Source organism: Gasterosteus aculeatus, chromosome 6 (genome assembly GCF_964276395.1).
Source record: "Gasterosteus aculeatus chromosome 6, fGasAcu3.hap1.1, whole genome shotgun sequence".
In the NCBI taxonomy this organism is placed as follows: Eukaryota; Metazoa; Chordata; class Actinopteri; order Perciformes; family Gasterosteidae; genus Gasterosteus; species Gasterosteus aculeatus.
In genome coordinates this window covers 11,900,026-12,018,741 of record NC_135693.1, presented here as the reverse complement: position 1 = coordinate 12,018,741, position 118,716 = coordinate 11,900,026, and the positions used below count along the sequence as shown (strand labels likewise).

General features: G+C 43.9%; 8 protein-coding genes across 28 annotated transcripts; 3 read left to right on the top strand and 5 right to left on the bottom strand.

Annotated features, from left to right (window-relative positions):
• Window positions 1-4,443: 4,443 nt before the first annotated feature.
• ccar1 (cell division cycle and apoptosis regulator 1) lies at window positions 4,444-18,531 on the bottom strand. 3 transcript variants are annotated; one of them, XR_013467912.1, is made up of 26 exons: window positions 18,456-18,531; window positions 17,183-17,344; window positions 16,813-16,988; window positions 16,515-16,697; window positions 16,024-16,056; window positions 15,450-15,646; window positions 15,187-15,313; window positions 14,600-14,713; window positions 13,751-13,943; window positions 13,458-13,602; window positions 13,198-13,353; window positions 12,520-12,745; window positions 12,313-12,426; window positions 11,898-12,064; window positions 10,856-11,066; window positions 9,626-9,709; window positions 9,263-9,451; window positions 8,874-9,065; window positions 8,535-8,756; window positions 8,316-8,445; window positions 7,980-8,068; window positions 7,391-7,603; window positions 7,159-7,279; window positions 6,857-7,039; window positions 6,290-6,495; window positions 4,444-5,469 (listed from the first exon to the last, which is right to left on the bottom strand). XR_013467912.1 is itself a non-coding variant. In XM_040179154.2 (26 exons), the coding sequence occupies exons 2-26, from the start codon at window positions 17,292-17,294 to the stop codon at window positions 5,389-5,391; spliced, it is 3,816 nt and encodes a 1,271-aa protein (XP_040035088.2). In that variant the 5' UTR covers window positions 17,295-17,344; window positions 18,456-18,531; the 3' UTR covers window positions 4,444-5,388. The 3 variants fall into 3 exon arrangements, 2 of the variants coding, with proteins under 2 accessions (XP_040035088.2, XP_040035089.2); XM_040179154.2 differs by having other exon boundaries at window positions 7,391-7,555; XM_040179155.2 differs by having other exon boundaries at window positions 7,391-7,531.
• Window positions 18,532-18,804: 273 nt separating this feature from the next.
• Window positions 18,805-22,703, bottom strand: LOC120820920 (NFU1 iron-sulfur cluster scaffold homolog, mitochondrial). The gene is made up of 8 exons (XM_040179182.2): window positions 22,457-22,703; window positions 21,891-21,988; window positions 21,611-21,746; window positions 20,911-20,977; window positions 20,697-20,808; window positions 20,550-20,613; window positions 19,647-19,821; window positions 18,805-19,390 (listed from the first exon to the last, which is right to left on the bottom strand). Exons 1-8 carry the CDS (start codon window positions 22,567-22,569, stop codon window positions 19,322-19,324), a joined length of 834 nt encoding a protein of 277 aa, XP_040035116.2. The 5' UTR covers window positions 22,570-22,703; the 3' UTR covers window positions 18,805-19,321.
• Window positions 22,704-23,275: 572 nt separating this feature from the next.
• On the top strand, window positions 23,276-27,199 carry LOC120820921 (transmembrane protein 150A). The gene is made up of 8 exons (XM_040179183.2): window positions 23,276-23,432; window positions 23,543-23,609; window positions 24,717-24,764; window positions 24,846-24,908; window positions 25,012-25,079; window positions 25,158-25,288; window positions 25,742-25,919; window positions 26,513-27,199. Exons 2-8 carry the CDS (start codon window positions 23,545-23,547, stop codon window positions 26,704-26,706), a joined length of 747 nt encoding a protein of 248 aa, XP_040035117.1. The 5' UTR covers window positions 23,276-23,432; window positions 23,543-23,544; the 3' UTR covers window positions 26,707-27,199.
• A 367-nt stretch (window positions 27,200-27,566) lies between these two features.
• eif4e1c (eukaryotic translation initiation factor 4E family member 1c) lies at window positions 27,567-33,520 on the bottom strand. Its single transcript, XM_040179184.2, has 7 exons — window positions 33,398-33,520; window positions 32,251-32,339; window positions 29,740-29,835; window positions 29,318-29,381; window positions 29,076-29,189; window positions 28,830-28,969; window positions 27,567-28,716 (listed from the first exon to the last, which is right to left on the bottom strand). Exons 1-7 carry the CDS (start codon window positions 33,413-33,415, stop codon window positions 28,602-28,604), a joined length of 636 nt encoding a protein of 211 aa, XP_040035118.1. The 5' UTR covers window positions 33,416-33,520; the 3' UTR covers window positions 27,567-28,601.
• A 535-nt stretch (window positions 33,521-34,055) lies between these two features.
• tet1 (tet methylcytosine dioxygenase 1) lies at window positions 34,056-56,870 on the bottom strand. 2 transcript variants are annotated; one of them, XM_040179152.2, is made up of 12 exons: window positions 56,374-56,870; window positions 53,476-55,759; window positions 40,456-42,655; window positions 39,894-39,984; window positions 39,308-39,401; window positions 38,807-39,015; window positions 38,563-38,713; window positions 38,287-38,376; window positions 38,005-38,142; window positions 37,750-37,926; window positions 37,493-37,637; window positions 34,056-37,373 (listed from the first exon to the last, which is right to left on the bottom strand). In XM_040179152.2, exons 2-12 carry the CDS (start codon window positions 55,600-55,602, stop codon window positions 36,325-36,327), a joined length of 6,471 nt encoding a protein of 2,156 aa, XP_040035086.2. In that variant the 5' UTR covers window positions 55,603-55,759; window positions 56,374-56,870; the 3' UTR covers window positions 34,056-36,324. The 2 variants fall into 2 exon arrangements, with proteins under 2 accessions (XP_040035086.2, XP_077960543.1); XM_078104417.1 differs by lacking the exons at window positions 53,476-55,759; window positions 56,374-56,870 and adding an exon at window positions 46,135-46,532.
• Window positions 56,871-57,801: 931 nt separating this feature from the next.
• On the top strand, window positions 57,802-63,262 carry slc25a16 (solute carrier family 25 member 16). Its single transcript, XM_040179172.2, has 9 exons — window positions 57,802-58,382; window positions 58,802-58,894; window positions 58,989-59,122; window positions 59,297-59,360; window positions 59,783-59,904; window positions 60,052-60,118; window positions 60,248-60,410; window positions 60,524-60,592; window positions 60,839-63,262. The coding sequence occupies exons 1-9, from the start codon at window positions 58,286-58,288 to the stop codon at window positions 60,993-60,995; spliced, it is 966 nt and encodes a 321-aa protein (XP_040035106.1). The 5' UTR covers window positions 57,802-58,285; the 3' UTR covers window positions 60,996-63,262.
• On the top strand, window positions 63,203-68,876 carry alox5a (arachidonate 5-lipoxygenase a). 2 transcript variants are annotated; one of them, XM_040179160.2, is made up of 14 exons: window positions 63,203-64,121; window positions 64,952-65,150; window positions 65,271-65,352; window positions 65,439-65,561; window positions 66,148-66,254; window positions 66,363-66,535; window positions 66,630-66,776; window positions 66,867-67,070; window positions 67,148-67,234; window positions 67,327-67,505; window positions 67,626-67,747; window positions 67,984-68,084; window positions 68,250-68,420; window positions 68,573-68,876. In XM_040179160.2, the coding sequence occupies exons 1-14, from the start codon at window positions 63,972-63,974 to the stop codon at window positions 68,750-68,752; spliced, it is 2,025 nt and encodes a 674-aa protein (XP_040035094.2). In that variant the 5' UTR covers window positions 63,203-63,971; the 3' UTR covers window positions 68,753-68,876. The 2 variants fall into 2 exon arrangements, with proteins under 2 accessions (XP_040035094.2, XP_040035095.2); XM_040179161.2 differs by lacking the exon at window positions 65,439-65,561 and having other exon boundaries at window positions 63,710-64,121.
• A 160-nt stretch (window positions 68,877-69,036) lies between these two features.
• On the bottom strand, window positions 69,037-116,354 carry marchf8 (membrane-associated ring finger (C3HC4) 8). 17 transcript variants are annotated; one of them, XM_078104422.1, is made up of 9 exons: window positions 116,196-116,304; window positions 104,228-104,424; window positions 84,543-84,593; window positions 80,193-80,272; window positions 78,985-79,938; window positions 75,056-75,236; window positions 74,287-74,422; window positions 73,244-73,258; window positions 71,104-72,431 (listed from the first exon to the last, which is right to left on the bottom strand). In XM_078104422.1, the coding sequence occupies exons 2-9, from the start codon at window positions 104,321-104,323 to the stop codon at window positions 72,127-72,129; spliced, it is 1,818 nt and encodes a 605-aa protein (XP_077960548.1). In that variant the 5' UTR covers window positions 104,324-104,424; window positions 116,196-116,304; the 3' UTR covers window positions 71,104-72,126. The 17 variants fall into 17 exon arrangements, with proteins under 17 accessions (XP_040035111.1, XP_077960556.1, XP_077960548.1 ...); XM_040179180.2 differs by having other exon boundaries at window positions 116,080-116,292; XM_078104421.1 differs by having other exon boundaries at window positions 116,049-116,257.
• Between the last annotated feature and the right edge of the window lie 2,362 nt (window positions 116,355-118,716).

Below are 118,716 nucleotides of genomic sequence, written 5' to 3'. Positions count from 1 at the left end.
TGAAACAATTGTTAGTTATTTAGTTTAGTTAAATGGCAGTCGTGAAACAATTACAATTCATGAGGCTTTGAGCTAAGAAGAGCAGAGTGAGAGACGATGTTTATATGCCGATTTAGCCGGTCTAATATTTCAGCATGCTGGTACGTGTCTTCTTGGCATTCTCTTACAATTTTATAATATTTTATAAACAAAACAAATGATTAGATACCTTGTGGGGGGGGGCGGTGGATTTCTCGGGCGCTCTTTTTCTCGAGGTCAAAGGGTTCTTTCAATCTTGTCACATTGCAGTATTGAAATTAAAGACAAATCCATAGTTAATGTTTTAACAATGGATAACTTTGCCACTGTGACTGATATGAGGAATACCAGTATGAGATATTTGGCTTTTCCCTGAAATAAATTTCCTGTTTGTACTTTATACGACAGTAAGAATTATTTATGCGCATCAGTTTCATTTAGATCTTTTCTCTAAAAGCACCTTAAACGAGGCGCCATCAGCTGATTGGCAGACTTGATCAACATCAAGGCTTATTCGGTCTGTGATGTGTCACCTGTCACCAAATTAACATGCAGGCCCGCCGCTGCTGCTAAATTAAACCAGGATCTAAATGACCAGAGCTTTGAACTGAAGAAGCAGAGCCTGAACGCCTCGGCGGTAATGTGACATCAAAGACGTGTGGAGAATATGAGCTTAAAAAAAAAAAGACCCTCTATTATTGAATCATGGAGGATACGGGCTCTTATTATCACACAGGGAAATACAAACATACAGGACTCAAATCTGAGCGAAAAGGAGATTGAGTAGACTTTTTTATTTTGCTGCCAATAATCCGCTCATAATGATGACACAAAGTAACTCATGTTGTCACAAGGTCATTTAACACCAATATAAGACGAATAAATACAAACCAAGCATTGATTCAGGTTTTTTTTTACACAGTTACTGATACTTAAATCGTTTTTGGTGCTTGGACTGCTGACCACGCACACCTGCAGCCTCTGCACCAACCAGTAGTTATCCCACCAGCTGGCCTGACCAATCATACACCCACCTACACGCACGCAGACACACACACGTTCCAAGGTCCATGTGTGCATGCACTGGGCCAAAGCCAGCTTTACAAATTTTACAATGGAAATGTTTTTTTTTACATGTAGCAAGCTGGCACTGGAAATATTGGGTTCCCACTGTATGATTATCTTATTTAGTGACATACTTTCCTTCAGGGCAGCATGCAACAGCAATTAGGGATGATCTGCCTTTCCCCCCCAAAGTGTAGATACTAAGCCCGGATGAATGCGGCGCTTTGTGTCACTATTGTGAAGCGGTGGAATCTGAAACTTGCTTCCAATCGATGTGAAGCGGTGTAAAGTTGCGTTTAAGGGCCTCCTGGTTTCGCAGCCATGTAAGCGGGCGATTGTTCATGCCTACACTTTACCCGAGGAGGAGAGCGTGTTGGACTGTGGATGTTCTGCCGGGGCTCCGCGCCGCACAGAGCCGAGGTGTTCCCCCTCTGCCGCCCGGCAGACGCCCCAGAGACACGCTGTCAAAAACAACCGCCGAGGCTTCTCACACTGAAACCCAGTATTCCCGGGGAAAGGCCTTCGAGGGGGATCGTTTCCTCCACGACTACGACCGAGGAAATCGAGTTCCTGCAGCTCCAGCTGAACAGGTCCCCCCCTCCCCCCTCTCTCTCTCTGTCTCTCTCTCTGTCCTGCCGGGGAGACAAGCAAGCGCTCAATAGAGCCTCTCATGTATCAGTTGACTAAAATATCAAACAGCGAGTAAGAGGGTGGTTGACTTGTTTGTTTGACTTTTGTGGTCAGAAAGATTGCTGGAAAAACTCTGAGGGGGGAGCCGTCTCGTTCGCTATCGGAAGGACTTCTCTCTTAACGCAGCTCATCACTGAGGAAGTTCAACTCTATGCTGCACAACGCAGCCCGATGATGAAAAGAGCAAAGAATAACTCCTGCACAGCTCCTGAGGTGAAAGAAAGTTCAGCAAAGTCTGTGCCGCTGCGAACATAAAAGGCACAGTGGGGGGCGCGTTGGGTTAGATTCTGGGGTTAAAAGTAGCCTTTTGGGCACAAAAACACTAACATACACATTGTTCCGTTTGGGCTGAGATCTGCATGAGCGACTCATTGTGTCGCCGTCCCAGGCGCGATTGTGCAGGAACAATGCAGAGAGCAAACAAACCCGGAGTCCCGGCGGGCTGTGGAAAGCGGGCCCTCTGGGGCCCTCTGGGGCCCTCTGGGCTGCGAGAGGCAGAGGGAGCGGCTTTTGTCACGGCGACGACTCAGAACTTTTGACATGCTCATAGCATGCAGGCCGTAGACGGAGGGATTTGCAGACGTGCTGATGAGGTTGTGATGGGAATCTAGACAAAATTGCGAGTCTACGCAGAAGTGACGATTGGTTAAAATAGTGGCTCTCAAACTGTACGGGGGTGCTGTTAAAGAGGTTTTATGAGTATAAAATCATCCATATCTTCAGGGTTTCATTTTTTGATTATCTTATTATCTTATTAGGTTGATTACAGCCATAATAAACTATTCTCTACCAAATATATGTTATTTCTTGCACAGACAGAACTTTATTTGTATTTTTCTAACAAGATAGTTGTACATTTAATTTGTTTTTGTCTGATGGAGCATCTGGTTTACTTCAAAGTGATTGCATTTTTTCTTTATTCCATTATTTGAAATGGAGGAGTCACAAAATGTTATTTTAACAGAAAAGAAAAAAATCGACATACAAATATATTGGGGCGGGTGGGTCGTGACAGAAAAAGGTTTTAGAAGCTCTGGGTCAAACCAACAATGGGACCAGTGTAACATCATACTACATACATGCTCCATGACCGCGCCCAGCGACTTCACGTAGCGATTTACATGAAGGGCGAGGAAGGGCTGTGTGCAGAAAACGGCAGCGTGATCACTGACCAAAACAAACTGCCTTGTTACAAACCCCGTTTGCTCACACTGCTGGAAACTGCGAGCTGGCCGTGAAACGGCCTGATTGTCAGCAGACCGGCCTGTGAGTGCTGCGGCTCTTTGATACCAGGAGCGGTGGGTTGAAGAAGGGGGGGCCGGCCGAGGGCCACAAAAGCCTTCTGTTTCAGCCTGGGAGTGGGGTTACCTGCTCCGCTCTCTGCTGTGGGGTCTGATTTCACACATATCATGTGCATGCATACGCATGCAGGTCCAAGAGCAAAAATGACTCTCAAACACGCACAAACACACACAGCTGGTCCAGGAGTTTGAGGCGTGAAGAGCGTGCATGTGGTTCGTTGGGGGACAAATGAGGTTTGTTTGTCAAGTATTCAGAGCACAACGACGGGACAAAAGCAGCCACATAACCTAAGTCCTGGCTGACAGATACTCATTGTCCTGCGTAGGAAATGACATCGACAAGCTGCCGGGAGATGTTTTCCTGCTAAGTAGGGGTTTTTTTTCTCATTTGTTTATGTGAACTGGGTCTCGTTCTTGGTGGGAAACAGATTGAGCAGCCGGTGTCACAGCTGCAGCACGTCCCCGAGAATGAGGAGTGAAGTTGAAGGGAAAGGGCTGTGAATGTGAAGATCATTATATAAATTGTATGCGCAGTGAGGTGAATCAGATCTTCATCTGCCCTGCAGATTGGACGTGTTGACCATGTTTTTAGAAATCTATGGAAGACAGAGAAAGTATTCAATGAGCAATCGTTAGTAACAGCACGCAGAAGGAAAGTGTGCTCGTGGTTTAGGGAGTGGGAGAGTAAACAAACGGTACATCGACAGGAGGTTAAATGTCCAGTGGCTAGAAGACATCAGACATCTGAGGGAACAAAAGGTTCAAAGATAAATGATCTACAAGAGGCTGAGAAAAAGGTGCCTCCCTGTTCCTCCAAACTCCACAACAATGTTCATCGTTAATAATCTGGGGCCAAACTGTCAGGAGCACTACCTTTCTCTAAGCACAGGGAAACAGTTTCTGATGAATGTCGTGAAGTAATAAACTACCACCCAGGACAGATCACCATTAAGTTCTAATAGGAAGTACAACACAGTAAATACTCAAATAAATGCAGTAAAGCGTAGCAACAGTAATTCAACACTGTCAAATAACTAAATCACAATATAAATGTAGGACGACAATACTAAATAACCACGTTTAGCCTAGAACATTTCATCAACGTCCATGTTGGTTAGTTCTTAATTGTTAGCGGTGTTCTTGAGGTATGAACCACGCGTCCTCATGGCCGCTAAAGGGCAGTAACGAGAGGTCACATATGTTTAGCGGCATATCTTGGGACGCCAATTACTCCAATATCCAATCATTTAAATATTCTTATCTTTCATTTGGGTGTTTGTTTTTCCTCGTTATTACAATTAAAATTCTATCCCAGCAGGAAAAGCCCAGGAGTAAATCACAGTACACAACAAATGGGAAAGACGCACTGTAGTGTTAAAATGGACCACTTTACTCTTGCACAACACATCCAGCACGTATTTAATATCAAAAATAAAATTGCCTTCTTTGGAGCACATTTTGTCACAATTGTGCTGCTTTTCCAGAGAAACCCAAAACCAACGTACACAAGTTCGGAGATGAATTTCAAATTGTTCAGAAGATTTGTTCAGCAGAACACGCGTTGAGTTAATGTTTTGGTTTGTATGTAGTTTCCTCTTCCTGACGAGACGGATGCTCGTCACAGTAAAACACGAAACAGTGCAGCAGTCGGTGGATTAAGTCAAGAGTTGCTGACAGAAAAAGGTCCAAGAGAAGCAGGAACCGTGCATAGCCATATGTGAAGAAAACAAAAAACAGTTACACAGCCAAACCGAAGAACTACAAAATTAATGTTTATTGAACACAGTTGTAGATTCACAGCAGGTTTGGGGCGATTTTTTCAAAAAAATCATGTCATAACCCCAAGAAACCGCTTTCTATCCTAAATTAGTGCATTTTAAATATACATTTTTTAATGAATTATCTTGAACATAAATAGCGTCATTATTGCTCATTAGAAAAACCAACATATTCGCAAAGTACAACTCTCACAAACTGGCATTGTAATCTACAACAAAGCATTTTATTGACTAATAGAGCTAAAGCGATGGCAAAACGAAAGGTTAGCAACTTAATTTACTATAATCCAAAAATCAGCTTTTCAGAGCTTTGCCGCATTTCAAATTATTCTAGGTAAGAGGTAACGTCTTGATAACAAATCTATTGCACAAAGAAACCGGGTTCCAATTAACACTTTTCATCAAACAAGTCATACATGTACGTGGGAGACATTAAGTCCAAATAAAACACGGCCAAAGAAGGCTTGTTTAGTGAATATTTACAATTTGTAAGCTTTTCGCTTATTACAACTTTATGTATTTCAAATGTCCCTCATTCATTCATTGGCTCCGTTTGTCTGAGGCGTCTGAATGTGGTCGCCAGTGACTTCATCCCCAGGCTCCTCTACTTCCCCATCCTGAGAGAGACGGAACAAAACAAAACGGTGAATACATCTCCTTTCCCACCCGTACTCCTTCACGTTAGTCCGGTTTAGTTTTGTCTCTCACTTTTATATAAAAACTCACATCCCTTTCAACACGGCACCAGTCTGAATTGAAAGATTGCAGCAGCACAAGGTGAAGTATGCAGATTCCAAATGTCTCGTAACCCCTAAGACGGGTTGGACAGTGACGTCTATAATGTGAATCGCTGATATTAAATGTGCATCGGCTGAATTCTGTCACGATCCCGCTAATCTCTCTTCCTTAAGAGTTCTGGAGTTCCATATAACAGGACAAAAATAGAATATCTTGTAACACTTGCATTTAACTGGCAATACTTGAACACAATTAGGTAGAACTTCTGCTTTCTGCTTATTTTACTCTTCTAATTTTATTTACCTTTATCAGAAGATTTAGAATATGACAGAAATCCTTTGCATTGTGTACGTAACGGTCATGTTTGTGCTGGTTTAAAACAAATCTCTTGAAACCCGTTTAGTTTAAGCTCCCCGTGTGGAAAGATGTTTGCAGCAGTCAGAAGCCACAAACTCAACTGCTTGCTGAAGAATTGTGAGTCAGAGCCCTCTGCTGAACTTGCGATGCCACTACAGCAGTTCAAAAACTACTCTTCCTTTTATAGCTACCAGCTGCTTTCGCTCTAGACCATAAATATCACAGAACCACACAGCTCCATCTGCAAAGGTGAGTTCACACTAAGTCAACAGTATGTTGGAATAATACAATTCTATCACACTACAGTTAAGGTTCTTTCTATCTTTTCTGTTAATGTTGCACCTTCTTCATCACTGCCAGCAGCTCCTTGACGCTGGAGGTCAAGGAGCTGGACGTCTTGCTGATCTGCTCGAGGTAGATGTTCTTCTGCGCGTCAGTGGCCTTGAGAGTCTGCTCCGTGTGGCTCAGGGTGCTTTTCACCTCCTCCAGCTCCTTGGACAAGGCTTTGTTAGTTTCCTCCACCTGAGCTTTAATCTTTGAATCTTCATCTGGTCACAACACAAGAGTCAGATGGAAGATTAGAAAGAAGATTAAGCACAGTGGTCATCAACCAGCCAAAGTACTTAAATTAAATAGCACTTGAGAAACAATGGTTTGCAAGTCATTTCCTGCTTTGGCGATAGTTTCTACTTTGTACCTGGCAGTTGTTAATAATGTGCTAGTCCACATTTCAGAAAATCCCAGAAATTAGAATACTGAACGAAGTGAAACTGGGCGTCTTTGTAGCAGAACTCAAATTGAGCCAGAGCATTGTCCAGAGGGACTTCTGACACAGAGTGTAGCCTGCGTCTCAATGTGAAATACATTTCCAAATATAGCATACACGGTATAAAACAATTCAAATCATACCCATTTTGGCATCCTGCACCATGAGCTTCTGTTCTATTTCCTCTCTTGCTTTCTCACTCTTCTCCAGTTTCTGCATCATGCTGCCAATGTCAACCATGGCTCCGTTATACACGATCAGATTTCCGGACTCACTGGCCTCTGACTGCGCACAAGCTTTAGAAGCGGGAAGTAGTCCTCGGTTACCTGATGGAGAAAATCATTTCATGAGAAGGAAAACTCCCCATAGCAGCGCTTATCTATATAGCAGCTTGACAAACTATGACAAAAATGTTGCATCATTGAAACGCAATAGGAACACTTACCTATGAGGTTTTCAATATAAGCTTCATTGAAGAAAGGAATAGGCTCATCTTTCCCCCTGTCAGTCAGTTTACGGTAGTAACAGGACTCTCTGACCACCGGCTTGTTCAACAGCTTCTTTATCTGCAGACATATGCGACGGGCAGTGAGTGACTAAGACCAGAGACAGAGTAGCCTCAATGCGCGGATCCAGAAACCAACTGTAACAAAGATTAGGTCTGCGTATGTGATCACCTGAGCGCGAGAAAGGTGCAGTCCCAGAGTGTACAAGATCTCCTCCAGGTCTCTCTCCAGCAAATAGCCACAGTGGCTTTGGTCAAAGTAGACAAAGGCCATCAGCAGCTCCCGGTTGTGTGTGACCATCTGCTTCTTCTCCTGGTGTGACAACGACAGACTCGTCTATAGCGTACGACAGGATTATGGTAAATCAGTCCCTTCGTAATAAGCCTGAATAAAAAAATGTATGTTGATGATTATCGGTAAACCCTTAAGCAGAACTGAGAATGTTGAAAGATGAATGCAATCAGTTACTTAAACCGGCATTCTGCCGCCTGGTGGCCAGGAGGGAGAATGCCGGTTTAACAAACTCAAACAATTGGCTTTACATCGTAACACGAGGTTGCTGCCTGCCACAGAGTTGTTGTCAAACCCTCTTCATTGTAAGCAGATCCAAGAACTGTGTGTTGACGGACAATAAAAGTGCACAGAAAGTACTACAATCACAGCTACACCGTTACTATTGACTACTACAGACATCTTCACATCGGTCAGTCATTCGTCAAATATAAATAATACATTCTATCACAATACAACATTGACCAACCTTGTCTTTAGAGGACCTCTCTTTGGACGACTTGCGGTCGTCCTTACGGTCTTTCCTGTCCCTGTCATTGGAGTCGTCATCATTATTGTCTGTGGAATATGGAAATAGATAGTTGGAAAGTGGCTCAACGAGGTGGAACAAGTGACATCCATCTTGTAATTTATTATTAATAAGTGTGGCAGTAAATATATTAAAAAAGAGACAACATTGTATTATTCCACTAAAGGCCTCAGAACTTTTGGAAGTGTTATCCATCACAGCTTCAGCGTGGTGCATGGTTTGTCATCATGGGCCAAATTACATTGAAGAGTTGGGTTTAAAGAAAAAGTGCAGTACCATCATCATCGTCATCCTCTGCCTCTTCAGCCTCCATGGGGTCATATTCCTCAGCATTGGCCGTGCTGCAATCATCTTCATTCTCCTCTTCATCTTTAGACGACTCCTTTTTCACCGACTTCTCATCGCACTGAAAGCACAATTCATACAAATGATGTAAATGTAAATGTCTGTAAAACAGATTGAGAAGCAGGTTTGAGAGGCTTGAAAAAGGCTTGCCTTCTTCTTTTCGTCCTCATCTTCTTTAATCTTCTTTACTACTGGACCCTCCGTCTCATCTTCTTTTTCCTTTTTTATTTCACGCTTCTCCATCTCCTTTTTGACTTTCTTCTCCTTTTCCTTCTTGTCATCTTTGTTTGGAAAAGCAGCCAGGACTTTATATATGCGGTAGCCAAAATCTCTCTGCAGCATCTCGTTAAACAGCTCGGCGAATAAGGAAACCTGGACAGAAAAAGAGGGCAGTTCACAGTCAACCTCAATAGAGTCACTTAACATTCAATTGTTTTTCATACACGCTTATGTCTAACACAGTATTGAAACTGTGACCGTGACGCTCACCTCAAAGGAGTGCTCCTTGTTGTCCTCCAGTCTGTAGTCCAACAGCACACTCAGGGACATTACACTGCAGTCAAACTTGCCGTTCTTGGCGGCCCAGTTTGGGTGCACGATGATGGTGGGCTCATCAGGGAGAATGTAGCGTCTCTCTCTCCGCTGGCGCTCAAGCTCCTCCTGCTTTTTCTTCTCCTCCTCCTAACAGAGAAGAATAATTCAGTTAGAAGAGCAATTGCAACTGGTTGAATATCAGCCTTTTTATATTCTTTAACACTGAAAAGACTGAAGAAAAAATGACCAAATGAACTGCACAGCAGTTTTTAACATATGGACACGTCCATGTTCCTGGTCCCATAATAACAAAGACATAACGTATGTAATGAACTTCTCTGTACCTCTCGGTCTTCTTCAGTGCGAGATGGCTGCTCCTCCTCAGCAACCTTTATCTCGGGTTTCTCCGGCTCCTTAGACTCCTCCACCTGCTCCTCCACCTTCAGCTGCTTGGTAAGACGGGCAATCAGCTGCGACTTTAACCCCTTGGAACTTAGAGAGCGACAATCGAGCTCTTTGCGCAGGTCATTAACCTACATGGGGAGAAATCAAGGACAAGGGATACGTTCTAAAGTGGTAATCCTTATATTTCTCGATGCACAATATATACAAATTATCATGGTATAGTCTGAAGAAGTTCTAATAAGCTCATTCCATGTCTGTTTTCATAGGTCTATCTGTGCTGAGGCTTTGTCCTTGAATCTTACCTTCATTGACTTGGGGTCAAGTTTAGCCCAGTGGGTGGGAATACTAACGTCCTTTGATTCATCGTCGTCCTTCTCCTCCTCCTCCTTGACGGGAAATCATTAAGATAGAGACAGGCAGAGACAGAAAGAGGGAGGCGGGACAGCAAACAGTCAGTACACAGTTCGTGGCCGGAGTGAGCTTTTAAGTTGATCCGTGCAAGAATCGAGGTAATCTGTCTCTCATTGTCTCGGCCTAGTGAGCTCTCGACTGTGTTTAAGTCCAATGCTACTGAAGCGTACACAGGGAAGCTCTCTAGCTCTTATAAAAACCAACAGAAATGCCCACCAGCAGCCAATCAATCAATCTGTGGAACACAAAAAAAAGGTAAAAAATCAATGAGAGGCGTGTCGGTACATCAGGGTGAACTGAAGCTGGTCTCCAAACGGAGTGAGGATAGGGAGGCCCTATCATGGTCTATGACTGGGGTACTGGTCATTTATGAGTTTTATACACCTACGTCAGAGAGGAGCCATGTGTCCAACCCACTGCCCTGGAAAACCAAAGTCTACATATAGTCCAAATGAGAAGGTAAAACCCAAGCAGACAGAACAGCACTTTAGGGAGGTTCTTTTTTGGAAATCAGACAATATTGATGTAGAAAATCGTATGCAAATACACATCTCTACAAAACACACGGCATGTACACACAACTGACTCCACAGATTCCAGCATAAAGAAATATTTTAGATCCCAGTGGCACAAAATCACAACCAGGTCAAATTTAAGCAAAAAGATTGTTGTTAAACAAATTTTGCAAGCACCCACATACAAAACAGGTTAAGCAAGTAATGTTTTAAATAATGCACAACAAAATACGAGGATTAGCCCGAAGGATTGGCACCCAATTATGGGACGTTTGAGAAGCTGGAAGCTGTTTTATCAGTTGTGATCAGGGCCTACACAACACAACCTAGTCTCACTGCTTCCACTGTATGTGTCTGCTGGATGTGAGGGAAGGTGGATGTGCTGATGGAGGAATTGTAGGCAGAGGAGAAGGGACATGGTGGAGGAGTAAACAGAAGACGCCTAGGTGGGGTTTGGTGGAACAATAATCTGCTTGTGTGTGTGTCTGCGTGCATGGTGCGGTGTGCATTGTGTCTGATGTGTGTCTGGGGTTTGTTTTGTTTTGTAATTCCTGTGCCTTCCTGTGAGAAGCGGAAATGAGAAGAGAGGGATTAGCGGTTCAGTGCCTGTTCTCCATCCGCCTCCTTTCGCTCGGCCGACAGCTTCTCGGCCAGCTGCTCCCGAAGACGCCGTGACAGCACCTCCCACTCTGAGCGGGTGGGAAGACAATGCCAAACATCCGGAAGAAACAAAACCACTGTCTCCACATGAGCAGGGACTGTCCGCCCCTTGTGTGTCTCCTCCGGCCGATGATAGCGAATCTCTGCAAAACGATACCTGTCGCAAAGGAAGAAGGTGCATTGGAAAGAAACACTTTGGTCAGGGCACAGTATAAAAGGCACGCCTTGCTAAGGCGAGCCTTCTACAGCTACCCCCTCCCATCAGCTCACTGAATGATAGCACAGATCATTGCATTGAGCCTTTTCCCACACAACACCATACAGACAACTGGACCCAGTCTGCAGCTCTCCAACTGTTGTCACAGGTTACGGCAGCCAGTTTGAGAAAGTCAACGGACATTCACACGAAATAGATCACATCCCCAAATTCACCCCCATTATAACTTCAGCCAATTATGGATGAGTGTTCTGCATTTAACCTCGGATACACTTAACGCACTAAATTAGTGTTGTGCAGAGAGACAGAATCAACAGGACAGTGACAGCCAGTTAAATATGTAAGATATTTAACAGGAAGAATAAATAAATGAGAATTAAAAAAAAAACAAAAAAAACGTAATGGTAGTGTCTCCTGGTCCAGGTTGCCGTTTTCAGCCACAGTCCATGCGTAAGGTTTTTCATCAAAATGAAATAAGCATATAATGTTTATATTTAAAATTATGACAGAAGGTGAGAGCCAAGACGACAACACACAAAAAGAACACTGCACGGGACAATAAATAATGTTAAATAAAAAAGGCAGTAAATTAATAATACATTAATCATTAAGGAAACACAAAAGCACTGCATCATCACGTGTCCAGGACGACAATTTGTATAGAAGTAGTGAAGTTGGCAGCATATTACAGTAATTCAATTTGAGATTTTAGTACCAGGTATAACACAATTAATAGTAAAACCAAGTATCAGTTAGAATAACAGCTCTTACCACTGAGTGCACAGACTAAGATCTATGCCTGTGAGTGCCTTGCAACAGCGTATAGCTGTCTTTATAAGGACCGAGGGATCTTTCTCTGGGTCAGCTCCATCCAGAGAGGGAGACCAGTGACCACCAATGGCCATAGCCTCATCTTTACCTCTCATGCCCACCAAAAACTAAAAGGAGAAAGACAGACGGGTACAGAGTACTCAGCCACAGAGTAGAATAGGTTAGATGTAAATTGGGAATGGCAGAATTGATGGAACACCCAAATGTCAGCAGCATGTCCAATTAATTGTACGCCTGAGGATCCACGGCCAACAGACCAAAACAACACGCATAGGAGTAAACTTCAAGCAGGACGCTTCCGCACAATATTGTCTGCGCATGTGCAAGGCAGAAGCCTGGAGAACGTGTGGCGTACCTTGATGAGTCTTGCAGGATGCTGGAAGGAGTCTTTGACTTCCTGGGAGTCCTCTGCCAGAGCACAGGACTTGTGATAGAGCTCCTCTATACTCGGGTTAGCCAGAAGCATCACCTGCATTTTAAATAGAGACCACAGTACAGTTATTAATCCTGGCCACAAACATACACTGGTGTGATGAATTTATTTATTCATTAGCAGGCGTACCTTAGCACTGTAGGTGTGGTTGGCATCAGGAGGGTCCAGCACCGCCGTATTCTTGACTAGAGGATCTACCTCTTTGTGTAAAATGTGGAAGTTGCAGGCGTTGTTGAGCCCAAAAGGTCTTGTGAGAGGAAAGGCATCCACCCAGGTGAAGACGGCATTGAAGAAGTCGCTGGGAATGTAGAGGCTCTGGTAGCGCCTTCTCAGCTCCATCATGTCACAGTTGGAGCTGCAGAGCCCGCAGAGAACAGTTAAGATAGTTACCCAAAAACTAGGACACACGCTTGACTGCCAGGGGATTGGGATAATTTAATTTACACTTGGGGGTATTTGGTAGTAAGAGTACTTGGTAAGTATGTTTTGCAGCAGCTTACCAGTAGCAGTTACATAACACGCCTGAGAGTGGTTTTGAGTCACTAGTTTGCCTGCAATTTAGTTTTTCACAGAGGATGATGGGGGTATAAAGGAATGCATAAAGATTCCCAATATTGGAGCACATTGAATGATGCTTAAGTGAATCTGGCTTCTTGTGAACACCCAACTGGTGCCATTCTGGACTGGAAAAGGTTGACTACCACGAGACTATCACACCACTGACACGTTGACATACAGCCAAATGACACTTATGTAACCCATTTCAGAAAAACAGACAGCGTGACGCACTGTAAAGCTTATGCTCACCCATCTAAGCTGAATTTGGAAAACTGGACGGTGTAGCGAGGTACCACCCTGCGAGGCCGGCGAGGTGAGCGGTCCCGCCTGGGAGAGCGTTCTCTGGAGCGTTTGCGTGTAGGCGAGCGTTCTCTTGACCGCCTGCGCTCACGATCTCTGTCTCGACTAAAGAATTGAAGAGTACAAGACGCCAAGATGAATAACTTGTGCTGAAGGTAACGTTTAGACAAACATCGGAGTATCTGAAGTGATATCTATCAGATTCTCACCTGCGTTCCTCTTTTGTCCTGAGGATGAGCTCGGGGCCTCGGTCATTTCGACTGGGGAAACGAGGCGGAGGCTCAATACGCCGTACAGGCTGCGGCTGTGGCATGAGCCTCACAGGGGGTTGAAGCAGACCCCCTTGAAACACATCTAAAAAACAGGGAAATGATTCCTGTTTAATCACTTACCATACATAAGATAGCTTTCTTCAGATGGACCAAAATAACTCCAAAGATACTAGCGACAATTTGTATTTGTACAAAATTAGATTAGTACTCTCTCAAAACGAGTATTTCACCTTTGGGCAGAGGCTGTGGTAGCAGAGGCTGAGGAGGGTTCTGGAGGAGAGGGGCCAGAGAGACAGCAGACAGCTGGGCCTGCAGGAGGGACGGAGGGGGAGCCTGGGTTGGAACACTGAATGTGGTTGGGGGAGGAAGCGACTGCATCATGGAAGGTGCTGCCTTCATCATGTTAGGAGGTGGAGGGTGGCTCTAGGAAAAGGAGAGTTAAGCGCAAGATCAAAAGAATTTCAGTTAGAATGTCAGTGACTGAGTAACAAGAAAGAAGATGTACTACACAATATGTTCACTGGCTGCATGAAAGAAAAAAGGAAATTGTGGGTTGATATAAGTAAGGTACAGATTTAATTGGTACCGGTTTCAGGGGTACTTCAAACATTTATCCAAGGATCACTTTACAGTATAAACAGTAATATAATCCAACACAACCTCTTAATTTATACTTTTCTGACATCCACATTGTCCCCTGTAGAGAGATTAGCTGATTTAAATGTGAGAGTACCTCTGGAACTAAAGTAACAGTTCAAGGGACATAATTTTGTTTTCAAAAGATAATGTTCATATGATCTGGGTAAAAAGGTTGTAGTGTACTGCACAATGAAGCAGTAGTATCAAAGCAGTGTCTCTGTAAGGTGAATTCATGTTCGTGTAATTCTATTTGGCAATGAGGGCAAAGTAAAAGAAGAAGCAAAAACTGCAGTTGAGAATAGATACAACTGTGGTCATATTTTAACATGAATAGGTTAAGCAAGTGTCAGGAAACAAAAAAAGACCCAAAAAAAGTTAAAGAAAGAAACTGAGCAGGGAGAAGGGCCAAAAAAGGGTGGGATTCTGAGGTAGGGGGTTACATTTAGTCTGTTGTCCAAAGCGGAGTGCATGTCAGAGTACCGCAGCTGCATCCCTTGCTCACTGTAAAGGCTGCCAAGCTGTGGAGAAGCTTGAGGTAAAGGCTGCTGCTGATGCTAGGAGGGAATGAGAACACAACAGTCAATTAAAGACGCCGAGGCATGGATATCAAACCTGAGAAAAATATACATTAGGATTCTCATAATGAATGACTAAGCCAGATGCATTGTCTGGGATTTAACGTGAACCTGTGGATCTCACCTTTGGATATCATTTAAACATACATTTGTAATTTTCACTATTTCGCTTCTGTCACTAAAAGGAACAGCAACAGTTTCAGAAAGTCAGAAAAATATTTATCAGGACTCATTTTACAATTTTGGAAAAACTGTACCCTTAAACTGTATTAAAAAAGTAACTGTGAATACAGTTATCAAACAAAGTTTGTCTTTTGATTGTGTTTATACTAATAACAGCATTCCAATTGGGAATGTATGTTCAAGCAATAAATCCCCAGTTTGTGTAAATGTACCAAACCACGTTGTCTGCTCCTTGCTGAGGAACAGTACAACCTCTGAGTTGTTCTTACCGACTGGTTTGCTAGCTGAGGTAAGGTCTGGATGCGCTGGGCGTTCCACTTGAAGGGCATGTTGGGGTTGTACACAGCTTCCACTAGGACCCTGTCACCCACCTGAGGAGTTTTGCCCTTTACAGCACTGAATAGATGCCCCCCACCCCAAAAAAACATGCATTGTAAGCTTTATGTATACAAAAGGAGACAGGCATTTCACATTGCATTCCACCAACATATGTATATGCACAGGCAAAATGGTTTGAAAGGCACTATTTTACCTAAGCTGAAAGAAGACATCTTCATCTACAAAGCCAAATGTGTCATGTAACTTGTTGACGACACCAGTGAAGACTCGCTGCTTCTGTGGCTGCGTCTGCTGTTGATGACTTGAACGTGGTGTTGGGTAGGAAACAGTAATCTGCGCTGTCTGCTGGGGGTTGGACAAACTTAGGCTGGTGGGCAGGGCGACGGGGGGCTGAGGAAAAAGAAGACAGGATAAATATATTTTAAAAATGCTACTTTGATGGCATGTGAATCAACAAGTACGAGGACCACTTAAAAGAGTATTTTAATAGCATGTAAAAACTTGACTTTCTCTAATAATACATACAAAACAGCATGATAGCCCATATCAATCAAAAAGAAAAAAATGGTTTGATCTAGTTTGCTGTGGAAATGTTTAGAATGCTAAAGATGTAAACAGATTGTAAACTAATTCAGACATGCATGTCTGAGCTTTTGTTTTTTTAAATTCTTCTACACCTTCCTTATTGCACAAGGTATAATGGGATGGACTCCATTCCCATGATATGCATGTATGAAAGGATATACATATGTGTTGATGCACATTACCTGAGAAAGCAGCGCCTGTTGAGGCTGGGGAAGCTGTAAAGAAAGAATGAACAGAATATAGACATTAGAGTTCTGTACAGCTCATGGTTGTATGTCTAATAGGGAATTCTGTCAGTGGACCAAAAAGAAGGACAAACAAACAAAAACACAGGAAAAAGATGAGATTCCAGGAGTCCATCTACATCCTATTCAAAGGAGTAGTAAAGGGGATTTTACCCACAGATCACATTGTAGTGTTAATTAAAGTATTGTTTTATGACATTGAAATTACCAGTGCGTGGGATTTAGTAGCAATGGTGAGGTTTCAAATTGCAACCACATGAATACCTCATCCCCCATACCTCAATTTTCAACTATGGCGGCCTTAGAACTAAAATTACCACGTCATGTATGTCATCTAGTCAAAACTCACCAAAATCTTTTACATTGCGAGTATGAGCAGAGGACCATCAAAATTAAATATGAGATGAAACAAAAGCAGCCTGTTTCACCTGATGTGGTACATTGTACAGTTGCTGCGGAGGGGGTTGCTGCTGCTGCTGTTGTTGTTGTTGCTGCTGCTGCTGCTGGTGCTGCTGTTGTTGTTGTTGTTGCTGCTGCTGCTGTTGCTGGTGCTGCTGCTGTTGTTGATGTTGTTGTTGCTGATACTGCTGGAGCGCTGTATTGAGCTGAGACTATATATGATACATATAACATAGTAGAGTTAATAGTTAATTAACGCTATACATGTGACAGCGGCAAGAAGGATTGATTGCTTAGTGTGCTTCGGTCTTCATAGCTGTGACCGACCTGCTGTAGTGCTGCTGCGGCAGCTGCTGCAGCCTGCTGCTGCAAGGCGGCATTTTGCTGAGACAGCTGATAGTTTGCAGCAGATTGGTTGCTGAGAGAGGCGGCAGCCAAGGCCGACTGTTGAGAATAGACAGACGGGGATGCTCCAAGTAGTGATGGCTGCTGCACACCAAGAGCTGCAAATAGGTAAAATAAGGCCTGCCATTTAGAGAGGTGTTGACACCCAAATGAATGGGTAATGTTGGTGTAGAAAGGGACGGGGCAGGCGATATGACAACAAAAATAAAGACTGTAAATAAAAAGGCATACGTCATTTTCTGTGTAACCAGGAGGGAGGGAATAAGACTGGCCCCTGGTTTGCTACACTCACAATGCAGGTTATTGAGGTCAAGGGTCGGTACGGAGTGGCCTTGCTGGGACACCGAAGTGGCAGCAAATTGAGTCGCCCACGGCGGGTTCTTCTGTCCCCCAAATTGGGCCATGACTCACTGGCGTAAAAGGCAGTCTCTTTACACCAGGCCAATGCTTGTCACTAGATTGAAGACCAAAGAAAAGTGGAATATTAGTATGAAGAAATTTTGATAAGACAAATAGTGAAACACATTTGTCCAGTTGTCTTTAACTAACTTAAACTGGATCCCCACAACGCAGTGCAAGACAAAAAGTATATTAATCCCAATAAATTGGATTAAGATAACGTGTCAATCTTTACTTTGTAATGTGGCAACTTTACACAAGGAGACGTGTGCGTAAGCGGTACATGAATCCAGCCAGTCCTCAACGAGGACTTTAAGTTAACGTTACGTTCCATTTAGCATCATGTGTTGATGAGAAGAATTGGACAAAGACATAACACGTTGCATTAAATATGAAAGAAACGGCTATTTTGTGGTTTGCATCGAGTGGACGAGCCAAAACCCCGAACGATAGTCTCTACAATTGTTTAACAACATGTTAACGCCAGCAGCCTGAAATGAGCAATTAAAGGGGGCGATGTGGTGTCAAGTTGGTTTAGTTAGCTAGTAACGTTTCTTAGTCATTTACGTGATTTGAATACGTTACGCTATCAAAACATGCTCACGTTAACCTTGGTTTCAGCATTGCTCCGCAGATTAGTAACTGCTTACACAGCAACCTCACTAGGCTCAACCGCAGTTAGGCTAACGTTAGCCACAAACTGACAGTGGGCTAGCACATGCAGCTAACAAGTTAACGTCTAATGTCCATCTACCCATCTATTGCCGTTACTGTTGTGGTACACGGACTAGCGTTAACTAAACACATGTATTTCATTCAAGGTAGTGCATTTACTATGGCTTGTTCAACACTGGTATATTTAAACACAGCACAGCTACTATAAGAAAGATATAACGCGAGTAGCTATAGATAGCTAACGCTAGCTAGCTAACGCTTAGCATTCGGACGTTGTTAGCTTTGTTGCAAGATTAGCCTCGTGCTGGATTTGTTTTCGAAAACGAGGCCCGAATTAACGTTCGTTGTCCGTCAGTAGCTGGTAAATAGCCAGTGTTTAAACAATACAAATGCAACTCATCTCTTGAACACTGTTAACAATTGCACTTGAAATACTCACAACAAACAACGTAAAGGGTTTTATTAAAATATTGTCAACAGATTTGGCTTACCGTTGTCCTGCACCGGCTAACGTAGACATGAACTGCGCATGCGCGGATGGACAAACGGCTGCCCTCGGCATTTCAGACTTACTGAATAAGGTTGTGGTTCATTTGTATTATCGATTAAGTTGTTGTTGTCCCTAGGTGGGCATGCTTCTCTCAACTAACTATATTTTGTTCCTGTAACATTATTTTATTTTTTCTATGCCCACGTGCGATATGTCAGGAGTCAACTGGAGGAACAATAACCAATTCTGATGAAAAAAGACATATCAAATAATGGCTTTCATACTGTGAACTTTGCTTGAAACTAACACAGTACATTAAAGAATGGAGGACAAAGCACACATCACACAGGTTTTGTCAGCAGTTAGACAGCAATTACCCATTAGAGGAATAATTAAAGCCCAATTACATTTTATTCAATTTCTAGATGACGCATTAACAAGCAAAATGGTTCCTTTATGTTTTGTCAGTAAGTAAAATGGCATCAACGGGACAACCTCATTAAACCTTCATTCTGCATGGCCATAACCAATGTCAAATTGTTTACAATATTTCCATCTTAAGAAAATATTTTTTCAAAGTATACATATTTATAGGAATAAATACTTCACAACATTCATAGTCACCATCACAAAACATTTTGACTTGTTAGAAGAATGACTGTATATACTTTGATCATAGGTATGTAACTCCATTTCTTAATGACAGTAGCATTTAGTACACATTACAGCGTGAACTCTTTACAGTATATAATATGCACACAAAATAGCACATCTCTATTTATCCTCTCTTACGATTGTACAATAGTAATTGGTGAAAATTATTGGCTGTGTTTTTACACAGAGGAATATAAAGTTATGTCTTTTTATTTATTTTTGTAATTTCCGTTCCAGCTCTGAGAAAACCGTTGCATTGACTTCATCCACTTCATCTTCCACCTGGGCAAAATAAACATTGATCAACAGTTTGATCAAAACTTGTAAAACTTGTGCAAATGCAAGTCATTTAACATCTACTGCATTGCTCAGTTGTTAATTAGAATGGGATCACATCATAATTTCCTGCATATGACAATTTAAATATTGATGCAGAAACGTCTTAAAACCACGCTGTCATGAAAACAATTTCAAATCTCGGTTTCAAAATAAAAGCTCTGCACAAATCTCTGCTTATCTACAAAAACTGGTTAGTCACCTGTTCCACGTTGCTCACTTCTGGCACATAAAACTGCAACATGTTCTGAATGCCGTTCTTCAGGGTAACTGTAGAACTGGGACACCCTGTGCAAGAACCAACCAGCTTCAGCTTGACTGTGCCTCCTTCAAACCCCTTATAGATGACATCCCCTCCATCCTCCTGCACTGTAGGTCTTGTGAGTAAAAGAGACAACATTCCTTTGTTAGGAACAAAGAAGCCAAAAGGACAGAGATTAAAAAATGTTATCTTAGCATGACTGTTTACTACACTGTGGTCATCATTGTAAGGCGTACTCTGTAAAGAAATATCAGAGAAAAACGTTGCCCTTGTTCAGGCCGGTTATCAATATGTGCCTTGGGTGTGGATGCACCTAAATTGCAATGAGGACGCAAAGAGGTCTGATAGCTTAGACCACATTGTTACTGGTCTGGGACAAATATTCTCAAATGCTTATAGCCGTGTAAAATGAATGTGTAGGCGGCAACATTGAATGGCTGCCGACTTAAAACGAGTGCGTTACACAAGAATGAGATCCACATTAGCTGTAGCTGAGGGTTACGTTGAGCCCTTATATGTATTAATGGCCTGTCTGCGATTTGTCTTGTGTTTTTGTCAAGTTGCTCTGCAGAGAAGTGACACCTGCCTTCCTTCATTCGCCTTTGCTGAGCAAAAGCAGAACTACACCGGACAATACCATTATGTTTTTAGGTTCATAAAATGGGCAAATATGTATATTACTACTCCTACTCCTCCGAAGCTTAAAAACAACAACCCAATAAGAATAAATAAAGTAAGAGGTATAGAAGAATAAAAGATCTGCAACGTTAATTGGCAAAGGTCTCAGATGATCGCCTGAAGCACTGAGTTTTGATATTAGACCTGTGGTTATTTCTTTTGTACCTGATTCTGGTATCCAGAAGTTCCTTTATCATAGAGACAATATCATCATCATCTTCAGAATGACCTAAAATAAGGAAAATGTACAGAGTGGATATTCCCACAGTATACAGTTCTATGTGACTTTTGCAGGGACATTTGCACACTCACTGCTTTCATTGTGCACCGCCCCCATTGTTATCGGGTCACCGCTCTCAAAGAAGTTAGCAATAGCCTCCAAAGCATGGCGCTTAATGTCTGTCCATTCCACGTCCTCATCTATCTGACAGGAAAACAGAGATTGCGCTTGTTGATTCTCCACAAAGATTTCATAGAAGCAGATTTAAAGACACAAGCCAACATGTTGCTTGAATTTAATACTTACTTTAGTGACTGTGATGAAGTCAGGACCATAGAACACACTCTTTACTCCTTCAATTTCAAACAGGTCCCTGAAAGAGACACGTTATCATGTTAGTGATGAAGAAAACGTGAAAAACATACAGGGGATTCATTCATGCTGGTTCATTTGGTGATAAGGACTTCCCCTTGTGCTGGCTTTTATCTACAGTGTCACAAAAGATAAGACAAAGGGTTTCAGCGAACAAAATACATCCAATTCTTTCAAGGAGTCAGAAAGCAAATACTGTATGTACTATTCTACCAAACTCATCACTGTCAGGAATAAACAAACAACCACAAACCGCTTGATGCAGATAATAGCCGTCAAACTATTATTAAAAAAACACACATCATTTCAACTCTTAAACACAATTTATTAAACCAAAATAAAAGTCCCTTCACCGGAAACAATGAACAAAAGCAAATATAAATGTATTAGTTACGAGTGTGCAGCTTTTGAAAAGATGTCTGCGTGCTTTACCGCAGGGAGGATATGAGTTTCCGGAGTTTGTTATTTATTACAACATGATTTCTTAACATAAGAAACACAAACTCAGTGTGCAAACACAGACAATTCAATCGCGCCCTGGTGCTTCAGTCCCAAGAAGGTGATTGTGATTTCTACCCTTTGAATCTACACCACAGCGCAATGCAAAAGTACAAGCATGAAGTTGGCACACAACCTGGCTAAAGGTGAACATCCAGCCGAGCTCGCAGTGGGAAAGTCAAGCGTGCCACTTCCTAGGACAGGTTTACCCGGGAGGAACTTCAAGCTTCTGGGGTTTGGAGTGTCTTGAGTCTGGATGGACAGCTGTCTTACTGAAAGATATAAGAAAAAAGAACAATACTCTTTTTATTTTTAAGTTGTGTATGTTTGTTTTCCTCTTGGTTTTATTGAACAATATGTTAGCAAAAAGACGAGTGAGTGGGTTGTATTTAGGTGTCCACGCAATGGTTTCTCACTCGAGAAGCGAGGGGTTCCTTTCCCGGACAGAGGGACTTTGCAGAAGACCTGGGCCGAGCACTGTGACTGGTATGAGCTTCTGGTCTTCACCGGGCACCTTGCAACGTAAAGAATAGTTGTTTGTCAACTTAAGACTGAAGCGAATTCATTTTGATTTGATTAGTTTGGGTGTCTGTGACAGTTACACGCCGAGCCAGTTGTTTGGTGTTTTGATGTAACGTTACAAGTCCACAAAGTGGTAACAGCTGATAAGCCTCCGGTCCAAGCCGGCTAACGTTAGCGGCTAACTTACATGCGTGTGACCTGGAAAGACACGTGTGAAATCAAAGACAAAGACAGAGTAATCACGGCAACTGTGTCGATACCTATGCCTCTCAAAGTAAATGGAAGAGACCGACAAACCGTTAACGTGTCGCAGTTTTTTTTAAACATATCCTTAGCTTAGCTAGCTATAGTATAATAGCAAACACCCCTCGGCATGTCCCGTTTATATTTAGGAAAAGCATTGTGACGTATTATATCAGAAGTACAAGGTGTGTGTATGAACGATATGAAAGGTTCAAACCTAAAGTTAGGCATATTCCTTGTCCGTAACAACTGCTTAAGTCCCCATCGCATGTGCGCCGCCATTTTGTTTGTTTTGAAGATGAGGACCTCAAGTGGCGGATTGAAACACATTCCGGTTTAATTTCCGTTCATGATATTTATCTTTCATCCGTTTATGTCGGCAGGGGGAAATTAATATATTGTACTTTAGAGGCAAACATAAGAAAAAAATGATATCCTTTCTTTATTGTCTTCTCTTTGCTCGTATATTTATTCTAACTGAAATATATAAATGTATGGGGTCATGTTTTTTTAAAATCTTAATAACACATGATGCATAACGGCCTTGATGGAAGTTGTCATGTTTTATTTCTAGATTCTCATCATCCCTAGCTTGAATTTATTTTTAGAAATAAATATATTAAATAAAATAATTTTTGCAGGAGCCAGATGACTGTTTTACAGGACGTGTAGGTATGACAAATATGTATTTCTTTAACATTGTTAGCAAGTACGAATTACAGCTAATGGAGTAAACAATTATACTACATTTTTCTAAAAAATGTATAGTAGTTGAAATGACAATAGCATAAAATAGAAAAAGTCAAATTATAGCTTAATTTAAATTATAACATAAATGTAAATTAGTTACTTTCTAGCACTGTGATGAGAAAACAAAGTGTTTCACTGCAACATTCAAGACATTCCATTCCAAACGGAGCGCTCTGGTACTGTGCACATGTGTCTGACTTAAGATGGAGCAATTGTTTCAAATAAAACAAACAACGTGACAGCCTCAAGCAGGCCCACCCAAAGTTTCTCAACACTCGTTCTGACAGGGAAAGGTGGTGCTCAAAAGGAGTGGCAGAGAACGACAGACTCTCCCATAAAAGCGCGACAGTAATGGCTGAAGATCCTCGCCAACTACCACAGTGCCACTCGTTGCTTGAATAACCTGAACTACAGGGTTAGGTCTCTTCTTTTGGTTTCAAGAGGTATGAGTCTCACTCCCCCAGCAACTCCGCAAGAGCTCCAACACCTCTGAAGACTTCTGGATTTAAGGAATCCCTTTAATCATTTGTTACCTGCTTTCTTTGCCACAAAGACATGGTGCTCTGGACTATTTTGCCGATCTCTCTCTCCCTGGTGTCCTTCCTTGGAACATGGACTGTGTAAGTTTACTAGAAACATATCTTTAAACTGTGGTGAAACTATAACAAAATGTTTTTATAAGATTAGATACTTTATTCTGCTATTGTCAGTGTGCTGCCTTTCACTGTAAATAAATCAGTTCATCAGTAATAATCAAATCGGTGAGCTTTTAGTTTGAAGCTACCGTGGAGTATCAAGATTTGTATTTGAACTGCATATACCTTTCTTAGGACATTGAGATTCCAGCACTTGGCTTTAAATAGCAAATGATGAGACAGCAGTGTGTTTCCCGTGTTTTATCAATTAATGAATTAGTTATTTAGACTTTACGTAGGTCTTTGTTATTATTGAAAAGCGTATATTAAGAAGACCAGAGTCCGAGCAGCAAGCAAAGCTCACCCTCTGCCTACGTCAAACCTTAAAATATGTGATCAAGCTTGTTTGTCCGTCCAAAAGGCAGACTTTACAGATGTGCCTAAGGGCAAATTAGGTCTTAAACCAAAATATAAATACTTGGTTCCCTATATTCATTTTAACAATCATCAACTTATGTTAGCTATTAGTTAATACCCACAGAGTGCGGATTTCCCCTCATTCTTCTTTGCTGTTATTTCATTTTAGATTGACTTTTTTGCCAATTGGTGGAGCTTGTTTCTCAGACTGAACATAGATGTTCTTTTTCAGTGTCAGAGAAATATTTGTGATGATTTCATGTTTTTAATTAATAGTTATGAATGACCACAACAAGTTAGACCTGCTGGTCTACGTGTCAGTGGTACAATAAAATCATCGAAAGTTTGGGTAGCAGGCAACTTGTTCTCAGTGGTTATTTAAAGCTGGTACATACAAATAACTTCCTTGAAAACCTCACAAATTCATGTATTCTGAAAAATTAAAACATGTTGCTCAACTTGTTCTCTACAGTGGTTATATAAAGCCGCAAGAGTTACATACATATAACTTACTTGAATTTTTTTTTTGAAAAAGTAAAACATGTTGCATTTTATGTCACACTGCAGCGCATCAATAAAACAAAAACTAAAATCCAGTAGTTTGAAACTTAATTCTAACACATCAACAGCCCAAATATGTAAAAGTTGCATCTCTATTTTTTTTCCTGTTTTCAGATACGGGCTGGCCTTCGCCAACCGGCATGTGTGCTCTCTCAGTGACTGGTGAGTTGTCTCTTTGTTTCCAGCTGAACATCGTCATTCGAATGTGACAGAATCTCCTGAACGTCATTCATTGGTTTTCAGGGGGCCTAACTATTACTGCAAAGAGAATCAGACAACTGACTGTTGCCTTGTTCCTACTATCAGGTGAGAATGTCCTGAATGTCCTGAATTTCCGGTTTGATTGTCTTTTCCAATAGAATAAAAATAGCAAGTTGTAATTAATCAATCACATGGTATGTGATTCTAGCTCAAGTGGAATAGGCGCGCCAGAAAATTCCCTTTTCACCGCCACAATCAACGCAGGATCCTTTCTGTGTGAGTTGACCTAAACATCTAACACATCAGACAGGATGTGAGTGATACTTGTTTTGACCACTGTGATCTCCTCTCCAGTCCTGGTGTTCTGTATTTTCCACCATGCCCATGTCATGGAGAAACACGCATGTCACTCCATGCTGAGTAAGTTTGCGCTCGTCTTTGGTGTGGTGGCGGCGTTGGGGGCGTTCGCTGCTGGAAACTGCAATGTAAGTATGGCATGTCCTGCTGGATATTGAAATAAGTGTAATTACCCCTTAAAGAGAAAATGGACCTGTCACAACTGTCATAAACTATTAACAATAAAGCTCAATGGCTTCGGTCAGCACCTGTGCTACGGCAAACAAAGGTGGGTAATATTGGTTTTACGTCGCCAGTAATGATTAATCAGATCACATGCAGCGTTTGGTTTTTAGTTTCAACTCAAAATTGATTGTTTTTTAATTAACTGCACCATTTCTACTTGACAAAATAAAAAAGGTGTATTGAAGAGCCAATACCAACATTTAATTTACTTAAACTAGTTACTATTTTGTTTATGTCTCTCTAATCAAAAAAAGCCAACATGCGTGTATATATATTTATGTTGTACATAGTGTGCTAGTTCCAATCGATAACTGTCATTCATTATCCATAACTACCCGTTCCTCCATTGACCACAGCCGGGTTACCTGGCGCTGCTCCACTACCTGGGAGCCGCCCTGAGCTTCATGTGCATCTGCTTCTACACCGTCCTGCTCACCGCTCTGACCGGGAAGTGCGTGCTGACCGGATACGAGAAGTTCCTCTACCCGTTCCGCATCGCCTCCACTGTGGTCCAGACCCTGGTCACCATTTGCTGTATCCTTTTTTTCGTGAATCTCGAAGCTAAATCCAACATGTTTTTCGTGTAGAGGATCGCGTTGCGCATCTTCTCGTTATGAGTGAGTAACGTGACATTCACGCATCGTTGGCCTGAGCGCCATTCTCCAGCTGATCCATAGCACCAGTACCTTCCCTGTGTGGCTCCATTGGGCGGCTCCTTGTTTGCAATGGGGGACAGGCCACAACATGTGTCCATTACAGAAAAATCATTGGTATTTTCACCCGCGTCATTCTTCCATCATGGTTTTCATTGTAAAACTCAGCGTCCTATTGTTTACATCGAAACTGCACGGCGAAACATGAGATAGTTTCCAGTGTCGAGCTTAACGGCACCCTGGTATCAGTTGGAGATGTATGCAGTTTGGTGACTGAACAAAGTGGCTCTAAACAAAACGTATCATCCACACATGTGCAAGGACACATTCTGTAGTACAGGGCGATGAGAGGAGCCGGCCTGCGCCACCTGCTTCCTTCTACTTTGTGTTGGTTCAAAAGTGATTTACGAGTCCAGGTTCTAATAAGTGACTAGAATTCATGTTTCGTTTCATCCTTGACCCGACACCCTTCAGACACAATTTTGTTTGCCCAGGAAGAGTACTACTACAATCACTTGTCGGCTATATTTGAGTGGATGCTCAGCGTCAACCTCGAGCTGTTTGAGCTCAGCTTCGTGGTGGAGTTTTGGTTCTTCTCGTCCTTCATGCTCGCAAATCTGTTGAGCAGACGAGAGGAAGAAAAGCCTTTGATGTTGACGTTGTCCTGATATGAGGCCGCCAGGGTCCAGGTGGGCACATGAGCAGTGATGGACTGAGTACGACATCTGTGACTGGACCGTGGCTGGAAGAGCAATACCTTTTTTTCCTGTCATTCGGCTGTGATGGATTTAATTCTTTTCATGGATAATGACCACTTTTATTTCACCCTCTGGTCTAAAACTTGATAGTTTTTCTGGGTGTTCCTTATTCCTAACTGTATTTCATATTCCGTATTTATTGAAACAAGCTTGTGCAGGAAACGGCCAAAACTTCAGCTGTACTATGCTTTTGGGAAAGCCGTTATTGATGCTGTCAACAGAACAAATAACCTGAAGTGTTTTTATGCTAAAAATCAAAGACTTCATTGGGTGGACTAAATATGACCCGAAGTATGTCAAAGGTCATGAAAATCGCCTTGGTTTTAGCTTCTCATTAAAGTTTTCACCACTTGCGTATACTTTGACACTTTAATAAAGTTATGAACAGTGTAAACATTGAGAAGTGCTGTCATTTTATTGTTTCTGATTCCCTAAGACGTCAAAAGATCCGGTTTGGCGGATGACTAACACCGAGCGACAGTCATACTTGTTGTGCGTTCAGACGCACTAAAAACAAGATCGTTAACGATTAAGTGGTTAAGAATGTACAGTGCAGATGTCTGCCTCCTTTCCTTTGCACGTTTGTAGGTGGAGTCGGTTTTATGTGAGTGAACAAACCTGAGCGAGAATCTGACATTCATTTACCGTAGAAAAATAAAAAGTAAAAATAAAATGAAAGGTTGCTGGGTCAAACTAGCAGCGTAAAGCCTTTTTCCATGAGTCAGTGCTACATTTAAACCATTGAACTTCAAAGTAAGACGTCGACCTGATTTTAATGCAAAGCACTTAACCTTTACTTGAAAGAAGGTCATATACATCCTGGAAGTACAGATAATAAAGATACATTATGAGCAAAATTATTTCACAATGAATATCATCTTTCCTTTGCATTAACCAAGAGAGGAGTGCAACATTATCTACAGCTTGTTAGGAAGAAAACAGTGAAAAGCACACCTAATTCTTTCAGCATTACTTTATGGTACACTGTAAAAAAATGTCATCTATATGCAGAAGTCCACATTATTGATAGTAACAAAAAAAAAAAAAATACAATTTGAAAAAGAAAGATTTCATGGTTCTCTAAGTAATTAATCTGTAATGCATACATTATAAATAAATGTAAGGGGAAGAAATAAGTCCAAAAACTACTACAAGCAATATTCCACAATTCCAGCATGGCTGAAACAATAAGCGGTCTTAAATCCAAACCTTATACTTTGGAGTGTCACCGCAGCTTTAACAAACCTTTAAGATACTGTTGATTCTTACAGCTGCTGTGTCTTGAAAGCCCAACTCATGCTTAACACTTCTGGATAAATCAAGTTAAAATTGCCCTTAAAATTTGTTTTGGTGAAGGGATAAATTATTACCCACCATATTTACCTGTGAGGTGAGAAACAGTTTTTGCTAGGAGTGTGAATAGTCAGCATGAGAAAAACATGAGGCTGTATAGTATAACTTCAAGCCATTTAGTACTGAAAAAAAGAAGCCTTTTCTGAGCTAAGCTAGGGGAGGCCCCTGGTTTATCACAATACTCTTCACCTCGAAAAAGGAAATTTGTGTTCTTTAGCACGTGACATTTTGAGACAATTCCTCTTGTCTGGCCTCATTCCTATTTATAAACATCACCAGACTGGTTTGTCACGTTAGGTGACGCTCCAACTACACACTTTAAACAATTCTCTTTTCAAAAAAAGAAAGAAAAAAAAAATGAAAAGGAGAAGACAAAAAAAAAATATTGTGATGATGCAGTTTGGTAATTGTTTAAATCTACAGCGAGTTGAAATGGAGGCTGAAGGAGTTTCTCAAACGGAGTACATGTTCTTGGTGGTGGATCCGCTCTTGCTGGATGTGTCGTCATGTGACTGGTAGCCGATGATGGCTTTGGTGGGGATGTTCAGGCGCTCTTTATAATTTTGCCTGTGGAAAGAGAAGATGATCGGTGCCTGTGTGAAGACCTACTCCAACCGAGTGTCCCCATCTAGTGGTCGGCCGCAGCACTTTGTGTCGCTCCTTCAGACGAGGTGACTTACCCTATCGTCATGATGGCATCCCTGTTTTGGCACTGGCTCGTCCAGATGGATATTTTGTCCCCTTTTGGTCTGACGTTGACCACAGCTCCACACACATCTTCACTTGCCTCGTCAAACGACTCACCGACTAAACACAAGAGCTGCAGAAAACCCCCCCAAAAAAACCCCTTTGTGAATTATACTCTTCGTTTTTCTAGAAATCTCAACCGTCCAGATGATAAAGGTTCATCTGTCATTTTCCCTTACCGTTTCCATCCAGTAGCGGTCAAGGTCATTGTGTCTCTGTTGCTTATTGAGAGTCATCAGCCATCGACCCCCCAGCTTGTTCCTGTCGTCCTCCCACATTGGCTTGATCCCATCCTGACAAAGTAAAAGGTTAAATACTTAATTATTGGCTTCTTCAATTTTCAGTCATAACTTTGTCTTCGCAAGTCAAATGTTTACATTCTGCCGACCTCCCAAAGGCCTGCAAAATATTTTAGCCTTACCTTAAATAAACTATAATCACAGCCAAAGCCAAGTTTGCTGGGTTGCTGTATGTGGTTGTATAATCTGTAATAGAGACACACAATTGTGTTAACAGCATTCCAAAATGTGCACATAATGCTCTTCCACTGCCCTCATTCTGATTGATGGCACATTAACTTAACACTGAAGACAGATACATATTAAGCTCCTGCTACACAAGCACAGCATATTGTAAATGGGACAGAGTGTTTGTTGTTTTCCTGTAGAAGTTGTTCTACTAACTTGTGGCATTATAATATCTGAGAAATACATAGATGTTCTATCTTAGCTGGTATTTAAAAATACTACAGAAGCTCATACAATGAGTGAGGTGTAGACCACATCGTAAAAGGTAAACATAAGACAACATAAGTCGCATAATCACAGAATTAGCAGAACTTACGCCCAAAAGTCTTCCACCGTGTCAAACTTGGAAATGAGACGCAAGTTCTCTGTCCAGCTTTTGCTTTTGTCGTTTTTAAAATACCACAGGGCCCACCTGAGAGAAAGAGACCAGAGTCATAAACACTCACTATAAAAGACTGTGGGAAAATGCATCAAGTACAATGGCACAACGTTACAACGGGGGCATACGTACAGGCGCATAACCGCCTTGTTGTGAGAAATGGAGATGAAATGAGTCAGTTGTCCTAGAAGCCAAGAAGGACTGATGGAAGTTGCTCAAAGAGGCAGTTTTAGTACCTAACAGTAACCACAGAAACCATCTACCTCTAGTACCTTTTAACGTCCTCATTAAAGAGTGAGTTACCTTGACTTAAAACGTTTCATCGAGATAAATTATTTTTGTTATGGTATGGCATATATTGGCTATTATTAACCTTTTTCAGATATATTGTATCAGTGTATATGTAAGCCGCTAATGGTTAAATTGTTTAAGGATATTGGTTGTTTGCTATTGTTTAATAGAATGCATCTTAATGCAGACCCTTTCCCACAACATGCTGCAGGTGTTGGTTTCCCCACTATTTTAGTACCGTATGAAAATGTTGCATGACATTGAAATGTTAAAACAATCATGTCTTGTGTGACAGTTGAGTAATGGAGAAGTGCAGCCCTTTCAAATCCATCTGTAGATTTAACTTTTAAAATAAAAGCAACTGTGATATTGATATAGTTACAATGGTACGCACAAGTATCTGCAAGTTAATGATTATTAAAATGACCAGTATGACAATTGTTAAAAAAACAACAAAAACAGTAACAGCGCAGCTGGTTTCACGTCACAGAGCCATTTGTATCTTACCAAGTATGGCTACATTTTATTCTTGCTTTGGGGTAAGAAAATATTTTCGTAATCTTTCTGTGAAATAACCACTGGAATGTTGTGTCGAACTCATTCCTTCTGCTGCAGCGTACAAACAGCAAGACTAAGAATAAAGGTGTAAACTCAGTTGCCAGGATATAAAGTACACGGAGACAAAACTAATTCAGTCTAATGCAACGGTCTTAAAATAAAACCTACCGTTACGAAGGTTTATGTTGAGTTTTTATTAAGGAAGTTATGAGAGATGTTGACCCATCGTATCATCAGTTGGAGGTTGTTTTTGGTGCTGTTGAATTGTGTTACATTCTACTATCTACTACATTCTACATTTCTATGATTTTGTCTAGAGACCAATAATGACTGTGGCTTTAGTTTTAGAGTTTCAGATTGGCGTACTGAATACACTTAAAATTGAGGCTATACTTTAAGTAATATTTCACAACACAGCAGTCTTAGAAAATGCGAACGAATTCAACCAGCCACGGTTTCCTCATAGGTAATAAGTGTTGTGAGGCAATACAGAGCCAAGCACATCTAGCCTTCTCACTGAGATGTCCACCTTTACGGTGTTACTGCGAGAACAATCATTACAATTAACCCACCATAGTACGTTTAAATCTAATTAGTGCGCCTAAAATCGGACCGCCTAAGGCCACAGATGTGGAGAACTTTCACCTCCAAAGCGGGCTGAACAAGCAGAATGGCCTAGAAGTGAATCACCAAGTGAACTATTCAGCACTTCCTAAACCGACTGTACAATGCTCCTGAATAGGTCGTCACCGCCACAAAACTATGATAACATTTCTAAAAGGACAATGGTGAGCAACCACTGCAACACTAAAATGCAGAGTAGGGAGTAGAATTCTTTCTCCTCTGCTTAAACCTCAACACAGGTAACATCAATTCAACCAGGAATTAACTGCTATTATGACTTCCTTTTATTCCCAATAGCATCGTCGACAGAACACAAATATCTAACAGATGTCACACAATTTATTTAATATGGTGATCCAAATGATTTTACTGGGAAATGAATAGCTTAAAAACATGAATGCAAAGCGGAAGTTAGAAGTTGTTTAACGGTAAACCAACACTCTCCAGAGTCACTACGGAGAAGCAAGACGACAACTTTGTATTCCAAAGATCAGAAGGAGAAGTTAGTTTAAAACCTTGAAGTTGTAATTCCACAGCAGTGACTAACATTCAAAATCAGTAAATATCCTTCCGCCGAAACCAGACTAAGACTTATCTTATTGCAATAAAGGTGGTATGGAAGCGCTACTATCCTCTCAATGTGTAATTAACATGTTAACATGAACGGCAACACCAAAGACTATAAACCCTTTGCGTTCTTTTTTTTTTAGACTTAACAGCCCTCCTCCAAATGGTTACATTTTTATTTTCCGTCTAAAAATGAGCCTTAGATCTATTACTTATGTTACAGCATATTTTATCAAGCTGATTTACGGGTTACAAAATTGGTTGAAAACACCATTAAATCATGTGAATGTTTTGGAGATCGAGTTTACAGGACTATTACAATCAGTGTTGTTTAAGCTGGCGTCTGTGTGAGCACATGCACCTTGCGATGCAGTATCCCATCAAACACAGCAGCTGGTTTATTCTCACCGGTTTTGCAAGGGGTGCTTGATATACTGCTCAGGATTCGCAACGACTTGGCTGTCAGGAGCTTGTGGTTCTTCAGGTTCAGGGGCTTTCTGCAGAGATTAAAAAAAAAAACCATTTACTTTATGAAAGTACAAAAATAATTCAAAGTATCACATCCCTGTATGTCTTAATTATCACCACCATACAATTGCAGACTTTTTACAGGTTTCATACAAAGCGGAGAGATTGTGATATTTTTTATATTCTGTGGTTTATTTGTATATCTATGTATGACAGAGCAACGTGTAACCGGAGACAGATCCCATGCATGTGCAAACATACATGGCCAATAAAGCCATTCTGACATGAGGCTGGGTGTGGTGTTGGTTACTGTTGTGTCATAATGTAGTGTAAATACCATCTTCTAGATATAGATGTAAATAGTACAAATAAACTACCGTGTTGTAAACTTATACACCTGTTGCAGCTGAATTAATCTTCACTGAATCTTAAATATTTAAGGTTTCAGTAATTTAAAAAATGTAATTTAAGTACAGTAGTTCATCAACTATTCGTAAAATCATCTACCTGGTAGGCCATCTTATCAAGTTACAGTCTGAGCTTCTTCCTCAGAGACCATAGCTCTATCATAAACCCACACTTTTAAATATCATAAGAAAGATTCAAGTACACAGGGAGCTAATTTCAGAAAGGTAAGTTAACGTCGTTAGCATTAGTTTTAGCAGACGTGCTAAGCTAGCTAGGAGCTAGACACACGTGTCTAGATTATCAAACAATTAATCGTGTTGGGAGCATTTAAAGGTGATGCTGGTTGAATGTAATCACGAATACGAATACATTGACTCCAATATCGAAGAAAATTAAAACAAATCATCGATGGTAGTTTGAATGAACGACGTCCAGCCAGTGCCTCCCTGATAACAAAGTCAGGCACTGCCTTTTTTCATCACATGCTAATTGCTAACGTTAACTGTGACCCATGCCAACTGACAACTGTGAGCCGAAACACAATCGTTTCCAAAATATAGTAGGGGCCGATTTGAGGATCCAGGATTATTAAAGAAAGCCGTTGTATGCCGTGAAGATGTGGTGAGTCATTCCTCTCACATCCGTCGATTTTTTTTCATCTATCTTCCGTCTCTCTTACCGGCTCGGATGTCGCCATCTTGACTGTAGGGTAGTTCTGCTCGTTCAGCGCTTCTGCGTCACTCCGGCCACTCAACTCAACTACGGAAGCCGCCGAAGCCCAATATTCCCGAGAAAGAGAATTACAAATATCAACCTCAACATACAGGTATATATATATATATAACCAAAAGTTTCAGCTATTAGAAGTGTACTTTCAGATATTTCTAATTGAGCATTTATATTTGTTGCTACTTAATAGATACCTGAACTATTTAATGTATAATGCAAAATATAATAATAAAAGTAATTCTGATGATTAAGATAAGACTTTATTGATGATAAATCGATCATCAAATATATCAAGTATTTAAAATAGTCCCAACGGTAACTAGCTGCAACATTACTATTAATATTGAAGTGAAATGTGTACTTCTTTCCCCGCTGCTTAATTCCCCGCTGCCTTCTCACTTTTTAATGCCACAGCAATGGTAATTGTGGGTATGAAACATCTACTGACTACTACGCCAGTTGAGCAAAAAGAAAATTAACATAAATCATATTACCAGTTGCAGAAGGCAAAGTGGTGATTCATCCAAATGTGTGGAATTTAGAAACATTTTTTAGAATATGAACTATTGTAAAACAAAATCATGTTCCACAGGAAAGAGAAAATCATGTTCAGGTCCAAAATATAAATATGACTTTATTTCACAATCCCAAAAAAGAGATTAGCCAACCACACAAGTAATGCTAAATTGAGTCTCTTCTAAAGTCTAAACTGGATATACTTTAAGCATACAGTAATTCAGTTTCAAAATAAGCAAGATCATCCATAGTCTAAACACCATTAACATTACAGTAAAAACAATATGGTTCACATTCATATTTACACATTTTCTAGTAATAAAAGTTTTTTTTTATTTTATTTTTTTTAATGCTGGTGCTAGTTCTTAGATACTCATCAATACAAAGACTTTTAGTGTGGACTGAGAACGTCCACCACAGTAAATCAAAGGACATGTTTAAAACTGTAATTGTGTCATGTCTCGTGTTCAAAAATGTTCTTTATAAATCAAATGATTTACAAACAGTTTACATTCATTTCATTTTGAGAGCATGATGTGTGTTTTGATACATGTTACAGTTTGGTTATCCGTGGAAGACATTTATTTGAACTCTAGACGGACATCTGCACAATAATTCACTTTTTACTGGTACTGGTACCAAAACCTCATGATCAATGGTGGGAGATTCCAAAGCACCTCAGCCAGTAATCATCCACGTAAATGGTAAACCTACTGTTGAAACATATACAGAGCAGTGTGAGTTTTATTAAAGCACCATGCCATCACTCTACAGTAAATAACCCGGTCAAGTCAACGCGTGTACCTTGACTTCTTGTTCTATTAGCACCAAGAAAAAGTTGAAGTGTCTGAAAGAACAGAATGTTTCTGACGTACATCAAGTACATAACGGATACATTATTCCACCAGTGTTAGTGTGGATATCAGTGGTGTCGGTGGGGATGAATTCATTTGATGTTGTCTTAAAATACAGAGCCTCTCTTTGATGGGTAGTAACAAATACAGATCCTGGTCAACCAGGAGTTGAGACAAACCTCATTCTTTAGGCCTTGTGAATACAAATCTATTATCTGTAAACAAAGTCCCCACAACTGTCGAGCACCCAGAAATCGTCTTAGGCAATTGTTTGAGAGGAATTTGATGTTGGAATGGTTTTCCAACAAAAGCAGTGCAGAGTACAAAGAAGAAATAGTTTGATCATCCAATATTAGCCGACACAGTTTTGTGTCGGCTAATATTAAAATCCAGCGTGTGGACAGGACGACTGTAAATATTCTGTTGACATGTCAGACTCTTTGTTATGTATGTAAAATACAGAGGTTTTATTAGCACCATGACGTTTTTTGAAAGCCTGTAATCACACTTGTGCCCTATGCAAGAATTTAAAAATGATGTTTCCAGAAGACTTCAGATTTCATTATTGAAGCATTTCATGATTCCTCATTACATTACATTTTGAAATTTCATGAGATCTGTATTTCCAATGCCATTTCCAATCAAATGGATGAAAATAAACACGGAAATACTGTAAAAATAAAGAAGGGTGCATGCTAAATTGTCATATACTGTATATCTCTATCTGTATATACATAATCAGGCCTATGGATTGAGACCCTTTTCAAGTTAAGTTTAAGAAAATAAAAAAGTGCTTCTTGGTGTAACATGCCATTCCTATCTGTAAATAAAAGACAAACCATCAGGACATAGAGAAATTAAAACAAAACAAGGAAGTGTGGTTCTTTCATGGGCTGCCAGAAGGGCTGCTTCTGGAGGGAGAAGATAAAGAAGAAATGCTACATCTGAAAATCTGTAGTAAATATATGCACAATATTAGTCCTGCTTTCTACATTATGCGATGTAATGATGAACAGAGAGAATGGCACCAACATAAAAGCCAACGAGATTCATATCTCATAGTTAACAGCAAATTATTGGCTGAAATAAAGAGCATATTCCTACTGTACAACAGAAAACATCAACAGATGATGCATGTTATCATAACATTTGCAGTAAACAGGCTTACACCAGGAATTAAATAGAAATTATTATGATCAGAATAAATAATCACCTTTTTCTGTTCTTAATCATGTATATAAAACCAGATTAAAAACATTTTAAAAAATGCTTTAAAGCACCATCTCTTTACAATAATATCACAGAGACTCACAGTAAAAAAGCCAACATACTTTGGTCTTCCTCACCACTTTGAAAGCAGAGATGAAGAAGGGCAAAGTCAACAAACAGATGCTAAAAAGCACAATGAAAACGACGTAAAAATGAGAGTAGCAGTTCAAAGTTGATTGAGGTAAGGCAGAAGCAAAGAATGTAGGAGTTTTCTGTGTCTGTGTGTAAAACACATTAACTAAGCCCAGCGATTGTAGGGGCCCGTCACCTGGGTGAGAGCATAAGGGGACGCGGTGACGACACCGTCCCTCTGGAGAGTCCGCGCTTGACGCGTGGGGACGTTCATGATCCTCCTCGTCCCCTCGGCCTCCTCCCCTGCTTCACTCTGTAGCCCCCCACCTCCAGCTCCTGTGTTCCCCACACATTTGCCGATGCACTCCTCCATCCTCAATCTCTCGGCCTCCTCCTCCCGTTCCCGCTCCCGCTTGGCCATCTTGGCATCCCACATGGCCATCCCGTGGCCTGGTTCATTTAGAGACTTGTGCTGGTAGAAGACCAGGGAGATGCGCGTGGGGTGGCTGCGGTTCGGCCTGAGGATAGGGGTGGTGGCGTGGAGCTCCCTGCGTGCACACTCTATCAGGATGGAACCGTGTGATGGGGCCACGGCGACTCCGCCTATATTGCGGTCAAGGAAGTTGTGCTCGCTGTCCGACCAAACCTCTTCTTGCTTGACTTCCTCTGCTTCCAGCGAGGGAGAGTGTGGGGGAAGGTGTAGGGACGAGAGTGGAGGAAAGCCGTGACCCCCGACCTCTGGCGTGGCCTCTTCTGCAGGCCTGTGCATTCCGTTAAGCCTACTGAAGAGGCCCTCAGAGGTCGGTCGGGGGGAGAAGGAGGAGTGGGGAGGAGCGCTCCCGCTGGGGGAGGGTCTGAGAAGAGGAGAGCAGTGCACCTCGTGGGGCTCAGTTTTAAAAGTGTGGGGGTAGTCACTGAGGGCATCGTGTGGAGGTATGCGAACCCTCTGGTCACCAGATGCTGGAGAATAACCATCCATGCCGTCACTCACTGTCTTATAATTAAGAGCGGAGCCATTCTGTCCCGACTGGAGGCCAGGCAGGCCGTGGTGATTTGGGGTAGTGAGCTTCTTCTGCGGGGTGACCTCTGCACCCAGAGTGGGGTAGCTGCTGGTGCTCTGGTTGTAAGTGCTGGTTGGATTCCCCTCCGCTGGGTACCGTCCAGTGCTGGCAGGTCTGGGTGGTAGTCTGTACGAGGCGTAGAGGCCCTGTGGTTCTGATATGACATTGAATATACATATATTATGCATTATAAAACACATTTGTACTTTCTGGCCTCCACGTATTACTGATTATAAAAGATTGACCACATGGCAAGACAGCTGGATTTACTACCTTTTTTAGGGGTTTCGTTTTTCACTTTCCCCGGAGTGAGAGGAGTGAGCCCAAGCTTCTTCTCCAGTTTATCTGCTTGAGCCTTCAGACGAGCTTCTTGCCTTATCTTGCGGGCAGATTTCACTGGCTCAGCCTGTAGACGCACCTGGCAGGTACAAACAAACAAAACACCGTATTAGTACATGATTGATACTTGAATGTATCAACACAATCACAGATGGTGCAGTTAGAAAGAAAACACACACACACACACTCACCTCTCGGGGAAAAGCCGACAGAACTTGAAGAGCACCACTTCGAATTTTGTCCCACTGGCCCTCAACGTGACCGAACTCATCCCTGTCCGAGATCTTGTAAAGCGGCAGAACATGGAGCTGCTCATCTTCCGGTATGTTGCGCACTGCGCGGTTATCTTCCTTGGTTAGAGTGCAAACCTGAAAAAGGAACGTTAAGTCCGATCGGTACCTTACGAGAAGGTATAAAGCATGGCGCCATACTCGGAGCTCGCTTACCACGGTGCTGCCATTATTCATGTTGTGCGTGTCCTTGTGAGCATGGGCACAGAAATCCACACAGGCCGTAACACCCGAAAAAGGACGTCCCTCCCTCACACCCAGCCGGCAGTCGCCCCCCGCTGCCTCGTTCTCCACCTATGAGAGACATGAACTCCGTTTGTGTTATTTAACAACAAAGAGAGGACAATTCAAAATGAATTACACTGGAAGGACATTAATAGTAGCCCAAGACAGCTAAGGGTCATCAGTTAAGTGCAGCGGTTATTTAATGTTCCATACCTGGTTTTGGAAGGCCTCGGGGGCCAGTCTTTTGTAAAGAGGTGCGAGGTCAGTGGCAAGACTCTGAAGGTTGCCCTCTATCTTCTCCTCCTAAGCGTGATGGACAGATTTAAGAGTTTTCTGATTAAAATAATACACAGGTGGGATGCCGACACGAGCCACCAGGCCAATAACATACAGGAACAGGACCTGACTTTCCTCTCCCATCACTATAGCAACAAGAGATTATAAAAGATGATTTCCAGTAGGTTTTCTGGAAGATGACCAAGCCCTCACCTCCTCACGGTAGTCTCCATGAAGGCGGAACTTGCGGGGCACTTTGCTGCGGGCAAACTTACAGCCATTGAAGTACATACTCCAGGAGCACCCAAAGGAAAATGAAGCTCCGCAGGTGTCTTGGTCCAAACCCTGGCATGCACAGGTTCGACTGCGGAGATGGAGTGGCGGGAGGAGGATGAAGGAAACAAACGAAGCCGGGAGGGAAAAAGCATCATCGCAGGACAAAGTGGCAAGTACTCACTCTTCATTGAGGGCGCAGCGACGGCTGGTGGGCGAGCCGCGTTTGAAGAGGGTCTGCGTGAGTTCCTGGTAGAGATTGTCCGCCACCGGTCGAGGGATTCCCTCCCACGCCAGGATGAGGATCACCAACACGGCCGTGTCACAGTGGTGCCCAGGCCTGCGGCGGACCAAACACAGCAGCTTCTCCTGCTCACTGCCACGCCGGATCACCTGTCAGGTTATTGGCAGACAAAATGATGGATGCTTACGGGGTTATGAGTTCAAAGCACTGTGATTGAGCTGCCAGACCATACGATTGTGTTTTAAGAGAATAGTTTAAACATTTAAGGGATGTAGTTGGAAAATATGTTTAGGTTTTCATGGGTTTGGGAAGGGTAAGAATCTGGAAGTGACTTCCGTCTCTGCCCCTAAATGTACCATGGTGGGATCCCCAAGAACACTTCAATATACAGAAGACATATTCAGGACCTTTAGGAAACTACCATGAACAGCAGCAACCTACCCATTTAGCTATCGGACACCCCTGGGAACTCCTTCCTTCTTTCCCAGTGTAAACAACAACTTCCACCCTCACTGCATTTCCTTTGGCACCATATCTGTAACAAAAACAAGGTGAAGCATGAGTATGAGTCAAGTATAAGTATCAATGTTTCATTGATCCCAGAGCACATCCCAGTGAAAAAACATATTTTTTTATTACACGGTTACGATCCCTCAGGGCAAATTACAATGCATACACCCATTCGATCACATTACCAACTGAGATGCATTTGTCATTGAACAGCTAAATGACTGTGCAACGACACTTCTAAAGTTGCGTGTAGTTGCGGACCGACTGAGATGGACCTCACAATGTTTTAAACACGCTGGCATCGTGTCTTTGCTCTAAGGGTTTCCTGTTTCAACACGTTGTATCTGAGTGTGTATCTGAGAGAAAGGGGTGCACAACTTGTAGAACTTGCAGAGCAGTGTTATTGACCCCACCCCACTCAACCAAGCCTGAGGTTGACTAGTACTCCCTCAGCATATTTGGTAGAAAACACACCCACATATACACCGTGTAAACAGAGTGGAAGTAGTCACTATACCTGTTCTCCATCATTTCCCTCACTGCAGGAACATTGGGTCCCGCTCCAAGATGGGTGTAGTAAGGGCCTTCCTCCTTTTCAATGATCTGCTCTGTGGGGCAGAAAATTAAAATGTATTAGATATTCTCGAAACTTCACAGAGTGCAGGACTGTCCTTCAAATACTGATGTGATGCTGGTGTATTTTTTGTTAAAAAAACTGATTAAATGTTGAATGATCATAGCTGGATTACAGCTCAGGGGCCGCTCCGTTGGATTTCCACAAATCAAGACCAAATACATCAGAACTGGTCAACAAGGCTCAGCAAAGTACCGTGAAGCCTCCTCCAAATATAGCAGAGAAATGCGGCCTCTTCTGCTTGAATTAGGACACTGTGTGTGTGTGTGTGTGTGTGTGTGCGGGATGATTTCACGAGAGAAACTCGAGAGAAAATATCGGTTTGAGGACGGCAGTGTCACTCCAAAACAAAGTTCCACACTGGATTCAGTCAATCCGTGCAATATAGCAGATATATGTAAGACCAGTGCAGTCACTAAAACACAGTGAGGTAGAGCCAACTCACCCACACACTGACAGGATGGAAGATCAGCCAGTTTTTTGGAAGGCGTGTTGAGCAAATTCTTGGTCGGGGTATCCATAAAACTCATAGGAGACTCCAGAAAGCCGTTGACGCCGTTCTTGATTGGAGTGGATTCTGCAGAGTGGCCCAGATCCCCATCCGTAGCAGTGGACAGCACGGTGACCGGTCCTGTCCTCTCCAGCTTGTAGTAGCCCTGCTGGCTCGGAGGAGGGGACTGCTGAGCCCTCGAGAAGCCGTTAGCCCGGCTGTGCAGACCAGTGGTGTGGCCGAGGAGAGCGGCATCAGCTGGGCCGGTGTTGGGGTCGGCGCCGAAGGGATGCGCTACCTGAGTTAACAAATGCCTTGCGTATTCCTGCCCCTGTCCGGCAGCATGACCGTTGCATGGATTGTGTGGGTGGACTGGACCGTTTGAAAGGGACCAGGGATGGTGCTCGTGAGGGTGGTCGGTCCTCGTGAGAGCGCTGTGTGCGTTACTGGGATGGACGAGCTGTCTCCTTTCCTCCTGAGCCTCAGCCAAGTATCTCTTCAGGTCAATTTGAGCTTGTGGCAGAAACAGGCTCCTCTTGGGCTGCAGGCCTGACTTCCCCAGCGGTTGAACCTTCTGGCCTCTGCTCCTCTGGGCCGCCTCTCCATTGGGTGTGCGTTTAGAGAGGGGGGTCCTGACGCCCTCATTAGGTCCATCACTTTTCTTCTTCCTGGGCTTGGCGGGCGTTGCCCTTGGTTTTTTCACGGAGGTCTTTTTCTGACTGGGGGGCAGCTGGGAGTTGTAGTTGTACTTGATGGCCGACACAGGGGTTCCTTTTGGAGGGTTGTTCTCTGACTGCTGGCTGTGTCGAGACTGGATGATAAAGGCCAGGTCGGCCAGCTGAGCGGCCACCTCCTCTTCCTCTCTGTTTCTCCTCGCCTTAACAACCCTGTCTCTGTCCTCCCCAAACAAGCGCTCATGATCTCTACTGAGCTTCATCTCACTGGGGTATTTATAGCTGCATTCAGACTTGATAGCGTTAGAACATAAGCCCGTCTCTGTCCTCCTGCTAGAATCACTGTTTGAGCTGGCTTCTAAGAGGTCCTGCAGAGACAGCTTTGTGTTAGAGCTTGACCCCTGCATGCGCTGGATGACGTTCCCTTGTCTGGCCACAGGGGGGCGTATGACTGACGTCTGGTGATGTGGTGAGCTGATGACCGAGACTTTGTTGTAGAGGACGGCCGCTGTGGGTTTGGCTTCTTGCAGGCTTGTATTTGTAATGTAAGTTGAAAATGGGGCTGAAGTGGAAATGGGATGTTCACACTTACTTTCAACTTTAATGCACCCTGGGGTGCTCTGAGGTACGGCCAGTTGAGTCAAGGCTTCAATAGCAATAGCCTGATCAAAACTAAGATTTCTTCTCTCCGCCAAGGACTGCACGCTTTGTGGCAAAGCACGTGGAGGAGGGTCATTTTTTAAAAGCAGGGGAGTCCTTTGAAGGCCAGCAGGGGGGCTTTTGTTACACAAGTCATTGTTTAAGTCCTCAGGCTCTTTCTTAATAAAGTACAAATCTGGTGGTTCTGTTTTGATGGAGCACAGAATGGAAGAACGCGAGCTGAAAAGTTTCTCCTCCAGTCCCTTCCTCTCTGTGACAGAGAGACACACCACGGCCGCCAATGTGGACAACGGGTCTTCGCAGACCTCGTCTTCATCACTCAGCTGTGCAGTGGCCTGTTCAGTGATCCACATCCACGGCTCCTCCAGCTTGATCTTCTTCAGTGGAACCGATGACCTGTCTGGAGGAGTCTTGGGTCCATTCTCTGGGCAGTCTTTGGGGATTGCAGCTATTATACTCCTTTGAGGCTCTGATGCAATCGGTCTTTTATATGCAGACTTCAGGTCGGAATGTGACCCGGTGGTCAAATTAGCACCGTTAGGTTTTGTCAGATTCTCAGCAGAACCGTTGTGAAAAGTGACAGAAGAGCACACGTGTTGGTGAAGTGCACCGCTGGTAAAGTCCAGTCCGAGTTCTCTTTTTACAATTGCCAGCCGCCCCCCTTGGTCCTTGGCCGGGTCGTGGGGGAGCGAGTGCGTAATGGTGGGCGCTTGGGTACGAGGTATGTGGCCTTCCTCCCCGTCATCTTCCTCCACTGCCGTGTGGGTATCATCCATCTGCGCTTTAACTTTGCCATTTACCGATCCACTTTCTGGAACCACCTGAGACGCAGAGAGAAAGAGAGAAACAAGAGGAGCGGAGTGACTCAACACGCTCTGGCAGTATAAGAGGGATTCGGCTTGTTCCAAACGGTCACGGCAAACAGCACGACAGATTGCCTCCCAGCATGGCATGAGCCTCTGCTGCAGCCACTGTAAAGATTATGCTTTCTATAAATCTTGCCGGAAACCAAACTTGAAAACGGGCAAATGAAAAGTAAAGTTGTGTTAGTTCGTAGTTGCGGCTTCGATCAGGGCTGCATTCCTGCATGTGTTGACAGCCCACAGGTAGCCGAGAACCAACGAGTGAGCATTTGCACTCACGGACTGTTGTTGATTACGCCACTGCCAGTGGGTCACTGAGGGCATGCGTTCAGCGTGCATGCACATGTCACGTTTGTGTTGGGTTTGTAGGCGTGTTTCTGAACATGCACGGGTGCAAGCATGTGTGTGCAAGCACATGAGATTATAACAAGGCAGCCCTGCCATGTTAACCCATATATATTTGTTGAGTGAGGGATTAACCAACACATGGTCTCATGCAGACGCAGTGCAGCTTTTGTTAATAAGGATTCCGACTTCTAGCAGAGCTACGACCATCCAAAATATCGACATATTGATTGCCTCAAAAGGCCAAGTTTGAAGAGACAACCACAGATAGTTGTAAGTGTAGATGGTTAGCAATAACTACATGAAGAGGAATACAATACAGTAATATGGGAAGAAAAACAAGTTTTTTTTTCTTTCAGAATATTGCAATTTAAGCCTTTTTAGAAAGTAAAAGGGCAAGAAGGAAAACCCATACTGATAAATATCTAGCAGTCAAAATCACATTAAGAATTGAAGCCTTCAGCATGGGAAGCCTCAGACTCAGCTGACAAAAATATCTTAAACTTCTTTGCAGGAGCTGGAGAATCCATGTGCATTACTGTGAGCGATGTGTACTGGTGATGTTAATGTGTGTGTGTGTGTGTGTGTGTGTGTGTGAGATACTTTCCATCTAATGAACTAGCACATTAAACTCTATTCTATCTCTCTATTTTAATGCATTTTACAGCAGGAGGTGTGCACATAATGTTTATTGTTTATAATTGTATGATCTTTATGTGCTCCATTCAACTGTTCTCTGTTGATTTCCATCGTAACAGTGCATTCACGCTTGCACAGTGAAAACATTCCACATGTGATGGCTGCTGAGAAAGAGCATGATCTGCCAGATATCGGCGTCTCCAAGATAAATCGGAGATGAAGCAGTCTTTCAGAGCTAAGTATTAAATTAAAAGGTGTCAGCTCTGGGGTGTAAGAGGATTAATACTGGAAAATCTCCTGAAATGGAATTTTAAAGACGGTTGTTAGCTGCCTGAAGAAGAGGTCTTTTATGTTTGACACCAAAGAAGCTGCTGTGTGAATTCTGTTATTGGATTGGAGGCTAAAACTAAGGAGGTTAAAAGTATTTGTTGTGATCGAAAGAGAGTAAAGAGAGCAAAGGGTATTAAGATTTCAAGCTGTGAAGACAACTGAAGCCGAAGCTATTGGTAAAGTGTTCTTATGTACAATGATTTCCATTCTTATTCATGATAATCTATATAATATGTAACAAAATGGTCCTTGTTCTTTGGGAACGTGGGATTTGCACAGGTCCACCTGGTGTTTACCCCTTTATGGCCAGATGAAAATCTTTTTCATATTTAACTCCAGTGTTGTCGGAAATATTTCAACATGGAACCACTTTTTATGATCTACTTGTGTCCGCAGGAATGCAGAGGCTCGTAGCCAAAGGCTGCTCCTTAAAACAGTGTCAGAGGTGTGTGGAGGATTTAACATCAGATGTTGAACTGGTGTTGGATAATGCAAAGGAAAATCGCAGGAAAGTGTCCGTCAGGAATGTGGCGTATTACTAGAAACACGCTGCTGATGCAACAGATAGCCAGAGCCCAGGCTGAGGCGGGACTGGAGACGCTGAGGCAACGGGGTCAGATAGTCGCTCCACACGGCCACTGCAAATGGGCCACCGCGACGTTCAAATGTACCCGTGAGGGGAACGGGGGGGCGGGGGGGGGGGGGGGGGTCCGTCAACTGCTGCTTTCAATGACAAAGCAGCTCTGGACAGCTTCCAGCACTGCACTAGACACACTCGTGTCTCTCTCCATGTGTTTGCATGTGTGCAAATCTGCACAAGCTGAGATCACCGAACATCCGCTGTTTTTAATTACACTATTGAGCCTTAAGTCTAAATGCAGAGTCATGTGCTCTCATTCAGCCTGTGTTTAGGTCGGTGTTTCTTTGCGTCCGAGAGTTTGTTGTGTCTTCCTCAAAATTACGCACACAGCACTGTATTTATTGTTTTAAATACACACACACACACACACACACACACTTTTTCTTTTAAGACCAACGGCCGTGCCTGTGTCGAAGCTCTGCATATCAACAAAAAAGACATAAGAGAGGCCAAGGGCAAGTGCTTTAAACACAAACAGGCGTTCAGAGACCTACCCTAGCAACAGACGCGTAACCGTGGCTTGAATCCTAACAGCTCTTTCTGTGGATCTCCAAGGAAGTTCAAAGGAGTGTGTATCCTTTCTTTCCCAACAACAGAAACGTGTAAACACACTAACCTATACATGCATAGTCCACTAAAGAAATGAAAAGTAAATCTTTAGAGTAACTTTCAGCTGTGGTTCACTTCGTGGCTGTGCAGAAATATTACACCGCTAGGATCCTCACCTCGCAACGCTCTTAGAAACGGTACACAGAGAAGAACATGCTTCCTTTCTAGCTGAGGATGTAGGTAGTGGTTAGTGTATGTTTCTCACATGTGAGAATTTCCTTCATTCATTGAGTGAGCGTTTCCTGTTTGTCACGTAGTGAAAAACTGAAAGCACGCTACTTTAAAAAAGACAACCGCTTCAAAAAAAAGGTGGAAATATAACGTATCAACTTGAGAGAACTGTCCCTCAATACACCAGCGTGAGCTTAATTAAGAGTAAAACATAAACAATGATAGAGAACCTGTCCTACAAACCGCACAATAACTACTGCAGTCAAACTAGTAAAGCCTGCTAAACTCAGAAAACAGCAGGTGCAAAAATATCGCTGTAACAACTCCTTGCAAGAAAGGAAAGAGGGGACTCTTCATACAGTATACCAGCTAAAAAAGACATGCAACAGGGAAAGGGAAGAGCGATGACTGTTACCGTGGAAACTGACCTCTTTATTGCTGACTTTGTTGTCACGTCTTTTAAAGCCACCTGGAAAAGACAGGCTGATCACTCACACACTGCACAAACTCCTTGTCCTCAGCGATTGAGTAGGAACAATAACAACACCGGCTTCCAAACGAGCCACTCCAATCAGCTAAATCCAGGGCGGCTGAGAGAGAGAGAGAGAGAGAGAGAGAGAGACAACGGAGGATAACCTCTAGATGAGCTCCACTGCAGTTTAGCCATCTGCAGCGAGACAATAGACGCCGGGGCTGCCTTTACCTTGTCGGTCCTCGGAGGAAGCCCCTCCGGTTTAGGGAGCATACCCCTAAAAGGTATTGGTGGCCATCTTGCTTTGCCTTTCTTCAGCCTCAATAGAAAAACCCTCGCTACTGTAGCGGTGTGCAGGGCAAGCTCCTGAGTGTCATGACCAGTGCGACTGTGAGCCGCTGAGGCAAAGTGCTGCTTCAGCAGACATGCACACACTTACCGCGCGCACACACACACACGGACATATAGACACACACGCGTGTGGGATGCCTTTCGCAGACGCAGACAGAGCCTCATCAGCCAATGGCGTGAGGACCTTTGTGGCTTGTAAATTATCTTTCATGCCTAGACTCTCCTAAACAAAGGATCCCCTATGAGGGCTTTTTACTCCAGCCCTGCACACATGGACTGGTGGCAAGCTGTGGAACGGATAGCGCACACACGCTGGATCTGGATCACAGGAAAACAATTCCATCCCCGCTGAGATGTTAATCCCTGATGCAGCTCACCGCACTGGCTGTAATGCTCTTGGGTATTTAAAAAAAACTTTATTTTTTTCCCTCCGTCATAAACTCGCCGTCATGTTTAAGTCATGTGATTATCAATCACTGAATAGCATAAGCGTAAATTGCGTGCGTGTTGGGTGAGGCGTTCTAATTTCCACACGATCTAGAGGTGGAAACTGTGGCAGGAAAGAGGATGTTCACAATATCCACACTGTCTCAACAACCCTTTCCCCTCATTCTCGCTCCTCCGACTCTCCGAGGAGAGCGTTTCCCTAAACAACTCCCTGGAAAGAAGTCACAAGCAAAAACAAGGCGACAGGGGGCGAAAGGCAAAGAGGGAAAAACGCTATGACACAGTAAAGAACCCCCCCCCCCCCCTTTAAAGGGAACCATGTGGCCAAGTTGCCGAGGTCACACCGGGACAAGGAAACATGAAGGCAGCTCGAGCCGGTGCCTGTCGGTAACGCTCGAGTAACCCACCTCGGCCAAGTGTTTGATAATGGAAGCAGAGAGCGTGCAGCCTAATCCATACACAACAATGAGAGCCACATTAATGTGGGGTTCACGCAATAAGCATAGAAATATCATGATGAATAAATAGAGAATCATGTCGTGGTGGGGGAGGAAGTCATTATCAAGGGATTTAGCAATAAGCCGTGATAAAACCTCAAAAGATATTCATCAGTTACACCCAATGTGCCGTACCGTGGCGAATATAGCACATGATCTCATGTGCTTTCGAAGGAGAATGGGTTCCCCTTTAAAAGTCCTCTGCGACAATATTAACCCATGTCACAGTTCATCTAGAAACATATAGTTTTACACCAAATTAACATTTAATTACAAATATTTGAACACTATTGAAAATCAAGATTAATATTTTTGTATCTGTCACTATCCAACTGCATAGTTCAACAGTCAGTCAGTGAGATGCTGCGCGCACACTTCTGCACGCTGTGGCTTCATGTATATGTATTTCACAACATGATCAAAACCAGAACCGGGGAACAATCAGACCGTGAATTAATTTTTATTAATAAAATTTATTGTGGTTGCTGCTGAGCGCAGCGCATCAGTTTTTCTCTCCCTCATTACCGTGATCCAATTTATAGAACAGTTAACTTCAAAAAGGCTGTGTCCAGATTGTATGGATTTTAGCATGTAGCTCAGCATTCAGTGTACATTCATAAGTACATAGTTAGCATCAGAGACACGCAACATTCAGCAGAAGTAACCAAAGAGTAATAATCACACCTTTCCCGACACGATGTTGAACAAACACAGACGCCGACTCAACGCTTGGAATATAAACAAAGCATGTTTGTGGTGTGCTCGAGCAAACCTTATCGCCACAAAATAATATTTCCCGAGCACTGTCGGTAACAGACCCACTCAGTCCACATTACATAAACATGTTCTCATCTTTTTTTAATCCTAATGTGGATCAGTGCCCGCAGATTTAGTATTTATGTGGCCAACCCGTGCGGTAGACACATTTACTGTAGTTTAGTGAATAGATTAAACTTATATGGACACTTGCCAAATCAATGTGTACACATTTACATGTGCCAAAATATGCATAATTCAGTACTATAAATCAATAATAATGAGATATGCTTACTGAATTGGGGAGAGCCATAGCTGCGTTACTATAACTGAGCTCTGAATGTCTCAGGAGGTCCGACAGGTTTGACAGTTTTGGCAAAGTCTATAACAGGTTACACCAAGGTAAACAACACAACAGCAACACAATCCTCTATAAGATACATCCCAACCATTGGCGTGCACTAATAGTGTCACCATAACGGTCCTCCTCCTGCAGCCACCACATCCCTGCAGCCAAAAATAATCCACAGGTACTTACGCCGCACCCTTAATTTCCAGGTCCTTAAGCATCCCATATGTTATATATTTCTTTAACGAGCTACCCGGCTCTTGTTAGGACCAAGTATTCTGAACATTAATCACCCTGAGCTACAGTATATGAACATGCAAGTGAGCTAAAGAAAGTTGCTCTACACCACAGTCGTAAACTGTCTCTGACACATCTGGAGTTCTACCCGTTGGAGAACGGCCCGGTGATGGAGTTCTGCCAAGTGCAATTATTGCCAATATATTGTCATTACTGCTGACGCTAATATAAACTTGTCCCTCATTTGCATTGAGTAGTAGTTGGGGAATTTCTCCTCTTTCTCCTACACGTTTTTGACTTTCTGCCTCCAGTGAAAGATGCTGGAGGTTATAGTTTTAACGACCGTGAACACAGCTGGAAAAACTCATCTCTGCGCTTGTCCTCATGTTGCTCATCTAGTCCAATCATGCACAATCACTCACACAATCACGCAGATTCAAACTAGCGATGCATCGATACTAACTTTGAACAACAAGTCTACACAAACTCAATGTAAGGGCAATCTCAAGGCTCGGCCAAGGTCAGGAGAGGAGGGAGTCATTTTAAAAACAGTATGCATCAGAAAAATGTCCTCTTTAATCTTGTGCCTGTGCCATCCATGTCCTGTGGATTTTGGTCATTATAGGCTGATAATCTGTACACACCGACAATGAAGTATTAACTCCGATCACAGCACTGTGGGTTTGAGTTTTGTAGAGTAGCTTTGGCTAGAAAATATTTTTCACCTTGAGAAGGATTCACGGTGGAAGGTGTGCCCGTCCATCGGTTTTAGTAAACACTGACACACACACTGTCACTGACCCAAATACACACACACAAACACCATGCAGGCAGAGCAACATGGGGGCCCCAGATCCTCTCACAGACACAGGAAAAGGCTTTTTTAAGTTTGCGCTAGTACAACATGCTTAGTAGGCATGTTGGCCAAATGACTGCCTGTGTGCATGCACTCACGCACACACACACAAATATGTGTGCAGACAGATGCAAATGACCTCCAAGACCGACTGCACTTACAGACAGGGTTGAGAGGATAATGAACGATGAACAAAGGGAATTATGGACCAGGCAAAAGCGATGAACATCATTTCAACTCAGTGGATGGCAGTCAGAGGTAGAGAGATAATGGCAGGAGGCAGCGAGAGGAGTTCATGTCCCTGTCAGGCGTGTAAGATATATTCTGAGGTAGACAGGTCTGGTTGATGCATGACTAAGCTCTGGTTCCTACAGAAGGAGGCCATTGTGTACCCCTTTTCTAGGATTTGAGTGGCCTTTCTGTTGGGGGGGGGGGGGCAAAGTGAAAATTTCTTTTTAGCCAGAGAAACCAAGTGGCACAACTTCAAAGCTCATCCAGGGACTTTTAGCCTTACAACAATCAGGACACGGTACAAACGCACCGATGCAACAAGGGCTCCGGAATGTGCATTATAGATCAAATATCTTGCAGAATAATAAAGGTTATAGATAGTAAAAATCATGAAATCTTATCATTGTTGATGATGATACAGGTGTATTATTTCCTGTATTTTTGTTTTGTTTTACAGAGGTCAATAAAACGGAATGTTAAATGCTTGCTCCCAATATAGAATATTGACAACATAGTTAATAGTATAACCCAGTTCCACAGACTACTATATATTTAGAATGCATCTGTGTTACAAATACATAAATGGTGCATAAAGAGCATCTATAAGAAAATATGGATAATATTATGACTTTATTGGCTAAATAACCCAAATCCCAGTTTACTGATTAGATAATGAAGGCAATTTTGTCATGTTTAAGGCTTCGCAGGCTGACCCACTATGAGCAGGGCATTCTGAGCAGTTTAACCTAATTACCTGTATACAGGTTACAGAGTTCAATTTTGAAAACCGGAGTGCACGTTTGCTGGTTATCTCCACTTATCCTACTTACGACCCTGAGAATGCTCCATCAGACAACCGTGGCAGGTCAAAGGTGAGCACCAGACAATGAGGTCGCCATGGCAACTGTCGAAGACTGTGGGTGTGTACGTGTGTGAGAGAGAGGGGGAAGAGGTGACCTGACAGAAGCGTCTGCTGGGACAAATCACTCTCACTTTACATTAGGTTGGTTCCATTAGAGAATGTTGTGGGGGGATTCAATGCATAAAAGACTCAGGCTCTAAAAACCTTACATGCACACACACACACACACACACACACACACACACACACACACACACACACACACACTCAGATACATGCATACGGATATGTGCATGAATGTCCCCCTTTGACACAAAAATCAAGGTAACAATCATTAACATGCACACACACACACACACACACACATCTTTGAATATCAGTTGCAAGGCCAACAGTCACGGCTGGGGGCTGCAGGCTGCCTTCCCTCCCGACCAGAGTCCTGACTGAGGGATCGGCAAGTGTTTTCTTAATCCACGTGTTATCTCAGCTGGGCTACTCCTCTGGCAAATGCATTGCAGCGGAAAAAAAAGGAGTGACGGAAATTAATTAGTTTGCAGGAGGAGATGTGGCTGAGCTGGCTGGCTGACTGGAAGCATGCAGACTACTATTTGTAGAAAGTATAGTGTGCCAGCTGCATTGTGCTGATCTCTGCTGTACTATGTAATTATGGTGCACCTCAAACTTAAGCAAAGTCTACCTCACCAGGTGCATGGTCTTGATAAATACAGTGACAGAAGGACACAACAGCAAAGATAATAGTTACACTACTTACACAATGGTTACAATCTGTGAGTGCTGCTTTTTGTCAAAAGGGAAGTCACTTACAGATGTAGATGTTGTATAACTAGGGCATGGCAATAATTCAATATGTTTATCCATGGTTTTTGATGGAATTATATTCTAAAGTTATCAATTAACAAGAAAGCCCTACATGCTTTATATTTGTCACGTAGTTAATTAACACAGGACTTTATTGGATTACCGGACAGTAGATTTTGGCTCTTTCACTAAGCACTAGCAATACCATATACTGGAAACAAAAGAAAAACGACGCTCAGGCAACTTCCCACTGCAGCCTCTGACCAGCAAAAATATATTTATCTGAAGTCCGGCCTCCATATTGTCTGCGTAGAAAATAAATTGTATTATGCATCTAAGAGCTTGTGCATGGTTACTTCAAATGAGATGCAAGCACTGACTCATATTGAGGTAACTGTTTACACAATAAGAGATGTGTGATTTGATTCTCATCTTTTTACATTCTGTAAAATGTTTAAACCATTATGTGAGTGCTGACATCTGCCTCGTGAGTCCATACAACAAAGAGTCAGTTGTGCAGCCTACAGCTCCAAACATGTCAGGACCATTTCTGTTAAACTCACTCTGTAAATACTGGAGCATTCGCACTCAATGAACTGTAGTACGGTGTTTCTGATGAGGACGTGTTAGCGTGTGTGGCGGTGCATTCAGGGCCAGGTCGGAGTGAGACCTGTCCTCACTACATAATACAAAGCGAGGCCACGAGGGGGCCTTCAAGCCCCGAGCTTTTAAAAAGGCTCACTTTATTTGCTATTAACAAACAAACCACGGACTTTCCTTTTTTGGTGTTTTTGTTTGTATTCGTGTTCATAAGCCTTACATTTATCAATCTGTGGTGTTTTTTTAAGGTGTGTTAAGTATATAATATTTAATAACAATACAATCAAACCACAGCAGCTCAACACAGTAAGACCAGAAACCGAATCCACATGCCACTACATGATCTCCTCTTTGAGATGGAAACATAAAAGGGTGTGTGATCTTGATCAACAGGACTGGCCAGCAAGTGTTTTTAACCCTTTTTACGTACACATGAAGTAAACCCTTTATAGCCATTTAGCGTGGTTCATTAAATTATATATTTGAATAAAAACAAAGAGGCAACATTGGTTCCCCTTTGTTGCATCTAGAATAAAGTCACGGTGGGGCGGAGGGGGGGTATTGTCATTGTGATCAGCACCTGGTGCGGGCTCCTGTATAGAATCAAACAAATACACGTTCCAAATCCACAAATACAGCCATTGCATGAATGTCAATGTGATGACCGCTAAGAGAACCACTCAGTTTCCATCTTTGTCTGCTTTTCAACAGCACGCGCGCACTACGCAGACCTGTGTGATATGTAATGTAAAAAATAAACACCACCGTAAATGTGTATTTTACTCATTCACCAACATTCCCTTCTATGTGGAAAAATATGTGCAGAAATCATATATAGATATCAAAATGAAGAATATAACTGTTTTCAAATCAACCGGGACGAATTCCTCTCTCAACAAACATCCTGGGTGTTTATTCATCGTCTTAATGGTTCTAAAATGTGCCGTTACAATGCCATTCAGTGCCCCTGTGCAAAAACATCCGACTCAAATTGTGTTAATACCCACATGCACACACACATAAATGCACCTACACAGCACATAAAATAACTCATTCTCCTAGTCGCACCATGGCGCTGACACACACACACGCGCACGCAGACGAACAAAAACAGACACATACTCATGCACGTGTTCGGCCGCCTGTCATGTGATAACTCCTTTCCCTCTTCACATGAGGCGTCCTCAACCCTGAAGTTGCGAGCATTCGTAGCATCTCTAATCACATACACGGGTCCACCCGCAAGCAGTTCCCCTTTTTAGCACTCAACACGTTCCTCAACGTCCAAACAGGAAGACACTGTAAATTTAAGTGTGCAGCATCGGTTGGAACCGAAAAAATGTGGAACACAACGTGAAAGGGAAGCCTCGTGCATCAACTGTTTATTCAACTCGTGATATCGTTGCTGCTTCCGGTGGACTTCTGGTAAACCTCGGAGATCAAAAGCAACGCTGTCAGACAGTAACGACCGCTTTGTTGTTGGTGGCCACTAAAATCATTCACTGAATCTGCCTCCCTGACTGCAATGAAACCCACTGAAATGTGTTGCTTTTGAATGTGAACTCACCTGCGCTGCAGAGAGCGCGAGCAGAGGCGACGTTCTCCTCCTCCTCAGCTCCACGCACTTCCTCAGCTTACAGATCTGGTGGCCGGTACTGCGGTTGAGGCAGCAACTGCACTGACCACAGCTGCCCTTCCTCTGGCACGGCTCACACGTCCCACACCGGCTCCGCTTCTTCTTCTCCTTCCTATGGGGCCTCGGACCGGTCCAGGAGGGCGGGAACGCCCCTTCTGGCCCAAAGGCTCCAGGTGGAACGCTGGGGCCGGACTCTCCGTACCCGGCCTCCGACTCCGTGTCGAAGGAAAGAGAGGATCGAGTGCTTTCTGAGCTGCAGGAGAAGGTGAAGCTGCTGTCCAGGGAGGGAGTCGACATCTTTGTCAGCAATTCCGCCTCGGCCGCCGCAACGCCGTCCTCGCCGAGGTTTGGTTTAGTGTCAGCCGCGGGGGCATCCACGCTCGTGTGAGGGACGAGTGGCGGGGACGGCAAAGGCGTTTCCTTCTCGCCGTGGCGACCCAAAGGCTCTGGATTAGATTCGCCGTCTTTGGTCTGGATCGTGGTGCTTTGCGGGCGGCGTGGTTCCCCGTGGCTCGAATGCCTCAAGCACCCGGGTTTGAGGGAGTTGCTACGGAAAATAACCGGCGTATTTCTTTTTACCAGCACAGTCTGGACCACCAGGGCGGGTTCGTCGACAACCGGGGACCCAGGTAATTGAGATTTAGCACCATGAAGGGTCGGTTGCGCGTCTGTCTTACCCCGACTCAGAAACTCTGGCTCAAGTGCCTCTGAGGTGGAGGTCGCTTTGGTGGGATTTGAGGTAGCTGTGTTGGAGACAGACGTCCCACGCTGAGGTGATTCTGACTGTGCTGCCAGTCCCTTGTTAGAGTGAGGAGGATCTGGAGGTTCGGAAGCTGGAGCGCTGGGTTGGGAGTCAGCAGTATTGCTGTAAACATCAGACTCCTTTTTGTTTTTTCCTGTCTTCAATTGACACAGACTTTCCGTGCGCTCCTGCATCTCATCCAGAGTCTCCTTTTGTCCCTCACCTGGTTTCTCATCCTCATAACTCTCTGCTCTCTCAAGATTTTCCTTTTCTTTTCTGTCAGCGAGGACTATCGCTCTATTATCAGTCCTATTTTCTTTCAGATCCACTCTGTTATCTTCCCCTTGATGGACAGAACACGCATCATCTTTCTTACCGTCACCGGAGGGGCAATCAGGCTTATTTCCAAGGACAGATGAAGCGTCTTCGCCCTCACAGCCGCCCTGCGCCTCTGGTGAACCGACACTCGTTAGCACAGAGGGACAATCTTTACTTATGTCACTGCAGAGGTTTTGCTGTCCATCAACATCATCACGCACACCGATCACACGCCTCAGGTCACCTTTGCTCCCAGGACTGAGGGTGTTTTTGTCTTCCGGGGTTTCGGTGCCGTCACAGCTGAACTTCACACAGTCCTCCGGATTGTCTTTACACGGCGGCGAATCTGCTTCGAGAGGGCTTCCCTCTCTGGCGTCGAGTCCTAAACCCCGGTCTTTGATTCTCGAAGGAACTTCAAAATCCTTTTTTAGAGAGACTGGAGAGACTCTTTCTTTTGCATCACAGGTGTCGGGATTCACACTTTCCTCCTCAGGAGTCGAGTCGCTGGTGCTCGAGGGCTTGTTTCTTGTTCTGCCTTGCTGTGACGGCGCTCGTCTACCCGCGACCCTCCTGTTGTTTCTCCTCCCTCGGCGAGGTTTAAGGGGCTGGCAGGGAGTAACGGATACCTGAGTGCCACGCAGGGACTTCCTTCGCCCCGGGGGGTCCTGTACCTCGCCAAAGGGGTCAGGCAGATTGCCCGGCCGCCTAAGCCTCGCAGATCCTGTTACACTTACAGTACGGTCGACCCTGCCAGCGGCCCTCCCGGGGCCTTTACTAGCGGGCCCACTAGCCCGTCTTCCACGAGGGCTTTGACCCGACTGAGCGGGGGCCCTGGATGTTGACCTTTTGGGTTCTGCGGGTGCTTTCTGGGGCCTCTCAGTGGCTCTTCCCCTGGGTTTGTTGGAGTTACAGGTTTGCCTCTTGGTGGTGATTCCCTTCTGGCCATTTTTTCTCTGAGCAGGTGTCTGTCTCCTGGTGCGCTTGGTAGTAGCAGGCATGGTAGTAGCAGGTGTGGAGGGGAGGATCTCTTGCAGCCAGCATGGGAGCCGGGTGTTTATCTTTTGCGCCGCACAATTTTGTGTTAAAAAAAATTCCTTTTCTCTCTTGCACTAGAAATTAGGATGCCATCACTATATTGTATTTGCAGTCCATGATCTATAAAGACAGAGTAAAGAGAAGGGAAATGAAAAGCCTTAGCACCGTTAAATGCCTTGTTAGAGTTGTAAATATGGACTGTTTAGCACAAAAGAAACTGTAAGATATCAGATGAAATATCATAATACTACAGTATACAAAGCTAAATCTATCAAATGATTCTTTACTTGTGTGCTGGAAATGACACTTTTGCCCCGCCTGAAATTCCTACTTGAACGTGCTGTGAAACTGACGTCAAAAAACAAAAAACCCAACGCTCCTCTAACCAATACCATATTTTGAATAAAGATACAAAATCAAAAGAAATATACAAAAGCCTGCAGTAGGTGCCGGAATGACTACCGCGTCGGTAGCAGTTAAAGGGCAGCACGCTGCGGAGCGGCTCGAGCTGGAGGTCGGATCCTGTTTTCGGCTTCCTGACTGGCGGAAGAACGCGTTTATTACCGTGTAAAAACGCCTTCAGCGGCGCTGTTTGCTATTATTATTTCGCACTTGACCGCTGTCACTTAACCCGCCGCGTGGACGCGGCTTGTTTAGTTGCCCGCGAGGGTTTTTGTTTTTTTTAAATTTGTATTTATATAACTCGTGTTAAAAGGCCGAAATGCTTCACATACCAGAAAGCGACAGTTGCACCGCCTGAACCGCTAATAACACTCCGCTCCGGCGACGCGGCGAGCCCTCGAATCGGTCTCCTTCCTCGGCGAACGCAGACTGCGGGCAAGTTCAGTCCTTCCTCTCTCTCTCTCTCGACGCCGACACGCGGACACGACACGAGCGCCGACGTGAACGTGCGCCGAGCGGGGCGGCCGTTTTCCCAACGCGTCGCCTTCGGCGGAGCACGACACCCGCGGAACCGTGAATCCCTCCACCGCGGTGGATCCATCCAGGGCAGCGCTCGCGTGCACTTCCCCCCACCCTCTCCCCTCGCAGACCCCCCCCCCCCCCCCCTCCTCCACGCAGACGTAACCCACGGTCTCCTCTCTGGCCCCGAGAGACGCGTCGTCGGCAGCGGAGGAGAAAACCTGGAGCGGAGTTTAACGTGACGAACCGTCGCGTCGCTCGCGCTGTTTTTTTTCCTTCTTTTCGCGCCCCGCGAGCGCGCTGCGTGTCCGCAAAATGGACGCAGCGGCGCGCTGACGGCAACGGGTTCACCTCCGATAACGAGTAGTTTATTGATGCTTTATTGTCAACGTGGTGCCTGGTTTCATTCTAAATAATATTTTTATGTTGAGGAGGAAAACAATATATTTCACTACATGGTCGGATAATATATCAATTATTAAATGACGCATTTATGCACTGACTTGACTTGAGGGTCGTTCAACAGGCGAGCGTTCTCCTATTAGAAGGCAGTAAGCACACGTCTGACTGGGGGCGGGGTGAAGGAATGTCCCGTAGCTGTCAATTATATGCTACACACGGACACACAAATAGACACAAACACGTTGATACACGCGCTGCTCTGCTGACTGACCCCTGACCGGATCGTCTCTCAAACGAGACAGACTCCCTGTTCCTTGTTGCCATGGTTAATATTAAACTAACAACAATGACTGGTCACAGTAACTATTTTCACTCTTTACCAGGACATTGCATGACGTGTTCTAAAAAACAACAACACAATGTGGGTGTTTTTAATGTATGTATATAAACTAAACTAAATATAGTTTTTTTTAGGTAATCAAACATATCACATATTAATGTGCACGCAGCATACACTCATTTAAACATGTTAAAAAGCAATAGGGAAGTTTCACATTTTTGGCAGCTTTGTGTCCTGGAAAGATTACTTCATTCTCAAACCAAAGGTCAAAACTCAACCCCTCATTTGACTATTTCACTAAACACCGTCTCATCAGTTGTTGATGTCCTGATGCCAAATTTTTTTCAACTATAAAACAATTAAAAGGGAGTTGTGATGTCCAAAAATGTCATTTTTTTCCGAGTACAAAACTATGCCGTATGCGAATATACCCTCCCCTCCACACACACACACACACGCGCGCGCACACACACCCTCCCCACTGACTGTCTCCTTCCTCCTGCGTCATCAGCACGCGTCTGTTTCAGGTCAGCTGTAGTCAGTCGGCGACGGGCAAAGGGCAATGGATGCGTTACGTGAACACTGAAGGTGGCTTCGATGCGTTTGGTGTGTAAGTGAAACCGTGTCCGCGCTGCGTGAACCTCACAGACACGCGAGAAGCTGGAGACTCCCGCCGACGTCACTTCTCCTCTTAACCGATCGCACTGGGACGCGCCGTGTGTTCTTTGGTTTCCTCTGACCGTTTTTGATTATCGCGTGAGTTTCTCCCCCCCCCCCCCCCGGTCCCCGGGATAAGTCGAAGTCCGCCTGCCCGCATTTGGTTGACTACTAAACCCCGACATCTGTGACTCATCGGCAAACACCAAAAAAGGAGCAGTCCGGTTCGCAGTTGGAATATGCGCGTCGGGATGATGACACCTGCTGACAGTATTATCTTCCCAAACTGCACAGTCACGGATGTGGCAGATTCCTGAGCAGGAAGGATGACATCGGAGGCTGTGGTCTCCACGCCTGCTGCCTTGAGAGGCAGCAAACCTGCAGACAGGGACTACTACTTCCTTCGCTCCTTCGTCGCCGGAGGTAGGATCTGCTTTTAAGCATCAGTTTGAAGGTCTGTGATGATTTACATGTGGACACCTGTTCGAGCCCGGCGAATAAAGGATAGAATAGAAACGACGGTTATCTCTGTACCCTGGATGCACGCTGTGGTAACTTCAGCTCAACAGCACAGCATACGTGTTATAAACGCTTAAAACAAATGGAGTAATCTGCAGAATTCATGCAAAAGGCAATTAAGTAAGTGTCTGTGTCGTTGTTGCTGGTTCTACCTCTTTTATTTTGAAACGCATGTTGCACAAGAGTATGTGACGGGTTGGCTTCTAAAGGTCCACCAGCCGTTGTGCTGCAGTGACATGCAAAGTGGCACTTAATGATAACTACATTTGAACAAAATCATTTGATAGCAAATGGGTTGATCTTGTTTTTCTGTTTTTGATTAGGTGTTGCAGGATGCTGTGCCAAGACGACTATTGCTCCTCTTGACAGAATCAAGATTCTTCTTCAAGCCCATAACCCCCATTACAAACATCTGGGTAGAAACATCAGCAGCCAAATATAGAAGACCAATAAGTGTTTCTTTTCACACATCTGGGCCACACGAGTGAAACGTCCCGTCTTCTTTTGCAGGTGTGTTTTCCACTCTGAAGGCTGTGCCAAAGAAAGAAGGCTTCCTTGGCTTGTACAAGGGGAATGGAGCAATGATGGTCCGGATATTTCCATACGGAGCCATCCAGTTCATGGCCTTTGACAAATATAAAAAGGTGCAGTACAATAGTTTGGACCAACACTTTTAAACGGCAACGTTATAATACTATGTGGTCGTAAAACCGATGGCGGCAGTCGTTCAAGGGAAATGCTTCCATGCTGTTCCTGTATGCGGTTTTTTGCTACATTTACATTTTGCAACAGGGAAATGTGCTTTATTTTTATTACAGCTTCTAAGTAAACGGGTTGGGATCTCTGGACACATCCACCGCCTAATGGCGGGATCTATGGCAGGTAAATTACCGTTGTTGGCGAGAGGACCGACCTATTCACTCGCTGCCAGTTGTATATAATGTGCTGCACTAGTATTACAATTGTGCCTTCAACTTTTTCTTATCCTATTATTATTCAATATTGGCATTATTCTCCCTTCTTGAATTAAAGAGTTACATTCGTGACGTCACTACAAACTTTTCTCCAAATGTTTTGAATACTCCATCACCACCGTGCAAGCGAGCGCCACGCCTTGTAATTGTGCCTTAATACAGCTTTAAAAAATATATATTGAAGGCTCACACTTGGCTTATATCAGTATAAAGAGATTAGAACATCTGTCACATAAAATGAAATACACCTTCAATGTGTTGGTGCTTAAACTCAGTATATCCTGTTGAGACACGACCATAACCATCAAAAATCCTGTTGTTGTTTTTTAGGGATGACTGCAGTTATATGCACCTACCCTCTGGATGTGATCCGAGTTAGACTGGCCTTCCAGGTGACAGGAGAGCATGGCTACACTGGCATTGCCAATGCCTTCCATACCATCTATCTTAAGGTAATTTAATGCTGGGTTCTCCAACAAGCAACACAGTCTTCACAAACATCATTGGCCTAAATGAAATGCATAGAAATATTTGGTTGACATTGTTAAAAGTGTATACTGCATATACCTGATGCACTTGGACCTGTTTTCTTTGTGTAGGAAGGGGGCATCTCAGGCTTCTATAGGGGTCTTGTACCAACCCTTATCGGAATGGCCCCTTATGCAGGTGATTCTTGAGATTATATTGCAAAGAGTGATACCAGCCTTTGGTAACAGTTCTTGTTGAGCAGAACTACATAAGATGTCCTCCATTGGCTTGACTCTTTATGTGCCGTCCCCCCTCTCTGTCCCACAGGTTTCTCATTCTTCACCTTTGGTACCCTGAAGAGCCTCGGCTTGAAACATTTCCCGGAGGTGGTGGGGCGACCCTCATCAGACAACCCGGACGTCATGGTTCTGAAAACACACGTTAACCTGCTCTGCGGAGGGGTTGCCGGTGCCATTGCTCAGACGATATCGTAAGTGTTCATGGTGACACAGCGGCTTGAGTTTGCTATTGATCACACTGATTACTAATGCTGTGTGTGTGTGTGTGTGTGTGTGTGTGTACTGTTGTGCCTTTTCTCCCCAGGTACCCGTTGGACGTGGCTCGGAGAAGAATGCAGTTAGGATCTGTGCTTCCTGACTCTGATAAATGTGTGTAAGTATCACCGATGTTGCCCCTCTCCATAATCTGCACACTGCACCCGTCAGGAGCCTTTGCTCTTCTAAATCTTGGCATCACTTAAGATATTGTATTATGGGCTAATATTTGTCTTAATGGTTTGTTTGTATTAACATAGCTGTAATTTCAATTGTTAAAAGAAAAATGCTACATTTAATACTTAACTATCAGCTCAATCAAGAATTCTAAAAAGTGTTTAACTTTTTTGTCCTGCACGAACAGATCAATGAGCAAGACCCTGACGTACGTTTATGGCAAGTTCGGGGTGAAGAAGGGATTGTACCGAGGACTTTCTCTCAACTTCATCCGCTGTGTCCCCTCCCAGGCCGTCGCCTTCACCACCTACGAGTTCATGAAGCAGACCCTCCACCTAAACTAGTAGCTTTTTTTTTTTTTCAAACACCTTCCGAGTCAGTAAGTAGATCGGCCCTCGATGCTTCCATCGCGGGGGGCGATCGGAGGCTCACTCGCTACGTCTTAAACTCCGTGCGGAAATTGCCTTTTCCTTGAGTTCCCTGAAGGCGGCAGGGAGCTCCAGTTAACGCTGGAAAAGGAGAAAAAAAGGACGCCGTGTCGGTGTCATCTCATTACTTCTTGCTTTTGTGTGTCGCCAACCTCTTACGAGCAGTTTGTTAAACACACGACACGTGGCAACTACACCAGGGTGTGAATGCAGCAGGTCAGCTTGAACGGCTTGGGGCCAATCAATGGTCATTAACACTGTGGTGTGCAACACCAGACCAACCCTCTGATTGTGTAGAAGCCCCCCTCATTCGCACAAGTGTCCGCATGATCACAGGGGTTGTAAGATAGACTGCAGCTTAAAATTATCAAATTTGTGGCGTCTTTTCTCTACAAAGAAGGGAACTCTGAAGTGAAACTCATCATCATGTGTTCTTCTTTTTACGGACGTGGTGATTAAATACATAGTTTTTGTTGAAAGGTGACTGGAGTGTTAAATAATGGGATGCTGTATAATGTTGTGTGTCCTCAGAGCTTCGCGTGTCTTTAAATTTAGGCTGCAGGTTTTTGGTGAAATGTCTTTAATGAGAAGAAGTTTTGTGTTTTTTCTTTCCCTTTGTTCTCCAGATAAATCTGAATTTAATACAATCACCGGTATTGACCGAGGGGGCTCATGATTTCAGATAATTTAGCATTTTATTGGCAACCCTTTAATTGGAGCAGTTCCTGTTCCTTTTTTGTTACTGGGCACTTTCAGCCTGTAGCTGTAATGGTATTGGTTTGTTTCGCCGCTGTGGTCTGAGAGGTATTTTGAGTTTTTACCATGATGTGGATGTTGCTCTGACATGTCTGGAGGGACGTTAATGGAAAAATTTGCACTTCGTCGTTGGAGCCTTTTCTTCATTTATTTATTAAGTTACCTGTTGCCACTGGGTGGCAGCATTGAATATGAGTTGTATTATTTACCGTCAGAGCTGAACACAATATTCATACACATCTACAAAGCAGGTCACCACATAGTGAGTATAATATATGCAGTGTTTTTAACCCGGCCCTGCTGAAGCTATTCACAAGAGCTTCCCGGTGGCTTTTAGGAGTTATTGCCCCGGAAATACTCAACGCTTATGACTGAATAAAAACCGTTTAGATCTCAAGTGCACTGCTGATCTGCATGTTTACGGGAACCTCTTCAGCATCGTCCTTCATTCATTCAACGGTGTCCTACTTCACCACAGTGATTCCTATGTTTTACTGGGGTTTCTTCGCATGGTTTCAGTTAATGTTTCTGCTTTTAGATGTATATTAATAGAAGGGATTTTTTTGACCGTTTTTTAAAATTTGTGTTTACAGATTGCTTCTATGTACTGTCTTTTGTTTCTCACATTGTTTCACTTCAATAGCTGCCGGAGGCCCAAGGAGGTAAAATTACAACATATTTCACAAAGGAGTGAAGGTGTGGTTTAACAGAAGTGAAGAAAACTAATTAATAATTTTAAAAACTTCCAACATTTAATTGCCCCAAATCACCTTGGAAAGTGCACGTAACATTAGACACCTCTATGTAAGTCTTAATTGCCAACTGTATGTAACAACAATGCATGAGGCACCGTATCAAACTCTAACTTACCATTCAGAAAACCAAATGTAGGACTCAGCCACATTTCTGCATTGTGCGATGCGCTCATTCATCTGCAGCACTGCTGTGCTTTCATCCAACCTTTGGTTTTGGATACATGATCTTTCCCTGTTGTTGCTGTTTGTTACTTTCTTTACGTCCACAAAGTCTATCCATCCTTCAAGAACAGATCAGCTCTGTTCTGCTGCTCTCTGTACCAGATGATTATACAATAACAAATTATATATATATATATATATATATATGTATATATATGTATATATATATGTATATATATATATATATATATGTATATATATATATATATATATGTGAACACTGTAGTACTGTGACTGAAAGAAATCGTATCATTTCGAGACTGATTTAACATGAAAATGTATTCATTTGTCACGTTTCTATTCTCGAATTGTACATTTTCTTCAGCGTTTGCTTTTTTGCTTGCTTTTTATAAGTAGTGTCTGAATTACATGAACACGTCAACTTCTCTTGAGTACCCATGTTTTTTTTAATTTATTTGTGAGCTTGAACAATTAAAGGAACTTATCCAATACTATATCATTTTTTTTCAAGGAACAATATCTGACAGATGTTTGTATATCCTTTCATTGAGTTTCTTGAATCAAACCTGTGAATCAGGAAATAAATAATTCCATCTCACAGTTTCACATACACAGACCCACTGTTAATGTTCATGTAAATATTACAGTTTCAGGTGAACTACAGATGCATTTGCATTTATTTCACTGAACCTGAAAAACACTACCTGTTGTTGTCCAGTGTCACTGATACTGATTTGACTGGTAAATGTGAAATGTAAAAGATGTGTATATTCGGGTGTTGCTTTTATCTTCACATCACTAGTACCGTAAAACTGCTCGAATTTGGAACCTTGAGATTCTTCTTTATTCTATTTTTATGAAAACCTCTGCTGTTGTCTGCAGACAAAGCCTATGAAAATCGTACACAACGTTCTGTAAAAAGACACCTGCTCCCCACTGATAACACATCAAGGAAGTACAGTCGCATTGTATTCTGACCTCATCAATAGCATGAGGGTGGGAGGTACGTGTCCTGCACCTCCCTCTTCTGCCGTTTTCTTTGTAAGAGGAATGAGAAGTGTACATCAGTAAATGAATTAAAGCTTTGAAAAGGGGAAACTTGCCTTACCTAAAATCTCGAGGCAACCCTTTTGTGGGTGTGTGTAGCTTTTCTGCAGGTTTCTTCATATTTAGAGGGCCTTTGGACCGAGGGACCGACATGCCTTCGTACACGGTGACTGTTTCCACGGGGAGCCAGTGGTTTGCGGGGACAGATGATTATATCTACATCACTCTGGTGGGCACGGAGGGATGCAGCGAGAAGACGCTGCTGGACAAAGCTTTGTACAATGACTTTGAGAGGGGGGCGGTAAGTGACTTCACATTGCTGTAGAGCTGCGGGGAGAACTGCGTAGCTGGCACGTTTGTTTTTTAATTCTGATGAGTGGCGAGCATCAATAACTACACACAAACGCTGCGTGAGCGATTGCTTCCTATTCTGACATGAAAGAGGAAGACGTTGGGACAGAGATGTAACAGTTTGAAAAAGAAAAGAAACCGCTTTTACTTTGGAGGGAAATATACAAGCAAGTATTTGCTGTTCTGAACGTGAAGCAGATTTTAATGGAAATGATTTATTATCATAATCAAAACTTTATTTGCATTATACTAGACACTGTTCTGTGTTTGAGTAAAAAAAGTTGAGGTTTTTCATTAATGCCGCTAAAATATATTCTCGATTAAGTAAACTGTTACACAAAAAGGTGAAATATAAGATATACGTTTATTAGATCTAATTTTATGAATAGTGTTTCATTATAAAAACATAAAATAGAGCTAATAAATAACGTCTACTTACTAACTAAAGAGGTGGGGCTTGGTAAAGCGCAGATGAACAGAATTAAATTGTAGCATCAACTTAACATTCTTCACACAGTTTTTGGAATAAAACCCACATTTGAGTCTCATTTGTTTTATTCCTCCAACTTTCTCTGCTTGTGGGAATTTTAAAATGATATGAATGGGAAATATACGTTTCTTACAAAAAGACATTGACATTGATGTTTTCCGGTGGTGACATGTTAAATGTTTTTTAGCACTTTTTCTCAAAAAAACACAAAAACAACAATACACACCTAATTTCGTGTACTTCACAATATTTTTTAAAGCTTATTTATTCCGCCGCTGACTAAATTACAGGTGGACTCTTATGCCGTGAGGGTTGAGGAGAACTTGGGGGACATTTTGTTGGTGAAGATTGAAAAGAAGAAGTACTGGGTGCATGACGACTGGTACTGCAAGTACATTACAGTCAAGACCCCTTCTGGAGACTACATCGAGTTCCCCTGCTTCCTCTGGCTGGTGGGTGACAACGAAGTGGTGCTGCGGGACGGAAGAGGTACACATGGGTTCATTTGGTGATGTTTGCCGAACGGAGCGCCGGCCTCCTCTCTGTGATCAGTGATGTTATGCAGTAAAAGCTCTGTCCCTTCACTCTGTTGCGTTGCGTCTGTTGCAGCATTCCTGCCTCAGGATGATAAGACCAGCCTGGTCAAGCGGCACAGACAAAAAGAGCTGGAAGCGAGGAGGAAAACCTACAGGCAAGTTGACCCTGCGGGTGCAGGTGTGTGGCTGTGTGTTGCAGCAGGCCGAGGCTGCTCGCCCACTACTCTGCTCTCCTCTACAGATGGAAGGAGTGGCAGCCGGGCTTTCCTATGAGCATAGATGCTAACAGACACAAGGATTTGCCCCGGGACATCCAGTTTGACAGCGAGAAGGGAGTGGATTTTGTACTGAACTACAGTAAGGCGTACGTGCGTCCTTATACAGGCCGGAAAAAGTAAAGCTATGACAGGTTTACGGTAGTTGTCAGGACAACTGATGTCCACCTAATACAGAACAGAGTGAGTCAGTAGAGCTTTAAGCCCAAAGACGTTTTTCAGCTTTCATGATGCCACGATCACACGTTGAGCAGCAAACTGTCTCCAGTTGGCCTACTGATGATTTCAGTAGACCAACAGAAGGTTCATTGTGTGTTTACTACCAGGGACATTTGCATTGCCCTCGCATGCAGGGGTGAGAGTTTGCACTTGGGAACAATAACGAAACAAACCCCAAACTGTTTGCGCCACACAGTACTTCTGCTTTTCAAGTTCAGAAAATTATAACACTACGTGGACTCGACAGATGAGGTAAAGACACAATTTCAAAATGCAGCATCTTGTGGTAAATGTTATTTAGTTTTAAGGCCAATTCCTGCAAAATGTCCTCCTAACTATAAACCATTTAGAGCTTGATTGACACAAAAATACGTCAACCCTTTTGATATGAATATGATAATACATGTGATGATGATAATCATGATGATGATGATGATGATGATGATGACGTTTCAGAATAGAGAACCTGTGTGTGAACCAGTTCATGCACATGTTCCAGTCCTCCTGGAGTGACTTTGGTGACTTTGAGAGGATCTTTGTGAGAATCCAAAACACCATCTCAGGTCAGCCTCACATATATGTTACACAATATCAAATTGCATTACATAACATCCAATTACATTGAACTGTATTATGTAACATTTGATTGCATTACATTTTATTATGTCCAGAGTATGTGATGCAACACTGGAAGGAGGACTTCATGTTTGGGTACCAATTTCTAAACGGCTGCAACCCCGTAGTGATCCAAAAATGCACCAACCTTCCCGAGAATTTTCCTGTCACAGATGAGATGGTTTCTGTCAGCCTGGAGAGGGATCTGACTCTACAGGAGGAAATAGAGGTGAGACGCTGTCTGTTTTTGTGAATCTCTTCAGTTGTGTCTCACTTAAATTCTCCCACTGACGTATTTGTGTGAATCAATGTTCCGGCTCCAGGCAGGTAACGTCTATATAGCGGACTACGAGGTGTTGGCAGACATCAAACCCAACAGCACCGATCCGTGCACGCTGCAGTACCTGGCAGCTCCCATCTGTCTGATCTACAAGAACATCGAGAACAAGATCCTACCCATAGCCATACAGGTACGGTGATGACGAGCAGCACGTGAGGGGAAACCTTCCAGTATAAATACACGTCTTCCTGCTTCTTCCTCGTCCTCCGTGTTCTCCCAGCTCGGGCAGACGCCAGGGAAAAACAACCCAATCTTCCTGCCCACCGACAGCGAGTACGACTGGCTGCTCGCCAAGATCTGGGTCCGCTCAGCCGACTTCCACTACCACCAGACCATCACACACCTGCTCAGGACCCATCTGATGACGGAGGTTTTCGCTGTTGCCATGTACAGGCAGCTCCCCGCTGTTCACCCTGTGTACAAGGTACAACTCTGACCCGTCAACTGAGCGATTGCTTCACTGGTCTGATCGATTCAATGGATTGGTGTTCCTTCTCCCAGCTACTCATCCCACATATCCGTTTTACTATGGCGATCAACACCAAGGCCAGAGAACAGCTCATCTGTGAGTGCGGCATCTTTGACAAAGTGAGTTTGTGAATGTCAATGGAAAAAACTGAGAAAAACAAAGATCTCAAAAGCCGTGAGAGTGATGCCGTATCTTCTCAATCCCCGTCAAGGCAAACGCAACGGGCGGAGGCGGCCACGTCCAGATGATTCAAAAGGCCATGAAGTCTCTGACTTTCCGGTCCCTGTGCTTCCCGGATATGATCAAGTCGCGTGGCGTGGACGACCAAAAGGAGCTGCCCACCTACTTCTACAGGGACGATGGCTACCAGGTGTGGGAGGCCACCAAGAGGTGACAAACGACTCTTTGTAGACCACACGGAAGGATAATTTGTGTGTTTGAGGGCGAGAGGCCGTTTGTGAGATAAGCATTATTCATTTTCTCTATACCTGACTGTTTTCTTTTTGGCAGTTTTGTGTCTGATGTGGTGCATATTTACTACACCAGCGATGAGACGCTGCAGGAAGACGAAGAAATCCAGGCCTTTGTTAAAGACGTGTGCAGCTTCGGAATGCAGGACTTTGATCACTGCGGTGGGTACACATCACCGGCACCTTGTGTAATTTCTTCTTTTAAGGTTGCAACAAAAGCCTGAGTTCCCTTACAGAGAAATAGTTTTAGGGGGGGAAGACAGGAAGCCACAAGGCGGCGATGGTGTCACTGCTGGACTGTTGTGAAACCTCTGCAAACTGCATTTCTCCATCACTTGCACTGTGCAACGATATTGCACACAGATTTATTTGACTTTTTAGATCTTGTCTTTGCACAGAATTTCCAAAGTTCCTGAAATCACGCGAGGCGCTGATAGAGTATCTGACCGTCATTGTGTTCACTGCTTCGGCCCAGCATGCGGCGGTCAACTTTGGACAGGTGAGTAATAGATAAACAACCCAAAAAGCGGATTCATTTGTGGGTAAAAGGAACCAGCTTTTTGGGCACAAATCTGTAAAGTAACTGGTAATCACAGCTGTCAGGTGAATGTAGCGCTGTAACTAGTACTCGTTCACATCCCGCGTCTTTGTGTCCATTGTGTAGTACGACTGGTGTTCCTGGATCCCCAACGCCCCGTCTACCATGAGAAGGCCCCCGCCCACCCAGAAGGGCCTCGCAAATGTGAACTTGATCATTGAGAGCCTCCCTGATCGCGGACGTTCCAGCTGGCACCTGGGGGCCGTCTGGGCTCTCAGCCAGTACCAAGAGGGAGAGGTACCCCTCCCCCCCCCCCATGTCTAAACACTGGGGCAATGATGTTACAAACACACGCACACGTTTTGGTTGGTTGTAAAACTTTGAGTTGTGTCTCTAATTCCTTGAGGGGGGGGATCCTGGGTCTCCCCCATGCCTCTCTCTCCTTGCAGCTGTACCTGGGCATGTATCCGGACGAGCACTTCATAGAGAAGCCAGTGAAGGCGGCCATGGAGAAGTTCAGTAAGCAGCTGGCGGAGATCAGCGGCTCCATCAAGTTGAGGAACGACGGCAAGAAGCTGCCGTACTACAACATGTCCCCCGACAAAATCCCAAACAGCGTCGCCGTCTGAGGAATGAAATCCTGGATCTGTCTTGAGATTCGACGAGGTTTTATCACTGTCACCCGAGCGTATAACTGCTACTTTTTACTACTGCACTACTGTATATTAAAATATGCTGAAAAAGAAAAAGAAAGCCTCAACTTGGTCTGCTCTTTGTTAGATGCTCAACATCGGATAATACTGAAATATTAACCTTTTATATATTTGGTGACCACTAGTCAAATGTAAAATGTGTAAAGATCCTCATACATTTGAATTAAAAACACATGGCGCACATTGAAAGACACAAAGCGTTAAAAGTAACTTCATTTTTATTTGGTTGTTCTTTTTAATTCTACATACTTTGTTCAATAATGGGAAATTATACTGAAAACACAACAATATTTATTTTAAAAACATAAGTACGTTTACAAATTTACTGTTACTATTTCAAAGTAAACTCACAGACAAACTTGTGGAATGATATCATAAGACAGGGGAACAGTCATATATGTTCAAGTCCAGTCAGTAGTAAACAAATGTAGCTTTATGCAAGTTACACTATTCCCAGACATGATCAGACGTAAGCGGCAGGGTCAAGACAATGTGCTCAATCGGATTCATAACGTGGAGAAATCAGTTCATGAGAGAAAGAAGCAAAAGCTGCTATTGGAGAGAAACATGTCTGCATATAAAAGCATCCGAAAGTGGCCCCGAATGCTGTCTGGGACTTCATGAAAGGAGCCAGCTCCTATGAGTAGAAAGAAAAAAAGAAAGAAAAAAAATCCCAAACCACAGTCCATGTTTTGTCTTTCATCTCAAGGAAACTATTTCTGATTACTCCAGGTTTTCTATTTGAAAACGATTACACAATTGAATGGGATTCTGCGGTTATGTCTATACATTTTGGATGAGATTCATCAAGCTTTTCATAAAGTAAGACCATAGAGCAGGTATTCACAATCAAGATTTTTGCAACTCTAATATCTGGACTTCCAAATAGAGAGTAAAAGTGATGTTTAGGCATTAACGCATGGGAAAGAAAGTGTAAGTTGCATAAAATTACTAATGATGGTACGGTTTTCTTTTCAAAATAAATACAACACAAAATGAAGAAATAATCATTGTATACCCAGAGGACAATCTGGACATTAAACACCATTACATAACTATAGTATCAACAAAAGGGTAATTGCACTTTTTAATCTGTCTATTTGCGCTGAGCCTCACAGGTATCAAAGTTTCAGAGAAGCTTTTCATTAGTAGGTCTTAATTCAACTTGACGCACAAAAACTCCTTCGGCTCGTATTATGTATTGAACTTATATCAGACTCAAGTCACCGTGGGGCATATACACAGGTGCAGTGTGAACTGTTGCAAAAAGACAAAAGCACGGAGTTCGGTTATTGCTGCTGCTGAGCAGTAATTGTCACACATGTTGTTGGACCATTGTTGTTCACAGACACTATATTTGTATCAAACAGTTAATTTTGTTTTGTTTTTTTATGCGCGTGTCGCTGGACTGGCTGAGGGGCTCAACATGAGCCTGGCATCACTGTGCTCCCACATACACAACGCACTTACAATGAGTGTAAGCCCCAAAACACATGGCTGTGATACCGACCGCTGCCTCCGTCATACGGCACCTTCAGCTTCTCGCCAGCAGGTGAGATGCACACTGTACATATCACAGGCATGCATGCATGCATTGCATCTGATCGTTCATCAATGCAACAACCTAAATTGTTGCACTTGATACAAAATCTCCATGAATGCTGAAATAATAAGTAGTTAAGTTGTGCTTCCTCTAGGAAATTTAAAAAACAAAAAGTTGGAGCAATTTGTCTCGTTTGAGCAACATGAGGCCAGATGTGAGAAGAAGAAACACTCCAAAGAATAGGAGACAACATGCTGGCAGTATTGTGATTAAATACTAAAAAAGTCTGGCAAAAGTAAGAAACTTGAAACGCTCAATAAGGATGGAATGTGAACTGGTTAAAGTACCAAAGGGATGGATTGTAAATCCCTGGGTCCTGCGGAGCAGAAATGAATTCAACCTTCAAATTGAAATACATAGAGTACAATCTGCCTGCTTTTGGATCAAAATCACCTACTTGGGAGCAATCAATGCACTGCCTGAATGATGGGAGGACTGACTGAAAATAAGCAGCTGGGAATTTTCCAGGGCGTTTCCTGCGACCAAGCAAACAAATCAGCATATTAAAAACTGCACATGGAATATCACACTTTAAATACGGTGTCATTCGCATGATAGAAAAACATGAGCGGTGCAGTTTATGCCAGGAGGCATAAAGACAATGTTATCAAGACATGGAAATTATCTCCCAATTCCCTGTGACCAGTAAAAATAAAAATTTTGCTTTTTCCTTTTTGTATTTTTTTTTTTTTGTTTGTTTTTTTGACAGTAAAAGTTTACATTCTCAAAGACTTCAGAAAGATCCTCGTTGGGTACAGAAGTCGTGTGGCTGGATTTTCCATTATCTGCATTAGAACATCCAGTCTGATGTCATATTGGATTAAACCACTCAGATGTTTCTTTAAGCATGATTCCATTTTATTTTTATCCCCCCAATTCCTTTTTTGTCATCCACAGGAGGCTTGAAATAAATGTAGATGTGTGTATAAAGAAATGTCAAATAAAACAGGAGTTTAAAGTTTGAATGTGCTCTCCTGCATGTACAACATATACAGTCTTTAATGAACCCAAAAAGGGCAAAAGTAAGGGATCTGTTGTGGGAACTAAAAAACAAAAGTGCTTTAATGCATGTCCAGATCAGGGCCTGGTGGGATCCGGACCAGCTCCAGGGCAGACAGACCACAGCAAAAAGACGGCAGTAGCTGCAATGTTCCAGAGATCCAATGGGTGGCGCTACATACTGATCCACGGCAGTTTAGCCCGAAGACTCACGGGAGGTCAAAACGAACAAATCTAACAAACCCACAGGCAAAGAAATCACGCATCGGAAATGTGTAGACCTCCAGGGCTGTTTGTGAGTCCATTTGTCTCAGTCCTGCTCTCCCAGAGGTGTACAAATAAGTGTGCGGACGCGAGTGTGTAAAGTTGTACGCTCCAGGCCTCTCCAGACATTTATAGAGGTCAGCAAAAGCTGTCCGGTCCTAGGAAAGGAGAGAGACGAGGATCCAGGGTGCAGGTGGAGGGAAGGAGGAATAAGAGAGGAGGAATGTGGATAGGAGGGAGATCGCCATTGTCTGTCCATCTCCTTGGAAAAAGTGTTGGAATATATAAGATGCCCAGAGGAGGACGGCGGGTCTGGGATCAGAGTGAGGGGTCGAGTGGGTGTTCGTTCCTCAGTCACAGCTTCCCTGTAGGCCGGCCCTTGTGTAAAGTGTGAGTAGGTTAACCGATGGCATGAACCGAGTGGTCAGACATGGAGCACGTCCATACTGTAGTCCTCTGTCTCTGTGTACTGGGAGGAGTTTGTGTCCGACAGGGCTGGCACCAGAGCTTCCTTGTTCTCCACACTGGGCTCCATGAGGGGCGGCTTCTCCAGTATCAGCTTTTTACACGTGTCTGGCCGGTTCTGGACGTATATGACCCGGTTGTAAGCCTTGAGCCTCCTCCATAGATGTATGTAGACTTTGCACTGGACGTACATGAACACCAGCCCACCCGTAAAGCCGATGGCCACCACCACAAGTTTGGTCCAGAAAGGCCACTCCAGGAGTCCTGAGGAACAGAGGGGAGACAAAAAAGGAACATGGCCACCAGTCAAACATGGACCAGAAAAGTCCATTTGGGAAATAATTGTGATTTAGTTTTACTTCAGCATGAAGGTTTATGGATTTTTCAGATATTCACTTCACTGAATTAGATACGATTTCCAGATTTATTAAATGCATCAACAAGGTGACACAAAACTGCATATAGTGGAACATAAATAAATGTCATCCATCTCATGCAGGTTTGAAGTCTGATTAAAAACAAATACGCCCCAAATATTTCTGTCCATTTAAAGACATCAAATGGCCCCTAAACAATACACATAACAAAAAGAAACACAATTGATACGGCGAGCAATTAAAAAAAAATGGTGATTTGTAGTAAACTTGCAAAACCGTGCCAAAACATTTCTATGTTTCCTAAGGCAGCTGCAGCAAATTGGAGGTAGAGAATATGTAAATTCCGGGAAGTGTAATCAGATATTGACAATGTTTCTATAACTTCATGAGAAGAGATTAATGTGTTGTTTGTTGTGTGAGAATATGTTAGGGAGGTTTGTTTTAATTAAGACACAGAGTACAACACATGAAAAACATCACAGCATGTTCCTCGACACTGTCGGTCTGCATTCATTAGGTTGGAACAGTCATTGAGGTGTTGTGAATATAAATTCGGCTTTACGGGTGAAAGAGTCTTTTTTTTAATCCTGAAATCAAGGCAGACAAGGGAAGGGAAGTGCAGTTGGAAAAGAACCAGACAGACACACATGACAGAAAAAAAACCCAACACAATTTGAAAGCCAAAGTTAAAATGTTTACCTGGGATTCTGCCGGCTGCATGAGTGAAGAGAGTGTAAGTATCACGTATTACCAAAGACACACAAACAGACTGATCAAAAAGCGCAGAGATTGAATACAAAGTATTATAGTTGGACTCAACATACAACCATGAACATTAAAATGAACATGAACAGTAAAAGCATCTTGGAGCTTAATACGCTTTGCAAACAAATTGAGAGAATAAAACCTTAAAGCGCGTCTCTGTGTGACTCTGCAGAGCCCGAACAGGACTGGTGGAGGAGCTATTTGGCATCGCCATGGTGACTGAACCTGACAGCCCACAGGGATTCTAACACGCCTGAATCATCAGGTCGGGCTAAACAGGCACAGCCTGTTCCTCCATCTGTATGCGGCCTCAGAAGCACCAAATATGGCAAAGAGGAGCGAGCGGTGCCAGCGCATGATACGACAGCTCGCGCTTAAACCAGCCGTCTCCGGTTTTCGCCCAGATGACGAGGCCACGGCGCGCCGTTAATCAACCGGCCGCCAGCTCAGTGGTGCCGACCGCTTTAGATAGAAATAAGGAGCGGTTCAGGATCCCCAACGGCCTGCTGACCACATGCTTGAACAACGCACACATCTTTATTGTCCCGAGGGCCTTTTGTTGAATCACTGTGGTGACTTTCAATTCATCATTAGATCAGGCACACAAAACCTGATCCAGCTTCCTTGAAGTTACGAAAGAACCAAAACCAGCTCGCTCTGAAAGTCACAATCTCAAAACGTGATCTTATGATGGTGGATGGAAAGATCCAACATCTCTTTTCTTTTATCTCTAAACTTTTGTGAACTGAATTGAAGTGAAATTCCAAACAGACAGAAAATGTCTCCCATGTCTGCATATTTTTGGGCCCCCGGTGCCCACGCAGCTTCCGAATTGAATGAAAGTGAATTACGCAAACACTTACACCAAATTTCACTCAATACTCCAATACACTCCTAAAATAACTACGACATCTAACTGCAGACATCTAACCATACCCGATACAAACAACCGCGCTACGCCACCGGTCTGCGCTGACCTTGTTTGATTTCCTCCGCCGTCCTGTCGATGAGGACGTAGAGAGACCACACCACGCAGGTGATGGCGATGACGTGGAAGGTAACCGAACACATGATCTTCCGCCTCTCGCTCGCCGTCATCTGTAGCTTCTCCCACTGCAGCAGAGAGCACAAAGGAAGGACATCAACACAACACATGAAGCGACGACACCGCGGAGACATTTGAACACAATGCGCACATCATCAAATCAATTCTGTGAATAAGCACCGCAGCCTCTCATCATCCCAAAAAGCATTCCTTTGATTGACTTTGACTTGGACGAGTCGGGCCTTCGGAGCGCTTCCATAAACACGTTACAACAAGTCGACGGCCTCATCTGATCCCTGAACAACTTCAGTGTCCACCGGCGGCATTCAGAAGCTATTAACAGCCGAGCATTTGTTCAGGGAACCGTTGTGCAGCTAATGAAGGGTGGAGGGATTTTAATTAGTGTCCTTTTATCTCCGGGCCACAGCCAATGATAAGAGGCTTTAATGGGAGTCTTCCATCTCCGCCTCCTCCTGCAGAACAACTTCCACTTCTGAAAAACACTTCAAAAATCGGTGTTGTGCTTGTTTTATCCGTGTGGCTGATTGGAGGAAGCTTCAGGTATTTTCTGCGTCACGTCGAAGGAGGGAAGTTTGGACAAATGGAGGTAAAATGACTATCAGTAGAGGCCGAACTAATTAATAAGTGCATTAATTGACTTCAGATAAATATGCACACATCCAATCCTAAACATGCCTTACCTTGCGCAGTGGCTTGAGCTTGGTCTCCATGATGAACTCATATTTACAGAGCTCACAGCAGCGGGTGTCCGAGCTCTTGATCCATTGTTGAAGACAGGACTGGTGGACGAAGCGCAGGCTTCCCGTGCAGTGGCACGGAGTGATCAGGGGACTCTCTTCATCGCCTTCACAGTGACAAATCCTACAGGAGACAAAAGGAAAAACAGTCAACAACAAGCCATGAGGCAGATGTAACGGGAGGAGGACGGGGAGGTGAGAGAGGAAACGTCGAAGGCAAAGCTGACATATTTCCCCAAACTCCAGGAAAGTTTCAAGAAGATATGTCCGCCGACCTGCAGGCTTTCCCAGCAGCAATAGGAGAAGGTGTTTAGAAAATGCTCATTAATTCCACACCTGCAAACGATTTAGGAAAGCAAGACAGGTGGGAACATGATTTCACACGCACCCGGAAGACAATACATGTCCCACATGAATAAATTCAAATCAAGTCCAACTCAATCCAAAGCACTTCAGTTGCAAATCAAAATGACAATTTCAGAAAATATCCTCTTGTGTACTTGCAACGTCGCAGCACAGAATAGATCAAAAGCAATTCAAAACTTAGCAACAACATTTTTAGGTGTTGGAAGAAGTGATCCAAGTTGTCTAATATTATTTACTATTCTTCCCACTCAATGTTTAGTTTGATCAAGTTTGCATTTGTACTAAAACAACAACAACAACCTGTACTAATATTACTACTATTCATTACTTTCAGCAGTTTATTAATGATATCTATATAGAGTATGCTCATCACAGTACGTATGTGTGTGAGTGGGTTTTTGGCAGAGAGCAGTGGCTCTTCTTCGGGGCATCAAGGAAACGGATTGAAAGAAGGTGCAGATGGAGAAGAGAACGGGTTCCTCAAATGGGATTGACTTCATCCCGGTTCAGGGAGGATAAGAACACATTATGAAGACATGCTGAGTAAGTGAGCGAGCAAGATAAGGTGTATTTTCAGACTACACGGTTAAAGCGTTACGAGATAAGACAAAGTAAACAGGAGGAGAAAAATAGGTCTTATCAACGGGTTTCTCAACAGATGAGGTGGAGAGTGGAATGAAGGATAGAGGAGGCACAATTAACATTTCTGGAAGTGTTTTCTCGATTGGCTATGGCTGAGCTGAGCGGTGTTTTATTGTATGGATCACAAGACAATAAAGGGGAGATTCTCTTCCACACAGTGGATCAGTAACCAGCCGGAGTCCCTGGACTGTCTTACTGCTCATATGAAGGGCCGGCACATACTCCGATAGAATTGATGAATTATTCTTATTTTACGAATTCTTGTTGTTGTTTTTTTAAGTGAGGGAGGCTATAGCGAAATGAATTCCACCTCCACACAGAGTCACGGTGGAAAGTTTATGATGCATAACGACATGGGGGGCGGAAAACCTCAGGGACTTTTGGCTGAGAAATTTGGGTTTCATGCTGGATATCTGCTAGATACTCTGTAAACTGCTGCAAATACTCTTTAAAGATAGAAATCTCAGAAACTGAGCGAACCAAATTCAGTCTTTCAAAGTGACGGGTGTTTCATTGGTAGATTTCCCAGGACCATCACAGACAGCAAAATGCATTTATTGTTGTCAGCAGCAGCACATTCATAGTCCTTTTAGGCATGGCAAGTTAAAATAAAATTTGCATCACTTGAGCAGCCAAAACACAACCAATTTAAAAAAAAGGAGGATTTTAGGGGGACAGAGGCACCATTTCAGTGTGTCTGCATTAAAACACGAAGCAAAACCAGTCGGTGAAATCACAAGTACCATAAATCGAGAGGGAAGAACGCTCGGCAACATTACACCACAGTGAGGCATTCACTTTGTTAGTGTTCACTCTTGTGTTTCCTCATACTTCTTCTGTGTCAATCACCCCATCTTTGCACTCCTCACTCACTACCCCCATGTGTTGCTTTAAGATCCCAACCCTCCAGGCAAGCAATTATCAATTTATTTTTTAATCCGTTTATACATTTCTGCTAAACAGAAGTGTGACATCTGAGGCGTTCTGTTCTCTTCTGTTCACTTTCCAGTTTACAGGCTGAACCGTTCACACTCTGCACTGCTAATCACAAAAAAGCATATTCATTTTGCAAAGGCTGCAGCGCCTGGAAGCCATTTCCCTTTCCCCTCACTGCATGCTCAAGAAGTTACTTGTCTCAATTTCTGTGGCCATCCTTGGCTTAAAAGAGAATATTAGTCGTGATAAGAAACTACCTTTGGGAGAAGGAGTAAGGACTAACAGATTCTATTGGATTATTTCTAAATTGTAAAAGCTTAAAAAGGTATATCTGTGGGTATCAACAGCTCGATGCAACCAGGTTACCGTCCCTTTTCTGTCTCTATCTGCTGCGTCTTTAGCACATGCTCGAGGACGACAACGCATCGGAGCAGAGCTCGCAAGCCTCCAGTCACCAACAAAAAGGGGAGAAAAAGCAAACCCAAAAACTGGAGGAGATCAAGTCCGACTACAATACTTATCATTCACTTCAAAAGGTCGGCCATGTTTATCAAACGTCCGAGGGGTTACATAAGCAATGTGGGATTCTAAAAAATTTACATAATGCAGCTTTGGGAATATTGAAGAGGAAGGAAATGCATTTGATATGTTTATCAAGATACACGCGGGTGTATTTCCTTCCTCTTAAATAGAGGGTAAATGTGTTTGTAATTAGTCTACTCTACAATGTGATATTTCTGATAAAGAGTAAGACTACCGATGATTGGCAGGTGATTTTTAAACAACCTAACACACATTGTTGCAGGTGACCGCTCTGCGGTCTCAATACACACCTCAAGCCACCTGACGGAGAGCTTCCACAGAGTGTTTTGCTTGTGTGAGTGTGTGCACCGGGACTACGAAGGCTATTCGAAGCCAATAATCTGTCTCCTGATCTCTGAACTGGTCACCTTGCCAGTTCTAAGCTCAAGTTTCTCTTTGAGCCCACAGCTGACGTGCAGTGTAAGACGTATAATGGGAAATTGACTACATGCACAGACAACAGCTGAGAGAAATAACAAATTCCATTTCTTTGTCCCCCAGGACTTAACCGTCATCAATCCAGTGAACAGCCACCAGGCAGAGTATTGACAGACAGATACTGTGACCGTAACAGAAGCTCTACGTGAGCTACGAAGGGCTCAAATTCTATTACTTTGCAACTTAGTAACATCTTCTGCATCCCAGCATGATCGTGACCTGGTCAGAGATTAAATATTACGCACAATCGGTCATTCCTAACATTGACTGACTCATCAGATTACACACAGACTGCCACGTAAAAAAAAAAAAAAAAAGACGCCGGTTCAAAGTCCATCATCGTGCACCGTCTGCTTCTGCTGCACAATTCCCCAGACAAACACTTCATTCCCAAATATATGATAATAATATTTTCTACCCTGACTTCTGCCTTTCTATCTGACTTAACGTTGCCCCCTGGTACTGCCTCTACTGCAGAAATGACATTTTATAGACAAAACCAATCACCAATTTTCACAGCCTAGGACACGTTAATGCCGCATCGATTCAGCAGCAGACAAAATACTTTAAAAAACACTGCAAAAAAACTGAGACAGCCTTGAGGTAACTTTGAAGTGAAATCAAACGGCATAACATTTAATTAAGTTATATTTCTGACGCGTGAATCAGTGCAGCTCAGGGTGTTGTGTGCGGACTGTGTGCCAGCTTCTCCTGAATAACAGCTCTACTTCCCATGCGGGCGTTTGGAGGACAAATGTATGTGTGAGATGTTTGCTAGGAGGGAACACTCCTGGCGGAGAAGCGTAGACTACTCCACAGGGCTCTGGGGTGCTACTAACGGCACAGGGATGGTCTAGCGAGTCACAGGAAGGGTGGGTGCGGATCAAACCATCCAGACAGTCACCCACCTGCACCAGTCTCCAGAGAGCGAATAGGGGGACAGTGGCGCGGTTTTCTCTGACAAAGGGGACGGGCAGCAGTCCAGGTCGACATCCTCGTCCATAAAGCACAGGGGGGCTACAAGAGGCCCGGTTCCGGCCCCGGTGACTGCTTTTGGAGAGTCCGGCCGGCCGCTTCTCATCGGAGCCGCACTGAGCCGGTCCTCCTCGAACACGTCGTCGTCTCCCAGTAGGTCTTCGACGTGGAACCCGGACTTGCTGCCTTCCAGCATGACGCTGGAGGACTTGGTGGCGTGGAGGTGGGACTCATAGCTGCCCAGCTCGGAGCACTGCAGGCTGGCCGAGGTAGAGGATCGGGAGAAGGGGAGGAGGAGACGCAGGAAGTTGGCGCTCGGAGAGGGGTGAGGCAGGAGAAGGCTGTTGGAAGGAGGAGGAGGGGCGATGGCGGCAGGCGCAGACGGGAGATCATTGGCGGTGGGGGTCCCCAGCGCGCTTTTGTAGTTGTTGCTGCTGCTGCTGCTGCTGAAGGCGGGGACGAGGTGGGGGCGGGTACATGTCGAGGAGGTGGGACCGGGGATCTGGCGCGCGGGTGCCGCGGCCAGCTCGCCGCTGGGTGTGTGCGCCGCGCGCTCCGAGCCGGTGGGCCGAGGGGGCTCGGACTTCAGCTCCAGTTCTCCCTCGGAGCAGGCGCGGTCTATAAAGTGCAGCCCGCGACACAGGCTGTCCACGCGCTGGCCCACGTCATTGAGTGACGCGGAGAAGCGGAGCGCCCCGCTGGGGTGGAGGTTGACGGAGGACGGGCGCAGCAGGGAGAGCCAGTCTCGTTGTTTGGCGTGCTTAGAGGCCGGAAGGGCGTCTGCGCACAGAGTGGCGACCGACCGACCTCCTGAACCGCGACAAGTTTTACCGTTTGAGCTCAACAGAACCACCGCAGTCTGCCTCTGACAGTCCTGAACCGGGCAGCTAGTTTACGCCGCGTTTGTGCGTTTATGAAAGCGGATTGCGATCGGGGACGGTGGGGCGGAACGGCAGGAGAAGGAATGAGAAAGAGAAATGGGAAAACAATATCATGCATTTGAAAACAAAGGAACTTAAAAAAAAGGGGATATGGGGTTTAACATTTTTCAGCAAGTAACACACATCAGATTAGGAACAATGATATAGATTCAATGTATTGTTCTCAGGTGTTCATGTCAGGGAAACGAGGTGGTTTGTACCTGCAAATGTCCTGGCTGGAGGGAGAAACCGACGTCCTGGAGAAACTGCATGGAGCGTTGACCGAGGTCGGACTCCCCGCCTGAGGAACAAAACAAAGAGAACTTAAATGGCTGTTGCATTAATCAACAGAGGGCTGCAAATCATATTCTGTGTTACCAGGAAAAGTCCTGTATGTGGGGAAGTGCCCGAATCTGCTCTCTTTACAAAGAGCCAACGCGCGTCACACACGGACGCACTGGGCAGTAAAAAAAAAACACGACAGTGGCAGATCATTTGTCTGATTAAAATAGTGCCCGGCGAAATGAGCCCGAGTGCGTCACAGAGCAGGCGGAGGATCGGCGCTGCCACGGAGCGACGCGCTCAGGAGACAGACCGCGAGACAGAGGGAGGGTTCAAGGAGGCGCTGAGAGCGGCGCAGCTGGAGGACGAGAGGCTGTTCAGCCGCCGCCCAGAATTTCCAACAGATGCTCCCCTTCAGCGGAATAGGTTTATTTAGACTTGGTCTGGTTTGTTTGCGGTTTTGCCCATTTACAAAATGAAGGGATTCTCTAACTACGACAAACACAAACAATCTCACACACTGTTACAGCTCCTCATAGCCCAACAAGGACCAGACCTGAATGAGTTGTTGGCCGCGGTGCTCCATTGGTTTGCAGTTTGAGGATCTGACATCGCCAAAGTTCAAGTTCCTCAGCTAAAGAAAAGTCTTTTACAGCATCGATTAGCTTTTGGAAGTTGTGGAACTAGGATGTAGTGTGGGAGATCTTGTGGCTTTCCAAATTCAAAATAAGAATAATTCCTATGACTTTTCGTAGTCTCCACCCACGGTGACTCCTGGAGGTTCTCTCTTCTACCATTTTCGAAGCCAACTATTGCTTTGACAATGCATCTACAGTGTGAAAGCATGCGTAATGGGTACGGAGGGACGTTAGCCAGAAGGATTAGTGTTTGGTCTGCTAACGTAAAGATAGGGCCTTGCAATTTCAATAAGAAACTAATTACCTATTGATTTAAATTCCAACTAAGTGGAAATGTATGGCCCACTGGCCTGAAAACAAAATCAATAGAAAATTCAATATCTTGCCGTGCCCTTTGGTCGGATTCTCACAGCACAGCTTTCTCTTTTCTACTGTCCTTTTGGAGTTTATGTAAGGTTGCTTTTATCCGTAAAGTGTAGTTTATTGTATTTTAACAGCTGATATTCAAGGCTGCAGTTTATGGCCTCTGGAATACAAGATGTCAAATCAACAAGATATCAGTGCGTGATAGGAAAAAAACCAAAACATTATTATAGCACCCATCGCTATAATTAACAACATGCCAATTCAGCTCTTCACTTTAACACGGAGTGAAAAAAGGAAACATGTGCCGAGCAGAAGCATCATAGGAAAGCTTTAGACGGAGTAATTGGATGAAAAGTAGCAGATCAGGTTTACTGATGACACTGGATGTTCCTCATTATATAATTTAACACAATGTTCCAGCGCCCGCCTCTGTTAATCATTCATGTGGTCATCTTTGGGAGCCGGCCGATAGACAGAACTCTGGCTCCGAGTCTACGCAAACAGCAGGGAAGTAATAATCTGATGAACTTCCTAACGGCCGTATGACTCGTCAGACGTCTGTTCTTCTCTCATGACGAAGACCTTCGATGAGAAAACAGCTGCCGGCGTTTAATGTCAAAACAAAAACACTGCAGCCGTTAATATCCCAAACGCCGAGAAACACCCTGTAATGAATCCCTGTTTATTGTGCGTTTAAACAGTCATTAACATAACAAGTTTCCTCCTCTCTTCCACTCGTGTCAACTGTTCTTCATCAGCCTTCACTCCTCTTTTAACGTCTCCATCTGTACCTTGAGAGAACTACAGCCTCTGATTTTCTACCCACAGAGAACAATTCACTTTCAACTAGTGTCGTGTTTCTCTGGAAACCTTAAAGTGACAGATCGAATTCAGTCACATGATCAGTTCAACTCTGAAGCAATTATTCAGCCAATCATTCCTTTATTTTGAAGCAATCCAGCGGGTGAGAACCAGATGCTTGGCAAACCACCAACAGCAGCGGATCACTATTTGGTGTCTTGTTAAGGACTAATAGTTTAATGCCTTCCCGAAAAAGAAAAAAGAAAGAAGCGTAGGCGGCATTTCACAGCTACGCTAAAGAGGAACAGCAACGGCTAAGCCTCCTGACCCGGCCGGGTGGAAAATGTACTCTTGCCAAATGATCAGGAAATCCTCAGGCTGCTCAGGCTTTCAGAGCAGCTTCTTTATATTCCGCACTGACCATTCCTTCATTTAACAAACATGGTGATTATTTGCCCTCAAGTGAACCTTTCTTCCATAAAGTTTAAGACAGGAATAGCTTAGAAAAAAAAGAGACACCTTCCAAATGCATGAAAGAATGAACAGATTTTTTTGTGTGCGGCTACACGTATACATCGATATATGAAAGACTAATCCCCTGCGGTGCCGCGCTCGCTGATAAAAAAGGCATCAACACCTTTATAGAACAATTTACCCTGCGGCTAAATGCTGCAGCTCGTTTTTCTGTTATCATCGCCGTCTCCCGCTGTGTGTCTAATGCAGGTATTCCAGCGAGTGCCGGAAGTAACGAGAGAGAGGATGTTTTACTGAGTCACTCTGGAAGAGGACAACGCGGTTCCATTGAAAGAAAAACAACAAAAACTCAACAGCAAAGGAAACACAATTATTGGTATTCTAACAGGTTATGGGAAGAAAACTAGAGCAGCTGCTTTGACAGAATGAACAAATTCTTCGGATGTTTGAGGACCAAAATACAAATCATCCAGACTGTATTGTCGCGCTAAGCTGGAGATGTTATGAAATATTTGTCTCAGGCCGATGTTGTGTTTATTTATGTAGAGATGCATCTTTTTAAGTAGGTCACCGATTCATTTTGGATTGGATCTGACATAAGCCAGTGATTCAGCTTGAATCCATGCCATGTGAAGCAAAGAGGTTCGTTTTGGTGTCTTTATTTTGAGCCTGGCTGCAGCTCCTATTGAAATTCATAATAAAAAAAACATGTTTAATGGATGTTAACTATTGACAAATAGAGAAGATTAAATGAGTAATTAGAAGTCTGTTAACGTAAAAAAAAAAAAAATTGAAATGAAAATGTTTAACTATTCAACAGCAATTAAACTTAAAGATAAATAAATGTAGAAAATGTAATAGAAAAATTGAAAAATGAATGAATTAAATTAATCAGATGACTCCGGATCATAATAAATGATGACTAAGGATCAAACATAAAACCTGTTGAGCAGCCATACGAGTGTTCAATCTGGCAACAGGCCTTCAAATCAAGCAATAGTACAAAAGTCCTTTTTAATACTTAATACTAAATAACTTTCAGGCATTTGCCTGAAGGCAACTGACTCGACAGTTGACAGGATGCATCTTATCTTCAACATAGAGAGCAATCAATCTATTCAGCTCTGCCGGGTTTATCGGCTGCACTGCAGTCCGTGTAAAGTGGAGCCGTGGTTGTTTGCGTGGAGCGGCGCCTGCAGCAGCGTCATGAGCGCCGCGATGCTGTTTACATGCGGCAACTATTCTGTGACACACAACGTTTGGCGGCCACAACTATTTTGTGCTGACAGGCAGCTATTTACTTACTATTTGCCGGCCCTCCGCTTCGCGTCACAAAAGAGAGTAACGCGAGTAACAAACTAATTTCAATAATTGTAACTGCGTTAATTTATTTAAAAAAATACTTCGTTACATGCTCGTTACCGCTAAAAGTAGTGGAATTACAGTACTTTGTTACTTTGTAACGCATTACTCCCAACACTGGCTGTAACCATGGAAATCTGAACCGCTGTATTTGTCACTTAGGTTGCACCTCCCTCTTCCTCATGTATAAACATTACTTTGCTTGTAGATCAAACATTGTGGGAGCGCGCCCCCTCCCCCCCCCCGGTGATAAAGTGACCTTGACATCCGTTTGCACGGAAAGTGAAGGGTTTATCCTATAAGAAGCTCAGGTGAGCGAGGATTGAAACCTTTGGGTCAAACCCTGAGCAGCGAGGACGAGGAGGGAAATGAAATCGAGAACAGATGAGCGTCACAGAGAAACATCTCGTCTGACAGCCAAAGTGAGCAGAGCTGCTCTCTGGAGGTTCATCAGAGGGGCAGATCGGATTGAGGTGATGTGAATCTGGAGAGGCAGGTTATCATCAGCTGCACCGTGTGTCCATCTGTTGGGTCAATCGCCGCCTTCCTCCCCAGCTTCACCTCACCGCCGCCCTCCCGTCCTCTGGCTCTGTAGCGCAGGAAGGTGATATTCATACAGCCCCCCCCATCTGTATGCGCTTTGCTCACCTTTGATATATTGCTGGACCTGCTTGCTGAATGACCCAGAGGCTTCTCATTCTGTAAAAAAAAAAAAAGAGGAGAAGAGTCGCAAGTCAAGAGGGTGCAAATTCAAAATTTCAGAAGTCAATTACAAATTCTATTGATCTGAACACACGGCGGATAATGGGTTGCGTGAATGGCAAAAGGCTTCATTTGCAATGTGTGTGCTTTATTTGACCAGTTACTACAATCAAAGCTACGATCCATCCCGGAATGGATCCAAGGGACAAACAGTTTCAAGTGGATTGAAGTAACAATGAAAGGTATTTTACGGTGTAAATATGGTGATATGAATGGGACAATGTTGTTACAGGCTATAGCAGGACTAGGACGGGAGGATTCATGTTTGTGCACGGAGGAACACAGCAAAGCTACGTGTTTCTGCAGCTGAGCCCGAGCGGTTTGGCATCTTAAGTTAATCGAGTTTTTCTGGCGCAAGACTAAAAGGAGCACAAGACATCATTACATAACGCATCTGTCCTGCCGCCGTATCAAACGGTGTCACAATGTTTGTATCATCACACAGGGAACAAAACAGGCCGAATCTGCACAAGTTTTGTTCTACGACTGTAAACGATCCTCAATTCACACTCTGTGTTTTCCGCTCGCATCCGACATAAACAGCCACCGGGGTGTTGTACTGCGTTCAGTGTCGCTATTAAAGCCTTGGTGCCTTAATGATGATAAATAACTCATGGTTACATAACGCCGGGTTCACGCCGGGTCTGGCAGGGCTGTGGTGCTTTGTGCAGGGGAAGCATGGCCATATTAAACAGTTGGGGACCATAATTTCAGTGCACACAGTAGACAACATTATTATACAACAAGAGTCATAGAAATAAACCAGTATTCCTATGAAGGAATAATGCATGATACTGATAGGAGCTCAAAATGCTCCCTAACATGGCGAAGGGATGACAGCGAACTCTTAACAGCACAAACAATGGCAGAAGTGGAAACTTAGTCGACAGTGTTTACCTGAGAGGTTGCTACCATGAACCAAAACACCCATCGACATGCACTAACATGCATGGAAAACACGCATTGGTGACCTGGCTGTGTTTGTTAACTAAATGATCCAATAACGGAAAATTGATTCTCGACATTAAAGGCATTTTAAGAGATGTCTTAAAAAATGGCCCCATCTAATACAGTGTTCATTTACGGAGATAGTTGTTGCGTCTTCACACATTGATAGAGTTGTTGAATGTGGTATGTCCTCAGTTGAAAAAGTGCAGAGAAATTCGCTTTTATAATCTCCTGCTATAAATAGCGGACATCATACAAGACTGTAAAGTAAGACGGAGGATTCCAGTGAATGATAGACAGCGGTAATGAGTGGACTGTCGAAGGAATTCAATTAGTGAAATTAATGAACGGAGGTTTGAGCTTGTGCGAGCGACTCTTTTTCTTCTCTGTAAATTCAATATATATCCACATGACCTCGGCAAGCTGCTTGATTCTTCATTGAATAGAGGTGTCCAGCAGCTTATCTACACCTCCGTCTCTGACTGCTCAAAGTAAAATGCGTTCTTCTTTTATACTATAGAACAATGCAACCACTGTTCAACTGAAAGGGCGCCTTTATTTCTATGAAAAACAACAAGCGATGGGTTTTGATAGAATTTAGAAAATGTTAAATTGGACGTCATACAACAGAAATCATAGAAATAAGGTTGGTCACGGCATGGAATGCAGCTGGCAGAGAAAGGATTTGATATATAGCAATTAAGACAATTTAATTTCAAAATCGATCACATTGGTGTATCAAGGTGGACAATCCTCTCCAAAAGAATTTATAACGGGATACACTTGCCAAGATAACTGGTTTGTGAATGCATTGGCTACAGAACAATGACATAGTCCAATGTTTTGGTTGTATTATATTGGTCAAGTGTAAATCAATAAATCTAGCTAACTTTTTGGGAAAACTCATCCCGTTGTGAGGGATGTTCTTTAAATGTAATGACATTTAATTATAAAGTCAATGAAAGAAGGGTCAAATTCAAATCCCCTTCTACTAAACGGCTTTAGTAGTCACAGATTTTAGCGAAAAACAACAACACGCTAAAGAAGACAAGCAGGACTATGTTGCCGTTAGACATCGTGCCGCTTCAGATAAACGGACAGGTGAGGGAGTAAAGCTCCTGGATCTGCATGTATGACAGAAGGCTCGGGGCAGACTGCAAAAGGCAGCGGTGGAATCGAAATAGCTTTCCCGCATATGAATGGCATCAGCGTACCCTGATCTGCTTAGGGCTGGTCATTCTGCCAAATGCAAATCTCAAAACTAGGCCACCCTTTTTGTGTATTTATTTTAGATGCAGAAGTTGCTGCAGACAGGCTGACAGAATTCTCCTCCACAGAGGAAACCGATTCTGCCGCATAGCCTGGGCCAGACAGATCTCGCTCAAGTCACCTAATGCTGGCAATGACAAGTAGGCCATTATAAAGAAATGAAGCTAAAAGCAGAGAGATATCGGAGGAAACATTCAATTCCCATCCCAAGCTCCTCCCCCCTCAGGAGGTCACAGGCGCACATCCTTGCAGCAAAAGCAATATCAACATCCCAGACAAAGAATCCCTCCTGGAAAGGAAGTTGGCCTTCATGTGCTTTCCGCTCTCTCCGAATGTCCATCCGGAGGAAAGCCGGCGGAGTGGGCAGCTGAGCAGGAGGGTGTCAGCACATGCTAACTATCAAATACGCACAGCAGCAACAGCCGTTGGAGCGCTCGGCTGATCAGACTTCTAACCAGACCTAGAAGAAGTGTGTATTGTAAAACAGGGATGTCAATAACTTTAGCTTCGTTTGAGGGGTTATTCTTTGGACCCGAGAGGCATTAGATCAACAGAATACAACCTCACAGCATAAATGTGTGTTTGTGTGTAAACTACGTTAAACTGAGTTATCATGCAGAGTTAGACCCCAGCAAGGAAAATCCCAGACTGCATGTGAATAAGCACGTGTGCGTTGTCCTATGGGCAGGATGTGAGCTTGCGGTTTCCCCTCCTCCTCCTGGTGCTTTATCCGTCCTTCATCTACTTCATCCTTACATCAGGACATTACATTACAGGATATGAAAGGAAGGGACACTGACCATCAAATTCAGACCGTGTGGACGGTGATCTGCGCTGGCTGTGCACCTAGTCGGGCTATGTGGCGGTATTATAGATGCAATCCCAGAGTGCAATCCAGCGATAACGAGAGCAACAATAGGCAAAGACAAGTGTGACAGTATCGGAGTCGGCTTTATTAAGTTAGTAGTGGGGTGTTGTCCTGTAGAGAGAGCGAGGGATCCCAAACTATGGGGGAGTATTTCTGAGGGTCACATTTCATCACAAGCTGCACTTGCGGTCAGGCCCCATCCACTGGACACGAGTCATTCTTTATGACTGGTCTGAAAAAGTCCAGCCGCGAATAATTAGTTCAGTGCCGGGCCCCTGAATTAGCTCGCTTATTAGTAAACCATCAGTTCCCCTGTGATATATGTTCCTGCAATAGCAGACGGGCTAAGAGGTCCCCTCAGCAAAGACCAGAGGAATGGGTGTTTAACTAAAGAAGATTAATATTAAGTGACTGGTATAAAACAGTGGTTCAGTAGTACTTCCTTTAAGAAGGGAGTCAAAGTGCCTAACGGTTTCTTTATAGCGCGCAGCAGCTGCTTAGAGAAGCACCCGTTGGGGAAATGAACACCCGATCTGAGGTGTAACATTTGAAACAAGTTCCTGTTTTAAAAAAAAAAAAAAAAAAAAAAAAAAAAAAGAAAAAACATCCATCCTGCTGAAAACTAACTGCGTGAGTTCTTCTTACTCTGCACTGTTGAATGTGCTTGGGGGGGGTGTTTGAAAGCTAGCTCAGTCTGAAGAAAACAACATGATAAAGAGAAAAACCACAAGCGTGGGAATGTTATAAAATGACCAGCTTATGAGTTATAACATCGTGGTGCTGTAGGAGAACCACAGCATCAAACACGACAAAGTCCTGCGTTCAACAAAGAAACCTCGGCCATGCGGCCCTCTCCTGTCCAGCCTCATCTCATACTGCTTTTCTTCCTTCCTTCCCCTTCCTCATTTACCACCACCACCACCACCCCCATCCTCCTCCTCCTCTCCAACAGGTCTTAAGCCCCTGCCATTACATGTGACTGACTGCATTAATCTCCCCCTCCCCCCAGCTGTAGATTTGACACAAAGCTCCACGATTTGGCGCATCAGCAGAGGATGCGATATGCTAAGCGATAGACGTGAAATGTATTCTTGTCAGGTCCCTCAGCCTCCGAGGCCTCGTGGGTTTGCGTGGGGTTCCTTTGTGCGCCTATTTGCAGCAATCGCGCTTAACGTGTAGACTCCTTTCCCTTGTTGGCCTGACACCACATCGGTAAAGTTGGCACACAGAGGAAATGGAAAGCAGCTAAGGATGACTGAGCAGCGGGGGTCAGCGAGTTCACGTGCGCTGAATCCGACCAGATATGGTATTTCACAATATCCAGTCCTTAATCTATGTGACAGCACACAGATTGCTGTAACAGATCATTGGAAAAAAACCAACATGCAACCACGTCAATAAAACAATGCTCATGGGGCATTCGAGTCATACAGTATTTCTATGCACCCCCACGCATCCTGAACAAAGGGCAGAGGCAACAAAGAAAGTGGGTCAACCTTACACACTGTAGGAGGTGGCAGATGCTCCTCTGAACCGCACAAACAAACATGTACTGTAAAAAGAATAACTACATACAGGGTTCAGAGTCCTCGATGGATGGCGCTGAACAAACAAAACCCACATGAAGATCGTAAAGGAGAATACAACAAACAATCTAAACACACGCGCAACGGCGGACGTTGCCGGGGTACGGCCACTTCTGGATGGATGGAGAGACGGACAATTTCTGACTGTTCCTGCCGATTCATCCACTCCTTTACCCCAGTCACACACACACACACACACACACACAAAACAGAAAGAACCACACACTCCTGGCAGCTTGCTCGTCCCTCGGTTAACGCAGTATTAGCGCTCAGCCACCGGAGACAGAGGGCCTCACCATAACAACCACTCAATGGAAACTGCAGTGAGTCTCCTTTCCTTCGGATACAATAGTGTTTACTTCATACACGCCTCATATTTTGACAACGGATAGACAGATTACATGAGGTGGAGTGTTATCTGTAATGCAATGGATGTAGAGTGTGCACCCTGTAGCAATATAAACGACAGCATCATCACCATCAACACAAATCACACAAGACAAAACATACACAGCGGCGACACCATCGAGAACAAGTTGTCTGTACCTTCATTTTCCAACAGGAATTCATGTCTCGATGCTGAAGTCCCCTCTCTGACACACGCACACAACCACACACCCAGACAATGGTTCCTCGGGGGAGGTTACATGCCCAGTCTGTAAATCCTCGAGGCGAGACGAGCCGGAGAAAGAAGCCTCTGCAAATGCGGAAGTGGAGCAGCGGCGGCGACAATGTCAGCCGTCGCCGTGGCGACTGCAGCTACGCGGCACAGTGAGGTAACAAAGACAGACGGAGGAGAAGACGGGGAAGAGGCGGCAGAGGGAGGGAGAACAAGCAGCTGCCCTACATTTTCTTCACGTAAGCACACAACACAGTGGCAGAGCTGCTGCTCCTTGTCCAGGCTTGCTTTCCCTCTCAGCTGCACACACACAGTCAATCCTGTACTGTAATCCCATTGGCCGAGCATCCACTTCCTCCAGCTGATCTTGGTGAGAGGTGGGGGGAGGGGCGAACTGTGGTTGAATCATTCATGAGGGAGGGATGTGGTGTCCTTTAAATAGACTCCGCTCTGCACACAGAGCTTAACCTCAAAGTAACTCATTCTAACTGGACTTAAGCCTGTAACTGAAACTTCCACACGTCGCCACACACGCACACAGATGCTTTGCCTCGGACTGTTTAGTGACAAACCGTCAGCCACCAATCCACCATCATTGTCCACCAATCAGAGGCGCCGTTGCTGCTGGTTCCGCCAATCCCCGGCAGGCAAAGAGGGAGGCAAGGTGCAGCAGAGACAACAGAGGGAGATTCATTTCACACATCCTCATTGCCGTTTTGAAGGGCGGAGTCATAATCACTAAGCAAAGCACAATCACACAAATATACACCAAAGTCCACTAACAAACACACTAATTTAACCGTCTCATACGGTTTAGAATTTACGATGATACTGGTTTGCTCTGAAAGTAAACGATAACAAGCAAGATGCTTCCAACTTTTGATGGACAGGATGAGGGAGGGCAGAGATCACCAGCAGGCCGCATTCAGTATTCACATGAAGAGTCCTTTAAATCCCCTTATGTTAAACATTTAGTTATTGTCTCCTATAAATAACGTGTACCCCGTTCAAAGGGTTAGAAAAGAACTAAAGCTTCATACCGCAGATGCTTACAACCTGTGGGCCTTAATGAGGACTTTGATACGAAAGCTGTGTAAGAAGGGAGACTTACGGTTCTTTATCGACAGAGATCAGGTCCCTCCCATTGGCTAATGAGCTGAGCAGCACTTTAAAAGGCTTACAGTCTTACAGCATGTCCACTGGCACGGCTCGTGGACTTTAAACAGCTAACGCAACAAATGCATTTTACACCGTTATGCTTTACTGCATACTATTCCACATCTCAGATGAAGATATTTTATTTTTTACTCCCACTGTGTTTATTTTTACAGCTCTTACCCTTTCATTTGAAGTTAAGAATCTTACGTGAACAGTTTATAAAATACCATGAAAGCTTGATTGAAAATGAATCCAATGAATGGCATGCTTCTGCAACTGCGGCTTTACGCGCAGTCGCGTCGATGGACTAAAAGGGTTGCGCGTGTTGCAGAGCAATGCACCGCCAGAGAATAGGTGGAGTGATGTTTTTTGTCGAAGACTACCTAGAGAATGACATCTTTGTGTGGAAGTCGTTGGTTTGTTTAAGAATACATAAAAAGCAGAGACTTTTTGTCCTTTTAAAAACTGCCATATTATGCTATGAAACCGGAAATGTGAGACTCCTGAAAGGATGTTAGCAGACCAATCACAGCCTTGCGGCATGCGTAAGACTTGCGTAGCTTTTGACGCTAGTCTAGAAAAATTGGTCGAATCACGCAAGAAGGGGTAAAAAACGGGCATGCGAGGGGCCCTTGTGTGTCCCTGCGCATAACCATAAACTAGGCTTTAAGCAGATACAAATATAACTGCAGGTGGAGAACATTGACAAGCTTTGATTTTTTTGGTTATCAGAATGCCAGATGACTATATTTGAATATGAATGGAAAAGGCCATTATCCCGATTACACACTAGGTGGGATATGGTAATATATCACGATACAGAGTTATTCACATATCGCAATATCGAGTTAGGCGCAATATACCGATGTATCGAGTTAGGCGCAATATACCAATGTATCGAGTTAGGCGCAATATACCGGGACACCAATGTTGGGTTACTCGTGATATAGATGTGTAGACACGCCGACATGCCAGTGTGTACCGACAATACAGATATTATTGATTACACACGATACAATAGCCTTTTCCATTCATTCAAATACAGTCATCCGGCATTCTGATAACAAAAAAATATCAAAGCTTGTCCACGTTCTGCATGTTGTAATCAAATCTACCTGAAATTAGAGCACGAGATGAGGAAACAGCTGGACGGAAATGAAGCAGGGGAGAGATTGTCCGTGAGTAAAATCAAACTATACGTTTATCCCTTGTTTAATATTCTGTAAAATGTTAAATAACTGCACAGGAATCCTCTGCTGATCTGCTATGACCGTATGCAACGCTTTGATCTGGGGCTTTGCTTTTCATTTACATATCTGTAATGCAGCGGCGGATGGTTTCTGAGCCTCGTACATAATACATACATAATCACACCAGAATCCGCAAGCAAACATTAAGTGGGCCATCACTGCGGCAACACAACCACAACACAATGCCACCAACTCACCCACACAAGATAACAAGTGGTTGACTGAATCAGATTTATTAATTCGCAGCTCTTCTCAGTCCGCTGTCCTCTTTCTACAATAACTTGCCATCTCTCAATTTTGATACCCAATGGAGCACATCTATCTCAACCTGTGAAAGCCGATGGAGATGAGGGGATAACTAATGAGTGACCCGTTTCTGGCTGGAGAGTCGACATAACTGCCACCTGTTTAATGGAAAAATTTGGCTATGTTTCTAGTGCAAAAAGATCCATAAAAGAACTTCAGGCACTCATTTGTATGCAAGTAGGATTGGGACAAGGAGGATATCATGGGTGTCAAACACAAAAAAAAAAATAAAGTTTTTGGCTCCGACATATACACATTATTTAGAGTTTATAGTGTGCTCACATGATGCATCTTACAAATTAAGTGCAGTGTTTAATCCAACCCAAATGAAGTATTTATTCCAGCACGGGAGGAGATCTGAATGTACTGGAGGAGGGAAGTTGAGGTCGACGTGAGATCAGGCCATGATGGCATCAACACTGGTCATGATTAAAAAAAAAAAAACAGTATGAATCATTTGTTCAGTGTTAAAATGGCTAAAATATATATGTGAGTTGCTTTATTCAGTTCAGCACAGGTTAAAATATTTCTTAATGTTAAAAGGTCTAGGGCACGGGTCTCAAACTGCGGCCCGCGAGCCACATCCAGCTCGCCGGGGCGTCCGGTTCGGCGCCGGCGGTCAGGGTACCGACTTTGGCGTACCGTCAGCACCACCCCCTCGCCGCCCGTACCGTTCACCGGTCGGACAGTCAGCGCCGCTCGGATCTGAACACAGTGTTCTTCCCCCAGAGTGCAATCTGCAAACATCAGTCGTGAGGTTTAGTCTTTTCAGAATCGCCTAGTGTTTTTTATTAGCGGTCGACTTTGCTCTGAATCACTAATGAGGCACTCATGAGGTTAGGGCACGGAGCATTACACAAAGTACTTAAAAGAAACGTGGTGATTTACGGGGTCATGATGTTTTGTCAGAGGAGTTGTAGTACAATGCAACAGAGTAGAGGCAGTGTGTGACTGAACCGAATAATATCTGAAAAAAGAAAAATACTGAAATGTATCGGACTCTGAAGAGCACACTAAACAGTAGATCACCTTTGTATTAGTTATCTAATGAAACTGAGGTTTTGGTTTGGATGTCACAGGTTATAAAATCCTTTGCATCACACACACACACACACACACACACACACACACACACAGACAGTGTCCAAGAGGAGCTGGGCAAGTCTCTTTAGACAGATGTTTACTGAAGAGGGACAGTACAGATGACATCAAAAGACCTTCTCTGGCCTTTACAGGAGCCGTACTGTAACCTAGAGCACATATGGAACGGTAAAGCACCACAAACTGCTGGTCCATGGTGGAAACGCAGATCTTTGGGCCCTTTAAATGGTTTCCTGTCATAGAGTTTAGGTCCTGACTGACGTTTGTTATCTAATGCACACGCACGCACACACGCACGCACGCACGCACGCACTTCCCCTTTCTTGAACGTCTGCCTGCAACTGGGTTGATCAGTGTTGGAGGAAAAAAGCATCTGCAGCATTCCCCCATGTCGACTGAAGCGTTGACTCTATCAGTCTCCACATCCGCACCTGGAGTGAATGATAACCTTCTGAATTAGATTAGGGTTTCAACAGTGCATTGTGTCCAATGAGGAGCATCGGACGTCGGCAGAAACCTGTGGCAGAGGCAAACGCCTGCGCCACCTCACAGTAGCTTGGATTAATGAATGCTAAATACTTCCCAAGGGGAGGGAGAGGTCTAATAGGTAGGATGAGAACCTCTCCAACTTAATTAAAATTTCACAATGTGTGTGTTCATTGAACAAAAAAAGCGGTTGAGATGCGGACAGAAGCACATCGGCACAATAAATGAACTCAGTGTTGTTCAACCCTCAACCTGGCTGATGTCTCTGGCATCAAACGGCCAACCACGGGATAGATGAACAGAAAAGGGCAAATATTTGATCAAATATCTTTTTTCTACAATCATCCGTGGCAATATAAAAGAGAATCACTTTTCCTACTATTTAAGGAAAGAAAAAAAAAAAGGCTGCATTGCAAACTTAAGCATGGATGTATTTCAAATCCATGCACACTCAGAATCATATTGTCTCCAACTACAGCTGCACTTCTCCTGCGCTTCAAAGATCTGATTAGGATTTGGGGGATTGTAAGTGGCTTCCTGGCACACAAACATGCCTGCAGTTATAAAAGCTCCATCATCCGAACCTTCCATCCCTGCCTTACCCAGAGCACACAACAGGTCGAGATAACCTCAGAGAAAATTCTTAACAATTAGGCCTATTGTCTAGAGACAAGAGTGACATAATGTTGAAATGGCACATCTGAACTGAAAAATAGAAGCTAACTAGAAACACGGCATGCATTTCCACACAGGAAGTCCCAATAAGTGCTATTATTACATACATACTCCTCAGAGGTCTGTTGTTTTGCAGATGAACAAAATGCGGCCGAAAAGAGAGAAGACTACGTCCCTTTTCCTTCAAACTCTGCTCATTTCTAGCATTCGATGCTTTGATGTTCTGTATCCCAGTGGGCTTCAATGCTATTTCGGTCTCCTCCTTACAGATACCCAAGCAAAGTAACCATTTACGACATCTTCTTCCTCTCCCACCTACATGTACTAATGAAAATGACGGAGCAGTGAATGCCATTTAAAAAAAAAGTTCGACCTCATTTGACTCCTAGATAAATACGGTGAGTAGCAGCAGAAATATACATTTCAAAGACTAATCGTCCTGCATGCCTCACGCCTTCAATTAAGTGAAAGGTAGATTAGCATTTTAAATGTCTGACAATGATCAAAAGGTTTAAGCAAGAGCTAAAACATTTTTATTTTAAGTGCCATTATAGTCTCCGTTACAACCCCGTCCCCGACATGTCGGTTTAAAGTTGGCATGGTTTGAGGAGAAAACAATCCTTCTTGAAGCTGTTGCACAGACTTTAACCCGTTGTACTGGTTTGGAGGCACCAGAGCGAGTGTTGTGACGATTAGATGCCAGTTCCTGGTTCAAAACCTCAGACTCACGAGGGCAAGAAGGGACCGACCGCTGCTCGAAGCCCAGACACACTGTTGGTCTGCTGCCCTCTGCTGACCTGGTCCTGCACATACCCTCAACTCCACAAATAAACTTTGATTGGAGACAAAAGAGTGAGGCTTTATTTTATCCAGATCCATTTTTTACTGATAATATACCCATTTTTAATAAGTTAAAATGAAATAAGTTTCATGAAAATGGAGAAAATACATCATACAATAACGTTATTCATTTATGGATAGTTGGAGTTTACAATACATTTACGATTCTTCTAAATCTGTTGAACTGTGTGACTGACTCTTGGTTGAACCCACGTTAGCATTCATTTGGTATTAATTAACTGAAAGTAGAGCAATTCAAACAGAGTCTCTATTAAACCTCATATTAAATACTCATTCAATATTCGGTTGACAAAAGGGGGAAATTAAATTAATTAAAACTTATCAGTTGAGTTAAGATAACGGGTGCATGTTCAACAGTAAAATGCAATGACTAGTGCAGTTCAACAGAATTAGTTTTGGTGACTCTTTAAAAGAAACGGGAAACGCAACATTAACTTTTCAGTAAGTAAAAACAAGAACCTCTACGTCACTTTGAACTCCTCATTCTCCTCAGCTGCACTCGCAAACGTCCAAAAGATCAAAATCCAGGTGACATCAGCCCTCTCTGAACTGCAGCCTGACGCGCCCGATTCTTCCATCTCCATTTGGCCGAAGCGCTCACAGGCCACACGGCACAGCTGTGAGGGTCTCACACTGAGACCGCAGCGAGGCGTTCGGACTCGCGTCGGGACATTTTTTTTTAGACAGCAGTGAGATGGAGGAGAGTGACTTCGTCGCGCCGGGAAACCAAACGAGACCAAATTCAAACCAGACGCGATTTACTGAAACTCCCCTTCTGCCCCTGGAGGATGTTTCCACCCTCCACGAATGCCTCCGTGACCACTGATGCTCACATTAAGTAGAGCCGAGGTTTACACGCAGCGCTGAACGCGCTGGCTCCTTTGGACATAAGAGTTAGTCTCGGCGAAAGATAACTGCTCGGAATAACCGACCTACTTTAAAACCAAGGCCTCGTATTGTCCAAAATGATTCATTTCACCTCTGGGTGAGGAGGAGCGCCACAGAGAGAAAGGGAGGAAGGTGTGCAGAGAAGCAGACCACATTACTAAAGCCCGTCTTTTGAAGAGATAAGCATGGAGCCTAAATCTAATGGCTCCCAGCTTATCCACCAAGCCTCATTTCTTCCTTCATCTTCCACTGCTGAAATCTGCCATTTCCCATTCTCCATTCGAAAAGAGCACCGTTTCCACATGAGAAGAGACTGAAATCTGCTCTCAAGAGGGAGCAGATGTTGATATTTTCCCGATGACATCTTTAGGCTTTTACAGCGGTTACCTACCGCTTGCTCCATCACACTGGAGCCCTTAAAACAGGATCAGCAAACCTTCCTCAGAGTACAGAGCCTTGTGAACGGCTTGTGCTTGATCTCAGCCCTGAGTCAGAGTTCTAGTTCCTCCACTGGGAAATGCTCTGCTCCAACCTCAAAAACAGAAGAGGCATTATTCACATTTCACAGAATAACTGTGGTGATTACATCTTAATTCCGCTTAGATAACCATGGTCGTATTGCACATTTCAGACACACAAGCGGGTATTTAGAAGTTGTGAAAGACTGCTGAGAGAAAAGCTGTCAAGCAGCTTGGAAAGATATCAAATGTCTTCAGGACAAGTCAGATAACTTTTTTTATTCTTTTACATTCTCATTTGTACAAAGTGCCACTTTTCAGCAGCTAGTGTTTCAGCGGTTTGTTCAGCAGAGTAATCCAGCTCCCTGGGAGACCAACGGGCGGCCTATTGGCTTCATATTCAGTCAGACTACTTTGAGCGGTCAGCAGGAGCAACGCATCAGATCCCACAAGCCATTTATCCTCCATTGTGCTCGCTCAACTCTCTATATAGAATATCTTTGCGTTAGTTAGATCTTGGCTGCCAATCCAAAAGAAAAATCCTTTCACCTTGCCCAGATTCGCACACTTCCTGCAGTCACCCTTAAACACAGTGGACTGTTCGGAGTCCATCCCAGAGGAAAACTGCCCCCCTTTGTGAAATCACACCAACATGCCACTTAAAGTATGGAAGATACAAAAAACCTTGAGTCTTAAGCATGCGCTGAGAGTGCAAACACAAGACTGACTGCATATTTAAATAAGATGTAGGCGCTGCTTCAACAGAGTCATAATGGGACAACGCCATCAGATTGAACAGACAAATGTGTTCTCCCATCCAAATATCCAAACACTTTTTTTTTTAAACATTCAAGAAGGTTAACAACTTGTTGGGTCGACGACGCTCAGACAAGCGACGGCATGTGCAGGTGTGCGAAAAGCATTCCTAAACATTAGTGCCAACATAAGCGGCGTGCTTCTCCATGTGAGCCAAAGAAACATTTTAGCCTTTTTAACCTTGAACTGAATCATGGTCAAGCACCACAGCCCGCCACATACAGACGCAGTGAAGGTTTTCTTGTGGTCTGGAGTCAAAAGAAGAAACAAAGTGCCGTCCCCATAAAGTCGTAGGGAGGTCGTTTCCGTGGCGATGACTCATTCTCTCCGTCCCATCCAGTGCTCTTGTCTCAGTGGCCTGAGAAGTCCACGTGTCATGTGCACCACCACCACGATCTATTGGCAAGCCGGAGGGAGGCCACAACAAAAAAAAAAAAGCCTGTTGGTGCATGCGAGCACACAAAAGAAGAAGGCGGATTGCCGTCGCTCCCGGCAGCGTGACTGCAGGCGACAGATGATGGAGTAGCCACCAGCCTCTTTATGCATGTGTGGAAAGTGCCGTGGGTTCAAACAAACACATCTATCAAAATGACGAAGGACTGACAGCCCCTGCTTTTACAGATGGACTTCACCTCTATTTCACAGAGACAGCGGCTTTCTTATTCACGTTACCCTAGTAAAAAAAAAAAAAAAAGACTCGAGATCGGGGCATTGGCTTCGATGGCGGATGACAATGTTCCTTTCGAGAGACCGCTAAATAAAGCAGAGTGGGGAACCACAACGCTCCTGGCACACAAACCGGTTGACAGCTCTGACGGAGGCAAAGCTGAGGGATGTTTGGTTAAACAGCAGGAGTCTGCCTCTGCTGCTCCAGTCCTGCCAATACAACTATTATTTAGTCTTTACTCAGTTTCTACAGAAACAACATGCTGCTCTTAATCGCTCGCTTCCTTTAAGTTGTTAACAATTGAAATTAGTAATGAAATTAGTTAGACACACACACACACACGCTGTGCTATAATTAAAAGCATTGATTTTGAGACTGTAGATTTCATCGCTTTATAACAAAAGCAAAAAAAGCCTCACAAGACAAATCTTTCAAAAAAACTTGCTGTCTGCCTCCAGAAAATAGATCATAAAGATTTCAGAATGTGCTTTGGGCTTCCAGCGGCAGAAGTTTCCGAGCAACAAACATCTGGTATCCTACTCTGCCAATGGGAGCTCTGAATGTTGTCTTCATTCCTCGCAACATTACAAGAACAGACTGTCCCCCTCCTGTAAAGCACACTGGAGGAAAAGTATCAGGTTGGTCTTTTCGTTAACCCTACTCTGTACAAAAGGGTACACACCATTGGGTTAGATACCATGCGGATGGATTTATTTTCTCATCTGTCCATCATTGGATTTAAAGACTAACATTTTGGACAGAATGATGTGGGATGAAACCCTTTTCTCTCAGATAACAATATTCTCTAACTGATATGAACGCAATGTAGTTTCTAATTATCACAGATGAAGATCACCACTGCACAGATGTGCAACAAATATCCAAGTATTGAATCTGTTTTTCTCTAGATTGTTTGATTTCTGCCATGTTACTCAAGGGAAACATGTGCAACTGACTTTTGGTATTAAGCACCTTATCATACCGGCCATGTTGAAAGTCTCAATGTCACCCCTCAAATATCATAAACATATTGTGCAAATATTACTGCTTTCATTTTCAATTAGAAAATACTTCCACCAATTTTAGCTGCACCTTAACTTTAGAAAACATGTGTAGACCATTTTTATTTACTCAGAGAGGACGGGAACTACTCAGAGCTAAATTGAACTAATATCGTTAAATTAACATCTGTCTAAATTCTCCTTCGGCTCTCCAGTCTACAGCGTAAACAACTGGAGCAAATCCGTCTTGTTCTGTTCCCAAAGTCCCCAAAGCCCCAAACAAAGCTAATGACTGGTTACTGCATTGTGCTGTAAATGCTCTCAGTAATACACAAAAAACTGAGATAAACCGTTAAATACAAGAGTCTCATTTGAATAGTGTTAGCTATATTTGAAATTGGTAATAGAAACCGCTGTACCCGTCCCCTTAATAGGGATCTCAGTTAGGTGTAAAGTGTCAGTCGTGTGTGTGTTAATGCTAACAATGCTAGCTAATGCTAATCACTCAGTGAACAAGCCAAGCTGAGGCTGATGGATCATTGTGGATCATTAGTTTTGCAGGTATTTAGTCATAGAACTGGACCGTAATTGACAAAAAAACAGAAATCTGCAAAAATGAGGGCGTTGTGACCAAAGTCACAAAGCTCGACAGAGCGACGTCACCTCATCCAGAGGCCGGCTTCTAGTTCCACCCATCGACTTGGTCTGAAACGCTTCTTTCCACAACGACAGACTGCATTAGCATCGGCTGGCTGAGGGGATGATCCCGCTGTGTGTGTGCGCGTGTGTGTGTCCAATAGCCCATGCTAACAGAATTAAAGTACAAGTGTCTTTCTGTAAGTGAGAGTGACTGAATCCGCATCTGCAGCTGTTTGGCATCTGCCTCCCCAGACGGCAACGAGGAGGAGTTCATAGTGTGGTCTCAGGAGGGAACTCACAGGCGGAGAGATTAATTGTGCTAATCTTTCGCTGGATAACAGAGGATGATAAAAAAGCATGAGGGAGTGGAGGAGAAGTTGGAGAAAGACAAAGACTTTTAAGGTGATTGGGATTGGACAGAAGAGACTAGTGTGTATTTGGACCTAGACGTCCTCCTCTCCCCTAGAAGATAATGATAATCTCATCATCATATCTTACTGGCAAGTGTCCGACTGTTATTGTACGTGCCTGTGGCCATAAACCGGCTGGAACAGGGCAGAGCTACGAGTCCTGTCGGATTCATTACACAGCTGGTGGCATAAAACTAGCATTCATCAAGCAGATATTGTGTGTCAGACAACAAAGCAACAGCAAACAGGCTGCTGTGAGGGGGAACGCCTGCGGCGTCTCATCAGGAGCATGAATACGGCCGCTGTGGGAGAGCGCAGAGCGACCGACCGCCCGCCATTGATCCGGCTGCAAGTGGCTGAACGTTCGGGGCCCATTTGAGTTACAGAAGCCAAACCAGCATGTCACCGTCTCAATTTAAAGAGTCTCCCCGCAGAGACCCCTTCCATTGAGCACTCAAAGACCGAGGCAGCAGCCGCTCCAAGAGGCCGCTCGGCATTTCTCCCACCTGAATGAACTTCATCGAGTTTCTTTTTGTTTATCCCACAATCACTGCTACAACATTATTGAGTAATGGACCTTGTTTAACTGTGGGTAAGAATGTAGTTGATTTCTTTAGATTCATTCTGGCAGCATTGCTGCGCTGTGCGACAGGCTAAACAAATGTCTGCGGGTTAACAGCTTAATCTCTATAGGCCTACATCTGTCAGATTACGTTGTACAACAGAGCACACAGTAAAGCGCGAGATTAGCGTTGGTAAATGTGTTTAACCCGAAGAAAACATCTGAAAGCTGCTTGCTGAGCCTCCGTTTTTAATGATAAATCTCAAAAACTGCTACTTTTCTAGATAGTGAATTGAACATCTCCTGGTTTGAGTTGACATACGTTTGGGCTTTGGGAACTGATCGGCACTTTCCCTTAAAAGCTAATGAAGCCCCCACTGTCTACTACTAGAACACCAAACGTCGACTGGGAAAAAAAAAATCTTTTCAGCCGTATTAATCAACTGAATACCAGCTGCAAAGGGATCTTTACAGAGTTTGTTTAGCTCTTTGGGACGGGGACAGTTTTGCCTCAGAACATCTACACCAGGATGAAAGTACAGCTTGTCTGTTTGAATGTACGTGTGAGAAAATCTGTGCACTGGAATATTATACTAGATTAACTAGTCATTAGTGAATGCACCACGACAGAATCATTTGTATTGAGTAAAACAAATCACAGATCACATTGTCTGCTTCCAACTAGAGGTGACCACATTAAGTTTAGTCCTAATGTACTCAAGTCACGCGTGTTGATAATTCTTTCCCTGATGATTCCTGATTTCATGCCTAGTCTAGCCAGCCCCAAGGCTTTCTGGGTAATTATTGTGGCGTTTTGATTTAAAAGCCTCGGGGCACTGCGGTCTGGAAGAGAATGTGTTGGACAGTTCAGATGCACCAAATGTTTGAAAAAGGTTTCTCCGCCTCAGGGCCCAGAAACATATTTTTCAATATTCTAAAAACACATTTAATCAAAAAGCTTTTTTTCTCAATTCAGTGGCGCTGGGTGTAAACAAGCTGCCCTGCGATCTGCCTTCTCGGGAAAAAGCTTCATCTGCACCTAAAGTGCAGGAACACTGTTCCAAGTGAACCAGTTATGTCGCCATGGTAGAAGCGCTTGGTTGAATCAGCAAAGACAGACACATTAAAAGCAGGCAGACGGCTGGAGCTCGAGCTCTGTGACTAAACTCTGGGGGGCGCGGCGCACACACACACGCACACGCGCGCACACACCTCCAGGGCTCTCAACTCATCAGCATTCAGTAAACACTCTCCTCTTTTCCTACACTCAGTTTCTCCTTTCTCTACGCTGCTGCTGCTGCTGATGATGATTCCACGGGGATGACTGAAGTCGCTGCTGTTTATCCACTTATTCCTCGGAGGGGGGAGGGGGGGCAGGAGACCGACAGAGGGTCGCTGAGCAGAGAGATGAAGGGTTGGATCTTCACGTGGCGGCAGAGAAACCAAACGTCCTCCGCACATGATGCAGCTTTCGGTTTCGATATTATTCCACAGGTGACCTTGCAACGACTGCTCTCCAAGTTTTAAACCCCTTAATCCCGTTAGCCGTGCATTTTACAAAAATATATTTCTGGCTACACAAACTCATGCCTTGATTTGACTCAGGAATTTGCAAGAAGCGAAACAGACTGAGTGAAACCATGTGCACTTTCACTTCTGAAATGACAAGCCAGGGTTTTGGGCCTGGTAGCCGACATAGATCAGGCTGGGATTTAATTGTTGATTCATGGTGTATATGTGAAGTAAAAATACAGCGCAGGTTTCACCAGCTTATATATAGAAAAGCACACCAGAGGACACGGCACCACATGCTGCATGAAGAGGCTTCTTAGGAACACCTGTGCTGCTGCACTTAGTGGAGTGGATCTATGGTGAGCCCATGAGGCCGAGCAGAAAGGGAGCCTACGGACAGATTGTCTTCGCACCTCGCTTTGTTCCAGAGCAGGAAAAAAAACGAAAAAAAAAAAACGTGGTGACTGCCCCCTGAGAGCACTTCCCTGTCGTGTTTGATGCCGGTGAAGTACGGGGACGGTGCAGGTTTATGAGGCGCAGGTGAGACCATGAACAGATTGAGCGTTCACCAGACTTTCTTTGTTATTATTGACAAGTCCAAAGTGATACCCGCCTCAGAAACAAACAAATATCCTGATTATTTATCCCTGAGAGTAAGTAAGTGAGGATTCTGAGAAAAGGTCAGATTTAAGCAAGAAATCTGGCAATCCTGTTTTTTTTAAACTATTTCACCGATTTGTTTTGTAGTAGACGATTTACAAAAAAAAAGCATGAAAGGTAAGAAATTGAGTATTTAGTCCACGACCACAATCCACAAATGGATAAGCAGACCAGTCTCATTAAACGACAACCTCTGCTCAACCCACATGCAGCACAGAAATAATTTGTGAGAATTTATGTTGCTTAGGTTGTTTAGATCGACACTCTGGCAATAGAGAATCAACTTCCCGGTGATCTCTGGTGAATGACCACATTACTCATTTCCTGTTCTCTACATCTAGTTGATATTTAACCTATTCTTTTAGTAGATTATTTTAACAAAGAATAGTTTAGTGAATAGTCAAATAGTTACAAATCTAACGCTGCCGAACCAATAATTTCAAAAACAAATGACAAAAACAAATTAACAGATATGCAATAGTTTATGGGGCATCTGGTAATATTAAACCCTAACAGAATAATCACTAAAGTCACTAAAAGTTGCAATGTGAGGTTGCAAAGTGGCAATTTTTATATCATCCCGAAAGATTGCAAGCCGCTAAACAGTTGTTTCTAGGCGCCTCACACGGTTGATTTTGGAAAAGTTCAATATCTAGTATTAAGTATTTATGTGTCTGGTTTGAACAATATATTCAGGCCTATCCTGGGATTTTGAAACTGAAATGTTGTTATCTACAAATGATGGATGATCCTTTGTCACATTTTCCATCGGGACCCCATCCCTCTGTGGGGGGGGGGGGGGTGTCCCCAGCTTTTCAACTCTTCACATACCTGCTTGTCCTTGTCCTTAGCTTTCCCGCTGCCGGACACCCGCGATGAGGTGACATCACGGGGGATGACAGAGATCTGGTGCAGTGGCATGTTCATCCCAGCAGAGCCAACCAGGGACGCTCACACACACACTTCCTGTCCAGCTGCCAGAGCAAAGGGCATGATGGTCTGAATTGCGACACCTTGCCCGCTCTGCCCTGCAAGGGACACACAGAGGACACAGGGAGATTAGCTGCGAGGCAACTACAATCCTTTTCAAATAACATACAAACATCAATGCATCTGGAGGAAGCCCACAGTAATGAACAGTCAGAACAATGAAAGTTGCGGTTTTAATTTAATAATTTAATAGGATGTATTAGTTTTGTTCCTTAATGTTGTGCTGAATTTGTGTGCAAAGAAATTAGGAGAGACTTTATTACCGATGTAGATCTATTCTATATATTTCTATCACTAAAGATTTATGTTCATTCAGGATATTTTTCAATTGCTTTCAAAACTCTTTACCCGACAAAAGCAAGCGAGCCACTCTCTGCACGCTGACTCAGAGTGCTTTGTAAGGAATTTTGGACTAATCTCAAACCTTTAAAGCCACAGTCCTCTCCAGGGATTTTCCACACGAGATGAGAAGTTGGTCTCACAATCCCAAAAGCCCAGCGTGCGTCCCAGCGTCACAGAGGTGATTTGCCCACGTGTGCAACAAATCACACCACGTGGGATTGCGAACAAATTTACTGAATTTACGGGATTTTCACCAAAAGAGAGAACGGCCCCTGCGGCTCAGTCATGCGGCGAGCCGTGAAAGCGGCAGCAGTACGCGGCTGTCCTGTGGAGTTACACAAGAGCTTTTACATAAGGGTTGTTTCAACGGCAGTTAATGCGGCCATCTGCACAGCCACTGACGGCAATTAAGCCGTCGCTCCTTCCCACCACGCGCCCGTGTGTGTTTTTGCACGCGGGCCCGTTTGCCAAGTAGATCCTCAAGCTCCGCGGTATGAAAAAGACAGGATTAAGAAACCGAAAAGCAAGCAGACAGATGGGGGAGGTCAAAGAAATGGCAGTGATCACAAAGCAGCGTTGACGGCGGCGGAGGGGGAGCGTGGGTAACGGACACAAGGCTGCCCGCAGCCCGCAGCCTTGTGTCCGGCAACACAAGAACCCGGGGTGGCTTTTTCCATCCCGTCGACGGTCTTGTGTCTGCACGCAAAGCCATCGGTCTTGATCACTGCGAGGGGGATTTTGGATTTGAATACAAAGCCATCGAGGTGGCCGCACGGCACTTAGTAATATAGTGTCGTCGACCATTACGTGACCTCACCTGGTGAGCCATGGCTGCAGAATACTGCCCACTTTGATGGGTGCACAGCACACACAGACACATTGTGCGATGCGTTACAGTAAATGAGCGTGGGTCAGGGGATAAAGTCACCCAAAGTCACCATTAACATGTTGTGTGTTTGTGCACTACCGTTTCTGGGTTTTTACTAAAGAAATGTTTGCAGCTATCCGATGAAACAATATCCATCACTATGGCCACAACAGGCCGCTGCTGCAGCAGAGGAGTTACGAGTGCATCGAAAGAATAACAACCGCAGTAAAAAAAAACACTCCACTATTAATTGCCACGGTGTCTTAAAGTTGTTTTTTTCTCCGGGTTGAATTGAGGGGGACGCGCTAATGGGAAGAGAGATGTTTTCGGATGGTTACAGATGCATTCGCTCTCCGTAATTCCTTAATAGACCTACCGAGAATAGGATATACATGTTTAGCATTAATAAAACTAAAAGACACTCATGCCGTCAGAATGTCCCTTGGATGTGAGATCACCAGCTGTGTGAGTGTGTGTGTGCGTGTGTGAACGAGTCTTCCAGGCAGGCTATCGGCCAAAGACTTCACTGCAATAGTATGAATAGCTGTAAATCCACCAGCACTCCAACCAGTCATAGATCTCCCGTGGTTCCAATTTGACAATAACCTGTTGCCATGGCAGCAGCTCCGCGGGTCAGCGTGAGGCGTTAAGGCGACGACAGCGCTGGATGAACGGATGCACCTCGGACAGGTTATGAATAACGATAACTGCCCGCTACATTAGCTACTGCCCATCACGCGCTCCTCCTCCTCTCTGTTCCTGCACACATCACAGGCCCGTCTCCTCCGCGTTCCACCCAGCTGACATCTGCCGTTATTCAGTGAGCAGGAGAACCCTGCGGGTCCCTGCTGTCAGATCAGACCTGCGATACGGCTGAGAGCCCGTTCTCCGCTTGTGATGCGCAACCAGGCAGGAAAACTTTGCTGATTTTAGGATTTATCAATAAATCCTAACGTTGCTGCACTGCAGCTATAGTATACATTTTTAAAAAGAGTGTCATCCGCGAGGGCGGTTAGGAAAAACCCGCGGATCAGTTCAGATAGATTGAGTGCACCTACATTTTTGGTTGGGATTCATTCATCTAATCAATTTGACCTGGTCTGTATACTAGAGAAGTGCTACATTGTTTAGCCCAATTATGCTTGTATATTTATTTAATTGTGCAAAAGTCAACCAGATTCCAAATGAGCGTCAAAGGAAAAACACAGGTTAAGAGTTTTGCCTTTTATGCCGACATTAGTTTGAGAGAATCATTTGTAAACTGTAAAAAACATTTGATTTAACATATGGTTCCTCATAAAGACAATTCTCGTCCCTCATAAAAATGAATTCTCGTAAATTTCACTTCCACAGAAATGTATTCAGTGTTCATTTGGCAGGTTCAGCAAAGCGCTGGTCAGTTAACCTTCTCGGCCAGATCGCTGTTCCCTTGATGGATATGTCACTTTGTATGAAACCTTTTACGAGAAGGACTTCAAAAAATAAAAATAAAAGAAATGCTACAAGCAGCTGTAGGTTGGACTGGTGCCCGTGGAGAGAAGATGGGCTTTAGTATCCCTCTCTCACACACACCTTTTTTTTTAACCAAAATTTAACATAAAAACTTCCACTGACAAAGAGACCCAAAGGATGACAAAGATAAAAGTGTTGTGCACTGCGCACAGGGGACACACAGAGAAACACCCCGTCCCGTAAATCTAAAAAAAAAAAAAAAAAAAAGGAACAGACAATTTACAGCAAACGTTTCATTTTCAGTAACGCTGCCAGAACGCAAACTGACTCGGATTTACAGAAGTGGGTCATTCCAAGTTAAGTCAATAACAGAATTTAGTCACAATTCTTTTAACGAACGCTTGCTTGAGTCCCCAAATAAGTGTTGTTACGAGAGACTTGTCACCGAATTACAGACACAAAAAAAATCCAACACGCTTTACAAAGCAGCTTAAATTTTAGCTCTTCCCGTATCAGAACGACAGGACAGAGGTTGTATAAAAATATGTTTGAAGCACAATAATCTTGAGATGCTGGTGGGTTGATGGAGTTCCCTATGAACAGAGCAAAGCTGCATCTTCTTATCCAACTGCATGAAAAGGCAAGTAAGCGCTATTCACCAAAATGTTCAAATATTCCTTTAATAGATGTATCCAAGAGCCTTGTGAAATGTAATTTACTTTGGACTTCTATCTTGAAGTAAATGCATTGTGAAATTCCATTACAGTGTTGATTAAAAACACAAACTGGCCCATGACTTCAGTTGGCAGGTTCTACATTCTGAATTGGTTTTCTGGGGCGAGTTGGTAAAAACACCAATGCTTCACTTGTCTAAACAAATCAAACATCCAGCCAGCAGACCTTCCAGAAACTTCCATCCAATAATAACCGTCCCACAAGCAAAACGACAAACAGCCAGCAGCAGATTACATCGGCTGCAGCCTCTAGGTAATTAGCGGTAATTCTCTGCAAAGTAACTTACACAGGATGAATGAAAACATGGTTATTGTTCATCGTTTTGAACAGAAAACAGCAGTTGTTCGTGCCTTCTCATCCCACCAGAAGGTGACCACCGATGTCAAAATCAATTTTGGTCAATCATAGCTTTTAGAAATTTGGGAATTAAATAGATTAAAGATGCGGCTTTCCATTACAGATAAATAAGGTGTTCAGACAGCAACAATGTCCCTGAGCGGAAACTGTGTGCGTAAACAAGGCAGACCAGCTGCCACTCAAAGAGGCGACGTGCGGTTATTTCTGCCTCACGAAAAATGCTTTTTTTGTTCACCAGAAAATCTCATTACGTCCCCATTTAACCTCACAAGACGGAACTTTGAATACCAAGTAAAAAGACGCGAGGCTGGTTTTAAAACAACTTGATTCGATTCTTGACACGACGATGTCCAAGTCTTTGTGTGTGATCGATGGGAAGACAAGGAAAAGGGTGCAAACAGAATGCAAGCAGGACGAGTCGTGACTTCACTGCAAGAGCAGAATGAAATATCTGGAGAGCTAAAGCTAAAAGGGAAGAAAGTGCAATCGTGTCAAAAATACAGAATGTGGAGACAGGAACTGAAATCGTTACGGACTTTCATTGTAGATACACAATCCACAAATGACACATCTACACACTGAGTGCGCAGCTTCTTTCACACCGTTGAAAGTAGAAAAGGGAACTCTAAATATCAACCCCATATGGGCCTGATTTTCAATAGACTTAACCAATTTAAATCCCAAAGTACCCTTCACTACGCCTTGCTCCCTGCTGCTACTGCATCCACATATCAGCTCCCAGGGGGCCTCACGGCTTTTAATCACATTTCACAATAAGCGTTTAAAGAATACAACCAGATTTAGCAGCGAAAACAGGTTGGAAAGATACAAAAGTAGACACTGAAGCCTATCAGTGTAAAAGCAAACATCACGATGAGACAGAAAGCCATAAAATAAATCATATAAATAAAAACAGGATTTTTTTGTAAAGCTCGGTGGGTCTTTGTTCCCCATTCCGATCATTCATTCCAGAAGCAGCTTACAGTCAGCAGTAGCTTACGTAGCACAGGAATGCTAACACCTGTTAATGATATGCTTAAGTCTACTCCACGTGTTTTCATATACAAACGCACATCTCCCTAAAACCTCTCCGTCCAAGTAGGACTAGGAAACTATGTTAAACATAACTTCAAATCATAAAAGAAACTATTGTGCGAGTGTATGAAGCAGAGCAGTCTGGTGGTCCCGCCCCCTGGGCACAACTGGCTGATGCTTGGCTGGGATTGGCTAGTCTGCCTTTTAGGGCGGGACTTAACCAAGGGGTCAACTAGCACGTGGTTGGAGGACACTACTATAAAACGCACACAGATCAGATGGCAACTGGAACACACAGGTGCAGATTCAAATTTGCATTTGGTGAGTTTAGCCAAAGCGGATATTCAAACGGAGGTACGATGGCGAGTGATTCAAGTCAACGTTTAAATAAATCATTGCAACCAATGACACATTATCAGCAGCGCCGGGGTCTAAACCTGACTGATCCCACTCTGTCGAATCAGCTCAGTGCTTCAGGTCAAGTTGGCGTGGTAGTTTATGGAGGAAAGATTTGAGGACGCCTGCGGTTTACTTTAAAGAGACACTGCCAAAACTAAACATATGCAACAGCAGGGGAGCTGTGACTCTAATGGATTTCTGCTAAATCAAAGAATTTATTATCAAAAAGTTTCTCAATGCCAGTAAACGAACAGTTTGTTTTTTAATATTGGCTTTATGCCACAATGAGTGAATTAAAGCACATTTGTTGATGTGCGTTAATCTTCTCACTGATGCTGAACAACGCAATGGTTAAGCTTTACCTATAAACAAATTTTAGCCAAAAAGAATTCTGCCAAAGATCTGCAATATCTTCCCGAACAAGTACACCTTTCTGGTGTAATGAAAATGTTTGATGGTCTTATGATCATTTTAGCACATGCTTCCTGCAATTGTACATGCGTTTCTGTTGCTTGTGCAGACGGATCAATTCTGTCCTAAAAGGGTCTGTCCACTTGAAATGAAATCGCATAAAACATTGTTGTTCTCAAACACACTGGTTATTGATCAGAGATTCAAACCTGCAACATAAAAGGAAGAATACATATTTTCTCAGAGTCTTTTTATTTGGACCATTTCTTAATTAAAAGCATAGCTGACAGTGTAATAGCAGGAACCGCCTCAAACCTGGTTGAGGAAATTGTCAACTCTATTTTTCTCCATCTAATAAAAAAGGGTTTGTGGATTCTCCTGAATAGGCGTGAATTCGATTGTGTTTTTCCAGATTACAAATGCCATTCACTTCCTTCAATCCTTTGCAAATAAAACCAGAACCTTGTGCTTACATGGGAAAATATGCAATTTTCCGAGTTTTCAGAGGTCATACATCACTGTTTGGGGTGTTGAGACGTTGCTCAAACGGGGAGAGTGTAATTCATCACTCACCCTTTGATACATCAAGACATGCCTGGATCTAGATCTTCATCCTCAAAACAACCATATCCAGTGTCACATCACATTAATCAATTCCAGGCTGGTTTTACATCCTCCACATGCACCCTCGTCTCTTTGTAGTCGGGATAATCAGACCAACGTGGCACCAAAACATCCAAACCTCGATGCCGTACATCCGATCGAAACAAAATCCTCCAATGTGCACAGAATACACATTACCGGTGCACTCACACATAAATACAATGAGTGTTGTTCAGACAGCTGCTCCAGATCATCTTCAAACTAAAGAGGCTAAAACCTGAGGGGGGGACGTATCCATCAAAACCTGTTTCAACTCCTAAATAAAGTCGCATACAGCAGCAGGTCGCGTCACGCCGGCCTCATAACCGGATAGAGCAGCCAATCCGTCCCGGGGCAGCACACATTATGCTAGTGGTTACAAAGAAAGGTCAGCTGACCCGTTGGACCCGTCATTACGGCTGAACACCTGGACGGTTGGAATGTTGGCGTAGGTCGTCCACGTGGTCACGCCAGCTTCAACAAGTGTGCACAGCCACTCGCATTAGTTCAGCTGAATCAAAGTCCTACAAGCCATCGTGTCTCTAAAGCTAATTTGCACACGCAATGACGGGATTAATTCATCATTTAAAATTACTACTAAATGTGACACAGAAGAGATCAGAGCGGGAATGATTTTTGCTGCAGCAGCAGCGGATGGATCCTGATATGAATGTACAATTGAATGAGATTTAAGTCGTGAATACGCACAAATGCAAATAGCAAATCAAATTAGAAAAGAAAAAAACAAAAGAAAAAGAAAAACCAATTTCATATACATAATGAGTGACAGCAGGGACTCTTCTGCTGGGACTTCCAAAGATCCGTTGATTATAATGTTCTGTTTACGAGCACTCCGGTGAATTACACAACTAAATTGTGGATTGATAATGTTCCGAAGGAAAGAAAAACAGCAAAAAAAAAAAAAGCAAAAAGATGCCCCTCCAGTTGATACAAACCAAACACTGCCGTAGACGTTGTGCGCTTAGAGGCAAAATGAAACTATGCAGAATATTTGAGTTATTAATACAGATACGACAACACAGTATTGTTCCATTGCGGCTCCTTCTCCACACCCTCGTCTTGCGTCGCTGCCACGAGCAGACAGAAACCTTTGGGAGACTCTGAAAGCTCTAATGACATCATCAACCACGTCGCACTACCCGCAGCGGTGCCATCCCGCCGTCCATTCGGCTGATTCAGCGCTTCTGCTGGGCTGATGTATAGCAGCTGTCGAGCACTACGCCCTCTTCATACCCACATTATCATTTCACTGCACCAGTGCAGCACACACACACACACACACACACGCGCGCACGCGCACACACGCACACACGCGTTTCAGAGTCGGCCTCGAGGAGGCTTGTTAAGATCTGTAATAATTATATCAATAAAACCCCGGTCCTGCCGTCTGATAAACAATGTGTTTCACATACGGCCATTAGCATTTTCCCAGTAAGGTTTAGCGCACACCGGTGCATGACATCATCCAGAGGAAGTCATTATATTGGATCAATATCGTACCATATTCCCCACAGATGAAGACCAGACACCGAGGGGCGCAGCAGCAGGATTGAGAGGAGAAACGACACTATCATACCTTTATTAAGTTATTGGATTACAGCCCAGCCAGAGGCCGATACCACGAGACCTGCAAGGGACACGTTCATACGATTATAGTCCAGCATCAGATAACGAAAGCCGCGCGGGACAGCTGCCTCGGAGTCTACCAGGTACCGGAAACCTCGTGATACAAATGCAGGGAGCCATATGGCGGCACTGTTGTTAATGGTGCTTTTCATTAGTCCGGCTGAGGGTCAATTCAAAAAGTAAAACTGGCTAAACTGAAAGTCTTACTGGAAGGTTCCTGGAAGGCAACGACTCACACGGTGCCGACTTCCTCCCAGTCAAGAGGAGTCAGCGAGAATCCACATTGTGCAGTAAAGCACGCGCGCACTTCTGTAAAAGGGAACAGGACACGTATGAGGACAGACTTTTGTCGGCCGGATCCATCTCATGTCCCTTCGCAAAACGCAATGAATATTGCTTTACACTTACTTACATTAAACACCACGGTGCAAGACAGAAAACAGCGGCTGCAAGGTGCCATTTTGAAGCAGGTTGAAATAATAATAGAGTGCTATTGATTGGGTCACGGTGCTGATCAGAAGGGGTTCAGTTAACGAAGGGTCAATATCCCTTCCTCTACTATAAAAACATTTAGATTAGGTTCTTTTAGATTAACCATATTTTTTATGTTTTAAAACGGGTTATAAATAAGTGTTCATTCAATACTGATGCCTCCATTTGACTTGCATATGAAAACAAGAGCAGCGGCGTGGCTGCTGCAGGTCTACATAACGACGGTGGGTATTAAGGCCTGTCGTCAGGCAGTCTGTTCTACGGGACTAAACCAGAACCTCCATCAGCCCAGACCCGGCTTTGCCGTAGACTTTGGCCTGCAGATGGTGCTCTGATTGGGGGGGTGGGGAGGTCTGCTCCTAACCGCTGCTCCTCCTCCTCCTCTGGACCAACAAGCCCCCCCAGGTAGAGCGCCGGTCTTTGACGAAAACGATATAGAGCAGCAAAACGGTGAAATCGCAAATTTCCGTGTCCATCTCATGGTGCCCCAAAAATACTTAAATTGACTCTGGAAACGGTCACTCAGAAGATACAATTGTGTTCAGTAAATCAACTTTCCAGCGCAAAAGTAGTAGAATCAACAAACAGTTATTTTCATTCTCTCCTTTCATGTTCTTGGAGCGAAGGCTGAAGTTAAAGGAAACACTTTGCCGACCAGAACACCCGACCCTGCTACAGTGACTCCGTTACTGCAAACCGCTGAAGCATTGGTCCAACATGAACGTAAAAAACGATTAGAGGAATTAAGAGTGAGATTGGGTGCACCGGAGCTAAAAACCTTTTCCACAAACTCTACTGCAAGTCGAAGGGTTTTTGAATGTTGTTAAATTAAATTTGATTGAAACCTCTGTAGCGGGGAACAATAGGGGCTGTCAAGCACATCCTCAGTTCCATATAGTAAAGTACTGCGGGAGGCACCCGTCTCCAATTGTGTCAAACAATGGCGGCGGTTAATTGGCAGAAAGCTGTGTTCGGAGCAGTCAAGATACTGATTGCACCCCCCCCCCTAGTCAATGGCGTTCCTCAGAACGTATCTCTGAAGACAGAAAGCAGGACTTCCTTTGAAAGCACAATGGCACAGTCCGTTAGGACTGCGGCCGTCTTCACGCGCCATTTTAAACACCCCCCCCTCAGGTCGCCCTCTTCCTCCCATTTGGCATCATAATCAGGACTTTACATTCTCATTCTCGCACTCGGCCCCGACAGGACAACTTCAGAGCCTGAGGGACGTGCTTGGGGAGACATAACGGCAGAACACTCGCTGATACCTGCAAAAGTTGATACCTGCGGTGTCTGAAGCCGAGGACGCAGTCACATGAAAAGGATTTTACGCTGCAAATAAGTTTGGGTGCAAGTGCATTCACCTCTATTGCACTTTAAAAATCCCTTGATACGATACTTAAAGCACTTTTATGAAGTAAAGGTGTGTGCGCGATATTCAAAAACATTTCTTACATCGTCGTGGCGCAGGGGTTAGAGAAGGTGTGCTGGGAAGCACAAGGTTGTTGGTTCGAGTCCAGGCTGCCCCATGTTCCATGTTGAAGTGTCCCTGAGCAAGACACCTAACCCCTATTTGCTCCCCGGGCAAAATGTGAAAAAGCCATGGGTTTAAAGTGTAATGTAAGTCGCTTTGGATAAAAGCGTCTGCTAAATGACCTGTAATGTAATGTAATGTACATTATCTGTGTACTCAACAGGAGAGTATAGACTAAAATCAGCTAATGAATAAAAAGGTTTACTTCTGTTTTGGGATTTTTATTATTTCTGCTAATGTACATTAAGATAGTTCCCAATGCATTTTGCTCAAAGTCAAGATATCATTTTTTTTTGTTCTGCTCCTCGTATGAAACCGAAATTGAATCTGCAAGTGCTTCCCTACAAAAAAGGCCACCGGCCGTATTGTTCAAACACTCAACTGTGTCGCATAGTTATAAAAGGGAAATTTGGGCCATAAAAGAAGCCATATTTTATACCGCGGTGCCATGTGAGGAGGCAGGATGGGGCCCGACAGAGAGAAGACGCATTGGGTTTTCAAGTTTGTGCGTGCAGACTCCCCAGATACCAGCGGGACAATGAGGCTTCTTATCGCAACAAGACCTCAGTATTTCAGCATGCTGTCAAATACACAACCAGAGGCTGCAGTGATGTGACAGACGCACACAGCTGGTCTTCTCCCTCTAAACCCGACACAAGCTGAACAACACACTGAAGTCTGCATTGTGAAAGAGAGCCGTCTGACGCCTCGCCTGTTTACCTTGGAACGGAGATGAGTGAAAGGTTCGCCCTTGGGCAGAAGGAAATAAAATACAACCGTAGGAAATCACAAAATGGTTGCAATGGTTGCAAAGAACAGAAAGCTGGAGAGCACACAGGAGGGCTCCGCTTTAAGGGAATTTTAACAAGCTGCAACTGCATTACACACACACACACACACACACACACGCACACACACGCACACACACACACGCACACACACACACGCACACACACACACCAGCCAATGCGGAGACAAGAGTAACGTGAGAGCCACGGTAACAATTTACTGATGATACAATTGTTACCATTTCAGGGAAAGCAACGTGTTACAGTGAAGTCCATGGGTGGACTTGTTGTGTAGTGGACGTTAAGCTGATGAAATGAAAATGAAACACGGTTGTGTTGTCCATATGTGAAGAGGTGCAGTCGCCTGTTGACACAGTGCAGCCACGAGCTTTATTATGGCTCATAATAACAAAATGGACCTCAGACATGAAGGATCTGCGCTGTGGGTCGAAATGAAGAGATCACACGATCAACATCCCGATCGATCCGTGTTAAATTCAGAAGGCGCTCTGTGACCTCCGATGTAAATGCATGCAAATGCAAGTCTATAGCATCCCAGACAACGAGGACGTGCAACAACAACAACAACAAAATAAAAATCCGATACCGGGAAACGCCTGATCACTTCTCTTAATCCACCGCGAACCGAGCGTAACAAAAGGCTGCGGGGGGGGGGGGGGGGGGGGAACTAAACAAAGGCAACGCTGCGTGGGGGCTCCGGCGCGCGCTGGGTGGACGGTCCCCGGGCCGGCGCATCCACGAGACGCACACGGCTTCTTATTGTCCTCGGGTGCGCGTGTGGGAGTCCGCTGCAGAGCGCGCCATTCGCTGGCATTAAATCAGACAGTTGCCATACCGTAAATCCACCCCCCCTCACCCCTAAACAAACAAACAACAGCACCCGGTCCCCGGGGGCTCCTGCAGCGGCGCAACGACCAACAGAAAGGGGCTCATTCTCACACATGCACATGCCGGCGGAGTCCAGACGCACCTCAGTCCGCCTCCAGTCGGGTTTAGTAAAGCGGAGACGGAGGACGAGCCGCGTCGAGCCAAACGTTCCTCCACGTTTTGCAGCGAACAGAAGCGAGCGGACACTCACTCACTCACCGCTGCGTTCGGGCCCGAATGACGCCGCGCTGCTGATCTCGTGGCCCCCGCTGAGCAGCTGTGTGTAGCGGTGCGTCACCGACTTCCGCGTTAGGATGAAGTCAACGAGGGGAAAAAAAGGAAAAAGGCGAGTGGAAATAATGAATTTAAAGGATAGGCGGCGCACGCATTGTTTGGAGGGGGGGGGGTGTGATGGGAATTATCATAATGATGCGGTATCAAGTGTTGATATTTAAAACTCTATTATTTAATGTTTCTGTACCCTGACCCTCAATTTCCCTACTTTGAATAAAATGTAGTTTAATGCTACTATTTTACCTAATTAAAACATAGGTACTCTGTAGGATGTATTTGCCGAAATGCAGCAAAGATCTGTGTTGCATTTAGCAACTAAAGAGACAAATGTGTTTGGCAGGACATGTAACTTATGCGAAAAAGAAAGAAAGAGTAACGAGAGAGAGGGAATAGCTGTTGGTCTCACGTTGCTGTCAGCTTGAGGTGTGTGTGTCCGCCAGTTAGCAGTTAGCTTAGCACAAAGAACAGCAAGATAAGACAGCCAGTCTGGCTCTGCCCGAAGGACCCACTCATTATTAGTACACCTTTATTCATTCGTGTATTAATACAGTACAAAAAACAAGGTGTCAAATAAACTGAGGGAGTTTACAAGTACTCATCTTTTGGCTAAAAAGTATTTTGACAAATAACCATGAATTGTCATTTTTGTTTCCATTTCTTCTCAGTTTTTGGACGCATTAGACAAACAGCGAGTGCCGATTTATGGTGATTAATTGCCTCTTCATGTGCAGCTACATTGTGTTTCAGTTGTCACGGACAGGCAAGTTTTTACTCCTGTACTCCTTTATGATAACTCTGACTGAAATGACCCAAAATGACGTGGTGATGATAACACATATTCTTTTTATCTTCAACACTACATTTAACATTCAATTTTGTGGAAATTCCATAACCGATATGTCATCAGTTAGCAGACTATTCTGGTTCGGTGGTCATTATTTCAGATCATGAATGGGCCCCAGTGTACAGTGATTCACACTACACTCGGAAAACTAAGAGTTCCCCACTCACAGCGCAGAGCGTTGGGCCGAAACTCACTTATCAAACTGGGGACTGTGTCCTCCGTCGACTCAAAGCCTCGGCTCTATCTCCGTGAGACCTGACATTGTGTTTGGGCTTATTACTGATGCACAGTGCGTCCACGCCGTCCTTGTGATGGGACAACGGAGCCTCTGTGCTCGGTCTGGACGAAGTGGGCCCCTCAGAAGTCAGTCTGCCAATTTGTCATGCATGCGTCTGTGCTTGGGAGAGATAAGGCTGCAGGCTGCAGGCCGTCTCGCTGCGTGGAATGGAGAGATCAGTGATGTGGGTTTTTCGTCGTGTTTTGGACGTGCAGAGAAGCAGGCAAGTGGAACGCCGCCGTGTTGGTGATACTGCAACAATCGTTTTCACAACATTTACCAGACTTAAGGATGCCCTCGCTTTTCAAAGTGTGAAGTTATTCTCAGCGTGTGTCCTTCCTCTTGTCTTACCTGAGTGAACCTGTCAAACCGGTAGTGTGGCATTTTGGAGCACATGTGAGGCCCTCATGAGCACAGAAACTGTTTACCAAAACAATGACGGTTCCGTGGAAGACAAATGTGTTTTGATCACAGACGAGGCACAGATTGCCTTTGAATACTTATAAATACTTGACAAAAAAGGACCAGCATATGAAGAAGCACTAAAATGTGAGAATATCTTCAGAGCCACTTGGGTACTTTTTGTTTGTCACATTCCTGCAGGTACTTGTGATGACTGTTCCTCTCCATGCAAACTTCAGAGATGAGTTTGCACATTTTGAATGTGTATATGTATGTGTCTGCATTTTGAGATCACAGCACCACAAATCTGAGTCTTTAGGCCTATTTTAGAGATTACTTAATTATAAACTTACAATGTCTTACATCTTTTTTTAAATCCTTTCCAATTTGGGAATATTAGTTAAAGTAAGCCCCAAAAATATTGTGGTTAAAAGAAAACAATTCAGTGAAAAGTATTCAGACTTGCTGCTGTATGGAGGAGTAGTTCCCCTACTCCATGTTGAGTTGCATTTTCCCAGCAGAGCTTCGGCTGCATATGGTGCACAGCCCAATTATCTTGGATCAAAGCCAGACAGCATGAAGGAGGGAAGTGAAGATGAAAACGCTGAGACGTGACTCAGGTCAGTTTGTCTGTTGCACAGGACGAGCGTCCAAAGTGAAAGCAAAAGTGTTTAATGAGCAGCGCCTCCACTTTTTGATTTGAGCCTTTCTGCTCAATGACTCACCAGCAAAGCAATAAAACATGTTTGTGTTTGGGATCACACAATGTGTTCTCATATGTGCATCACCGGCACTACTCTCCCATTAGTTTGTATTTTGCATTCGTCCACATTAAGAATCTACAACAAGCGTTGAGGTGATCTCGCAGACAAAATATTAATACAGTCCATTACTATTTGAAGATGTGGAGCAAAAGCCCCCGT

Excerpts from the sequence above, each read along its gene's own strand:
- LOC120820920 (XM_040179182.2), bottom strand. The coding sequence starts at position 22,569 with ATGTGTTTCAATCCGCCACTTGAGGTCCTCATCTTCAAAACAAACAAA. Across the intron at positions 20,614-20,696 it reads GGCGGTGCACAATGAAAGCA|GTCATTCTGAAGATGATGAT; the intron begins GTGAGTGTGCAA and ends TCCTTATTTTAG. Across the intron at positions 19,822-20,549 it reads CTTCTGGATACCAGAATCAG|ACCTACAGTGCAGGAGGATG; the intron begins GTACAAAAGAAA and ends TTTACTCACAAG.
- eif4e1c (XM_040179184.2), bottom strand. Across the intron at positions 29,836-32,250 it reads AAGCACCCCTTGCAAAACCG|GTGGGCCCTGTGGTATTTTA; the intron begins GTGAGAATAAAC and ends TCTTTCTCTCAG. Across the intron at positions 28,717-28,829 it reads GATGCCATCATGACGATAGG|GCAAAATTATAAAGAGCGCC; the intron begins GTAAGTCACCTC and ends CTCTTTCCACAG.
- slc25a16 (XM_040179172.2), top strand. The coding sequence starts at position 58,286 with ATGACATCGGAGGCTGTGGTCTCCACGCCTGCTGCCTTGAGAGGCAGC. Across the intron at positions 59,123-59,296 it reads CCTTTGACAAATATAAAAAG|CTTCTAAGTAAACGGGTTGG; the intron begins GTGCAGTACAAT and ends TTTTTATTACAG. Across the intron at positions 60,119-60,247 it reads CGGAATGGCCCCTTATGCAG|GTTTCTCATTCTTCACCTTT; the intron begins GTGATTCTTGAG and ends TCTGTCCCACAG.
- tet1 (XM_040179152.2), bottom strand. The coding sequence starts at position 55,602 with ATGCCTGCTACTACCAAGCGCACCAGGAGACAGACACCTGCTCAGAGA. Across the intron at positions 39,402-39,893 it reads AGGGAAATGATGGAGAACAG|ATATGGTGCCAAAGGAAATG; the intron begins GTATAGTGACTA and ends TTTTTGTTACAG. Across the intron at positions 37,927-38,004 it reads TGAATAATGGCAGCACCGTG|GTTTGCACTCTAACCAAGGA; the intron begins GTAAGCGAGCTC and ends TTCCTTTTTCAG.
- marchf8 (XM_078104422.1), bottom strand. The coding sequence starts at position 104,323 with ATGAACATGCCACTGCACCAGATCTCTGTCATCCCCCGTGATGTCACC. Across the intron at positions 79,939-80,192 it reads TCCAGCCAGGACATTTGCAG|CTGCCCGGTTCAGGACTGTC; the intron begins GTACAAACCACC and ends GGCGTAAACTAG. Across the intron at positions 74,423-75,055 it reads AGCTCAAGCCACTGCGCAAG|TGGGAGAAGCTACAGATGAC; the intron begins GTAAGGCATGTT and ends TCTCTGCTGCAG.
- ccar1 (XM_040179154.2), bottom strand. The coding sequence starts at position 17,294 with ATGGCCCAATTTGGGGGACAGAAGAACCCGCCGTGGGCGACTCAATTT. Across the intron at positions 12,427-12,519 it reads ACCACACCTACAGTGCTAAG|GTGATGCTTCTGGCTAACCC; the intron begins GTACGCCTGCTA and ends TTTAAAATGCAG. Across the intron at positions 9,710-10,855 it reads AGGAGGCGGATGGAGAACAG|GAGGAGGAGGAGAAGGACGA; the intron begins GCACTGAACCGC and ends TTTCCCGTCAAG.
- alox5a (XM_040179160.2), top strand. The coding sequence starts at position 63,972 with ATGCCTTCGTACACGGTGACTGTTTCCACGGGGAGCCAGTGGTTTGCG. Across the intron at positions 65,353-65,438 it reads GCGAGGAGGAAAACCTACAG|ATGGAAGGAGTGGCAGCCGG; the intron begins GCAAGTTGACCC and ends TCTCCTCTACAG. Across the intron at positions 67,748-67,983 it reads GCAGGACTTTGATCACTGCG|AATTTCCAAAGTTCCTGAAA; the intron begins GTGGGTACACAT and ends GTCTTTGCACAG.
- LOC120820921 (XM_040179183.2), top strand. The coding sequence starts at position 23,545 with ATGGTGCTCTGGACTATTTTGCCGATCTCTCTCTCCCTGGTGTCCTTC. Across the intron at positions 25,080-25,157 it reads CAACGCAGGATCCTTTCTGT|TCCTGGTGTTCTGTATTTTC; the intron begins GTGAGTTGACCT and ends TCTCCTCTCCAG. Across the intron at positions 25,289-25,741 it reads TCGCTGCTGGAAACTGCAAT|CCGGGTTACCTGGCGCTGCT; the intron begins GTAAGTATGGCA and ends CATTGACCACAG.